General features: G+C 41.6%; 1 protein-coding gene across 9 annotated transcripts; it reads right to left on the bottom strand.

Annotated features, from left to right (window-relative positions):
- Window positions 1-37,556: 37,556 nt before the first annotated feature.
- Window positions 37,557-107,608, bottom strand: CYLD (CYLD lysine 63 deubiquitinase). 9 transcript variants are annotated; one of them, XM_064274049.1, is made up of 19 exons: window positions 107,551-107,608; window positions 106,852-106,923; window positions 100,297-100,953; window positions 98,279-98,581; window positions 93,022-93,127; window positions 63,731-63,829; window positions 61,590-61,706; window positions 57,595-57,974; window positions 56,552-56,717; window positions 55,457-55,598; window positions 54,021-54,143; window positions 50,663-50,754; window positions 49,765-49,831; window positions 47,145-47,277; window positions 46,079-46,187; window positions 44,917-45,077; window positions 44,419-44,635; window positions 42,041-42,789; window positions 37,557-41,945 (listed from the first exon to the last, which is right to left on the bottom strand). In XM_064274049.1, exons 3-18 carry the CDS (start codon window positions 100,798-100,800, stop codon window positions 42,605-42,607), a joined length of 2,904 nt encoding a protein of 967 aa, XP_064130119.1. In that variant the 5' UTR covers window positions 100,801-100,953; window positions 106,852-106,923; window positions 107,551-107,608; the 3' UTR covers window positions 37,557-41,945; window positions 42,041-42,604. The 9 variants fall into 9 exon arrangements, with proteins under 9 accessions (XP_064130119.1, XP_064130120.1, XP_064130121.1 ...); XM_064274050.1 differs by lacking the exon at window positions 107,551-107,608 and adding an exon at window positions 107,459-107,510; XM_064274051.1 differs by lacking the exon at window positions 107,551-107,608 and having other exon boundaries at window positions 37,557-39,847; window positions 41,824-41,945; window positions 106,852-107,264.
- Between the last annotated feature and the right edge of the window lie 7,519 nt (window positions 107,609-115,127).

Consider the following 115,127-nt stretch of genomic DNA (forward strand, 5'->3'; position numbering starts at 1 on the left):
ACAGATTTACCAAGTGTCTACTACACCCCAGAGCCAGGTTTAAGTGCTGGGGACACAGCAGTGAACAGACAAGTCTCTGCCCTCATGGAGCTTACATTCCAGAGGTGGAGACAAACAGTAAAGAAGATAAAGAAATATATTGTGTGTTAGATGGTGACAAGGGCTATGAAGAAGAGAGGAAGCAGGAAGGGACATATGGAATATGGGGTGGAGGTTCAGGGGGGCTGGAAGGAGCTGAGATACTAACTAGAGCAGGCAAGGAAAGACTTACTGAGGAGGTGACTTTTTGAGTAAGGATCTGAAGGAAACGAGGGGCTAAGCCATACTGGTAGGGGAGCTCCCAGGGAAAGAGAACAGCAAGGGCAAAGGACCTGAGGCAGACTCACAGCTGAAGGACTTAGGGAACAGCAAGGAGGCTGGTGTGGCTTCAGAGGAGTGAGACAGGAGGAGACGGTTGGTGGAAGTCAGGTTCCTGCTGACTACGCCAATTAGGCAAACAGTCCAAGGAGAATAAGATCACCCAGACTAGATGCCAAATTGTGTGCTAGATGAGAAATCCCACTCCACATGCCAGCTGTGTTCTATGGAAGTCTCAGCTTCCCTTCCCTGTTCAGTTCAGACCCAACCACGCAGCTCTTCTCTCTCTCATCCCCAGCCACCTGGGGTTGGGTCAGCAGGTCCCAATAGCCAGCCCTAGAGCCGTATGACTTCCTCTACTTCAGACTGGCCAGCTCCCCCGGCTGTTTCAGGTCCAATAGTTCACGGAATGACTCACAGAATTCAAAGAAAGCATAACATTCTTAAAACCCATAAACCAAACCCGTTGCTGTCGAGTCAATTCCCATTCATAGCAACCCTATAGGACATGGTAGAACTGTCCCATAGGGCTTCTAAGGCTGTAGTCTTTACAGAAGCAGGTCTCCAGATCTTTTATCCCAGAGAGCCACTGGTGGGTTCAAACCACAGACCTTTTGGTTAGCAGCTGAGTGCATAACCACTATGCCACCAGGGCTCCTTATAGCACACTTACTTCAGATTGATTACAACCAAAAAGGATATAAACTAAGAGACACATAGTATAAGATCTGGGAGGGGTCACAGTGTGAAGCGTCCATGTCCCAAGGAGGGACATGCAATTCTCTGCCATGCATGGTCACCAACCAGGAAGGTCCTTGAACCTCCGTCTTCCAAGACTTTTACTGGCTTCGCATGGCCGTGATAGGTTACATTCTGGGCGACCAGGTGGTCCCTCTTGGTCTGGTCAACCCCCACTCCTTTGTGTCAGGTGTGATCCAGCTCTCAGGAAGCAAGACCAAAGGCCCAATGGCTTTCCGCAAGTTGACTCCACGCTTCACAGTAGGAGACAAGGTCAGAGAGGAAGGAGGGGCCGTTTATTCAGGGACTTGGCTGTCGTGAGGATTTTGGTTTTTATCCCAAGAGAAAGGGGGATTTGGGACAGAGGACCTGACCCAACTTACGTTTCAAAAGGATCAGCTGGGCACCTGAGTGGAGGATAGCTGAGGGTCTGGGGAGGAAAGGGCAGAGACAGAGAGGCCAGCGTGGAGACTCTGGCAGCCTGCCCCCACCCTCCAGATTCCAGAACTGTGGAGACACCGGTGAGCCTCCGCAGCCAGTGCTCAGGCTGCAGGAGGGGCTGTGGGTGGATGCCCCAGGGAGCAGCCTTCAGCCAAGGACGAGCAGAGCTTAAGACTATCCCAACTTCCTAACCTCCAGGGATGACAAACCCAAAGCGCGTCCTACACTGCCTCTCTGCCTCCCCAGCAGGACTGCACCCCAACTGCCAATGGTGGTCGCCTGCTTGATAAGGGACGCTTTATTGTCTTCCTTTCCTTCTCTGCCAGTAACCCATAGGGTTCTCAATGGCTGATATTTCAGGCTGATATTTCTTCTGAGTGCCTCTGGGTGGACATGAACCTTTAATCTTTCTGTTAGCAGCAGAGCACATTAGCTGTTTGCACTCCCCAGGGACTCCCTCAAACCCAGTGTCAGGACATGCTTCTGGGAGAACCCTGACTAAGACCGAGGTCTGGCCATAATCCGGATGAGCATGGGAGGTAGCTCAGACTGGAGGTGGCTGTGTAAGAAGGGGTCAGATTCTGGCTACACTGACAAACAGCGTCCGGAGTCTGCAAGATCAAGGCACGTCCTCACCCCTTGTCCATGTGTTTTTGCCCCCCAAAGCAGGAGCCCAGGCCTAGGGGGGCGGGAGGTTCAGCCTCCTGGACTCCAAAAGACAAGACTACGCCCTGGTCCCACATTTCCTGAGTGCAGCTGCTAGCCCATGTCCTGCGGGGTGGAGGGGCTGTGGCTTCGGGAGTTAATGAGGTCCCGGGCTGAAGCACACCCCACTGAAGATGACAAACGAACGGCATTACAGACCGTTCCTACAATTACTATCAGTTGGCTGTAATATAAATATGCAAATTCCCTGGGCTTGAACTTTAACACCCTCTGTAGAAACCATTCATCTCTTTAAAGTATTAATTTAAGTTGTAAAAGGGCCCATACATCACCGAGTGTCATTTTGAAAACAAATATTAATCAATTTTACCCTCGGAATTGCTACAGTGGAGGCGGCCCCCATTACTAAGGAGCAAGGAGGCTGCGGCGAGGGATTTACATATTCATCCGGACTTAAGGAAGCCTGTGATAATGCAGGTACAACCCGAAACTCTGGCCTCCAGACCTTATCTGCGCGCCCTGCTGGCCAGCGCTGCTTCCGCATTCCCCACACACTGCCATGCAAATGAGGCCCGCAGACGGCTATCTGGATAACCTTGAACGCTGGAACAGGAGGCAGAGGCAGGCTCCCAACTTCGCTCTTCCCAGAAATCACAAAGTACTGGAAAAGCAATGAAGGGACAGCTCTGTCCTTGTGGGCTCCTGAGCAGGGCAGACTGGTGACTGAGCTAAATTCTCTATCCACCAGACTTAAGAACCAGGAAACAAAGGGTGACAGGCCCTGGGAGGATGGCTTCAGACTTTAGGAACAGGAGAGCAATTGAGGTGGTGGTCGTCTGGGAACAGAAGAGCTATGTGACTTTGGAGTCACATAGCTGTGAGTTCAAAAACTGCCACATACGTGCCATAGAAATTTGCATGGATTGATTTAACCACTCTGAGCCTCAGTTACATTATCTGAGAAATGGACTTAGGCATTAAAGATACCAACTCATACAGGCATTGTTAGAAATTATCTGTGAAAGCACCTAGCACAGAAACAGGTATATGTTAAGTGCTAGATTCAAATTTTCAACAAATTATTATTATCCTCAATTATTCATTGCATTCTCAACTCTTACTTCTCCAAACTTGCATCTAGAGTGGGTTTAGAGGGACAGGAGCTCCCCTACTCTGCCGGCTTCCACAATCCCAGTACTAGGCAAGCGTGTGGTTTCAGGACGCTGCCTGCAAAACGTGCCTACCTAACCAGAAATCTGCTGTAACTCACTTGAAAATCTGCCACTAGGCTTCTTTCCACCACCCTGTCTGTCAAATTGCCCTGCTGCGGTGGCTTGCGTGTTGCTATGATGCTGGAAGCTATGCCACCAGTATTTCAAATGCCAGGATAGGTTTCAGCAGAGCTTCCAGACTAAGACAGACTAGGAAGAAAGGCCTGGCAATCTACTTCCGAAAATGAGCCAGTGAAAACCCTGTGGATCACAACAGAACACTGTCTGATCCAGTGCTAGAAGATGAGGCCCTCGGTTGGAAAGTACTGAAAATACACTGTGGCTGCAAAAATTGACCCAAGCATACCAGTGATCGCGAAGATGGCACAGGACTGGACAACGTTTCATTCTGCTGTGCATGAGGTCTCTGTGTGTTGGAGCCAGCTCAATGCAGCTAACAAGTCCTCTTCTTTACTAAAGGACAGGCGTCCAGAAAGTCCCAGGAATGAAATATAAGTGCAGATGAAAAGTTAATGGCCACATCCCACCAGGTTCTGACCACCTTCAGCTTCTTCCAGGGAAATAACGCCATTCCGGACAGAACGTGGCTGGAGTCCGCCTCCTGAGGGGACACTTACAGGAACCATGCAGACCTGCTTCCACAGGAGGCTGCCGTGCCCTGAGACCTGTTGGCACCTTGCCAAGCCAGCAGAGGATGCCATTGCACCTGGACAGGTGTGCAGGTGGGAAGTCCTCTTCCTTCTGAGAAGCATTTCATAGTGGCCTGTATGCATTTGCTGGCATCTACCGCGTGGCGTGCATCGACCTGCACACACCTGCCCACGTGACCTGTATGCATTTGCTGGCATCTACCACGTGGCGTGCATCGAGCTGCACACACCTGCCCACGTGACCCTCACAGTGTGGTTGACTTCCCAGAAAATCCCGCCTCCCTTCATCCACCCACCTGCAAGGATGGCGCAGGTGTTCCCTGATGGACTCTGTGCATGGAACTGTGCACAGCTGAAAGGCTCTCCTGGAATGGCTTACAATGGCAGCTGAACGTCACCCACCACCTCCTGGTAATGCTGGCTATCGGCCAGTGTCAAACATTCCCTGGGACACCCACAGATCTGGGCTCAGCTGAGGACCAGTTCCCTGTCCTCCTCCCCCATTTCTTCACTTCTAAGCCTGGGACGGAAACCCTGGTGGCCTAGTGGTTAAGTGCTACGGCTGCTAGCCAAAGGGTTGGCAGTTCGAATCCACCAGGCGCTCCTTGGAAACTCTATGGGGCAGTTCTACTCTGTCCTATAGGGTCGCTACAAGTCGAAATTGACTTGACAGCACTGGGTTTCGTGGGTTTTTGGGAAGCCTGGGACAGGATTCAGGATCACTCAGGGATATGATGGTGTAACACTCACTCTGTAGATGTATCTGAACCACGTGGAAGTATGTGTTGAACTGCATGTAAACATGTGCACACATGTTTGTTCAGTCACGTGTAAGTGTGTGCACACATGTATGTTGAACCACAGGTAAGCATATGCACACGTGTATGTTCGGCCACGTGTAAACATCACACGCATGCATGTTGGGTCACACTTAAATACGAGTACACATGTATGTTCAACCATGTATACGTGTGTACACATGTGCATATTGAATCATGTCCAAGTGTGTGCACACATGTATGTTGACTCACCCGTGTGTGCACACATATATGTTGGTCTATGTGAGAGTGTGCAAAGAATGATAACCAGAGACAAAGACAGAAAACAAACACAGTAGCCAAAGAAGAAACACTTGTTCAAAAAACCCTACAGTCAAATTTTTAATTCTTTAAACATTCATCTCAAAAACGTTTGTTAAGGGGCTAATAGGTTTCAGGTAAATTTTCAGTCAAAGGAACCCTGGTGGTACAGTGGTTAAGAGCTCAGGCTGCTAACTCAAAGGTCAGTAGTTCAAATTCACCAGCTGCTCCTTGGAAACCCTATGGGGCAGTTCTACTCTGTCCTGTAGGGTTGCTATGAGTCAGAAGCAACTCGATGGCAAAGGGTTTGTTTGTTTGCTTTTGGTTCAGTCAGGAAACCGAAGGGCTGAGTTACGGAGAGTGGAGAATTTTCACATTTTATTAAACATAAACTGAAGCTAAAAGCTGTGTTATAATAAAATTCAGAAACCCAAGCCAACTCCTTTACTCCTGCACTAGAACTTGGTAATCAGCAAGCTATTCCCTAGTTCTGAAGAAAAGCCCATGGTTCTGAAGAACGGTGGTAACACTGAGGCGGCAAATTCCAGAAAACAAATTTTTATTTTTGAGGCAGCATAGATTATTTTTCTAAATGGAGCATTGAGACAAGTTGGCTTTACCAGGAAATTCATCTTCAGACACAGGCCAGGGTTTCCCACAGAGGCCCAGAGGCCCTCAGCAGGAGCTCTCTAAGTCCCTGGGGGTAAACCACCTGATCAGCTGAACAGTAAGGACGGCAGCCTTGGCCGAGATACCCAGCCTCCCTGGGCTTCTCTTTCCTCACCTGTAAACCAGGAGTAACATCAGCACCTGGACAATTATGGCGTTGTGGTGAGGACGAAGCCCGTCCAAAGCAGTGCCTGGGACACAGTAAGCACCCGGTAATTTTAGTTATCATTCAACATCATCATCATCATAATTACTCAAAGTTGGTAGATATTTTGTTTTGCTAACAGTGTTTGTGTGTGTGTGTGTGTTTTTTTTTAATTTGTTGCCAACACTTTAAAAAAGTATAACAATTGACATAAAAATTCAAAATTCCAGCTTCTCTTGAAAAATTCAAAGCTCTCTGCCCACCGGCCCACATTCACCCAAAGCAACACTTGGCTACAAGTGAGAGGTACCTGCCCCCTGCCTTCCAGTTTGCCACAGTCCCCACCCGGCCCGCTCGCTCATTTGTTTTTATTGCTGCTCGGCTCCGGTGTAAATAGGAGCGCGAGGCTCTTGACACCCTCCTCCCTCTTCCCTCTGTGAACAGATGGGGAGACTGAGGACCAGAGAGGAAAAGGGCTCTGCCAGACCTGAGCGCCAGCAGCCAAACCCTTTCTACCCTCCCCTGCTAAATTCTTTGGGCCACAAGACCACTAGGAAGCTGAAGATTTCATTCTAATTTTTTAAAGCTCGCTGAGACTGATTCCCCCGCTTACTCAGTGTAACGGGATTTCCAAGATGGATGAGGCCACTCATTTAGGGTGGGGCTGGGGTTGTTCCGTGAGCGTGTGGCGTGCCTGGTGTTTAATGTCGTAGCCTCTCTTCCATGGTCTTTTACATTTAACGTGTTACCAATATTAAGGCAAAGTAGATCTATTAAGCAATTACCTAAGGGAACTCAGCTGCTACCATAAAGCCAATGAAGTTATGACAGCCGGGCCCAGGAGGAATCAAAGCTGAGTAAAACCTGTCGGGGCTGCTGACAAATGATGATAAAGTGATCTCGGGTGCCAGCACTCGATGGGAATTGACAAGGTGAGGCTCCCCAGCTAATGAACAGATCCAACCCTTGCTCCCAATGAAATGCACAGCAAGTTTCATCTTGATAAACATCAAAAGAGATTTGCACCCACGTTTAGAAAGGGCACAGGCATGTGGCCTCAGTGCATAGTCTGGGGGTGACGGCAAAGGTGCTAGGGGCCCCCCATATGCTGTATCCTCAATGCACCAGAACAGAAACTGAGGCTCAGATGGCACCTATGTCACAGCGATCCCAACCTCTCAGAAGGCAGTTGTCTCCGTGACGCGTATTAAATCTGCGCAGTTCGGGATTCTTATAAAATAATGTCAGTTATAGAACAATACCAGCCTGCCAGACAAGACGCATTAGAGGAACAGAGAGGACGGCGTGCGGGTGGGGGGAGAGACACCCCCCCAGCAACCATCGGAATACAATGCACCAGCTGCACATTAATAAATATGTAATGTTTGATTAGAAATATGTATAGTATTTTTCCCTCCCCAAATGCCGGCTCACCCTCAGGCGGAAGACGGGATCTGGCCCACACTGACGGGTTTCTTTCTTGCTTGCTTTGAAAATACAAACTCAAATGTTTTCCTGTCCCAGCTGTTTCCCATTGTTGCTGTTTATCAGCTTGAAGGATGAACAGTGGAATAAAAAAACACGCTTGCATTTCAAATGTGCCAGTCCGTCACTCCATTGTTCAAAGAAGAAAGCTTAATTGTCTGTGCTGGCAAACTTCTTTTTGGTGAATGTCCAGGTTTTAAGAAAAGCTATTCAGCTGTGCAATTTGTTTAATACATGCAGAGAAAAGCATATAAAATCACACGTTTTCTGGGAGAAAAAAATTAAAGAAGGGGAAAAGAAGAATTTTGGAAAAGAAAGAGTCACACGTTAAAGTTCTGAAACTCGCCCCCACGGGGCATGGGCTTTACCCTTCTCTGTTGAACCCTCGGCTTTCTCTTGGGGCACTCAGGGGGTCCTATCCGGTGGTCGGACCTGGTGCAGAGACACCGCACGGGCTCAGGGCTGATGGCTCAGACAGCAGAGACTCAGGTGAGGCCGTCCAAAGCCCCGCTTCCCTGCGAACTGCCCCGGCCTCTCGTGGAAGTAGCTCCTAGGAGTAAAATCCTAACCAAACCCCTTGCCGTCGAGTCGATGCTGACTCACAGTGACGCTACAGGACAAGGCAGAACTGGCCCACAGGGTTTCCGAGGCTGTAACCTTTACAGAAGCAGACTGCCACATCTTTCTCCCGCAGAGCAGCTGGTGAGTTCCAACCGCCGACCTTTCAGTTAGCAGTCGAGTGCTTAACCACGGTGCCACCAGGGCTCCTTTCTCTAGGAGCACTCGGGACTTCTCTAGGAGTACTTGAGGACTTATCTGGAAAGATTTTTCTGGAGCCTGCTCCAGGTTTAAAACTATGGCAGGAAAGAAGTTTCTGTGAATGTGTTTTTTTGTTCCTTTTTCCAGCTACCATCAAGTAGATTCTGACTCATGGCAACCCTATGTGTGTCAGAGTCGAATGGTGCTCTACAGGGTTTTCAATGGCTGATTTTACACCAGGCCTTTCTTCTGAGGTACCTCTGGGTGGACTTGAACCACCAGCCTTCTGGTTAGCAGCTGAGTGCCTTAGCTGTTTGCACCACCCAGAGACTCCATGGATAAGGTTAGTGATGCACCAAGGGGACAAGGCCTTACCACTCTCGGAGCCCGCTTAAGGGCAACTGACTACAACCACAAAGCTTCCCATTTTAACCAGAGGATGATTGTACTTAGCTATCTCAACCTCTCCTCTTTCCAGGTCTTTAACCTCAGCAATGCTTTTCTAGAACTGGAAAGAAATGATAGGCCGTAAGTATCCCAGCCCATTTCATTACCATAACCCCTGCCATGCTCCTGGTTCATTCGTGGCAGATCACTCACAGCCACCTGGTGAGGTGTGAGATCCATATCACCATAGCTCAGAAAGGTTAGAGGCTCAGAAAGGACAACTGTGTTCCTAGTGTCCCACAGCTCCTGAGGGGTAGAGCAAGGGCTTGAAGGAGGACCAGCCAAGTCCTGGCCCACCTGGCCTTTGTCAAGAGACTCACAGGTGGAAAACGCTAACCAGAGTTCTCCTAAGTTCTCCAGCTTCCAAATCAACATCCTCTTATGAGTGAGGGAGGGGCCAGGCTTGGACCGGCCAGGGCAGCGTCTCTATGGGCTGGACATCTGCTCGGAGAGCAGACCCTCCACATGACCCAGGAAGCCTCTGTTTTCCCAATCAGCTTTCTCACAGGCTCTCCACAGTGATGAATCCAGGCATTCTCACTTCTCCAGAAACCCTTGGCTCCTCTTCAACCTTCTTCCTCACCCCATGATAACCTCACGTCCTATTTCACAGAGAATATTGTTGGTGGTGTTGTTAGTTGCTATCAAGTTGGTTCCAACTCATGGTGACACCATGTACAACAGAACAAAACGCTGCCCAGGCCTGCGCCATCTTCATGATCACTGGTATGCTCGAGTCCATTGTTGTGGCCACCTTGTATTCTGAGAGCCTTCCAACATAGGGAGCTCATCTTCCAGCATTATATCGGACAATATTCTGTGACTCATAGGGGTTTCGTTGGCAAGTTTTCTGAAATAGATCACCAGTCCTTTCTTCCTAGTCTATCTTAGTCTGGAAGCTCTGCTGAAACCTGTCCTGGCATTTGAAATACTGGTGGCATGGCTCCCAGCATTATAGCAACACACAAGCCACCACAATATGATAAACTGACAGACAGGTGGTGGGCAGAGAACACAGAAGGAACAAATAAGAATGCTGTTAATTTTCTACCAACAAACCTGTTAACGTACCTTGTTGTTGTTCTGACTAATGATGACCCCATATGTGTAGAGTAGAACTGCTCCATAGGGTTTTCAAAGCTGTGACTTTTCAGAAGATTTCCAGGCTTGTTGTCTTCCAAGGAACCTCTGGGTGGGTTTGAACCACCAACCTTTTGGTTAGTAGTAAAGTGCTTAACCATTTGTGCCACCCAGGGACTCCATGGATGCACCTACATCTGTGCATGTCTTGACTGGTCCTGCATGTCTTTGATGGTCTAAAGCCAGCTCTACCACCCTAACTTTGACCCCACCCCTCAGCCTCCCCAAGGGGCCACACTTAATTAGTTATCGTCTCTTTCCTATATCTTCAGCTTTCTCCTCTCTGCTGGCCCCTATATCGCCATGGAACCATATCTAAGTCTCCCCTGACTTATACACACACACACACAATGATAACCTAGGCATACCTATCTACCTGCCTCCTGCCCCAAACCCCTGAAGCTATATTTAAAAGAGAAACGGGGTGGATCCATAACTACACCAAAGAAGCAAGAACTTGTCCACGATTCCTGGAAGATGGAAAGCAGATAGGATTGGGTTGGCGGGAGCAGAGGAAGCCACAGCCCAACACCACAAGCAGAACTACTGCGAAAGAAAGAGAAGATGCAAAGTAACCTGGCATTCAGAGTAAACAAATACAAAGAGCAGGGGGTGGAGTGATCCGCAGGAATTTCATAAAAAAACATGTTCAAAATCGGTTTTCAGTGGGACCCACGGAGCCCACCCACCCCCATACACGAAACAGTAGGCTGCAGTAGCATTTAATCCAGGGTCAAAACCCAAGGAATTCACAAAAAAGAAAGTGAACCCTTCCGCAGTCAATTTCACCCTCTGCTCTGCCACCGTGGAAGCCCAGCTGCCTGCACTCAGGAGGAAGTGGATGATAGAAACGTTTGTTCTCATCCAAGCTTAAGGAATTCTGTCATGATGTGAGTGCAAGCCCAGAAACCCTCCAGCAGACCCATTCACAATGAAAACAAAAAGTATAAAATACTTAGGAACAAACCTACCAAGAAATGTTCAGGACCTGTGTGAAGAAAACTATAAAAATTTACTGTGGGACATAAAAGAAGACCTGAATAAATGGAAAGACATAACTGAGGACCTGGATGGAAACACTCAATATTGTAAAGATGTCAAATCTCCTCAAATTAAACCATAAATTCAATACCGTCCCAATCACTGTCTCTACAGGATTTTTTATGGAACCGGACAAGATAAGGCTAAAATCCCCTTGAAAGGGAAAATGCACGAGGATCGCCAAGAGAAGTTGGAAAAAGAAGAACAACTAGTTGGGCATTTGTTCTACACATACTAAAACAGCCCGTGAAGTATTTACAAGAGGATGACCTTGATCTGGCAAGGCAAAGAAACCAACACAACAGAACAGAAGTCCAGAAGCCAACATGCGGATATAAGAAAAAATGGAGAAGATGGTGCCATTTGCAACACATGAAATTGTGCCAATCAGCTCCTTACTTGGGGGGAAAAAAAGTCAGATCCCTACCTCATACCATAAAACAAATTCCTACTGGAGTAAGAAGCTAAATACAAGACAAATCTACAGAACCATTAGAAGAAACGATGTCTTACATTTGATGTGAACTTGAATGGTGTAGTTTTGAAGCACTGTAATATAAAAATAATGTCTCTACATTGTATATAAAATTTTAACTTCCCCTGCCCCTCATGGAGTCTCTAGAAAGGCCTAGAAGGAGAGTGCTAGCTCAGACCCCTGGGGTTCTAGAGCCAGGCCATGCTCAGCGGCGGCCGTAGGGGTAGCGTCACCCAGTGTGGTAACTCATGGTGTCACCACCCGCCATGGACCTCCTTCCATACCAGACCATACAGAATCCTTAGCAATGTTTATTACCAATTTTAGCCATAGAATAATATGTGGTAAATATAGTTGTAAATTGCATAAATGTAATATTTCTTAGATTATACAAATACTAACAACGAAATTGTTCTGTAAAATCTTTCTACATTGAATTACATTATTAGTAACTAAGCAGAAGCCTTTTGTGTTTTTCTCTTTCTTTTCCTTTAATCGGAGCCCTGGTGGCACAGTGATTAGGAGCTCAGGCTGCTAACCAAAGCGAGCAGTTTGAATCCACCGGCAGCTCCTTGGAAACCCTATGGGACAGTTCTCCTCTGTCCTGTAGGGTTGCTATGAATCAGAATCAACTCAACGACCAAGGGTTTTAACAGGTTTCATTTAATTACCACTTCATTCTCAAAAAAGTTATTGATATAGGTTCACAAATACTAATTACCACAATATTATAGCTAAAACACCAGAAATTTTGACAAAATCAGTAAATATAAAAACACTGGCAGCCATGAAAACAACAGCGCGCGCTTGTAGTGCTTGCAGAAGAACCACGTGATTCAAAGCGTCACTGTGATTGGATAATAACGACAGCTGTGACCAGAGCACATTAGAAGGTTCAAAAGGTAAATTAGCATAGAATTTTAGCCTTGTAGGCCTATTGACACATGTAAGCTGGGCTTATGAAAAATGTGTTTGTTATTATAACTAACTACAGGGATATGTTTATAAAAAATAATAAATTTCTGCTGAAACTCTACATGAAAATTTTATAAATAGTCATTTTAGTGTCACCCCCTCTGACAATATCACCTGGTGTGATCTGCACCCCCCATTTTCCCCTAGTAACAACACTAGCCATGCTACCTTCCACAAACAACTATTCATCGTTTGAAAAACAGCTCTAGGCTACTAGACACAGAAGATATAGAGCTCCTGACCATGGGACATCAAGTGACCTTCCAGCCAGAACTGAGCTGTCAACCCAAGTCATAGGGTCAGGAAGACTCACCAGTAAGCCATGATAAACTGGAAGTTGCATATCTGAGACTGAGCAAAGCAGGTACACTAAGTCAGCTGTAAACCAGGTGGCCCAGACCCTATCACTTTCTGTGTTACAGCCATACCTCCCTGTCAGCTTGCACTTATGGTCTCATCAGGAGTCCCTGACAACCAGCTAACTAAAAACAGACGAACTCCATTCACAGTGGGTGAGCTCAGTATATTGGTACAAGACAAATATGGACCACTGCAATACTACAGTTCCACCCGGGGCTGGGCCTGGAGAGGTTTGTGGGGAAATCCTCCCAAGGTCAGGGCTTCAGATGTTGAACCTGGTCTCCACTTCCTGTGGACAGACCAGTGGTCACCTAGGCAGTGGTGGATGGCTTAGCCAACTGGTCAGGAGTCTGGAAGGGGCAAGAGTGGAAGATGAGAGACAGGAGGTTGAGGCGGAAGGCATGTGATGGGCCCATGGAAGTGAGCATCGTGTGAAGCTCTTTGTGTTGCACAGTAACGCACACCAGAAAGCATCCATGGTGGAAGTGGCAGTGGACAACCGAGAGCACAGGATGACTCGCCAGTTCATGTCATCCAGTCTCTGACCTCAGACACCCCAGTGATGGTGCAATAGTCTCATGAACAAGGTAGACATGGCAGGAGAGAGGGAGGCCACCCATGGGCCCATGACATTGGACTCCCTCCCGCCCAGTTGAAAAAACTGCTGCTGCTAAAGGTCTGATATGTCGACAAGCAAGGCAATGCTGACCCTCCATTGTCTCTTGAGTAGCCCAACCAACCACTCAATGCCAAGTCGATTCCACTGGACTCCTTCCATCCTAGTAAGGGCAGGGTCTTAGTCATCCAGTGCTGTCATAACAGAAATACCACAAGTGGATGGCTTTAACAAAGAGAAATTTATTTCCTCACAGTGAAGTAGGAATTCAAGGCACCAGCTCCAGGGGAAGGCTTTCTCTCTCTGTCAGCTCTGGAAGATGGTCCTTGTCCTCGATCTTTCCCTGGTCAAGGAGCTTCTCAGGCACAGGGACCCCGGGTCCAAAGGACATGCTCTGCTCCTGGCGCTGCTTTCTTGGTGGTATGAAGTCCCTAGCTCTCTGCTTACTTCTCTTTCCTTGTATCTCTTGAGAGATAAAAGGTGGTGCAGGCCACACCCCAGGGAAACTCCCTTTACCTTGGATTAGGGAGGTGACCTGAGTGAGCGTGGTGTTACAATCCCACCCTAATCCATTCTAACATAAAATTACAATCACAGAATAGAGGACAACCACAGAATACTGGGAATCATGACCTAACCAAGTTGATACACACATTTTTGGGGGGACATAATTCAATCCATGACAGGCAGTGATTGAGGATGACCAGTATTGACACATATTCACTGCCGACAGAGCCTCAGCCAGCACTCCTCTGCAAGGCATGGAATCTCACATAGTATGTCTCAGACCAAGGGACCCCCTTTACAGCAAAAGAGGTGTAGGGTGGGCATATGATTGTGGGATGCATAGGCTCTGCACATAGCTTCCAGGAGACACTATGCTGATAAAACTGTGAAACAATCTTTTTTAAGATGCAGCTGGTGTGTTAGTTAGGACATGACACCCTGCAAGAAGGGGCACCATCCTTCAGGGGTGGCTTAAAACCAATGGGCACCATAGGATGCCGTGTCCAGGAACCAAGGGTAGAACTAGAAGTTGCCTCACTTGGGAGGTTGTGCTTCTCGTTCCCACAGCTACAGGTCCTTGTCCTGACCCCCATATCCTCTTTTCCAAGAGTGCATCCACTATCCATGGCTGAAGCATCACTGCTGATGCAGCTCACAGTTCCCTTCTTTCTCTGCAGAAATGCATCTGGGCCATCAGGAGCTTCCTCTGTAGGAGGTTATGACCCATTTCCCCAGGGTGGCCCCAGAGTCAGTGACCAACAGTCCACTCCAAAGGGGGTGGTGCTCCAAAGGGAGTCCCTGGGTAGCATAAATGGTTAACACACTCAGCTGCTAACCGAAAGGTGGCCAGGAAGAAAGGCCTGGAGATCTACTTCTGAAAAGTCAGCCATCGAAACCCTATGGAGCACAGTTCTACTCTGACACACAAGGGGTCTCCATGAGTCCACTCGCTCAACAGGTCTGGTGGCAGTTTACAGTCCAGAGCTCCACCCAACAGCCCTCTACCTCATCAGGCCAACTTAGACCTTGCCCAAGACCACCTCCCAACCTGATGCTCTCTTTTCCTGTTCCCCTTTCTGCCTTACAGGTTTTCCTGAGAGCACAAGCTCAATAAATCAATTATACCTGCTGTAGTGGAATGAATTGTGTTCCCTAAAAATATCTGCCAACTTGGCTAGGTCATGATTCCCGGTATCGTATGACTGTCTACCATTTTGTCATCTGATGTGATTTCCCTGTGTGTTGTAAATCCTATCACTATGATGTATCAAGATGGATTAGTGGCAGTTATATTAATGAGATCTACAAGATTAAATAGTGTCTTAAGCCAATCCCTTTTGAGATATAAAAGAGAGAAGCGAGCAGAGAGACATGGGGACTTCATACTACCAAGAAAGCAGTGCTGGGAGCAGAGCACTTCCTTCGGACCCAAAGTTCCTGTGCTGAGATGCTCCCAGACCAGGGGAAGATTGATGAGGACCTTCCTCCAGAGCTGACAGAGAGAGAAGGTCTTCCCCTGGAGCCGTTGCCCTGAATTCGGACTTCTAGCCTACCGGACTGTGAGAGAATAAACTTCTCCTTATTAAAGCCATCCACCTGTGGTATTTCTGTTATAGCAGCACTAGGCGACTAAGACACCTGCCTTAGGCTTGGCTTCTAGGGAACCTGGCCTATGGCATCACCCCAAATAGAAGATGCAGCCATCCTGTATATGAAAATACTTCTATAATCACGGGTACAGGAGGAGTGTTAAACAAGATTAAAATCCCCGAAGAAGTAAAGGGAAAGACTGACAAATTGACTACATGCAAATTAAAAAAATTTTTTTTCTTTTTAATTCTGAACAACTAAAGACAGCTTAAATAAAATTAAAAGAAAGAATCAGCCAGAAATAAGCATTTGCAACATACAGTGTAGACAATGGATTAATATCTAGAATATATAAAGAGTTCCTGCCAATCCCCTCAAGAGAAGTAAACAACTTGATATAAAAATAACCTGTTGCCATCAAGTCCATTCTGACTCATAGCGACCCTATAGGACAGGACAGAGTAGAACTGCCCCATAGGGTTTCCAAGGAGCGCCTGGTGGATACGAACTGCTGACCTTTGATTAGCAGCCAAGATCTTAACCACTGCACCACCAGGGTTTCCTGATATAAAAGTGGATGAAGGACATAGACAAACACTTCACAGAATGAGAAAAACATATGACCATAAACCCAATAAAAGACACTGAATTTAATTACAAATCAAGGAAACGTAAATCTAGACAGAAGAGCTTATTTAGTCCATTAGACGGAAATTTTAAAATATTTATTATATTCAGTGTTGATAAAGAAAGGGGAAAATAGATAAATCTGCTTCCCTACTTGGAGGGCAATTTGGTTGCAATTATTAAATTTTTGAAAGTACAACTCCTGGGATCCAGAAACTTCCCTTCAAGCTTCAAACCTACAGTCCCCATGTGCTCCAAGATGTTTATATGAAAAATAGAAAATATCCAACCAGAGAAGACTGGTTAAATAAATAATGCTTATCTATTTAATGGCCCAATGGTTCAGCGCTCAGCTGCTGACTAAAAGATCGGCAGTTCAAATCCGCCAGCAGCTCTGCAGGAGAAAAGACCTGGTGATCTGCTCCCATGAAGATGACAGCCTAGGAAACCCTATTGTGCAGTTCTACTCTGTCCTATAAGGGCGCTATGAGTCAGCAGAGTCAGTGCTCAGAAAATGGCACTTCTCTGCCCCTTTCTTTTCCTTGTACCGCATGAGGCTATGGAATTTCCTTCCCCTAAAATAAGACAGGTCTTAACCTCTTCTGGGAGGCAAGACATGTGGACCCTGGCAGCCCTCCCTATGTCAGGGGTTGCAAACTCAGATACCGCTGAGGTCTGGGCCTTGGGTGAGGCAGCCAGGTGAGGCCAGAGGAGAAGGGCAGGGGTCCTCACTGTCAGCTCCAGCCACTTGCTATCAGATGCCATTGAGTCAACTCCAACTCATGGTGACCCCAAGTCTGTCAGAGTCGAATTGTGCTCCACAGTGTTTGTTTTTTTTTTAATTATTGTTGTGAAAATACAGGTAATACAACATTTACCAATTCAACATTGTTCACTTTACAATTCAGTGAGATCAACTACATTAATCACGTCGCCGGGCCTTTCTTCTGAGGTGTCTGGGGGTGGACTCAAAACTCCAACCTTGCTGTTAGCAGCTGAAGGGGACTACCCATGCCACCTGGGGACTCCTGGTTACCCTTTCAGAAAACAGACCCACACACGCCAACCCTTTCAGCTTTTTCATGAAAAGCTGGAAATCCAGATCTTATGTGAAATCTCCCATTTTTTTAAAATGCTGGCAACTTTTAATATCTATTTCTAAACACCATTCAGGCCCTGAGTCTGCCGCCTCACTCAGTTGTCCGAAACCAGAGAAAAGGCTACGGTTTGGTTCTTAGCATTCATCACTTCCCCTCCAAAAAACCATTGCTATCGAGTCGATTCCAACTCACAGAGACCCTATAGGACACAGCAGAACTGCCCCCTAGGGTTTCTAGGGTGCAGCTGGTGGATTTGAACTGCCAACATTTTGGTTAGTAGCCAAGCTCTTAACCACTGCAACACCAGGGCTTCTCACTTCCCCTAGCAGGGGTAAAACTTACTCAGAGATAGAGACCCCCTCCCCACCCTTGCTCAAAGGCCAGCCTGCACCTACAAAAAGCAGGGCTGGCAGCCACGTCCACCGAGTCTTCTCTGTTCTCAAATGTACCTTTATTTATACCCACCATCTCTTGCAGCCCCTTCCCCCAAGGTCATGAAATGTCAGAATCCAACGTTTCTGCCTCTGGAGTACGTTGATTAAAGTGACAAAGTGACCTTTCTTTGCTGGAGATACAGGTCAACCCTGGGCACACGCAAAGGCCACTTCTAATGAATGAAGGTCCCCACTATCCACCAGCAGCCCATCCACTGCCCACCGGCTGTCTGCCAGCCAAGCCCCCACCCTCCACACCCACCGCTGCTCAAAGTGACACTTGTTTCCTCCAACGACGGAGGTGTGGGGTGTGGAAGGGCTTGGAAGTGATAAAGGCTCTTTCCCTTAATAACCACTTGGCATCTGGGCAGGCTTTCAAGACAGCCCAGAGACAGCTTATGGCGCAAAAGCACCGGAAGAGCACCGTCTCTTGTCATATGTTGTTGTTAGTTAACATCAAGTCAGCCAAGACGCACGGCGACCCCATGCACAAGGGAACGAAACACTGCCCAGCCCTGCACCATCTCCATGATTGTGGATCGGATCGTTGTGATCCTTAGGGTTTACACTGGCTAATTTTCCAAAGTAGATCCCCAGGCCTTTCTTCCTAGTCCATCTTAGTCTGGAAGCCTCGCTGAAACCTGTTCAGCACCATTACGACAGGCAAGCCTCCAGTGACAGACGTCGGTAGCTGCGAATGAGGTGCATTGGCTGGGAATCAGACCTGGGTCTCCTGCACGGAAGGTGAGAATTCTACTGCTGAACCATCACTGCCCACTCCTGGGCATACACCAATCCTAAAAGAAAAAGAAGAAACTACAGTCTGGAAACAACCTAAATGGCTACATAAATTACGGCACAGCAAACAATACAACACTATGCAGCTACAGACAAAAATGAAGGCCTTCATGTCATGTACTAATATAGAACAAGTTATACCGCTCAATTAAAAAAAGAAAACCCAAAACAGAGTGCAGTGTGTCCCATTTGTGTCAAAAACAAAAACAACTGGTGGTGGGAATTTATTTGTGCCTATTCATGAACAAGGAACCCTGGTGGCACAATGGTTAAGCACTCAGCTGCTAACTGAAAGGTCAGCAGTTCAAACCCACCCAGCAGCTCCAAGAGAGAAAAGACCTGGCAATCTGACCCCACAAAGATCGTTGTTGTTCTAAGGTGCCACCAAGACCGTTCCAGCTCATAGCAACAGAATGAAACACTGACCGGTCCTGCACCATCCTCACAGTCGTTGTTATGCTTGAGTGGCTTGCAGCCACTGCGTCAGTCTTTGAGAGTCTTCCTCTTTTACTCTGACCCTCTGCTTTATCAAGCATGATGTCCTCTAGGGACTGGTTCCTTCTGACAACATGTGCAAATTACGTGAGATGAAGCCTCACCATCTTTGCTTCTAAGGAACATTCTGGCTCTACTTCTTTCCAACACAGATTTATTCGTTCTTCTGGAGCTCCATGGTATATTCAACACTCTTCACCACCACCGTAATTCTAAGGCATCAATTCTTCTTTGGTCTTCCTTATTCATTGTCCGGCTTTCATATTTGTATGAAGCTATTGAAAACATCATGGCTTGGGTCAGGTGCACCTCAGTCCTTCAAGTGACATTTTTGCTTTTTAACACTTTAAAGAGGCCTTTTGCAGCATATTTGCCCAATGCAATGTGTCATTTGATTTCTTGACTGCTGCTTCCATGGCTGTTGATTGTGGATCCAAGTAAAATGAAATCCTTGACAACTTCCGTCTTTTCTCGGTTTATCGTGCCGCTGTTTATTGGTCCAGTTGTGAGGATTTTTGTTTTCTTTATGTTGAGGTGCAATCCATACTGAAACCTGTGGTCTTTGATCTTCATTAAGTCCTCTTCACTTTCAGCAAGCAAGTTTGTAAACCATCTGCATAACGCACGTTGTTAATGAGTCTACCTCTAACCTTGATGCCCCTTTCTTCCTCATATAGTCCAGCTTCTCACATTATTTGCTTAGGATACAGATTGAATAAGTATGGTGAAAGGATACAACCCTGACACACACGTTTCCTGATTTTAAACCAGAGCAGTTCTTCTCTGTTATATGGGGGACCCTGAGTCGAAATCGACTGACAGCACCTAACAACACCACATTTATGAAAAGAATATTTTTAGAAGAATATAAAGAACTGGTAATAATGTTTACAAATCCCAGTGGCGCAGTGGTTAAGCTCTCAGCTGCTAATGGAAAGGTCAGTGGTTTAAACTCACCAGCCACTTTTCGAGAGAAAGACGTGGCAGTCGCTTCCATAAAGATTGTGGCGTTGGAAATCCTAAGGGGCCGTTCTACTCTGTCCTATAGGGCTGCTACACGTCGACTCGACAGCAATGGGTTTTTGGTTTCGTCCAGTGGTGCAAATGGTTAACATCCTCAGCTGCTAACCAAAAGGCTGGAGGTTCAAGTCCACCCAGAGGTGCTTCAAAAGAAAGGGCTGGTTTTCTACTTCCAAAAAATCAGCCCTTGAAAACTCGGCATAGCACAGTTCTGCTCTGACGGACATGGGGTCGCCAAGAGTCAGAGCTGAGTTGACAGCAACTGGTAATAATGTTTAACTTCAGAGAAAGGAATTGGGAGCAGGAGGCCAAGGCGTGAAAGAGGTTTGCTTTTCACTTTTATAATGTTTGACATCTTTTTAACCATGTGTCTATTTTGATTTTTTTTAAATAAACTTTTTATATTTGGGGATAATTTTAGGTTTTCAGAAGAGTTGCAAAGACAAAAGAGTTTCCATATACATTTCATCCAGTCTTCCATAATGTTAATACCTTACATAAATATTTGTTAATATTTGACATAACATTTTTCAAAGGTAAGAAATTAACATGGTACAATACACCTTCTCCTCAATTACCAACATGGTTAGGTTCCAAAGACCAGGTTGTTATGTGAAATCAGTGTTATGTGAAAATGGAGACTAACCACATTGGATCACAAAATGGAAAATGAGTACAACGTTAATATAACTGCCAAATTACATCATTACATAACTGTCAAATTACATCACTACATAACTTCTAAATTAAATCATTACATAACTGCCAAATTTCATCACTACATAACTGCCAAATTATATCATCACATAACTGCCAAATTACGTCATTATATAACTGCCAAATTACATCACTACATAACTGCCAAATTACATCATCACATAACTGTCAAATCACTGAGAATCATGGCCGAGCCAAGGTGACACATAACCTGAACCATCGCAGCTAGCGTTATTCTTGCCTTGTACCTCGGTGTTTGTTACTGCCAAATGTATGTCGTTAATGAGCAAATTTTTTACTAGTGCCGTAAATGTGAAATGTCAGATGATAAATTAGTTGATAAGTGAGGAGAAGGCATATTATCAGCTCAACTCTAGGCTTTATCTAATCCCCCTTTTTCTACAGGAGTGTCCTTTTTCTGCCCCAGGATTCCCTCGAGGATCCAACATTCCATTGTCCCTCAGGTCTCCTTCGTCACCTCCAGCATGTGACAGCTTCTCAGTCTTTCTGTGCTTTTCATGGCCTTGACACTTCTGAGGAGTACTTTTCAGGCATATTAGGAGCCCTGGTGGTGCAGTGGTTAAGCACTTGGCTGCTAACTGAAAGGTCGGCAGTTTGAACCCACCAGCTACTCGGCGGGAGAAAAAGTGGCAGCCTGCTTCTGTAAAGATCACAGCCTTGGAGACCTTATGGGGCAGTTCTGCTCTCTCCTACAGGGTTGCTAGGAGTTGGAATCAACTCCACGGCAATGAGTCTGGTTTGGTCTGGTATATGAGAATGTACTTCAGTTTGGGTTTGGCTGATGTTTTCTCTGAACCCGAGAGGAAGAGTGTGGATGAGGTTGGTGGGGACTGGCCAAGCCACACAGGGCTGGTGGGCCCTGGGGAACGGGTCAATGAGGGAGCTGGGCTTACGTTGGGGGAAACAGGAGGCTATCAGGAGGTGAGCCACCGCTAGCATCCAGAACATTCTGCCCCCACACACCCCAGCTGCCAGAGGGGAGTCCCCACGCTCCCTATTCATTACCTGACATAACTAATTGCCTTGTGACATTTCCCATATTATAGACAAATGTGAATTATGGGCCCAGCTGTTCCCCTTCTCGTCACCAGGAATCGGTTGATAAATATGTTTATTTGAGGTCAGCCTGGCCTCATCCATTAGAAATATTGTTTCTCTAAACATTACATTGATTTAATTTAACTCTAATCAATTTAAAATGGTTCTGACAATTAACAAAAGCTTCAAATATGACCTTAAAGTAATAGGATTCATTAGCTATGTTTAGGATTAAATTTACCCTAACAGGGCAATTTTTCTTCCGAGGGTATTTGGTAAGCGACTAGTGGTCAGTCAGAATGAAATCAATTATTATAAATTATACAGTTAAAGTTGATTATGTATCCACTGCTAATTTGTATAAATAAGGGTCTCCGACAATGGAAGTAATTTATTCATAACTATCTCTCCCCCAGCCCGGGATCACACTTCGTGTTACAACTGCCAGGCATCTGTAACCCATGAAGTATTATTTTCCAGGGCTGTTCTCGATGTATGCTAATTAAACCCATAATTAATTGAAACAGTTATAGTTAAAGACACAATGCTGGCGCCCTTTGCCCTGTTATTCATGACAGTCAACTCATTCAAAAGACAATCCGATCAAAAATTCATATGCTAGCTTGGGTGCTCCGAAAGCAAGGCGATCATACTACAAAGGCTGCCTGTGATGTGACAGCTGGCAGGCTGGGGAGGGGGCAAGACAGAGTTAGGCTTTAAGCCCTGGAAATCTCTGGGTTTCTCACCCAGCCACCACCGGCCAACACCCCCTATAGATGGAATGTAGTGGCAGAACAGAGAAGCCAGGGCAGAACGGCCAGCCCAGAGCTTGCAAATTGGTGGCCCTTACAGTGGTTAAGAGCACACCTGCTAACCAAAAGGTCGGCAGTTCAAATCCACCAGCCGCTCCTTGGAAAAACCCTATGGGGCAGTTCTACTCTGTCTTAGGGGGACACTATGAGTCGGAATCGACTCGATGACAGTGGTTTTGGTTCACTGCATTAGGAGCCCTGGTGGCACAATCATTTTGCACTCAGCTGCTAACCAAAAGGTTGGCAGTTCGAACCCTCCCAGTGGCTCCATGGGAGAAAGACCTGGCAATCGGCTCCTGTAAAGATTACAGCCAAGAAAACCCTATGAGGCAATTCTGCTCTGTCATTTGGTCATTAGAGTTGGAATTGACTTGGTGGCACCTAACAAAAACATACAGTGTTAAACAGCAAACAGAAAAACTGAATTTTGGTCAGAATTTTACAAATCGAGAGAAGTCGCTTCTCTTGAAAATTTCCAGCTTTGCTTGAAGAAATCGAAATATGCTGGTGTCTCAGGAAAAGACAACTTTCAGTGCAGCTGTGAGACAGAGGCCTGATAGGCCAACCTGCTATTTCATTTTAATCTTGATTCAATAGCTATGGTTTTCGAGAAAAAAATGTATTATTCCTTGGTGGTCAAAACCAGGATGTAAAACCATATGCCCTGAGGGGTCTTAACCAAGTGACCCTCTGCCCCCCTCAAAATACACGTATTCAGGAAGAGCATCGTCTGGTACCATTGCAACAACGTATTTTGCAAGATCAGAAGAGAAAGCACACATAAACATCTTGTGACCTGATCTAAGCATCTTGTGAAACTATCTGCAATCACTAGCTACACTACCAATAATCAGTAACCAATCAGACTGTGACTATTCCAGTATTCGTTCATTTTCCCGTAATTGCCCTCCCTATGGGTTGGTTCCTCTTTTCACCTCACAGGAACGAAACCAGGTTCCATTTTCAATGGGCTATGTAGTTCCTCAATTGCAATTGTTTTAAACCCTTAACAAACTTCTGTTTTAACTTGAAACAGCGTTCAAGTGTTTCTCTACAACCCTGGGCCTGCTTCTCCCATTCCTTTTTCCCACACCAAGCCTCTTCCTTCCCTTATGTGACTTGCCGGCCCCCAAGGCACCTGAGTTTGAGAGCCTGGGTCCAGGCCCCTTCCTCACTTTATAGATGGAGATAAATGGAGCATCAGAGACAGACAGTCTTGCCAAGGGGCTTAGTGTGGCCAGGTTTCAAGCAGCCCAGGATGGCTGGCTTCACAGAGCATCTAGGCATAGCTGGGGGACCGTGAACCAACACTTGAGGTGCCCTGAAATTTGTGAGTGAGGCTGGGCCAACACCGCTGTGCTGGGTGTTTGCATTTGAAACAATGGGCTGTTGAGTCCCTCTACTCCCAGATTCTTCAAGTTGGGCTGGGGGCGGTGGGGGAACGCTTCCTTGCCCCCACGTGACCCTCTGTGGCACTTGGATGAAGGAGGAAACTAGAAGAGAAAAATTCTGACAACCAAGACCATGGGCACAACAGAACATTCAGCTTGGAAATGCCCTTGAAACATGACTCGGGACCAGGCAGCTTTATATGAATCTGTCGCTCTTTCAGTGAACGTGGAATGAGCCACCACCCGGGCAACGGTGGTGGATGCTGAGGAGACGGGAGCGACGGGGCCTCTGCCTTCCAGTGGCCCCACGACTGGAACCGACCACAGTAACCAGTTGCTGTCTAGTCGATTCCAACTCATGGCAACCCCATGCGTGTCAGAGTAGAACTCTGTTCCACAGGGTTTTCAGTGGCTGTGACCTCTCGGAAGCAGAGTGCCAGGGCTTACTTCCAAGAAGCCTCTGGATGCACAGCAAGGATACAGCCTCCCTGGAGAGCAGCCCCAGCGAGGTCTATGGGAAACCCACTGAGCTGCCACCTCTTCCCACCCAGCAAGCAAAGCTGGGGGACCTGCCCAAGGGACCTCTGACCAGCCTGGTTTGGCACTTTTCTGGGTGGTCCCAAGACACAGTGGCTGGACAGTGTGAAGAAGAGGACAGGTGCCCAGGCTGGGACCGGGTTTCCAGAACTAGCTCTGTATGTCCTTGAGCAGATCCCTTCCCCTCCCTGGGCCTCAGTCTCCCCATCTGTACCCCACCATGAGGGGTGGACTAGAGCTGAGGCTTGGAAATGTTTTGAACCACAACCCAATGTCAGGCTTTTTGACACTGTGATTTTTTTATACTGTATATATGTAACTGAAAATGTCACAAGCCATACTTCCCTTACTAATAACCTGTGCTGCTGGCTGAGGTTTTCTACTATATTTCATCCATATATACTGGCACACACCTGTGTGATGTGTACGTGTGTATGTACGACCCAGCGCATGGTTTCGTGCCTCGCTCTAGTTCCTTCTGCCTCAGGCCTGGTGGTCTCCTCCAGGTTTCCCCCAGTACAACAACCACCGGCTGAACGCCAGGAGCCCACTTTCCACCAAAGGGATGTCCCTGCCTTCCTCCACTCCTGCTCAGCGCCCCACCAGCCCTCAGCTGCTGCAGGAGGGAGAAGAGCAGGCAAGGACCTGGGGGGTCCAGAGACCTCAGACAAACTCTGGCCTGTCCTGCCCCAAGGAGGGGGAAGGGCCAGGCCAGTCGGCTGTCTCCGTCCGTTCTGGGATAGCAGGCTTTAGGGGCTGCCCACGAGGTGGGGAGAGCCCATAGTAAGAAGCCTGGTTAATGTGGAACTCTGGTCAAATCACCTAGCTCCTTTGGCCTCAGTTTTTCCATTCTGTCCACCTCGGAGGATGAGGACAGAGGGTGTAGACATGTTTTCCAGGCTGCCAGCCCAAGGACAGGACACCGAGCAGAGTTCATGCTGGCCAAGTCTGTTTTACCCCAAACCCCTCCTGGAAGTTGACAGCTGCTCCGCTGCCTCAGTCTCCCCAGTGTAATCCTGACAGTCGACGCTGTCACATTCGGGACACCCCCATACAGCGTCCTCCTGCTCCTGAAATAGCTCCTGTGTCATCCAGCCAAGCCCATCCACACCTTTCAAGTGGCCAAGTCTTGGTAGCTTACCACCCACCCTCTGGCGCTTACCACTCACCCTCTGGCGCTAGACGCAATTCACTCATTCCCTGGGGGTCCTAAAGGCCCCTCCAGCCATCCCTCTTCCCAGACATAGTCTTTGTCTTCCTAGGACGGGTTTTATCATGCTAAAGGGCCTCCAGAACTACCCCTTCAAACTCCCACAGGTCCCAATAGCAGGAACTTTACAGTTCACCAGCCTTCTCTCTTCCACTATCTCCTCCCCCACCACCCTCCCTGCAGATTCTAACAGTCAGTCAATCACTGGTTTTAATCTGGATAGCAAGCAGTTTGTTACAGGCTGCTAACATCGAGGTTGGCAATTCACACTGACCCAGCAGCTCCCTAGAAGAAAGGCTTGGCGATCTGCTTCCATCAAGATTACAGCCAAGAAAACCCCATGGAGCAGTTCAGTTCTGTAACACACGGGGTCGCCATAAGTCAGGGGCCAACTTCAGGATGGCGGCTAACACCAACACTACTGACAAGGAAAAAATAAGAACATAAAACCATCTGCCTGTGTGGTCATTGCAATCACAGCTAAGGAGCTCAGTGCACCCACACAGACGTTCTCACATACAAAACTAGATCTATCACGCTGTTGGTCGTTAGGTGCTGTCAAGTCAATTCTGACTCATAGCGACCCCGTGTGACAAAGTAAAACTGCCCCACGGCTTCCTAGGCTGTAATCTTTACCGGAACAGATCATCAGTTCTTTCTCCCTCAAAGCAGCTAGGTGGGTTTGAACAGCCAACCTTTTGGTTAACAGCCAAGTTAAGTTCCACTTAAATTTTGCACCACCAGGGCTCCTTTGTATTAAGATACATCAGTTTTTACAGCCCACTTTTTCTCTCCTCATATATTGTAAACCTTTGGTCACACCGTTAAAAATAGTGTTCTAGGGTATTCTTCAATGGCTGCGCAGTACTCCATAATCTCAAAACAACAACAACAACAAAAAAAGTCATTGCCATCAAGTTGATTCCGACTCATAGTCACCCTATAGGACAGAGTAGAACTGCCCCATGGGGTTTCCAAGAAGCAGCTGGGGGATTTGAACTTCTGACCTTTTGGTTAGCAGCCATAGCTCCTAACCACTACACCACTAGGGCTCCTCTCCATAGCCTAGCTATCCCATAACTTACCATTTTAGTAATAATTACTAATATATTTATTAATAATTATTTATTAATTCATCAAGTCTTTCCAGTTTGTCCCCATTAGAAACAATGCTGCCTGCAGTGGGGCACATCTGTGAGGATTATTGCCTCAGAAAAACTTCCCAGCAATAGGAACTCCTAGCACTACAAAGTACGCAAAATGTTAAGGCTTTTGAAGAATAAGCATAGTTTTATTGAGTACCCACGTGACTCACTATTTGTGTACAGTAGTTTAGGAACGCGGCAGAGGAAGAACCAAAGCGAGAGAAGCCAGCAATCCGAAGAAGGGTCTGTGTACATGCTGACTCAAACACTGAAATCATCAGACACGTAACATGAAGGGGTTTATAAAGCAATTTACCCCTGAATGTCGGAGCTAGGTGAGACTGTGGAAACAACAGTTTAGTACCCTGTATTGTTGTTGTTAGTTGCCCTCAAGGTTTGGGTTTTTTTTTTTTTGTTTCAAGTCAATTCCAACTCATGGCGACTTCAGGTGTTAGAGACAGAGACCTCAGGTGTTACAGATGGAGAAGCTGAGGTCTGGAGAGAGGCCACCTGGGAAGGGAGTGATTCCCAGTTCTGGACTCTTTCCAACACATTCCTGCACTTCCCTTAAAATGAGCCCTGGTGAGAAGGCAGGAAGGCCTTGGTCTGGAAGTGTTAAGTGATTTTAGCCCACCTGGCCAAGCAGAGCAGGAGTGGGGGACGGTGGGTGAGAGCTGGGGAGACCCTCCTCCCCCGCAGGTCTCACACAGATAGCAGCAGCAGCACTGACCTGTATGAACATCTGATGTGTGCCAGGCACTGAGGGTTTTTGGCCTATTACTGCTTAATCCACACCACAAAGTAAGCAAAGGTGAGTACACGGTTTTGTACGGAGAGCCCTTCTGGCTACCTAAGAAATACCTGCCCACACTCATACAAACGGCTGTTGGTACAAGCCTTAATCCAAACGCAAATTCTTTCTAGATTTTACTGAAAGAAAACAGTCTTTTCCACAGTGGCAGGGTCAGGGCAGTGGTTCTCAGACTTCAGTGTGTAGAAGATTTGCTTGGGAAGGGGGTGGGGGAATTGTCCAAAGGCAGATTCCAGGATGTCTTAGTCATCTAGTACTGCTATAACAGGAACCACAGTGGATGGCTTTAAAACAGAAGTTTATTTTCTCACAGTCTAGTAGGCTAGAAGTCCATTTCAGTGCGTCAGCTCCAGGGGGATGCTTTCTCCGTTGGCTCTGGAGGAAGGTCCTTCTCATCAATCTTCCCCTGGACTAGGAGCTTCTCCTTGCAGGCACCCCAGGTCCAAAGGACATGTTCTCCTCCCCGGTACTGCTTTCTTGGTGGTATGAGGTCTGCCTGTCTCTCTGCTCTCTTCTCTCTTTTATATTTCAAAAGAGATTGGCTCAAGACACAATCCAATCTTGTAGATTGAGTCCTGCCTCATTAACATAACTGCCACTAATCCCACCTCATTAACATCATAGAGACAGGATTTACAACATATAGGAAAATCACATTAGAGCATACTGGGAATCATGGCCTAGCCAAATTCATATGCATATTTTTGGGGGCACACAATTCCACCCATGACACAGGGCTCCCTCTGAGTTTGGATCTGTAGGTTTTGTGTGGGCCCCATTCTTCAAGCTCAGCTGCAGGCAGTCTGCAGACCGCTCTTTAGGAAGTGTTGGTGGGAATGTGGTCAGTCTCCACATTGGGACCCTGACAACAAAGCCGAAGTGTGGCTGCCATTGTCGTTAGATGTCATGGAGTCGACTTCAACTCATAGCAACCCCAAGTAACAGAGTAGAACTGCCCTACAGGTTTCCTAGGCTGTAATGTTTACAGGAGCAGATGACCAGGTCTTTTCTCCTCTGGAGCTGCTGGGTGGGGTTAAACAGCTGAGCACTTAACCGTTGCGTCACCAAGGCTCCTTGTAGTAAGGCTAGTACAGGAGTTATTACCACACACCAACAATCTTCTCCTGCGCCCCCGTCCCCTCAGAGGAGCACTCCTAATGAAGGGAGAAATAGGCACCAATTACGGGATGCGGCATCAGGGTCCTATTATTTACCTGCTTCCTGCGGAACAGCTGCAGAGCTGTAACCCGTCCAGGCAGACCCCCCGGAGAAGACCGCATTACCGACCTTACGGCATTCTCCCAGTAGATGGCGCTAACTCGTTTTAAACACCATTTGTAAAAGGAGACGGAGCGACAGGGGACGATCACAAGCAGAAACGTCCAATACGAACCATCTGTCCTGAAATGACACAGAGGAAGCTTAAACTCTCCTGGGTGGGGTTTGTAATCTGGTGTGTAGCCTAGGACTAATTCCCACACTTGCTTTCAAAAATCACCTGCTTCCCAAACCTGGGGTTGGCTGCTGGCAGATAGTTGGGAGTTAAGATCCAAAATATTGTCATAACCTACTCTGACCACAAGATGGCGCTGCTGCACGCAGAAGGACAAGATGCCTGAGAAAATCTAAATCTTACAAACCCATCCAAAGAGGAGTACGACCTGAAAATAAGGTATGGAGGAAATAGCCGTGTTGCTCAGACTTGCAACGTATCTCTCAAATTTCTGATTATGATACTACCGCTACTGCTGCTGCTACTCTTAGCGGATACCACTTATTGAGCGGTTTCTAAGTGCCAGGTGCTGTGAAAAGCCGTCTGCATACATGGTTTCATTTAAACCCCATACAGCTTTGTGAGGGATGCGATGACTGTACTTCTGAGAGGGGACATTGTGTGAAGAAGCAGAAGCTGGGACCTCTTGTACTTTCCCAAAAGAAAAGGGGACAGTGATCTAATTCTGGTCATGTCGGCCACAGTGAATGGGATGGTCTCTCTGCATAAAAAGCTGAGAGCTCCTTCTTTCAGTGAATGTTTGAGTACCTACTATGTGCCTATAGGGTCGCTATGAGTCGGAATCGACTCCACGGCAGCGGGTTTGGGTTTGGTTATGTGCTGGTGATGCAACGGTTAAGCGCTCGGCCGCTAACCAAAAGGTTGGTGGTTCCAACCCACCCAGGGGCTCCACGGGAGAAAGACCTGGTGATCTGCTTTAATGAAGATTACAGCCAAGAAAACCCTGTGGGGCAGTTCTGCTCTGTCACACAGGGTCGCTGTGAGCTGGAGCCGACTCGAAAGCACCCAACAACAAACACTGTCAGCACTGTTGTAAGTGCTGAGGAAACAGAGCTGAAAGGACCTGAGAGAATTCCTGTTTTTAGTGCAGAGAGGCCACAATGAACCCTTAGGTCAGGGACTAAGTGATGTGAAGACAATGGAGACCAAAACCAAACCCAAACCCAGTGCCATGGAGTCGATTCCGACTCATAGCAATGGCGACAGCAGGGACTAGAGTGCCTGCAGGCGCGTTTAGATGATGTCAGCTGCAAGCTGGAGCCGGCCCCTACCGGCTCACAAAAATTATTAATATAACCAAAGCCACTGAACAATAATATGTCTAGAAACTGTTAAATGGAAACCTAATTCGCTGTGTAAAAACACAATAAAATATTATAATAAAAAAGAACCAATTTTTAAATTTTCAGGAATTCTCTGAGCAAGGTCTTAAACATAACTGCTATTAAGAATTAAATCACACAAATTTACAATAAAATAAGTTATATTTAAAGCAAGGGTAATAAATAGTCAAAGCTCCTCACTTTCCTAATTATTTTACATTTTACTATTATCTATGCCAGGCGTAAGGAGCCCTAGTGATGCAGCGGTGAAAGTACTTGGCTGCTAACCAAAAGGTCTGCAGTTTGAGCCCACCCACCAGCCACTCCACGGGAGAAAGACGTGGCAGTATGCTTCCGGAAAGAATACAGCCCGGGAGGGTTAGTGGGGCAGTTCCCTGGTGGCATAGTTGTTAAGAGCTATGGCTGCTAACCAAAAGGTCAGTAGTTCAAATCTACTAGGTGCTCCCTGGAAACCCTATGGGGCAGTTCTACTCTGTCCTATAGGGTCGCTATGAGTCGGAATCTGCTCAACGGCAACGTTTTTTTTTTTTTTTTTTAATATGGTTGCTATGAGTCAGAACTGACTGGGCAGCAATGGGTTGTACCAAGGGTAAACAAATTTCTGTAAAGGGCCTGGTGGTAAATACTTTAGGCCACGCAGGACAGATCGTTTCTGTTGTCACGACTCAACTCTGCCACCGTAGCACAAAAGCAGTCACAGGCACCAGATGCAGGAATGGGCATGACTGTATTCCAACCAAAAGTTATTTGTATAAACAGGCGATAGGTAGGCTAGATGTGACCCCCGAAGCTATAGTTTGCTGACTGCTGATCTCTGCCGATATTTATGCCTATTATATCTGTAGGGTGGAAATGCTATATAATGACGTGCTAGTCCTACTATGTAGTCCTATAGCTCACATACTTCAGACATGTTATCAGGAGGGACGAGTCCCTGGACAAGGACATCATGCTTGATAAAGTAGAGGTTCAGCAAAAAAGAGGAAGACCCTCAATAAGATGGATTGACACAGTGGCTGCAACAATGGGCTCAAGCGTAACAATTGTGAGGATAGTGCAGGACCAGGCAGTATTTCATTCTGTTGTAGATAGGGTCACTATGAGTCAGAATTCACTCGACAGTACCTAACAACAACAACAATCCTAGCGCATCCCATGGAATGTACAAACTATGAATCTGGGAAAATTGGAAGTCATCAAATATGAACTGGCCCACATAAAGATCAATATCCTAGGCATTAGTGAGCCGAAATGAATTGGCATCGGCCATCTTTAATCGAACAATCATATGGTCTACTATGCCGGGAATGACAAATTGAAGAGAAATGGTGTTGCATTCATCATCAAAAAGAACATTTCAAGTTCTATCCTGAAGTACCACACTGTAAGTGACAGAATAATATTCATATGCCTACAAGGAAGACCAGTTAATATGATTATTATTCAAATTTATGGACCAACCACTAATGCCAAAGATGAGGAAATTGAAGATTTTTACCAACTTCAGCAGTCTGAATTGATCAAACATGCAATCAAGATGCATTGATAATTACTGGTGATTGGAATGTGAAAGTCGGAAACAAAGAAGAAGGATCAGTGGTTGGAAACTATGGCCTTGGTGATAGAAATGATGCCGGAAATCACATGACAGAATCTTGCAAGATCAACAACTTCTTCATTGCAAATACCTTTTTTCAACAACATAAATGGCAACTATACACGTGGATCTCGCCAGATGGAAAACACAGGAATCAAATCGAATACATCTGAGGAAAAAGACGATGGAAAAGCTCAATATCATCAGTCAGAATAAGGCCAGGGGCCAACTGCAGAACAGACCATCAATTGCTCACACGCAAGTTCAAGTTGAAGCTGAAGAAAATTAAAACAAGTCCACAAGAGTCAAAGTACAACCTTGAGTATATCCCACCTGAATTTAGAAACCATCTCGAGAATAGATTTGTCCCACTGAACACTAACGACTGAAGACCAGGTGAATTGCGGAACAACAACAGGGACATCATCCATGAAGACAGCAAGAGATCATTAAAAAGGCAGAAAAGAAAGACAAGACCAAAAAGGTTGTCAGAAGAGACTCTAAAACTTGCCCCTGAACATAGAGTCGCTAAAGGGAATGGAAGAAATGATGAAGTAAAAGAGCTGAACAGAAGATTTCAGAGGGTGCCTCGAGAAGGCAAAGAAAAATATTATAATGGCATGTGCAAAGACCTGGAGACAGAAAACCAAAAGGGAAGAACACACTTGGCATGGGCCCTGCTCTACAACTTTTCTCCTGGGGCCTGGCTTACTGCTCTCTTGCTAACACATTTCCCCTGGTAAAGCCTGAAGAAGGGGCGTGTACTGCCCAAAACAGTGGTTCTCAATCCTGGCTGCACAGTGAATTTGCATATAAAAAAAATAGAGACTTTAAAATCATACTAACGCCTGTGCCCACTCCAGACCAACTGGAACCTCTGAAGATAGGGCCAAGCAATTGGTATTTTTCAAAGTTCTTCGTGGCTGTGGTTAGCGGCCATCAAGTCAGCTCTAACTCATGGTGACCTTACATACGACGGGATGAAATGTCACCCAGCCCTGCGTCTTCCTCACAATCACCAGCATGTTTAAGTCCATCATTGTGGCTATTGTGCCAATCCATCTCACCCAGGGTCTCCTTCCCTCTCATTGACCCTCTGCGTCACCAGACATGATGTCTTTCTCCAGTAATTGATCCCTCCTGGTGCCGTGTCCACAGCAAGCGAAACGGACAATGTTCTGCTGTGATCCATAAGGTTTTCATTGGCTCATTTTTCGAAGTAGATCACTCCTTTCTTCCTAGTCTGTCTTAGTCTGGAAGCTTCACTGCAGCCTGTCCACCATGGGTGACAGCTGGTATTTGAAAGACTAGTTGTATAGCTTCCAACATCATAGCAACATGAAAGCCACCACAGTGCAAGAAACTGGCAGATGGGTGATAGCAAAGTTCTTTGGGGGATTCTCAAGTGCAGCCAGGGTTGAGAACCACTTTGTGGCAAGAAATGTAATTCTCTGACGGAGACATAGCCTATGTGTCACTTTCTGGTGGAACTTTTTGCTCTAAGATGGAGAATCGTGAGCTTGGACACAGTCTAAAGGTGAAGCAGCAAATCTATTGTAAAGGTACTGTCCTGGCCTCTTTAGAGAGAGCCTTGGAAATATTTATTGAACCTGTTCTGGAGGTATGAGAAAGGATTTTGAAATGGGATGAATTTTACTGTTTCCGAAGGAGACTTGAATACAGATACCCTAAAAGAGGCAGGATGAGGATGTTATTTCCTCTGCTCAGGAGGTGTGGAAACTTCAGATGTCAGGAACTTGAATGTCATAAACTAAGTCCTGGGTTGATTAGGTGAGAAGAAAGAATCCCTTGGGCAGGGGCTGAGCTTTGTGTCTGCCTTTCAATCCCCCCTCACACTGAATTGTGGACAGACAGGTCTGGAGGCTGCCACCTTTGGTAGATTGTATTGTAGTGCTGCATTTTATTTGGGAGGGGATACTGAGGTCTGTCCGTTAGCATAAATAAGCAAGGGAAGACTGATGAACGGGATAGACTTCCATACCATAAAAATAGGGTGATTCGCCCAACAGGGACCCTCATCACAGAAGTGTCACCGAAATTTCCAAGGTGTGTCCATTATTTTGGAAACCCTGGTGGCATAGTGGTTAAGTGCTACAACTGCTAACCAAAAGGTCAGCAGTTCAAATCCACCAGGCGCTCCTTGAAAACTCTGTGGGGCAGTTTTACTCTGTCCTATAGGGTCACTATGAGTCGGAATCAACTCGACGGCAATGGTTTAGTTTGGTCCATTATTTTGACCTCCCAGCGTTAAAGTTTAAGAAAGCTCTTAAATTTCGTGCAGCAAGTCATCACCTCACACATAACAAAAATACAAAGTGAGTAGTTTGAGGTTGCACTCAGGTTTGGAGTGTTGGGGAGGAAGTTGACTTTGCCAGGGATGTCTTTATGAGGCCCTGTCCTCTCTCCTGCCTTTCTCCTGCCTCCTGCACTTTGGGGGACTCTCAATGTGACCTCTGAGGTCTAATTTTGGAGGTTCTATTTGGTGGCAGGCAGAGTCTCACCAGCCTGTGGAATAATGAAGTCAGGCTCAGGGCCCTGGTGTGTGGCTTCTTAGCTGTGCATTCTAAATGCTACAGACACGGCTGCTCAGGGTGTGGCGCGGTGGGGTTATGATACTGGGATAGATTTATTTTAAACAAATGTGTATCTTACTGTTTTTGACCTCTTGGCAAACTTCAGACTGTTTTGTTCAAACATATTCTCAAACTGTGCCTGTAGGTCGCACATCATGGGGGATGGGCAGCTGGGGAACAGAAAGACCAAGGGGTAGTTACAGGTTTCTGTTCAGAGGTCACCTCAAAGAGCCTTCACAGACCACAGTAACCACTGGTTTGCTGGTAAATGCTTAACAACCAGCTCTTTCTCTGTGTGTGTAGGTCAATGAAGGCAGAGTTCGGAAGAGTTGCACGCTAGGATTGTTGTTGTTGCTGGTAGTTGCTGTTGATTCCAACTGATGGCAATCCCATGTATTGCCTAGTGGAACTGCTTCATAGGGTCTTCTTAGCTGTAATCTTAATGGAAGCAGATTGCCAGGTCTTTTCTTCCTGGTACTGCTGGGTGGGTTCTAACTGACAGCCTTTATGTTAGCAGTCGGGTGCAGACTGTTTGCAACACTCAGGGGCCTGCACTAGGTCTGTTGTTGTTAGGCACCATTGAGTCGGTTCCAGCTCATAGCAACCCTGTGTACAACAGAACAAAACACTGCCTGGTCCTGTGCCACCCTCACAATCTTTGCTCTGTTTGAGCCCATCATCGCAGCCATTGTGTCAATCCATTTTGTTGAGGCTCTTCCTCTTTTTCATTGACCCTGTACCAAGCATGATGTCCTTCTCCAGGGACTGGTCCCTCCTGATAACATGTCCAAAATATGTGAGACGAAGTCTCATCATCCTCGTTTCTGGCTGTACTTCTTCCAAGACAGGTTTGTTCATTCTTCTGGCAGTCCATGGTATTTCAACGTTCTTCACCAACACCATAATTCAAAGGCATCAATTTCTGGGTATTCCTTATTCATTGTCCAGCTTTTGCATGCATATGAAGCAATCGAAAACACCATGGTTTGGGTCAGGTGCACCTTAGTCCTTAAAGTGACATGTTTGTTTTGAACACTTTTGCAGCAGTGAATCCAAGTAAAATGAAATCCCTGACAACTTCAATATTTTCTCCATTTACCATGATGTTGCTTATTGGTCCAGTTGTTAGGATTTTTGTTTTCTTTATGTTGAGGTGCAATCCATACTGAAGGCTGTGGTCTCTTGATCTTCATCAGTAAGTGTTTCAAGTCCTCTTCACTTTCAGCAATCAAGGCTGTGTCATCTGCATGTCATTTGTTGTTAATGAGTCTTCCTCCAGTCCTGATGCTGTGTTCTTCTTCATACAGTATAGCTTCTCGGATTATTTGCTCAGCATACAGACTGAATAGGTATGGTGAAAGGATACAACCCTGACACACACCTTTCCTGAATTTAAACCATGCAGTATCCCCTTGTTCTGTTCCAACGACTGCCTCTTGATCTATGTACAGGTTCCTCATGAGCACAATTTAGTGTCCTGGAATTCCCATTCTTGGTGATGTTATCCATAATTTGTTATGATCCATATAGTCGAATGCCTTTGCATAGTCAGGAAAACACAGTAAACATCTTGCTGGTATTCTCTGCTTTCAGCCAGGATCCATCTGACATAAGCAATGATATCCCTGGTTCCACATCCTCTTCTGAATCCAGCTTGAATTTCTGGCAGCTCCCCGTCAATGTACTGCTACAGCCACTTTCGAATGATCTTCAGCAAAATTTTACTTGCATGTGATATTAATGATATTGTTTGGTAATTTCTTCATTCGGTTGGGTCACCTTTCTTTGGAATAGGCATGAATATGGATCTCTGCCAGTGGGTTAGCCAGGTAGCTGTCTTCGAATCGAAGGGAAATTGGAGTGATGTTAAAATGGCATAGAGTATACTTCACTGGTGTGTTCATTCAGCTGCGGGTTTTCAAAACAGGGAAGTTCTTGATTGTACCATCAACACCAATATGCCAACTCGGACCATAACAAGTGACTTAAACTCCAAGGAATTCCTAAGGTAGACTTGTTGGATCTGTTCTCTGAAAAAAGACAAAGTTTCAGTTCCATATAATATCAGGTAGTCATTCCTCCCACCGCCGTCTGTCAGTTTCTTGTAGAGTGGTGGCTTACATGTTGCTATGACGGTGAAAGTTATGTCCTCAGCATTTCAAATACAAGCAAGGTGGACAGATTTCAATGGAGCTTCCAGGCTAAGACAAGGAAGAAAGTCTTCGCAATCTACTTTTGAAAATTAACCAATAGAAAACTTATGGGTCAACATTTAGAAAAAACAACAGAACATTGCTTGATATAGTGCCGGAAGATGAGCCCCCCACCAAAAAAAAAAAAAGGTTGAAAGGCACTGAAAACACAGTGGCGGCAACAATGGACTGGAGCATACCAATGGTCGTGAAGATGGTGTAGAACTGGGTAATAGTTCATTGTTGTGCATGGGGTCACCATGAGTTGGAGCCTTCTTGACAGCAACTAACAATAAGAACCAGCATTCCTCCGGAAACTACAGAAAAGTAAAGCATTCAACTAACTGCCCCTTTGGCAGGGGTGGACCCCTAGAGACGCCATAGTTAAGAGCTCAGATGCTAACCAAAAGGTCAGTAGTTCAAATCCGCCAGCCGCTCCTCGGAAACCCTATGGGGCAGTTCTCTCTGTCCTATAGGGCCGCTATGAGTCAGAATCAACTCGACGGCAACGGGTTTGTTTTCTGTTTTTGGCAGTGGTGGGAGGGGGTGGGACACACTATGGTAAATCGTTTTGTGCCCTTGTTTGCAGAGATGAAGCACCGGGAGAACAGCCCCCGGCTGGAGTGGTTTAGAGACTTTTGGAACTGAATGTTTACTAGCAGCAGAGTACGCAGAGGCAAGCCTGGCTCAAGGACCCACAGAGAAGCGCAATGGCAGGAGGCGACCCCATGGCAGGAGGCGGCCCCATGGCAGGAGGCGGTCCCATGGCAGGAGGCGGTCAGGAGCCCTGGTACATATCCCAGAACAGGCAGGCATGAAGGCATTCCCAAAACTCCTGTAACAATGGCTGACGTTTGACGGGGAAACAGAAGTCCGCCCAGGCACAGCGTTTCCCCAAAGGATCCTCCTCTCCTGGCACCACGGCAACCACTTCAGGAGTTGTCAAGACCAATTCCAGTTTTCCCGTAATAACCCGAGACCCCGCCCCAAAAGAAACCAAGGAAAAGGAACCATAAAAATTTGATTTTAATGATACAGAAATAGTGTATAATACATCTCTTTCCATGGCAGCACTTTGTTCATCTCTAAAAAACTTAACAAAAATAAGGCTAAATCAGAGCAGTCTGATAATAAAGGGATACTTTATGTGGTGGTTTTTTTTTAAAGGAAGTTTTCATAAATACAGGATGTTCTTCAGGAAAAAAAAATTTAAATGCTGAACGAGATACCAGAAATAGGACATGCAGTACAAAACGCGCTTCTTTTTACCCATCTACCAATGGCCACAGTTTCCCTGGCAAGCGTCCAATGGAATTCTGGAAACAGTGAACGTCTATGACGTGGTATGACGCAACGCTAAGACTTTCTGGAGCTAAAATTCCACAGTTCTAGGCCATTTTATAAAACACAACCCAGGGGAGTTGAGCCTCCATCACAATCCCTCTAGAAAAAACAAAAAGCAAAAATGAGCAGTGGTGAAAAATGTTCAGAAAATTGTATCTGAAGCTGTGGTGTCTGGAAGGATAACTCCTTCCTCGCTGCCCTTTTCCCTGACGTTATTCAAGCTCTAGGGTGAAATACAGAGTTGCAAACGTGGGGACACAAATGTGTCATCGGTGCCAGGACAGCCAACCCCGGAATCCAATGGGCTTTTTTAACCTGGTTACCAGTGCTGATACTGACCGGGACCAGGAAAGGGGGGCAGACTTTCTCCCCCCCGTTTTACTATCCCTGGCCACGTTGGCTAACTAACATTTTACCACTGCTTTCTGACTCCAGAGAAACCCTTCAGCTTCTCCCAGACTCAGAATAAGATGAGGAGTCAGTCAGTCAGTCTCTCTCTCTCTCCCAATAAAACAGAAGGAAGAACAGACAAGTCCAAAGCTTCCTCCCTGCAGGAAGCCTCTAGCTCCTAATCTCTGATAAATGGCACGATCCCTTCATAGCCGTAGAAAGCTGCTTTCCCGTGGACCCACACACACCTGCTTTAGGGCTTTACCTTCTTTCTTCCTCCATCCCATTTTGCACTGTAACACATCTTTGTCCACTACCACCTTCCACTTGCTTTTGGGAATTTATGTATTATTTTCATTGATTGAGAACTGTGAGTGTGATGTTACCATCACCAATCCCTAGAGAAGGTAGCCTTATTTTTCAGTGTAAGCCTTCTGGTCCACCAGCTTGAACACAGACATCTTCCTTTATGACAAGGGGAGCTCGCAGCAAGAGAAGAATCTTCTCATGTAATTTTTAAATTTTCATCAGAAAGTACTAGATAGTAAGAAATAATGTATTTTTTCCTTCAGCTTTACAGGACAATTTTGTATTCCTATTTCTTTGGTTCCCGGAGGCTCGATACCCCCTCAAGAAATAAAATGGAGGGAAAACGTCCAGGTAAATAACATTAAATACCCTCTTAAGAATTATCTGTTTTCCAAAGACTGCTAAAACCTCTAAGAAAGAGCAGGTTGAGGTACATATACTGAAATGTATTTCTTATACAAGTTCATCTGTAAACAAATAGACAATCTGGTAAGTGTCTACTTACCCACATTTAAGCAGCATAATTAATACAATAATGTTACATGTTCACACAATCAGAGAATGAGAAGGGGATCTTTGACATCTTCTAGTTTGGTGGCTCTTAAGCCTGGCTGTAACCTGGCTGGTTGGTAAAAAGAGGAGCTTCCCACTAACAAACTTCCTAGGTCCCGCCCATGGAGTCAGATCTAGCAGGCATGTCTTGGCATCCAGAATTTTTTTTCCCCTAAAAAACTGAGAAACTAAGGCCCAAAGAAGTGAAAATGCTTGTCCAAGGCTACAGAGCCAGCAACAGAGAAAGGGCTAAAACCCAGGCCTCCCCTGCTTTTCCTGTTACACCACACTGTCTCCTAGAGCCTTCCCTGACATGCCACCCATACACTTAAGCTGAGCAATCAGTAACATAAAATAATATGAAACGACAGCTATTCCGTTGTTAAAATTAGGGGGTAAACTGTTTGAGGGCAGAGACCGTGTCTCCCATTCCTTCTGACATAATCCTAGGCCCCTGATGCAAGGTCAGTAAAGACTCGTTGGCTGCCAGTTGCTCACCCGAGGACTGATACTCCCCTCACATCTCTGTCCGCCATCACCCAAGACCATAAGCAAACTTATCCAGCTGGTTCTCGAGAGCCAGCCAAGGACAGTACTGACTCCCGAATTTATGAAGATGCCGTGTTCAAGCAGCCAGGAATCTGAGTGGCAATACCAGCTCCATTAAGATGACTTACTACGTCTTCCCCTTGATCCCGAATCATCTGAAACAAACAAATGAATCCAAGGGGTTGGAAGAACCTGACCATTTACCTGTCACATTTGGCAAATATAAATGATAAAAAGCCTAAATTATTCTAAGGAAATGATTCTCAACAACTGTATGACACTGATTTTTGTAACCATTTCTTTAGATTTTCAGTGTCTCTCCCCAGTCTTACATTCTTTTGTGGATGGAGTCAAACTCCTTTATAAAGCTGATAGTGAGGGACTCGCCACATTTGCTCTTTTTCTCTCTCCACACATACAGGAATACATACACAGCCACACATGCGCATGCATACACATGCACGCATGTATTTATCTGAAGGTGGGGGAAAATGATTTGTTATTTTTTCTGTTTGGAGCTATGAGTCATGAGCCATGTTATAAATGTTTCCATTATACTGTCATCTCGATTGTACATATGATAAGAGGAAAAATAAAAAGGATAATCAAAACACTTACAAAGCAAACAGGAAAATATTTTTTGAAATTTAAAGAAATAACTAAGCAGGAACATCTGCCACCCTTCCACGCAGCCCAGCTCTGGTCACGCCTCACTGACAAGCCAAGCTCTTCCGGAACAAGGAACAAGGACGGGGCCGGAACAGGGAGGTGGGGACGGCAGCCTTCCGGGCTGGCTTCATGGTGCTCAGAAGCAAGGGAAGAATCCCACCTCTATCGGGACCACCAGAGATGGCCCTGGGCATCCCTTTACTGAGTGTTCCCTCCCCCAAGTAACGTTAAAAGGATGTAAAGCTCCATCTAAGAAAACATGAGAAATAACTTATGGCTGAGGATCACCTGACATGAAAACACTGCCATGCACTGTGGAAACCACACAGGCATCAAAACCTTCCTTCTTTAAATCTGCATGGAAAGGCTGGAAGGTCAGATTTACCCAGCTTTTATTTTGTTTAAATGTTTGCAGAAAAGGAACTGTATTCTCTTCTTCTTTTAAATAGTTAAATCCATTTTTACCTACATGTAGATTTCCAATCATGCCTCCAGATGAACTTTTAAAATCATATTGATAAGCTTGTTCATCCGTGGATTCATTCAACACATTTACGAAGTGATGGTTGGGCTCTAGGTGGGCAGAGCTAGAAGAGACTTGGACATCTTGTATCCCAGGCCCACATTCTACCCTCGGCTAATGGAGGCAGAGCCCACCCCGCGCCCAGGGCTCCTCCCCACCCCCTCAGCTCCCGATCTGGTATCCTTCCCACCACCCCAACCCACGGCCTCTGCAGTACAAAACCCCATGCAAAATTTATGTCCCTTTTCATTTTGAAAAATGAGAACAATTGCGAGATGAGAGAATTTTTTGTACCTTCTCATTCTTTACAAAGCTAAAATAAACATCAGCAAAATGGATGATAAAACCAAAAAAGTGCCTTTAAAAGACAGTAATTGTAGGGTTTGTAAAGAGTCTATTTTTTTTTTTTTTTGACATTAAGTATTTTATAAAGTCATATGCTAGGTCCATATGACAACTTTCTGTCTCTCTGCATGGTTAGGAATTCATTCTAGAAAGACAACGATACCACAAAACAACACTCATAGAACACACACTCCACAGCACAGACATCTGGGCTTCTAGTCTACCACATTTACTCGAGGTCTATAAACACATTAGGGATATTAGCCAAGAAAACATCCCGTTTTTTATTTATTTAATCAGAAGAAGGATGCAGCTGCTGACAACATTTCAATAAAACACGATTCATAACTGTCATTATCGCCACTGAAGCTGAAGTGAACTCAGTCAGGGTACTGGCTGACCGATCAAACTTAAGCTCAGGACAGACTTGTTCGAAAGAGCAGAGGTCTAGGTACCCAAAACATCTTTTCAGGGACATTTTAGTGAGTGATTCTATATGCCAAACGTACTGTCTTCTGGAGCATGTATTTGTGGAGGACTATATAGCATTTTTTTTTTTTTTTTTTTATATAGCATTACACTTATTACTCCCACCTTCGGTATGAAATTTATCATGTCCGGTCCCACACAATAGCTGGAGAGCCTTGAAAAAAACCTGTTGGTTGACAGTTACAGCTATGAATGAAGAGCTTCAATTGCTGAATATCCTAATCCTCCTGGAAAATTACATCAAAAAAAAAAAAAAAAAAGGACGTTTTGTAACAGAATCACTCATTTATCTCAAAACCAGAACAAGTAGAAAACAACACACCATTAAGGGGCTTTAACTCTTTTTCTGGCCACTATTACAGAAACTCAGCAGATTGCAGACATGCAGGAATCGGCACTAGATAGGAAAGAGTTAACAAGTCAAACTGAGTACACCTTTAAAAACAGATGGAAAACAGGCTCTTAACCAAACCAAAGGACTCCTTCCTCAAGGCCACCATGAGCTACAAAGGAAAAATGATTTCACATCCTTGGTCCAGAAAGAAGACACATTTATTTACATTCTCAATGGACTAAAAGACGTTTTATGCTTCCAAAAATATCGTATGGTCAACGCACTTAACTGAAAGCTTCAGGTATTAATAGCTGCATTTAGACTTTTTAAAAAACCAACACAAACATACTTTCTAGAGTGCAAAATGCGTCTTATTAAATACTTCAGTAACACAAAAGCAATTTGTTTTTAAACACTGGAATCCTTTTCGGAAGGATCCTCACCACAAAGACGTCCATTGCCGGCAATGGACGCTGAACAAAACTGCCAGCTCGAGTAAAACGCAACGTTAAAATCCTGCGTTCAGCTTCTTCACCTCTCCGGCGACCCCGTTTATTTGTACAAACTCATGGTTGGACTCTGGTACATGCACATGTATGCATCACAGAGGAGTCTTCGTGCGCATCCTTGGATCCTTCTGGAGTCTAAGGAGTGCAGCTCTTCCAGAGACATCTTCAAGTACTCACCAACTTCTGGGCATGGGGTGACCTGCGGAATGTTGAAGCCATTCTGACCACCTACGAAGAAGAGGAGGGTCTCTTTTTAGGCCTGTGAAGCTCTCACCCCCCAGTTGCTGCCCTGACCCACCACAGCGACTTTAGAAACTTGGGATTTAGTACAGGCTAATTTTCAGGGTCTGAAAGTCCTTATTTTACTTCTGATTTCTGGAAGCTAATGCCTCTTGTAGAAACCCTGGTGCTGTAGTGGTTAAGCGCTACAGCTGCTAACCAAAGGGCTGGCAGTTCAAATCCACCAGGTGCTCCTGGAAACCATATGGGGCAGTTCTACCCTGTCCTATAGGGTCACCATGAGTCGGAATCGACTCGATGACAATGAGTTTGGTTTTTTTTTGTTAATGCCTCTTATTAACTCTCAACAGTGAATAAAACTGGTAAAATGACATTACCCTGAGAAAAGGCCAACGCCTACTTTCCAGGCTCCTCTCAGCATTCAGTCAGGGAGAAACAGTACAGACACATAAGCACACAACACTCAATTCTTCACATTTCCATATCCCCTCCCAGCATGGGCACCCCGTACACGTCACCATGGGGTGGCCCATTTAGAGCAGGCCTAGTAAAAGTCAACACTATCATTCCTCCCTCAAGTCTGAAAACATAATTGTTCAACTTTAGCAAGGTTTGATTTACGTATCACGAGACTGTGAGCGAAGATGCTATGGAGTATGCTGTTAGGGATTCCAGAAAAGGCCCTTCTGGTTTAGCTCTCCCAATGGTTTAATATGAAACACATACGCTCTGAGGTTAGAAGGACTGGGTTAATACTCGCTCTGTGACCTTAAGCACCTGAAACTTTAGCTTTAATAGTAGAAAAATAAGAATGATTCCTTCTTGCAGGGTATCTCGAGAACTTAGAATAATGACTTCATGCATTTCCCAGGGAGCTTGGCACATGGGCACACCATAAAATGGCAGCCCTGGCTTGCACAGAAAAGGAGAGGAACCCGAAAGTAAAAGATAACAAAGCTGCAAATAAAATCTCTCAGTAACAGAATGTACGCATATCATAACACCACAATAATACTCTTCCTTGATTTAGGTCTACCACTTGCCCCTGAGTGATACCAACAATTGATGTGCTTAGCTGCTAATGTAAAGGCTGGAGGTTTGAGTCTAACCAGAGGGCACCGTGAAGAAAGGCCTGGTGATCTACTTCCAAAAAATCAGCCCTTGAAAAGGCTATGGAGCACAGTTCTACTCTTGACACATATGGGGTCACCATGAGTTGAAATCCATGCAACAGCAAAATGTTTTCTTTTTTTTTTTTTTTTAAACTAGCAACTCCACGTGTACCAGAGCAGCACTGCGTTCCACAGGGTTTTCAATGGCTGATTTTTTCAAAGTAGATAGTCAGGCCTTTCTTCTGAGATGCCTCTGGGTAGACCTGAACCTCTACGTTTTAGGTTAGCAGCCAAGCACATTAACTGTGTGCATCACTCAGAGACCCCTCAATCTAGGTAGCAGGGCTGTGAACACATTTCAAGATCTTTGGCTGTCTCACCAAGATATCCCTGAAAGAATTCTGTCACAAAATATTTTCTCACTCAGAAGAGGCTATGGCACCGTGGACTCTCCCAGTATAAACTAAAACACTGCCACAAAGCAGAAGGAAAGTTTTCAAAATACCATCCCGGTCGGCCATGCTGTCAAAGAAGAGCCAGGCCGAGTCGTCTTTCCCGTACTTCACAAAAGCAACGTAGTGGCTGGTCTCTATGCAGAGCACAGCAAATAACTCCATCTTCTGGCAGGGTATGCAGCCGTGTCTCCAGTCCCAGTCAGGCAAATCCTTGGGAAGTGACACGGGGTTGTACTTATGACTCAACCTCTTGGGATGAAGGTGGACCTAAAATGGACCATGAAGAGAATGTCACAGATAAGCTAAACTCCACGTTACAAGTCACTGCGCTTTGCTTACTCTTACTCAACACATCCCCTATAACAGCAGCCAAGTACTTCACAGAAGCCTAACAAATAAACGGTCAGAAGAGGCAGAAATACTGCGTCTTATTATGAAGCTTTGAAAGTTAATTTTGATTTAAAAACCTTTTCAAAACCTGAAGTCTGTTTCCAACTATAAATAATTGACTGTTCCTCCAAGAACATCCAGAGTGAAGGCACACTTACTTGGGTGTTGCAGGTCTTACAGAACTGCTTGATCTTTCCAGCTGAGATGTCAGGGTCATCATAGCACTCTCTGCATTCGTACATGGCAAGTCCTCCGCATATCCGGCACTGCCTGGGGGCTAAGAGGGTGGCAGCGGATGGGGAGGCGGGGGTTAAGGTGCCTTTAAAACATGCATTCTTTCGTTTAAAAAATCAGAAGGAAAAGTTATGCTTTAAAAAGCATAATGTTCATGGACTCGGATAGTCCCTTCACTCCTGTCTCTATAAATGTTACATTGGATATCCTTGGACTCAGGGTATCTTGAATATTTGGTATTTTCTCTGTACAAATGACAATTTTTTAAATAACAAAGTCTGGGGGTTCTCCTCCCTGATTCTAAAAGTGAAGCACGCCCATTAATGAAAAATTCAAAGACATAAGAAAATACAAAGAAGAAAACAAAAAGCACTTGCAATTTTCAATTTGCAAGAGATAACCACTGTCAATACTGTTGTGTATTTTCTCTAATAATTTTATATCTTCATATTTATATAACTGTGCAGGTAGATATATATATTAATCACATCCTATTGTAAAGTATCAGTGCATTTACCTTTTCACTTTACATTGTATCTTGACCATTTTTATGCACATTAGTCTTCAAAAACATGAATTTTAATGGCAGTAGTTTCAATGTATAAATAATTCATTTAACTCTTCTTATTAACATTTAGGTTGTTTCTAATGTATTCATCAAGTGATAATACACATTTGCATATGAAGTATTCATCTGCATCTCTGATTATTTTCTCAGAGTAAATTCCCAGAAATAAATTGTTGTTGGGTACCATCAGGTTGATTCCATTTCACAGCAGCCCTATATAACACGGTAGAACCGCCCAATAGGGTTACCTAGGCTGTACTCTTTACAGCAGCTGGTTGCCAGGTCTCTTCTCCTGTGCAGAGGCTGGTAGGTTCGAACCACCAACCTTTTGTTTAGCAGCCCAGCACTGAACCATTGTGCCACCAGGGCTCCTTGAAGCAAAATTACTGGCTTAATATTTCAAGGCTCTTCAGATACTGAGTTGCCTTTTAGCAGAACTGTCTCTAGTTATAATCTTATTCATGAATGATAATGACCTGACAATTTCTGAAAAACAAACTAAAATATCTTATACTTACTGTCCTCAAGTAAATCTGTTATATTTAATTCCAGAGAAGGAAAAATTTTTTTAAATAGTTTAAAGTCTTTTCCAAATCGAGGCATCTGAATAATCAGACATGATGGTGCCTAAAAAGAAAATATATATTTTTAGAACCAAAGTTCTGGAAAAAAAAATTTCCCTATGAAACTGAAATAGTCACACTGTCAAATCAAGCAGTGATTTTTAGGCATAATGCTGACAGTCTGTAGAACATTCTAGAAGGGTGAATTTGGGGTCTGGAGGCAGAGCTCAAGGAGTCACAAGTGTGCAAGCAGGCGACTATCTCATGGACACAACAATACCCAGGTCAGGTAGTTAAAGAAATAACGACTCAACTAATATCATGACTATCTACAGTGACAGTCTGCATTGGGTTTGTGTCTAACCGAGGTTTTGGAGAAACTGTTTTTGCAAGTATAATATATGCAAGCTGTCGTCACTGAAGAAGACTATTCCTCATTTCAACAAATGCATAACTGTAGCTGTTATGTTTTTACCAAACGTTCCTTCAGAAATGAATAGTCAAAAAAAAACCCATAAGCATGTACTACTAATATCATGAAGATACTCAGAGAGTAAAAGAAAAATCATTTCTATTCTTCATTAACAAACTGATATAAGTGAATCTGTTCACATTTTATCTTTTATTAAGGGGGAAAATGAAACATTCTCTTTGGGTATATTTGGAAATATGCTTGCATAAAATTTAAAATAGTAAATTTATGCAATAAAAAAGATGACAGTTATTTTTTCTAAGAAACACAAATCTTTCTTTCGCTTTAAACTACCTGAAAGTTTTTAAGTTATAAATTACCCTGGTGTTTTCTCTGGCATCAAAAATTCAAAAACTTAAATCTTAATTCTACGCGTTTCCATAAAAACGAAGCTGAAACAGTGCACGTTGTTTCCTATTTGTGTTTTCTTAACAGATTGTGTTTCAAACTATTCTCAGCTGGCTAAAATGAACAGTTATTCAATCTAGAGTAGTGTCTCATGAATCGTAAGGACTTACAGATGGAAGACAATAAGCGCTTTTCACTAACCTCTGCAAATTTCAGGTTACTGTTGATAAAAGACCACTCTAGCAACTGCTGAATTGTAGGAACACCAACTTTCTCGTTTTTTTCCATAAAGATTTGGTAGAAGTAACAATCCTGTACTTTTTGACCTGCTGATCTAAAAAACATGCAGAACAAACCACACAAAATCTAGTTTTTCAATGCATAATCAAAACATGCAGCTGTGCCAGCTGGATCTGAGAAAAACTGTGAAACTGATAGCACAATTGTGGACAGTCGGTACAACAACGGAGAAAAAGACAACAACTCAGATTGAATAATTACATGTACGAATGCATAACAACTTAAAAATGATTCCTTATTTTAATTTTTATATTGAAAAGGTCCTTTAGGGATCAGGAAAAAAACGATGGAGTAACATCAGTGTTATGGATTGAACTGGTCCCCCCAAAATATGTGTTATAAATCCTCATGTGTCTGAATGGGGCAGACCCTTAGAGACCTTCTAGTCCAAAGTTTTCTTTTCATAAAATGAAAGCCCTGAGATCTAGGGAAGGCTAATCACTTCCCAGCATGAATAGCCACTAAAATTCTTTACAGACTCTGGGTTAGCTATCACTAGGGAATATAATATAGATACAACATACCCATGTAATAAAAATACTCAGACCATGTACTTTGAGAAGTACTCAGTAATATGATCTGAAATTCTCCTATCTCTTTTGACTCATTGAAAAGTCAGACACATAAAAAAGGTATTGAATAAAAACAGTTGATTAAGCTAAAAATTTTATTTAAAAGATTTAGTGTTTAAAGCTGACATGTGGCATATAACTAGATACAAGAGAGAACAATAAGTGAATCATGACACCGTAGTCTGTACTCTGGAGGCCAGAATTTGAACGGCCTGAGAAGTTTTATCAAACAGATTAAACACTATCTTGGCAATGTCTTCCAATTTTAATTCTTCTACGTAACATTGGTTCAAAATCCCAGGCTAATATAGGATAAAAGCAAGCTATTCCTGTACGTGTTATAACCAGTTGCCATGTTTAAGGGCTGATACATAAGATACTGAAATATTACCTATAGTTAATTGTATTTCTGGGCTTTCTATTCCGTTCTAATTTTGTACCAATATTACAATGTTTTAATGTCTCCTCTTTGTTTTTATAATAAAACTTTTTTTGAAAAACGCTTCAATATTCTCATCTTGTAGAGAACTCTGAAATCACTTTATTGAACTCTGAAATCACTTTATTGAACTAAAAAAAAATTCTGTAAAGATCTTGCTTAAATGCAAATTACTTTGTGAAAAATTAACATCTTTAAGATATTTAAGTTTCCTATCCTGAACACAATCTTTTTCATTAATCATATCACCTTTTAGTTCTATGCAAGTCTTTTTAAAAATCTATCTCCATAAAATTGATTTCTCAGTATTTATACTTTCATTAAGGAGCCCAGGTGGCAAATGGTAAGATGCTCAGCTACTAACTGAAAGGTTGGCGGTTCAAACCCACCAGCCGCTCTGCTGGAGAAAAGACCAGGTGATCTGCTCCCATGAAGACTACAGCCTAGGAGACCCTTTGGGGCAGTTTTCCTCTGTCACATGGGGTGGCTGTGAGTCAGAAACAACTGGATAGCACACAACAACAACAATATACTTCCATTAAGTACGAAATGATCCTTTTTTTATATTTGCTAGAAGGAATACAGAAATACTACTGATTGAAAAAATAAAAAGGTTATTTTTTTTACTTGACCAAATTACAAACTCTTTTTGTCAATTCCAGTAGTTGCTGGACAATTTTCTAGGATTTTCTAGGTATGCATATAACTATTATTATCTTTGAATAGATAAACATGTATTCTTGATGTTTATGTGTTGTGCCTTATTTCGTTAGTTAGAACTTCCAAAACAATATAAAACCGTGATATTGTCCCCCCTTTCTTCCTTCTTCTCATCCATCAATTTGACATTGGCATCAAACAGCATCACTTGAGGCACAGAGATGGGTAAAAGCATCTGTCTGTGATTAGGTTTTAGAAAAATATATAGTGTGATAGGAAGATTTTAATAGAGAAACCCAGGTTAAGAGGTAAAAAGGTCCAGCATTTAGGCTGTGAACACTCAAACTATCTGTAAACTACCTATAACATCTCAGTAAGAATTCTACCCCATTAGACTCAAGGCTTTCACTCAAGATGGATTAAAAAAACCAAGTTAGCAAACTGAGAACATGAGAGCTAATTTAAGGCTAAATTAGTTCTTTGAGTGATGGGTAGATAAAAACTGTGTTCTCACAGTGTTTGATTAGGTTAGAGTAAGATTTCTTAAAGGGTGCATTAACTTAAATTACAAAAATATACCCAGTTTCATAAGAAAATGATTTGCAATGATATTTATTACTAGGTTAAAATTAAAAGCACAAATTGACATTGGATTCATTCTTCAAGTTCAATGTGGTACTCTGGAGAGGAAAATGATTAAAATTAATTTACATTATACTCAGCAAGCATATAAAGGGTGCTAAACAAATATTATATTAAGTAATCGCTAATGAAATAATTTCTACTGAATAATGGCAATGGAAATGAGGCCTATCTTTCCTATGCTTCTATAATAAAATAAAAAATGTACCTTATTTTTAACAATGGCTCTACCCTTAAAATATGGTGAAACAGGATATTCAAGAATTCTTCAGGATCTAGGAAAATATAAAAAATCAGATATTACAGACAAAGCCTAAAAATTACTCTATTTTTATTTATAGTAATAACATTTCTATATTGACTTTAATTTCATAGATCAATATTATTTCCATTAATAGCATATTTCTCAAGTTTTCCTAAGGAAAAATACAAAGGCTAACTAAAGGTTATGATAAAGTACTATGTGTCAATTTTGTTACAACTTTATTCCATTTGAAGGGGTATAATAACTCACTTACGGTGAAATAATTTTAATTTATTTGGGGAGAGGAGGTTGGGATAAATGGAATAAAGTCAGAAGAACGGCTCTGTTTTTTCCTGATATTTAAATAGCTGTCACACCTCTAGGCATTACACTTAGTTACAACACACTATTATCAAGTTCAAAGTCAAGCGTTCAATCCCTGAGTAAACCCATTATCTAGGAACAGATGAAAACACTGACTATAAACTCAGTCCCAGCCAGCCGTGTTCTAACTCCCTTTATAGCAAAACTAAGTGAGAAAATGTGGAGGGCTCAAAGCAACCCTTCGCTGCCAAAAAAAACAACTCGGGATATCATTACTGGATAGAAGGGTAAGAGCTTTTTATTTATTCGTTTAGTATACTAAAGCCATCCAACTTCTAATTTTTTATTATGCCACACCATCATTCACTTTTACAAGAGAGAAAGTATTTACAAAAAGGGGAGAAAACTGTGTATCACCTAGAAAGAAGTTCCTAATTTAAAATCAAACTCCGAAACCACCCACATGCATTTCAGCCAATAATCTAGCATATACTTTCGAGTTACGTTTAACGTATATCCTGTACGTTAAGACAGCCACCTTTTTCTTCAGAGGTAAATCCTGATGCAGCCCCCACTTTTTCAAGTATTTTCCTCAGTTTCATAATTTTTGTGGCACACACATATCCATATCTGTTAACAAAAAATATTAGGTTAGAATAAGACTCTCTAAAAGGGTTCATTAACTTAAATTACAAAAATACTTATATCCAGTTACATTAGAAAATGATTGGCAGTGATATTTATTACTGGGTTAAAATTAAAAGCAAAAATTGACGTTGGATTCATTCTTCAGGTTAAATGTGGTACTCTGGAGAGGAAAATGATTAACATTAATTTACATAATACTCAGCAAGCATATATACCTTAAATTACGTAACCAAACCCAAAAAACCAAACCCACTGCCGTGGAGTCGATTCCAACTCATAGCAACCCTAAGCACAGAGTAGAGCTGCCCTATAGAGTCTCCAAGGAGCACCTGGCGGATTTGAACTACCGACCTCTTGGTTAGCAGCCGTAGCACTTAACCACTACGCCACCAGGGTTTCCAAATTATGTAACACACCTTGATAACCATACGTTTCTTGTACAGCCCCAGTACGTCAAAAATCAATAGACCAGACAATTACCTTCAAGACTACACTAGGGGCTTCTTCCTGAAGTTTGAAAAATTACAGGTCTAGAACTAGGATTATCTCAGACACCATTATACCTTAAAAGCAACTGTCATATACTAATACAAGAAAAATTATTTTTAATAATAGTTTATGATGACTTATTTTTAATATTATTTGTCTAAGAAATTAAAGCATTTACTTTATACAACAGAAAATACCATTTTCGGAGAGGCAGTCCTTTTAATATTAAAGGCTGAAATAGCCACCTAAGGAATGGGAAAGGGAATTGATAAATTGAAAACCCCAAATCTGCAATCAAGCCAATCACTGCAATTATGTTTTCTCATAGTATGTAAACATACAGGAAGCATTCAATATGTTTAACATCAATCCTTGACAAAATTCTAATTCTAAAATGGCTTCAAAAGAGACCTAGAGGCCACATAACTTTATAAGGGCAAGTCAGAACCAGCTAATCTCATATCCATTTTTTATAATAACTATTCATTCATTTGGAGCCCTGGTGGTGAAGTGGTTAAGAGCTCCGGCCATTCACCAAAAGATCAGCAGTTTAAATCCACCAGCCGCTCCTTGAAAACCCTAGTGGGCAGTTCTACTTGGTCCTATAGGGTCGCTATAAGTTGGAATCAACTCAACGGCAATGGGTTTAGTTTATTCATTCATTCATTGTAATCAACATATACTGAGCATCTAACACTTAAATATTAATCTAACCTGATAGCCACTGAGAATATAAAAATAAATCAGATGAAAAAGACAGAGTCTCTACCCCTGAGAATCTTATAGTGGAGAAAATAGCTATAATACAGACACAGGAAACTTGAACACAACAGGGCATCTGAAAGTTCCTTACTGTGGACAGGGTGGCAGGGTGTGACTACTCATGATTCGTAACTGGTTGGATAACAGTATCCAAAGAATATACATTAACTGGCTCATGGGGTTTTGGAAGGAAGGAAGGAAGGAAGTAACACACCGCAGAGTTCCGGGTTTGACACGTCCTGATCTCATATCAATTACTTGAGGAAAAAAAAAAAAGGTATGCTTAAAAAGTTGTATATGACAAAAAGTTGATATAAAAATCTAAGATTCATAATTATCTTAGAAGATGAAAACTATAGTCATTTTGATCATTTCAGAATTTAAGAAAAACAAATGCTCTAAGCAGGGAAGCTTGTTCTCTTGTAATTGATTTTCCTGGTCACATTATGAAGTAGGTCATTCTCAATGCTCATCATATTTCAGTATTCTGGGTTTTTGAGCAACCTCTTGTACCAGACTGGTTTTTATTTTACTTGTTAAATAAGAAAAGTATGTCACAGATTTTAAATTTACCTTAATGAGGGATTTAAATTACATTGTTTGCTCTCTACACTCCTGAATGAACAAATCAGTTTCATGATCTGCGGTCCTAATTCTTCACAGTTTAAATCTGTACTGGCCGGTATAACACACACTACTACTATCACTTATCAAAAGTCAGTATGAGATGTCTCCTGTCACTGGATTAGTACCATTATAATCACTTTCTGTGGCCAGAGAAAGACACATTTATAATTCCTAAACTAGGAAATGAAAAGAAAAAAATAAAGAAGCCTAAATATATTCCTTTAACCAAGAAATGTGTTAATAAAATACATATTGTTTGCTTCTAATATAAACCCGTAAAAACCAAACCCCATTGCCGTCGAGTCGATTCCAATTCATAGGGACCCTATAGGACAAAGTAGAACTGCCCCAAAGGGTTTCCAAGGAGCGGCTGGTGGATTTGAACTGCTAACCTTTTGGTTAGCAGCTGAGCTCTTAAACACTGTGCCACCAGGGCCCTGTTCCTAATACAGAAGTTAACAACTAGCTATTCTATAAATAAAAATTTCCCCTTGCTCCTGCTCTGACAGGGGTCACTATAGAGGGTCCTGGACAGAGTTGGAGAAAAATGTAGAACAAAATTCTAACTCACAAAAAAAGACCAGACTTACTGGCCTGACCGAGACTGGAGAAACCCCAAGAGTATGGCCCTCGGACACCCCTTTAGCTCAGCAATGAAGTTACTCCTGAGGCTCACCCTTCAGCCAAAGATGAGACAGGCCCATAAAATGAGACTAAAGGGGCACACTAGCCCAGGGGCAGAGATAGGAGGCAGGAGGGAACAGGAAAGCTGATAATAGGGAGCCCAGGGTCAAGAAGGGAGGGTGTTGACATGTCATGGGGTTGTTAAGCTATGTCATAAAACAATATGTGTACTGTTTAATGAGAAGCTAGTTTGTTCTGTAAACATTCATCTAAAGTACAATTAAAAAAAAAAACAAAAACTTCCCCTTGCTCTTTTTCTTTCAGATGAAATTAAGTTTAAGAAGCCAAACTACACCAATTTGACTAAGAAGCATGATTACTGTTAGGGATAGATCTGGAATAAACTATTTCAGAAAATAAGAATCCCAAGTACTAACTATATCAGCTTTTCTAAACCTATAGCAATTGCTAACCTGTAACATGTTCTACCAAATCGTTTAAACCATTTCCTGGCATACACTTTGTATTACAGATTAGCCAAATTTAAGAAATTAAACAAGCAAAGGAAGGACCAAACATCAAAAAATATATATATTAATATTTCATCAAGAAAATTAGTATTTGCCCATTTCCTACTATATGAAACAGGGTATAAGTTAATCACTGTGCCAAAAGTAAAAAAAAGACAAAAGAAAAGCAAATAAGATGCCATCTAACAACAAAATAACTATATATGTTCTACTTACATTCTCAAAGGATTAACAATTTCCGTCCTCAGTAGTCCTTGAGTTTCACTATAATATTCTACATCATTCTTTTCTTTGGGTCTAAGTAACACAGTGTCCAGAACAGAACTAAAAGCAAAGAGGCTGCAAAATAAAAAGAACATGCTCGCTCATGCTGTAAACATACTATTTTTTGAGAAACAGGTTCTAAAAAAGAGAAGAGAAAAAAGCAAACTCTGGAGAACAAATAATATAAAAATTAGTGTTTTTCCTTAACTCAGTATCCAAGAGCCCTGTTAAGATTCCCATGGTTCAGTCATCGGGACCTAGAGACCCCTCCAGGTTAAGAAGAATACTAACATCAGGAGGGCAAACTATAGACTGACGGTATTTAAGGATAAAAACACACATAGAGTTTATTAAAAAAGAAAACTTGTTTGCAAAAGTTGAAAGAAGGTCTGCAAAGCTGAGCAAACTACAGACAAGCAGCTGGTGGCGGAAGTGTGGAAGCGACTCCCCAGGACGAGCACACGCCAGCGCGCATCCCCTCTAGGGACCATACTTCTCTCTCTCCACGCCCCCTGGAGAGGATCCGAATTTCTTTAAATGGCAAAATCACTTGTGCGTGACTAACAGCAGTAACTTGCTGGTATCTAAGAAAAAGAAAACTTGGCTAATTGAGATTTTTATTAGGAAACCTGAAGAATATTATAGTCATGCTGTGAGGCTAACTTTTATCAACACATCTGAAAGGCTGGAAGTATTCTGCCCCCACAGTGGCCTGTCCCTTCTCTTCTTCCCCTACTTTTCCCATTTCAGCATCCCACAATAACATTTTTTTCTTAGGACATGGCTGTCCAGGGCTGGCAGGTGACACTGAACTGAGCTGGCTGTGTACTTGGTTCAATCTTCCGAGTCTAAAGAGTCTTGTCATGTTGGGCTGTTCCATTTTGGAGTAAACTGTATCTATGAGGGCAACAAACATGTAGTTCTCCTGAAAACAATCCTTTAACATGAAGTTATATTATGATTGCCTCTACCTGTAAAACAAATGCAGCTCACACCAGCCAGTGGCTTACTGCAAGTCCTGCTCTTCAGTATGTGCACAAAGATTGCTGTATTTATTCTCCTCAGTCACACGATTCCCCAGAAATCCTCAATAATGCTATCATTGTAATATCATTGTTCACCTTTTACTCAGCGTTGACTGCATTACTTTTTATATTAATTTTTTGGGTATAGATACATGAAACATTCAATAGCTTCCAAAGAGTATATAATGAAAAGCAAATCTCCCTTTCTTCCCTGACCTCCAGCCATCCATCTTCTCAACCAGAGGCAGTCAGCTGTTTCCTTCACATGTATACATACGTACATGCATGTACACACACACACACACACACACACACACACGGATGACACTGCCTATTCTCCTACTGCATCAATTTGAAACTTACCAGAATAAGGTCGAATCTAAGTAACAAGAATTGTAATGACCCTGGATCCCTTTCTTCTTTCCAATCATTATCTCTAGACCTTCTTTTTCCATTTTTGGTGGAGTATTTTCTTCTACTACTTCACTTAAGTAGCCTCCAAATGCTGAAAAGATAAAAAACAAAAATGAATTCTTTTAAACTATTATAATATGTACTCCATACACATCTCTTCATTTAAAATATATTTTGATGTTTGATACAAAATTTGTTTCTCAACATAAAACTATGCTAAAGGCAGGCTCTCACTAACTCTTATGCAGCTTGGCTTGTAAAAAATGCTACTGTTTGTTTTCAACCTCGTTTCCTCCACAGTTTAAAAAATCCTTTATTGTATTAAATAATATGTAAAAAAAAATTCTGCCGAGTAAAATATTTTCCCCTCAAATATTTTATTATTTGTCCAAAGATGCTTCAAATTTGAAAAGAAAAATAATTTCAAAGAACTACTTCACTGTAATGAAAAATCTTTTTCATAAATATGGCTTTCTAGTTATACCTTCTTAACCCTTAAGATGCTTTACCGCTATTACCCAAAACTGGAAAATTGCATTGAGAAACTGGAAACTGCCACCTATTACAGGTAATGTATCCTTCCCCAACTGACTTAAAACTACTTCCTATAATAGTGCTGATTTCTTGATAAGAATACGCTTATTAATGTACTTAAATGATTCATTAAAAGAGGAAAATCAGTGCCCAAAAGGCCATGTGTCAGTTTCCACCTCCTGTATCATTGAAAATTAATGGCTGAACGGCAGCTAACAACCACAACAATCGACGGGAAGAGAAAAATAAATCCCAGTATTTTTCGCTTTTTAAGTCCCCAACACTTTCCCTGCCTATTACTTTTTAACAATTTCCCCTGGTAGGATAATAACGACCAATAAAAACCACTGTAACCTTCCTATACCCCAACGGAGAATTTTTACTGGTTTAAAGCTCAATGAACACTGGCAAGAAACATATTAAAATGCTGTCACTGTCACACTGCAAAATGACAGGAGCTAGAACTAGAGTCATTGCGGACTGGTAAATAATTGAAAGGTATCCAGATACCTAAGGAGTTACAGCGTTCAATCTGATTGGAGACTGGCTGTAGTGATGCAAATCTAGAATCAGGTCTGCAGCTCTTGAGTTTCACAAAGAGCGCCTTCTTCAGGGCACAGGTGAAATACCGAGTGCCCCTAAAGGTTCCGTCTGTGCAGCCTGCACATTCATCCTCCTGAAAAAGAAAGGCTTCGATTTGCGTGATTCTGCATCTTGCAAAGATAATATACAAAGAATGAAGGTTCCTAAGCTCTTTTCCCAGTATACCCTTTCTCAGAATTCCCTCTCTGCATCTGGACTGAGAGCTCCATTGGGAAAGAGGAGTTGACTCCTCAGCGCTTCAGCCTACAGCTGATGATTTAAGAAATTAATTCTTTAATCCAACGTGAAGTCCTTAATGTGTCTCCTTTCAGAATATATGCATAAACCTTCTCCGGCTAACTGTCTTTCCTGAACCATTTCCACAAGTATTAAAACTGGAGGGGCAAGAAAGGGAGGAGGAAGCTATTTATTTTAACAACCCAAGAAGAAAAATCAGTATTCACTAGACTGGAAACAAACAAAAAAAGAACAAGAAATATAATTAAATAAAACCTAAATGCACTCAAATTCTCCTCTCCTGCTCACAAAATATCAAAACAGTATGTTCTCCTAATATCCCAAGGGAAAATCTTTCCTTCTACAAAAGATCTCTAAAAATGGAGATTAATCTTAAAGCCAGTGACGTAACTATCAGAGCTGATTAGGGGATGGAGACAGAGGGGAAAAAAGAAACGCTGATATAACGGATTTGATTTCCTTACTGTACTCTCTTTAAGCAAATAAGCCTGAACATATTTGCTTAAACGTCGAATTTTACTCCTTAAACGTAGGGTGACATTAGGAACAAATGGGTCAGAAGCTTAATGGGAGGCAAAGGGAAGTCAATCATTTCTCTAGTGATGGCCTTTTGGACAAACACAACATTTAACCAAATGACATATAATAGGAAAGAATCTGTATAAAACCCCAGATGGAAAGGAATTACAGTTTTTTAGGTCAAGTTAAATTACCAGTTCTAGTCCAGCTAGTACTTCATTGAGTCCTGGTGGTTGACCAATCCAGCGGATCACCCCATAGAAAGGAGGGTTCTCTTTAACTTCAGCCAGAGAGCCTACTTCTAGACCATGCGTGTTACCAGAGGATGTGGCCAAGGGTGGGCTTTCCTGGACGGGTGTATTGTTCAGCTCTCCCATCACGGACTGAACTGACAGAGAAAGCGGACTGTGGCCAATACTCCCATTGGTATTGGGCATCTTTGTCAGACTAAACGGTAAGGAGTGAAATCTGTTCTCGCTGGACAATGAGTTCATGGAAGGAGGCTGTAATGGTGGTGAAGAATGTCCAAAGTCTGGAGATAGCTCGGTCAGTGATTTTGCAGGGTCTTCAGCAACTATGAAAAAAAGCATTCTTAATTAGAAAACTGTACTCAAGGATATTAAATATGCATTGCTTCTCTAAAAATTAACATACAGGTCTACTCCAACTGCCCCCTTGACAACTCTACCAGGATTCTCACCGGCATCTCAAACTGAGCAACTCCAGAACAGTGTTCTTGATTGCTCCCCGCCCACCTCCAAATTTTTCTGCCTCAGTAAATGGCACCCAATCGTTCAAGCTAAGAAATATCTATTACTGATTGATATAAAAAAGATTACATTCTTTGCCCACAATACAATTAAGTTAGAAATTTGTACAAAAAGATACCAAAAATTTAAGAAACGTACTTCTAAATAACTAATGGATCAAAGAAGAAATGTTAACATAAATTTTTAAAATAAAGAAGAGCAAGAGAAAAGGAAGAAAGGGAAGGATGAAGAGAGAGGGAGGGAGGAGGAGGAGAAAGAAAGAAAGGGAGAGAGAGAAACATAATTTGTGGAACACAGCTGAAGTAATATTCATAAAGAAAATGTATAGGCTTAATAGCTTATTTTAGAAAAAAATAAAAGTTAAATATTAATGAAGTAAGCATCCAACTTAGGAAGTTAGAAGAAGAGAATATCCTTCCAAATAGTAGGCAAGAGGAAAGAATAAACAAAAGAACAGAAAATAATTAAAGAGAAAATGAAGATACAATAAGGACAACCCAAGCCAAAAGTTGTTTCCTTAAGATGGATAATAAAGTTGTAGATGTGTTTTACCCACAATTTAAACAAATTCATGTGACAGCTTAAAAGTTATTACAGAGTTCTACAGTGCTCTTAAATTCTTATCTTCATTTAATGTGCACACAATTATTAAATCTAAGTCCTGTGCTAAACACTAGGAAATCAGCAGCTGGCAGAGAAGACTGGCAAGTAAACAAAACAGTTATGACGACACTTTACCTAACCTAGGAGAAGTGGGAGACAAGAAGAAAGGCTTCTGCTAAGCAGATACCCAAGCTGAGATTTAAGAGATGAACAGAAGTAAACCAGACCACGAAGTAGGGGGAACAGGAAGCAGGATGTCCAGGCACCAGAGACATGTGCAAAAAAAAAAGAGAAGGCATGGCATATACAAAGAATGGCCCCACTCCAGTAAGGTTGGAGCACGGGTGGAAGGGGGAAATGGCAGAGAAGAGGAAGAAGTCATGTCAAAAAGAGTCCCATAGGCCAAACTAAGGAAAGTGGTCAAGGGCTAGGAATTAATAGATACTGAGCAAAGAAGAGACATGAGTGATGTAAAGGGAAGCATAGGTAGTGATTAAGATGTTGAGCTCTGGTGTCATATAGACCTGAGTTGAAACACTGGCTCCATTATTTACTAGCTGTGTGACCTTGGGCAAGTTATTTAACTTCTGCAACAAAACAGAAAATAAAAATACCGACCCTCATCAAGTTGTTATGAACATAAAATAAAATAATGCTATAAAATGCTTAGTATGATGCCTGGCATGTAGTAGGTGGTCAAGAAATATTAGCTACACTGATGAGAATGCTGAGAATGATGACGACTGTTACTACTGTTCAGAATAAATTTTAAAAGAACGAGACTAAAGGCGGAGAAACCAGTTAGAAGATCATTGTATGAATCCAGGTGGGAACAAACAAGGGATGTGAACTAAAGCCACAGCTGCAGAAATGAAGAAAAGGGGGAAGATCCCAGTGATGATGAAGAGAAGGAAAAGCAGAGGACTAGTGACAAGTGGATGTGACTAATGAGAGAGGGAGGAAGTCCAGGATGAAGCCTGAGATAGAAGCTGGACTTATGTCTCTACTTCCTCACTCTACATACCTTAGAGCACTCCAGTCTGGCCTCTGACCAAATTCCTCCACCAAAACGCACTTCCAGGTGGCCAAATCAATGGGCACTGAGTGGTCTTCATCTTACTTGTCCTCTCAGAAGCATTCAATACTGCTGTTCACTCTCTCCTTGGTCTCCTTGACCCAACTAGTTTCCTAGTTTTTCCCACATCCCTCTAGTCACTTTGTCTCCTTTGAAGACTTACTCTCCTCTCACCCAGCCTTTAAGTTCCTCAAGGCTCAGTCTTAAGCTATGACACCTCATAACCCTTCATACTCTCTCCTTACGTGATATTACTGACATAACTCTAATCATCACATATATGCAGATGACCTACAAATGTGTTATTCCAGCTCTTGCTTCTCTTCCAAGCTCCAAATCTGTACATTCAACCATCCACATGATGAATCACCTCTAGTAAGCTTAAAAGGCCCCTCCAACTCAATGTTTTCAAAATCTAATTAATAATCTTCCTCCACCACTATCTAAGGATGCAAGACAAAAACCAGGAGTCATCCTTGCCATCTCCTTTTTCCTTAACTCTTATTTTCAATCGATCTGTGAGTCTTGTCAACTGACTTGCTAAACATCTCTCCTATTTTTCCACTTCTCTTAAGTCTCCTCTTCCACAAGTCTAGCCCCCACTATCACTGAGCCCAGGAACAGCCTTCAGTGGTATACCTGCATTCACACTGGCCTCTTTTTCAATCTTGGCAAACACCTGGCTTCATTTTTCCATGAGGCCTCCACACACGCCGTTCCCTCTGCCTAACCTGCTCTTCTGAGCCCTTGCACTTTATCTTCTACTCCTCCAGTAAATGCAAGCTCACATCACTTCCTCAGAGAACCCTCCCTGAGCTCGAAGTAAAATCACCCTTTAATATGCTCTCGTAGGTCACATGCCTCCCCTTCATTGCACGCATCCCAACTGCAAGTTTATATTCGCTGCTGTGATTGCTCGATTAACTTCTGCCTGAACAACCTGATCATAAACTCAAAAAAGGCAAGGACAATGTCTTTTTTTCTCATCATCGGTGCCTAGAAGAATGCCTGGCACATAGGAAGCACTCAATAAATATTTGTCAAATGGATGAACAAAGAAAATAATAAACCAGGAAAAAAAAAATGATACCTCTGAACCAAGAGAAGGCAGGCTTTAAAAAGTACTTTAAAGAGGATAACAAAGACCCATAGAGGAAAGTCTTTAAATGATCCTATTGATTCTAAAGATCTTCTGCCCTAAACAGATCAGTTAAAGGAAGAGACGAAGCTACTAATACATTTTTTAAATGTTTTTATTCACCTTAACATCAATGCAGTTCAAATTGTGTACAATATTTGAGTTCAGCAATACCAGTAGTCCCCAACTTACGAGATATTCAAGTTACAACCAGCCACATTTAGGATCATCATTTTTGGGGTTTTTTTGGTATATCTTAACATTAGTAATAATGTATGTATCTATTAAAATATATCTGTAAGTTTGTATGTAATGTTTCCAACCCCAAAAGACATATAAAGATTGGATTTATAAAGATACTGATAATAAAAGGCAATAACAATGAAACTAAAAAAAAAAAAGAAATGAGGTTATCAATTTATGTCACAACCAACTTTCGACAGAGATGTCAGAACAAAACCCCTTCATAAGCTGGGAACTACTTGTATTAATAAAGAACGGTCTAGTTATTCTGAAAACTACAAATATTGGTGAAAGAGCCATTATTCTCTGATGAGTTAAAAAGAGAGGATCATCATAAAGAACACTAAAATTATAGATTACCTTCATCAATGTACCACGTATTTTTTGATTTGGATTGTGGCTGTGAATCAACAGAAGACCCATTTAAGTTATAAAATAATTCAGATCTGTTTCTATTTCCAGGGTCTGAGGTAGATCCTACAGAACAAGAAAAGTTCCCTTTAAAAGTAAAATCAATATGGTATGAAAGCTTTTCTTTAATAAGAAAAATTAATATGCATGTAGAATCAACAACTGTTTACATAACAATAGATAGGCAAACCCAATTTTTTTTTTTTTTTTGAGCTTTTAAAAGTGTGGTAATCATTTTGGTAATGTCAAAAAGACTCTTCAGCCCATCAGTCAACACAGGAGGTGGACAGGAGTAAGTCGAAAGTGTGGTCTCTTTTTTTTTTTAATGAACTCCTTTTAGAAACTGTTTCCTATACTACAGCTTGTTTCCAAATGTCAAAATTCCACAATTTCATTTGATGAACTTGTTGGTTGACAAATTTAACCTATTATTTTAAAACAGTTCCTTTCAGAAGAAGGTAATCTTCAAATGCTGTACACAAATAAATGTACAAATTAAGTTTAAACATATTTAAAATTTAAGCATTTTGGAATCATTGGTGATCAAATATTTGCTTAATTCCTTCATGTCTTTGAAAAAGTGAAGCACTATTATTTCTTACACACTAAAAAAACCAAACCAAAACCAAACCCACCGTCGTCAGTATAGGTAGCTCCACGCTGTGTACACATAACTAAGATCTGCTAAAACATAATTAGCACAACGTGTTTTAAGAAAATCTTTAGGCTGCTTATATTTAGGTGCGAGTGGCAAGTTTGAACTATATACATAGATCTGGAGGATAAAATTAAAAATGCTGTTGCCTATATACATGCTGCTTAATTCTAAGTCTCACAGGGTCCAATGTCACACGAACTATTTTTTACAGTACAATTTCTTTCTAAGCGAGCCAAAATAGTTTTGTTCACTAGATAACTGAGGAAAAATTTTCTTTTCCTAACACCCCATCTGAGTTGTAACAACGCCCATTCTTACAGTTTTTTAAATGAGCTGTTTAGCTTGTATAACTACCACCCTATAAATCTATAAAGAATGTGAAAGCTAGCAAAAAAAGAAAAAAAGCTCAGAACACCACATGTATTGTGGGGGAGTTTCTGGAAGAGAAACAAAATTTTTTGCTTAGCGTTTGGAATTTAATTTGTGCTACTTCTAGTTAGCAAAATCCACATAATTAATCTCTAGCATACATTATCCTACATAATATTTTCCATACCTGATTATTTTATACAGTTGTAACTCTAAACTATATGTACAAATGCAACAAGGAGGGGGTTCCAGAAACCAGTTAATTCTGGGCCAGCAAAAGACACAGGTCATCACAGGAAACTATCCATTAGCTAAAAAAGGCTGGGGACTCTTGGCTTAAGCAATAGCATCTATATAAAATTTTGGTTTAATGAGTCAGAACTGACTCAACGGCACTTAACAACAGCAACAACAACAGTAGTCACGCATCGCATAATGTCCTTGGGCAATGTCCAATCGCCTATACGTCTGTAGTCCCGTAAGGTTGTAACAGAGTTCAGAAATCCCGAACAGAGTATACTGTACCTTTCTATGAAAAAACATGAAAGAAGCACTTCCAGATATACTCAAACATCTTTCATACAATAATACAGTAATAATAATAATAATGTTTTGATGTGCGTCGCAAAGTAGCATCCATTTGTTATTATGAACCATTGCATGTACCTCAAATTTTTAACATAATAGAGACAGATTGACACGGTGGCTGCAACAATGGGCTCAAGCATAACAACGATTGTGAGGATGACACAGGACAGGGCAGTGTTTCGTTGACAGCACCTAACAACAACAAAGGCTTTATGGGGGTTGGTTTGTAACTAAAGGTTGTACGCAAGTAAGTCGTTTGTAACCCGGGGACGACCTGTATATAATATGGTGTTTGCACAACATCCAGGTCACATAACATATTGTGGACGTTAAGCGAGACGTGACTGTGCTCAAAATGTTTAAAAGAAGAAAGTCTACATACACGTTAAGGATTAATACCTTTTAACCTCTTTTAATCCTACAGCAAATCAGTTATCACAAAAATGACGGAGGATTGCACTCTATGAATTCATACCTGTAGCCTTTGGTTTATTATGACTAGATGAGCCTTTGTCCCCAACACCTCTTGACATAAAGGCAAGTTTGGGAGGCCTCCTTTCCTGTGTCACGCTATCTGAAACAGTAACGCGTTTTTTAAAGATAAAAGCAAATTCTTATAGAAGAGAAATAATCATACAAAGACAAAAGCAATAAAAAAAAAAAACCTTTTTGAAATTTTTTCTAAAAAGGTGCGTTTTCACAGAGCTTAACAAATTTTTTTTTATCAAAAGTATTCAGAGAGATAATACCTCAAAAGAAAAAAAAAGTCAATGTCATACTTAAAAAAGCAATGTCTACAAGAAAATACAATTCAGCCAAATGCTTTAATCTCCTAAAATTTAATCACTTGTAGTCAATTTGCTTGATGATTTAAAACACTACCAAGAAAACCTTATTCATATTTTTTGCAGTATTTACCAAACTGGTCTCACCAGAATACCCCCTATGTGTTACGAAGTGTCCCACACTCCACTATTTCTAGAAAATACAGATTTCTCTACTGTATGACCCTCAGAACCTTTAATATGCTGATATCCTCTCAGAGAGGGATATGGTAAGCTTATGTGCTCACATTTTTTGTGCTACTCCGCTTAACATCTCAGAGTAATATATTTCATGGAACACAGTTTAGAAAAATCCTGTTTACTGGTTAGACTATACATTAGTTTTTAAAAACACAGTATGCTAAGAATAACACAAATGTATATACAAACACATACATATAAACAAGAAAAATACAATTATACACAAATTAATGATGCAGAAAACCAGAGACATACAACAGCAATACTTTCAAGGAAAGCACTCAAAACTTCTTTTTGAAATACGAGTCTAATAAATTTGGCAAACTTGTTTTGATACAAAAAAAAAAAGCCGAAACCCATTGTTGTCGAGTCAGTTCCAACTCATAGCAATCCTACAGGCAGAGGAGAACTGCCCCATAGGGTTTCCAAAGAGCAGCTGGTGGATTCAAACTGCTGACCTTTTGGTTAGCAGCTAAGTGCTTAAAGCCCAGTAATGTTCATAGGCTATTTGCAAATACTGACTGAGCAAATGTAGAAAAGTCAGTCTGGAAAGCTTTTCCCTGAAAAATTCAACACCACATCTGTGGAGTCTAACCATGAGGACTCACACCTGATAAAGCTGTGTATCAGTGAAAATGGTATCACCCACAGTGTGTTTCTGAGAGTAGGAGAAAAAAAAAATATATGAAATTTTTTACATTTTAAACACAAAGAGGCCATTAAAAAAAAAAAAAAAAAGTGAATCATACTGAATTAATTATATAAAACTGATGCTTGTTAACTTTTTTCCATAGTTGGAGGGGGAGGAGAAAGCATTGTTAAACTACATCTTCAACTTCTCAGAATACAATCAAACGGAATATTATTTTAATTCAAAAATTATACTGAATCGCCATGATTTTACTCAAGTGATATATTAAAAGGAAAGCTATTTACTAATACATTTATGATGTTACCATTCAGACAGCTCCAAATATCACATATGACAGCTCACTGTAGAGGGGAAGAACTTATTAGTCACCGGCAAAGGTTCTCAAATTATATCATGTAAATTAAGAAAAATAATCCCATTAACAGTAATTAATTGGCATAAAAGTTTATTTTAATAAAGATATTCACATGTATACCATAATATATATATATGCGTAATAAGGTTTGTAAAAAATGCCGCAAATGGTCTTCCCTTTGTAAACACAGCAACTAGCAGTACCCAGACGGTCATATGGATGACACCGTGGGGACAATACTGCTGGTAATGCTAGGGAGGGCTGCAAAGATGGGGAAGGTGAGCTGGAAGGCATCGGAGTTGGGAACCGTGGTTACCATCTGTCTGCTGAAGACTTTGTCTTAAAAAAACACCCACTGCCATCAAGACTTTGTCTTAGAGGGCTCAAATGTTGAGTTTGAAGAACAGGACATTCCAGCAGATTCCTATATAGATAAAGGGTCATATGCCCCATCTAACTTGCCCTCCAACAATCATATACCCAATATGTCTTGATATTTTGTCACAACTACGTTCATGAACTAAAACCATTTGGATCATGAAACAAAGCCTTCTAACATAAATGGATTTTAAGAGTTTGCCATCTCAGGAAGAGGTAGGCATAGGAAGGTAGGCAAGATAAGAAACATATTCAGCACACAATTTTGTGAGATTAAAACAATCATGGTTAAGAGATATAAGAAGTGACAGAATGATGCATCTACCAAAAGGCAGGTCTTATTCCTGATAGCCAAAGCTGGAAACCATCTGTTCTATTAAAGAATGGAAAAACAAATCTGGCCTATCATATGATGGAATACGACATATCAATTTAAAAAAAATGTTGCATTTATGAAATAAAATGTTGTTGTTAGGTGCTGTTGCATCCATTTTGACTCATAGCAACCCCACAGGGTTTTCCAGGCTGTAAGCTGTATAGGGGAACCCTGGTGCGTAGTGGTTAAGTGCTATGGCTGCAAACCAAAAGGTCGGCAGTTCAAAACTGTCAGGTGCTCCTTGGAAACTCGATGGGGCAGTTCTTCTCTGTCCTATAGGGTCGTTATGAGTCGGAATCAGCTCCATGGCAGCAGGTTTGAATCTTTATTGGAGCAGTTCACCAGGTCTTCCTCCCATGGAGATGCTAGGTGAGTTTGAATCACCAACCTTTAGGTTAGCAGCCAAGCACTTAACTGTTGTGCCACCAGGCTCCTTATAAAATGAAATACAACGCAGTATTTTTTTTTAATTAAGTAGGCAATTTATGTACTAATATGAAATTATCTCTATTAACTTAAAAAGGAAGGTGCAGAGGGTGGGAGCCAAGATGGCGGAATAGACAGACGCTTCCGTCGAGCCCTCTTTACAACAAAGACCCGGAAAAACAAGTGAAAGGACTGTATTTGTGACAAGCTGGGAGCCCTGAGCATCAAAGGCAAGCTTAGACAATGAACTGAGGGTCAGGGGAATGAAGAGACCGTTCAGAAGTGGAGAGGAGTTACCAGACCTGAATCGCGGGGAGCCCTCAGGCACCATTTCCGGAGCGGCTGCGGTGGCAGCGGGCTGGTCCTAGCGTTCGGCTGCAGTTTCCTCAGGGAGAAGCAGCCAGGCACACAGCCCACTCACACCTCTGGAACCTGAGCAGAAGGGCGCTCTGGGCAAAAGCTAAGTACTTGCCTATATTTTACCGTGCCCCCACCCCCACCCCCATCCCAGCTTCAGCAGCTGAATCCCTAGGCCTGAGATAGACCCTGGTGAGCACCTAGAGCTGTCCTCCTGGCCTTGGGGAAGGAAAAAATTTCCAGCTGGGGGGAAAAGACAATTTGTTAGCTCCATTAACTGGGGGAGCTCAGGACAGAAGCAGCTCCTGTCCAGGCATAAACCATCCGTGGACCTTGAGCACCTTTCCCTTCTGCATGGACCTGTGTGGGCCTATCTTGGGAGAATAGACCCTTGTTGGCAACCTCCAAACATTTCAGCGATGCAGTGGAGAGGTGGGTGTTTGACGTTTGACACTGTTTTGCCTATTAAACAATGTCCTCATCTACCCACATCAGGGACATAAGGACTGATGGCTCCACTTGGGTCACCCAGCCACCCGTGATAGGGGCCCAGGGATAACTGGTACCTCCCCGTCCTTACAACAAAAACTTTGGGTGCCCATGGTCCCTCTGCAGAACCCACCCACCAGCACTCTAGGGAACAGAGACGCGTTTTCCTCAGAGACACTTGGGGGTCGGTTCTCAGCCCCCTGCCTTATTCAGAGCATGACCCCCCGCTGCAATGAGATACGGGTACACACGCCAATCACCCCTGCCCCTCTAATACTGTAGGATAGAGCCTGTACACACACTTGATGATCAGCTACCTGGAAACCTGAGCTGAATTCATACAAGAAAACTGAATGGACTCCTAGACTAATATACCTGATAACAGCTCTAGCCAGTTGGGGACAGAACACCAGAGCTCCAAAGGTGAAAATGAACAAGCTAGCTCGCTCAAGCAATCCATAGGGGTATACCAAAATAAAACAAAGCAAGCAGCTGTGACACAGTAAGCAAGCATAAACTAATACAATAACTTATAGACGGCTCGGAGACAACAGTCAATATCAAGTCACATAAAGAAACAGACCATGATCATCTCAACAGGCTCTCAAAATAAAGAATCCAGGGATCTTTTAGATGAAAGTGCATTCCTGGAATTACCAGATGCAGAATACAAAAGTTTAATATACAGAACCCTTCAAGACATCAGGAAGGAAATGAGGCAATATGCAGAACAAGCCAAGGAACACACAGATAAAGCAACTGAAGAACTCGGAAAGATTATTCTGGAACATAATGAAAAGTTGAATAAGCTGGAAAAATCCATAGACAGACAGCAATCAGAAATTCAGAAGATTAACAATAAAATTATAGAATTAGATAACTCGATAGAAAGTCAGAGGAGCAGAACTGAGCAAGCAGAAGCTAGAATTTCTGAACACGAAGATAAATCACTTTGTACCAATATATTTGAAGAAAAATCTGATAAAAGAATTAAAAATATGAAGAAACCTTAAGAATCATGTGGGACTCTATCAAGAGAAATAACCTACAAGTGATTGGAGTACCAGAACAGGGAGGGATAACAGAAAATACAGAGAAAATTGTTGAGGATTTGTTGGCAGAAAACTTCCCTGATATTGAGAAAGATGAGAAGACATCTATCCAAGATGCTCATAGAACTCCACATAAGGTAGATCTGAAAAGAAAGTCACCAAGACATATTATAATCAAGCTTGCCAAAACCAAAGATAGGGAGACAATTATAAGAGCAGCGTGGGATAAAAGAAAAGTCACCTACAAGGGAGAGCCAATAAGAATAAGCTCGGACTACTCGGCAGAAACCATGCAGGCAAGAAGGCAATGGGATGACATATTTAAAAAACTGAAGGAAAAAAATTGCCTGCCAAGAATCATATATCCAGCAAAACTGTCTCTTAAATATGAAGGTGAAATTAAGACATTTCCAGATAAACACAAGTTGAGGAAATTCGTAAAAAACCAAACCAAAACTACAAGAAATACTAAAGGGAGTTCTTTGGTTAGAAAATCAATAATATCAGGTATCGACCCAAGACTAGAACACTGGGCAGAGCAACCAGAAGTCAACCCAAACAGGGAAATTCAAAAAACTAAAAAGAAGATTAAAAAAAAAAAAAAAAAAAAAGCCCAACACAGGGTAATGGCGATGTTATTATATAAAAGAAGACAACATTAAAAAAATAAAGAGGGACTAAGAAATATAATCATACACCTTCCATATGGAGAGGAAGATATAGCAATACAAAGAAATAAAAGTTAGTTATAAATTTAGAAATCTAAGGGTAAATAACAAGGTAACAACAAAGGAGACAAACTATCCTACTCATCAAAATAAAATACAAGGGAAAAAGATAGACTCAGCAGAAACAAAATTAACAACAAATATGAGGAAAGGACAATATATAAAGAAAATCTACTCAGCACATAAAACCAAGTGGGAAAAAGAAGCTGTCAACACACAAAAAAAGAGATCAAAATGAAAGCACTAAATTCATACCTATCCATAATTACCCTGAATGTAAATGGACTAAATGCACCAATGAAGAGACAGAGAGTGGCACAATGGATTAAAAAACAAGATCTGTCTATATGCTGCCTACAAGAGACATACCTTAGACTTAGAGACATAAACAAACTAAAACTCAAAGGATGGAAAAAAATATACCAAGCAAACAACAATCAAAAAAGAGCAGGAGTGGTAATATTAATTTCTGACAAAACAGACTTTAAAGTTAAATCCATCAGAAAGGATAAGGAAGGACACTATATAATGATTAAAGGGACAATACACCAAGAAGATATAACCATATTAAATATTTATGCACTCAATGACCAGGCTGCAAGATACATAAAACAAACTCTATCAGCATTGAAAAGTGAGATAGACACCTCCACAATAATAGTAGGAGACTTCAACATACCACTTTCGGTGAAGGACAGGACATCCAGAAAGAAGCTCAATAAAGACACAGAAGATCTAAATGCCACAATCAAACAACTTGACCTCGTAGACATATACAGGACACTCTACCCAACAGCAACCAACTATACTTTCTTTTCTAGTGCACATGGAACATTCTCTAGAACAGACCACATATTAGGTCATAAAGCAAGTCTTAACAGAATCCAAAACACTGAAATATTACAAAGCATCTTCTCTGACCATAAGGCCATAAAAGTGGAACTCAATAACAGGAAAAGCAGGGAAAAGAAATCAAACACTTGGAAACTGAACAATACCCTGCTCAAAAAAGACTGGATTATAGAAGACATTAAGGATGGAATAAAGAAATTCATAGAATCCAATGAGAATGAAAACACTTCCTATCAGAACCTTTGGGACACAGCAAAAGCGGTGCTCAGAGGCCAATTTATATCAATAAATGCACACATCCAAAAAAAAGAGGGCCAAAATCAAAGAACTATCCCTACAACTTGAACAAATAGAAAGAGAGCAACAAAAGAAGCCCACAGGCACCAGAAGAAAACAAATAATAAAAATTAGAGCTGAACTAAATGAAATAGAAAACAGAAAATCAATTGAAAGAATTAACAAGACTAAAAGCTGGTTTTTTGAGAAACTCAACAAAATTGATAAACCATTGGCCAAACTGACAAAAGAAAAGCAGGAGAGGAAGCAAATAACCCAAATAAGAAATGAGATGGGCGATATTACAACCCACACAACTGAAATTAAAAGAATCATATCAGATTACCATGAAAAACTATACTCAAACAAATTTGAAAACCTAGAAGAAATGGATGAATTCCTAGAAACACACTACCTACCTAAACTAACACAAACAGAGGTAGAACAACTAAACAGACCCATAACAAAAGAAGAGATTGAAAAGGTAATCAAAAAACTCCCAACAAAAAAAAAGCCCTAATCGGACAGCGTCACTGCAGAGTTCTACCAAACTTTCAAAGAAGAGTTAACACCACTACTACTAAAGGTATTTCAGAGCATAGAAAAGGATGGAATACTACCAAATTCATTCTATGAAGCCACCATATCCCTGATACCCGAACCAGGTAAAGACACCACAAGAAAATTATAGACCTATATCCCTCATGAATGTACACGCAAAAATCCTCAACAAAATTCTAGCCAATAGAATTCAACAACATATCAAAAAATTAATCCACCATGACCAAGTGGGATTTATACCAGGTATGCAAGCCTGGTTTAATATTAGAAAAACCATTAATGTAATCTGCCATATAAATAAAACAAAAGACAAAAACCACATGATCTTATCAATTGATGCAGAAAAGGCATTTGACAAAGTCCAGCACCCATTTATGATAAAAACTCTCACCAAAATAGGAATTGAAGGAAAATTCCTCAACATAATAAAAGGCATCTATATAAAGCCAACAGCCAACGTCACTCTACATGGAGAGAGCCTGAAAGCATTTCCCTTGAGAACGGGAACTAGACAGGGATGCCCTTTATCACCGCTCTTATTCAACATTGTGCTAGAGGTCCGAGCCAGAGCAATTAGGCTAGACAAAGAAATAAAGGGCATCCGGATTGGCAAGGAGGAAGTAAAATTATCTCCATTTGCAGATGACATGATCTTATACACAGAAAACCCTAAGGAATCCTCCAGAAAACTACTGAAACTAATAGAAGAGTTTGGCAGAGTCTCAGGTTATAAGATAAACATACAAAAATCACTTGGATTCCTCTACATCAGCAAAAAGAACATCGAAGGGGAAATAACCAAATCGATACCATTCACAGTAGCGACCAAGAAGATAAAATACTTAGGAATAAATCTTACCAAAGATGTAAAAGACCTATACAAAGAAAACTACAAAGTACTACTACAAGAAACTAAAAAGGACCTACTTAAGTGGAAAAACATACCTTGCTCATGGATAGGAAGACTTAACATAGTAAAAATGTCTATTCTACCAAAAGCCATCTATACATACCATGCACTTCCGATCCAAATTCCAATGTCATTTTTTAATGTGATGGAGAAACAAATCACCAACTTCATATGGAAGGGAAAGAAGCCTCGGATAAGTAAAGCATTACTGAAAAAGAAGAAGAAAGTGGGAGGCCTCACTCTACCTGATTTCAGAACCTATTATACAGCCACAGTAGTCAAAACAGCCTGGTACTGGTACAACAACAGACACATAGACCAATGGAACAGAATTGAGAACCCAGATATGAATCCATCCACATATGAGCAGCTGATATTTGACAAAGGGCCAGTGTCAGTTAATTGGGGAAAAGATAGTCGTTTTAACAAATGGTGCTTACATAACTGGATATCCATTTGCAAAAAAATGAAACAGGACCCACACCTCACACCATGCACAAAAACTAACTCCAAGTGGATCAAAGACCTAAACATAAAGACTAAAACAATAAAGATCATGGAAGAAAAAATAGGGACAACCTTAGGAGCCCTAATACAAGGCATAAACAGAATACAAAACATTACCAAAAATGACGAAGAGAAACCAGATAACTGGGAGCTCCTATAAATGAAACACCTATGCTCATCTAAAGACTTCACCAAAAGAGTAAAAAGACCACCTACAGATTGGGAAAGAATTTTCAGCTATGACATCTCCGATCAGCGCCTGATCTCTAAAATCTACATGATTCTGTCAAAACTCAACCACAAAAAGACAAACAACCCAATCAAGAAGTGGGCAAAGGATATGAACACACATTTCACTAAAGAAGATATTCAGGCAGCTAAGAGATACATGAGAAAATGCTCTCGATCATTAGCCATTAGAGAAATGCAAACTAAAACTACGATGAGATTCCATCTCACTCCAACAAGGCTGGCATTAATCCAAAAAACACAAAATAATAAAAGTTGGAGAGGCTGCGGAGAGATTGGAACTCTTATACACCGCTGGTGGGAATGTAAAATGGTACAACCACTTTGGAAATCTATCTGGCATTATCTTAAACAGTTAGAAATAGAACTACCATACAACCCAGAAATCCCACTCCTCGGAATATACCCTAGAGAAATAAGAGCCTTCACACAAACAGATATATGCACGCCCATGTTTATTGCAGCTCTGTTTACAATAGCAAAAAGCTGGAAGCAACCAAGGTGTCCCTCAACAGATGAATGGTCAAACAAATCGTGGTATATTCACACAATGGAATACTACGCATCGGTAAAGAACAGTGACGAATCTGTGAAACATTTCATAACATGGAGGAACCTGGAAGGCATTATGCTGAGCGAAATTAGTCAGAGGCAAAAGGACAAATATTGTATAAGACCACTATTATAAGATCTTGAGAGATAGTATAAACTGAGAAGAACACATACTTTTGTGGTTACGAGGCGGTGGCGGGGGAGAGGGTTTTTTACTGATTATTTAGTAGATAAGAACTGCTTTAGGTGAAGGGAAGGACAATACTCAATACATGGAAGGTCAGCTCAACTGGACTGGACCAAAAGCAAAGAAGTTTCCAGGATAAACTGAATGCTTCAAAGGTCATCGGAGCAAGGGTGGGGGTTTGGGGACCATGGTTTAAGGGGACTTCTAAGTCAACTGGCAGAATAATTCTATTATGAAAACATTCTGCATCCCACTTTGAAATGTGGCGTCTGGGGTCTTAAATGCTAACAAGAGGCCATCTAAGATGCATCAATTGGTCTCAACCCACCTGGATCAAAGGAGAATGAAGAACACCAAGGTCACACGATAACTAAGAGCCCAAGAGACAGAAAGGGCCACATGAACCAGAGACCTACATCATCCTGAGACCAGAAGAAGTAGTTGGTGCCCGGCCACAACCGATGACTGTCCTGACAGGGAGCACAACAGAGAACCCCTGAGGGAGCAGGAGATCAGTGGGATGCAGACCCCAAATTCTCACAAAAAGACCATACTTAATGGTCTGACTGAGACTAGAGGAATCCCGGCGGTCATGGTCCCCAAACCTTCTGTTGGCCCAGGACAGGAACCATTCCCGAAGACAACTCAGCAGACATGAAAGGGACTGGACAGTGGGTAGGAGAGAGATGCTGATGAAGAGTGAGCTATTTGTATCAGGTGGACACTTGAGACTGTGTTGGCATCTCCTGTCTGGAGGGGGGATGGGAGGATAGAGAGAGTTGGAAGCTGGCAAAATTGTCACGGAAGGAGAGACTGGAAGGGCTGACTCATTGGGGGAGAGCAAGTGGGAGTGCGGAGTAAGGTGTATATAAACTTATATGTGACAGTTTGACTTGATTTGTAAATGTTCACTTGAAGCTCAATAAAAGTTAATTAAAAAAAAATAATAATAATTCACCATGACCAAGTGGGACTCATACCAGGTATGCAGGGATGGTTCAACATTAGAAAAACAATTAATGTAATCCACCACATAAATAAAACAAGACAAGAATCACATGATTTTATCAATTGATGCAGAAAAGGCATTTGACAAAGTTCAACACTCATTCATGATAAAAACTCTCTGCAAAATAGGAACAGAAGGAAAATTTCTCAGCATAATAAAGGGCATTTATACTAAGCCAACAGCCAACATCACCCTAAATGGAGAGAGCCTGAAAACATTCCCATTGAGATCGGGAACCAGACAAGGATGCCCTTTATCACCGCTCTTATTCAACATTGTGCTGGAAGTCCTAGCCAGAGCATTAGGCTAGATACAGAAATAAAGGGCATCCAGATTGGCAAGAAAGAAGTAAAAGTATCTCTATTTGCAGATGACGTGATCTTATACACAGAAAACCCTAAGGAATCCTCCAGAAAACTACTGAAACTAATGGAAGAGTTCAGCAGAGTATCGGGATACAAGATAAACATACAAAAATCAGTTGGATTCCTCTACACCAACAAAAAGAACATCGAAGAGAAAATCACCAAATCAACGCCATTTACAGTAGCCCCCAAGAAGATAAAGTACGTAGGAATAAATCTTACCAGAGATGTAAAAGACTTATACAAAGAAAACTACAACACACTTCTGCAAGAAACCAAAAGAGACTTATATAAGTGGAAGAACATACCTTGCTCGTGGATAGGAAGACATAACATTATAAAAATGTCTATTCTACCAAAAGCGATCTATACATTTAATGCAATTCCGATCCAAATCCCAACGACATTCTTCAATGAGATGGAGAAACAAATCACCAATTTCATATGGAAGGGAAAGAGGCCCCGGATAAATAAGGCATTACTGAAAAAGAAGGACAAAGTAGGAGGCCTTACTTTACCTGATTTTAGAACCTCTTATACCTCCACAGTAGTCAAAACAGCCTGGTACGGGTACAACAAGATACATGGACCAATGGAACAGAATTGAGAATCCAGACATAAATCCATCCACATATGAGCAGTTGATATTTGACAAAGGCCCCAAAACAGTTAAATTGGGAAAACACAGTCTTTTTAACAAATGGTGCTGGCATAACCGGATATCCACCTGCAAAAAAATGAAACAAGACCCATACCTCACTCCATGCACAAAAACTAACTCAAAATGGATCAAAGACCTAAATATAAAATCTAAAACGATAAAGATCATGGAAGAAAAAATAGGGATGTTAGGAACCCTAATACATGGCATAAACATTATAGAAAACATTATAAAGAACATAGAAGAAAAACTAGATAACTGGGAGCTCCTAAAAATCAAACACATATGCTCATCCAAAGACTTCACCAAAACAGTAAAAAGACTACCTACGGACTGCGAAAAAGTTTTTTAGCTATGACTGTCCTGATCAGCGCCTGATCTCTAAAATCTACAGAACACTGCAAAAACAACTGCAAAAAGACAAATAACCCAATTAAAAAATGGGCAAAAGATATGAATAGAAACTTCACTAAAGAAGACATTCAGGTAGCTAACAGATACATGAGGAAATGTTCATGATCATTAGCCATTAGAGAAATGCAGATCAAAACTACAAAGAGATTTCATCTCACTCCAACAAGGCTGGCATTAATCCAAAAACACAAAATAATAAATGTTGGAGAGGCTGTGGAGAGATTGGAACACTTCTGCACTGCTGGTGGGAATGTCAAATGGTACAACCACTTTGGAAATCGATTTGGTGCTTCTTTAAAAAGCTAGAAATAGAACTACCATACGATCCAGCAATCCCACTCCTTGGAATATATCCTAGAGAAATAAGAGCCTTTACACAAACATATATCTGCACATCCATGTTTACTGCACCACTGTTTACAATAGCAAAAACATGGAAGCAAGCAAGGTGCCCATCAACAGATGAATGGATAAATAAATTATGGTATATTCACACAATGGAATACTACGCATTGATAAAGAACAATGAGGAATCTGTGAAACATTTCATAACATGGAGGAACCTGGAAGGCATTATGCTGAGTGAAATTAGTTGCAAAAGGACAAATATTGTATAAGACCACTATTATAAGAACTTGAGAAATAGTTTAAACTGAGAAGAAAACATTCTTTTGTGGTTACAAGAGTGGGGAGGGAGGAAGGGTGGGAGAGGTGCATTCACTAATTAGATAGTAGATAAGAACTACTTTAGGTGAAGGGAAAGACAGCACACACAGTATAGGGGAGGTCAGCATAATTGGACTAAACCAAAAGCAAAGAAGTTTCCTGAATAAACTGAATGCTTTGAGGGCCAGCATAGCAGGGGCAGGGGTCTGGGGACCATGGTTTTAGGGGACATCTAAGTCATTTGGCATAATAAAATCTATTAACAAAACATTCTGCATCCCACTTGGAAGAGTGGCATCTGTGGTCTTAAACACTAGCACGCAGCCATCTAAGATGCATCAATTGGTCTCAACCCACCTGGATCAATGGAGAATGAAGAACACTACGGACACAAGGCGATTAAGAGCCCAAGGGACAGCAAGGGCCACATGAACCAGTGACAACATCATCCTGAGACCAGAAGAACTAGATGGTGCCTGGCTAAAACCGATGACTGCCCTGACAGGGAACACAACAGAGAACCCCTGAGGGAGCAGCAGAGCAGTGGGATGCAGACCCCAAATTCTCATAAGACCAGACTTAATGGTCTGAGACTGGAAGGACCCCAGTGGTCATGACCCCCAGACCTTCTGTTGGCCCAGGACAGGAACCATTCCCAAAGCCAACTCTTCAGACATGGATTGGACTGGACAATGGGTTGGAAAGGGATGCTGGTGAGGAGTGAGCTTTTTGGATCAGGTGGACACTTGAGACTATGTTGGCATCTCCCACCTGGAGGGGAGATGAGAGGGTGGAGGGGGTAAGAAGCTGGCGAAAAGGACATGAAAAGAGAGAGCAGAGGGAGAGAGCGGGCTGTCTCATTAGGGGGAGAGTGATTGGGAGTGTGTAGCAAGGTGTATATGGGTTTTTGTGTGAGAGACTGACTTGATTTGTAAACTTTCACTTAAAGCACAATAAAAATTATTTAAAAAACAAAAAAGGAAGGTGCAGCTTCCATTTCTGAGAAGATGGAGTAGAAATATTTTTCCCTATTCCTCTCACTAAGTACATTTAAAAATCCTGGACATTATACATAAAATAAACAGAAGACTCTGAAAGGTGGGCAGAAGGAGGCAGGCCAGCCTGGGAACCTCGAGACCTGCGGAACAGCACAGCAGGGAGTTCCCTAGCGGTGCAGTGGTTAAGAGTTTGGCTGCTAGCCAAAAGGCTGGCAGTTCGAATCCACGGCCATTCCTTGGAAACCCTACGGGGCAGTTTTACTCTGTCCTATAGGGCTGCTATGAGTCAGAATCGACTTGACAGCAACGGGTTTTTTGTTTCTGTTTTTGTTTTATCCCAGACTTAGAGCTGCAGACTTAGCCAGCAATCTAGAACCACCAATAGGTGCACACAAAAGAGAGCCCCTACAAAAGTCTGCTCTCTCTAGCCAAAGCACCAGGGTAAGGGCAGCCTAGCAAGACAAAAATTTTAGACAATAATTACTCTACTCCAGCCAAACTCCACAGAAAAAATTGTGGTCCCATCCCCGGCCACACCAGCAAGGGCCAAATGGGGAGCCTCAACTTCCACCCTCAGGAGATAATAGCAAAGTGCTCCAACACCCCTGCTGGGTGGTCTCAGCGAAGGCCAAGTAGAGAGTTGGGACGTTCATTTCTACCAGCCGGCAACAAGGTCCCCCAACCCAGTGGTGTCTCTGGAAACCATGTGGAGAAGCTACATTTCCATCCCAGCAATAACAAGGTGCTACTCCCCGGTGCTGCTGGAGTGGCACCAAAGGAGGTCTAGTGGAGAGTCAGGACTTTTTCCACTGCCCAGCAGTAATGAGGCCACACCATCCATAGTGTCAGCAGAGACCACACTAGGAGCTGGAACTCACACTGCTGCCCAGCAGTAACGAGTTCCCCCATTCAGATGTCAACAGAGGCAAATGAAGGCAACAGAGTAGGAAACCTGTATTTCTACCCCTAAGTGGCAGTAATGAGGCGTTGTACCACCCTTCCTCTAACCGAGTGGTAACAAAGAAAAGCAGCTAAAACGTAAGGTTTAAATATGACCCAGGATCTCAGAACATAATACACTGTCCAGTTTTCAGCTGAAAATCACTCATCATACCAAGAACCAGGAAGATCCCAGACTGAATGAAAAAAGACCATCAGTAGATGCCAAAACTTAGATGCGTGATGTTAGAATTATTTGAGAAAGATTTTAATGCAAAACTTTTTTTTAGTTTATGATAAAAATGCTTCAACAAACAATTATCAACAGGCTTGAAACAAATGAAAAAAACAGGAACCTCTTAAAAGAAATAGAAAGCCTCAGAAAAGGAAAAATATAAAAAAAAAAGCAAATGGAAATTTTAGAACTGAAAAGTATAATAATGAAAATTAAAATCTCAGTGGGTAGGCTCAACATCAGAATGGACGGGAGAGAAGAAAGAACCAAGGCAATTGAAGTCAGAACTCTACAAATTATCCAATCCACACAATAAGAGAAATAGACTAAAAAAAATTAACAGAGCCTCAGGGACCTATGGGATTATAACAAAACACCTAGCATTTGTGTCATCAAATCCTGGAAGGAGAGGACAAGCAAGGCAGGGCTGAAAAAGTACTCACAGAAATAGTCAGAAAATTTCTCAAACTTGGCGAGAGACATAAACCTACAGATCCAAGAAACTAAGTGAACCCCAAACAGGATAAACCAAAAGAAATCCATTCTGAGACATATCATAATTAAACTTTTAAAAACTAAAGACAAAGTCTTGAAAGTAGACAGGCTTACTGGACCAGCTGAGACTACAGGACTACCCCATGACTACTGCCCTGAGATCCTCTTTAAACCTTGAACTGAAGCTATCCCCTGAAGTCATCTTTTAGCTAAATAACAGATTAGCTCACAAAATAAAGAATATCACCCGTGAGTACTGTGCAACTTTAAAAAAAAAAAAAATCATCTATGTAAGACCAAACAATTACTTTAAAGCAAAGATAAGAAGTAAGGAGAAAGGGAAACTAGATTACTGGAAACAGAACAACCAAAATGGAAATAATGAGAATGCTGACACATTGTAAAGAATGTAACCAACGTCACTAAGCAATCTGTGTAAAAATTGTTGAATGGGAACCTAACTTGCTGTGTAAACTTTCACTGAAAACTTCGTATTATTTAAAACAAATGAAACACAACAAAAGCACTGCAGAGCTTCTAGACTAAGACATACTAGGGAGAAAGGTCTGGCTATCTAATCCTACAAATCTGCCAACGAACACCCTATCGATCAAACAGCCCAGTCCACAACAGATCACGGGGATGGTGCAGGACTGAGTAGTGTCTCATTCCATTGTGCAAAGGGTAGCCAACAGCTGGTGCCCAACTCTATGGTAGCTAACGTAACTATTAATAAAATGGAATTTGTAATTTAAAAACTCTCAAAAAAAAGAAATCCCTAGGCCCAGATGGTTTCATTGAAGAATTTCACTAAATGTTTAAAGAAGAATTAATACCAGTTCTACATAATCTGTTCTAGAAAATAGGAGAGAACACTTCGCAATTCATTTTACAAAACTAGTATTACCCTGCATCCAAAGTCTGCTTACCCAGTTTACTACTTAGCTACAGCGATCAAAACTGTGAGGTACTTTCAGTGGGACAGACACACATATCAATGGAAGAGAACAAAGAACCCAGAAACAGACCCACACTAATATGCCCAACTGTTTTTTTTTTTTTACAAAGGTGCAAAAGCAATTCAATAGAACAAAGTTTTCAACAAATAGTGCTGGAGCAACTGGATATCCTGGGGGCGGGGAGGTGAGAATCTCAATCAGTTACCACAATAAGCCCATTGTTGTCAAGTCGATTCCAACTCATAGCAACCCTATAGGACAGAGTAGAACTGCCCCACAGGGTTTCCAAGGAGCAGCTGGTAGATTTGAACTGCTGACCTTTTGGTTAGTAGCCAAGCTATTAACCACTGTGCCACCAGGGCTCCAGACCACAACAGACCTAATAAAATAACTAAGATTTAAAGGACTAATCATACAAGGACATGGAGAAACTGGAACTCTCATGTATTGCTGGTGGGGATTAAAATAGAATAATCACTTTGGAAAACACTTTGGCAGATTAGTTAAAACAACACCTACCACATAACCCAGCCATTCAGTATCTAGGTTATTTACCTGAGAGAATGTCCGTTCCCAAGCATACGTTCCTCAAACACCTGTACACAAATGTCCACAACAGCATTATTCATAGTAGCCAAAAACTGGGAACCACCCGAATTCCCAGCACGGAGTGAGGGGATAAACTGTAGTTATAGCCACAGAAAGGAATACTACTCAGCAATGAAAACAAGTAGCTTATTGATACATGCAACGATATGAATAAATCAAAAAATTATTATATTGATTGAGGTAAGACGGACAAAAAATACATACTGAATTATTCCATTTACATAAAATTCTAGAAAATGTGAACTAATGTACAGTGAAAGAAAGAAGAACAGTGGTTGCCTGGGGTGGGGGAGGCAGGCAAGGATGGGAGAGAGGGATTAGAAAGGAACACGCTTTTCGGGTGATGCGTATGTTTATTACCTTGATTGCAGTGATGGTTTCACAGGTGTGTATACATAAATATATATATATATTTCCACCAAGAATACTGTTGCGGTTGAGTTGATTCCGACTCATAGCGACCCTATAGGACAGAGCACAACTGCTCCACAGGACTAGGTAGCTGGGGCCAAGGTTATGAGGGAAATTTCTCCCTATATACTCTTTTAAATGTGTGAATGTAAATATACTGCATATTCTAAAAAAATACAATTAGCATTACACTCCCAGCCACCACAATTACAAAAGAAGTCCCGGAGCGAACCAGGAAAAGCAGAAATGAACAATGGAGGAATGGCGCTAATCTTCACCACAATAGCCTCCGGAGCCTGAATAATAAAATACCAGGTTGGATATGTAAGAGTTTTTCACCACCTGAGACTGATATGAGGAGAGGAAAGGTATGATAACAGGTTTCAGATTCCTGCATCACTTAGTAAAAGGTATCCTTCAGAAGCCAACTGTAAGGAGTAACTGATTGGGAAGAACTCTTTCCTAATCTTACCAGCTATTCAATGACTTCAAAAAGAAATCTTTTCAGAATGCTAGAAATATTAATTTGGTCCTACAGATGGAAGGTAGTTGGGTAAGAACAAGAAGCTAAGGAACTAAAGGAGATGCTCTGACTCCTCTTTCTCCCTCAAGAGAAGGGCGTTAATGATGACATGAAATACAGATGGAGGCTCATTCAAATAAACTACATTAATTTCTGTTTAGACAACTTTATTTTTTAAATTCCATTTGCAAGCTTTATTTTGCCAGCAAATAAGTATAATTTATGTATTATGTTATAAAAGCTGGTATCATTCTTAATTATCTTCTATTCAGGGTTTATGAAAATCAAGCATTAAAAGGAAAAAAAAAAAAAGTATTCTTTTCCTCTCCCTTCGCTACTCTGAGAGAGCCGGCAGTGATGACAACAGCAGTCACTGATTAGGAAGATTCAAGTGTGGCTGACAAGTGAGTCCCAAAAGGGATACATATAACTAATGTTTACTATCTTAACCCTCTGCCAATATTTAAATAAAATACAATTGTAACTGTTTTTAAAGATAAATACTGTTAAAGAAGAATTCCTTGTCGGGGTATATACAATTTCATCACAGATAAAATAGAAATAGTAGCTTTTTCTCTTCTCTTAAATTGCTACTGCAGAATCCAAGATAATTTACATTTCAAACCAAATTGAGATGCAGAAAAAATATACAGAAAGCAATACAGCTCTAGAGTGGCGGGGCGGAGGGGGGGAAGCACGTCAAATCTTTATTCTACAGCAGGCTAGTCTATCTTGAGAAAAACACAATCAATTATACATAAGCCAACTTCATATTTCCAGCATCTTTTTCTTTCTTAAGTTAAAAGACTAAATTAATGACATCCCTAGTTCCCTAATCTACTCAACACAATGAGTTACATTCAATTTTAAAATATAAAAATCAAAGAAATTCAATTAAGGTAAGTTAAAAAGGGTGGTTACACTCAATCTAAAATCAAGTTGGAGCCTTCAAAAGTACCCTTTGGTAATTAAAAATTAAAAAAGAAACCCCAAACATGTTTGATTTGGTAACCCAAAAACCCACTGCCATCAAGTCCATTCCGACTCATAGCGACCCTATAGAACAGAGTAGAACTGCCCCATAAAGTTTCCAAGGAGTGCCTGTTGGATTCAAACTGCCGACCTCTTGGTTAGCAGCCGTAGCACTTAACCACTGCATCACCAGGGTTTCCTTGATTTGGTGAGGCAAGTTAAATTACATTTTATCCATGTATTTTGGAGAAATACTAGCACAGAATTAGTTACCCATGTAAGAATATGTAAATAATGAAAGAAAATTTATTTTATAAGACATCCAAAACCCATTGCCACTGAGTTGATGCCAACTTACAGTGACTCTACAGGACAGAGCAGAACTGCCCCATAGGGTTTCCAAGGAGTGGCTGGTGGATTCGAACTGCCGACCTTTTGGTTAGCAGCCGTAGCTCTTAACCACTGCGCCACAAAAGCTCCATAAGACATCCAGCAGGTAAAATTATAAAATTAGCATAGCTCCCAGATTTTGCTTAGAACAGGGTTTCTCAGTCTCAGCACTGGACTAGATAATTATTTCTGTGGGGGGCTACCTGTGCATTGTAAGATGTTTAGCAGCATTCCTTTCCTCTACCCAGTAGATGCCAGTAGCGCCCACTTCTCCCAGTTGTAACAATCAAAAATGTGTCCAGAAGTTGCCAATTATCCACTGGGGACAAAATCATCCCAGATTGGGAGCTACTGGCCTACACTTAAAATGACCTTCTTATGAAGATTTTGTAGTATAGCCAAAAAAAAGGGGACTGAAAGAGAAATTCAACAGTTACAGGGTAAAAAAAATAAAAAAAAAAAAAACAGAACCACATTTCAAACATTGAAAAATGTAAAGATAAAATCTAATTATAAGTGGCAGCATACCTATGTAGAAAAATTCCCCCTTTTTCTTGAATAAATCCTCTTTATATTCCAAAATAAATATTTAAAAATATAACTGTTATGGTGGAGCAATTGGCTCCTATCAGAACAATTCTCCTGCAGATAACAGATGTAAACTTTGATGAATATAAAAAAAGAAAAAACTACGTGAGGGTACTGCAGAGTGAACAGAAGTAGGCATTTCATGGAGAAGAATCAAAATCTGCAGGAAGGGAACAGCAGAGGGATATAATCCCAAACTATTTAACATATGAAAGAACAAGAAATTTTGACCCATTCTAAAGAGAAAAAAAAAAAATCAACAAATACCAATCCAGAAATTATTAAAATGTTGGAATTAGCACAAAAGAATTTTAAAGCAACTCTTATAACTATGAAGTCCCTGGGTGGTGCAAACAGTGAATGCGCTCAGCTGCTAACTGAACGGTTGGCAGTTCAAGTCCATTCGGAGGTGCCCCTGAAGAAAGGCATGGAAATCTACTTCCAAAAAATCGGTCACTGAAAACCCTTTGGAGCACAGCTCTACTCTGACATACATGAGATTGCCATGAGTCAGAATCAACTCAACGATAACTGGTTTGGTTTATTATAATTACAAATGAAATAAAGGAAAATATGCTCTCACAGAGAATAAAAAAAAGAGAAAAACTCATCAGAGAAATAAAAACTATTAAAAAGAAAGAAAGAAATGGAAAGCCTAGAACTGTAAAATATCTGAAAAAAAAATTCACTGGAGGGGGCTTAATAATACAATAGAGATAAAAAAAAAAAAAAAGAAAGAAAAAGCTAGTAAGCTTGAGGATGGCACAACAGAAGTTACCTGAAGAACAGAGAGGGGAAAAAATAGGGTGGAAAAAATGAGGAGCCTCAGGGACTTGTGGGACAATATAAACAAATCTAAAAAAAAAAAAATTTTTTTTTAATATACATGTAATTGGAGTCCCAGAATGAACGAAGACTGAGTAGGACGGGGAAAAAATTTTTTTTTGAAGAAGTAATGGCTAAAATTATCCCAAGTTTGGTGAAAGATCTAAAATTACTAATCTAAGAACCTCATTAAACCTCCAAGCAGGATAAATGTGAAGAAAACCACACCAGGTACATTATAGATAAACCACTGTAAACCAAAGAAAAAGAGAAAATAGCGAAGACACCCAGAAAAAGAACAATGCATTAAATACAGAAGAACAATGATGCAAGTGACTGCTGACTTCTCATCAGAAACAATGGAGGCCAGAAGACAGTGGAAAACTATATTTAAAGTACAGGAAAAAAAAAAAATTTTGCCAATCCAGAATTCTATATCCAGCAAAAATATCCTTCAAGTACAAAGGTAAATAAAGATATTTTCATATAAAAGAAAATTAAATAAACTCATTACCAGAAGACCTGCACTTTAAGAAACATCAAAGGAATTTCTACCAAGTGAATAGCCAGAACTTTCTATTTCTTTAAAATATATGTAAATATATACGACTCCCTCAGCAAAAATTACAACACTGTGGAATTTTTAATATGTAGATGTAATATATATAACCTTTATAGTTGAAAAGATGGAAAAAAATGAAAAAAATAATATATATAAATTTTATAGTTGAAAAGATGGAGAGGAGATAAATGGACCTATATGGTAGTGAGGTTTCTACATTTTACATGAAATGGTACAACAGTAATTCTAAATAGACTAAAATATAAAAGGTATATATTTTAATCCTTGAGGCAGCCATTAAAAGAACAGTACACTGAAATATAGCTAAAAGCCAATAAAACGAAAAACAAAGCTGGAGGACTGACAACCCAGCTTCAAGGCTTACTATACAGCTAAAGTAATCAGTACAGTGTTATACATAATTTTACTTACTTGAACTAAGAGACATAAAATATTACACTCAACTACAAATGAAGACAGTACAGTCTTTTTAAGCACACATGGAACATTTCTGAAAACCGATCACACACTAAGCAATAAGGCTAGCCTTGACAAGTTTCAAAGAGTCAGCATCACGTTATCTTGACTGTATGCAACTGAATTAAAATTGTTCATGACAAAAAAAAAAAATTCTATCTAAAAATTTAAAAGCATACTTTAGAATAACTCCCAGAACCCACTGCTGTTGAGTAGATTTTCGTAGCGACCCTATATTACAGAGTATTATTGCCCCACAGGGTTTTCAAGGCTGTAAACCTTTAGGCAAGCAAACTGCCACAACTTCCTCCCGCAGAGCAGCTGGTGCATTCCAACTCCCGACCTGTCTGTTAGCAACCAAGTGCTTAACCACTGTACCACCAGGGCTTCTCTAAAATAAAATTCACGGGTTAAATAAAAAAAATCATGACGTAAACTAGAAAATTCAAAATATCAAATTGCATGATAACAAGATAATTATATACACAAATTATATAAGTCAATACTTAGAGAAATCTATAGCCTTAGATGCTTTCCACTAGAAAAAAGACTAAAAACTAATAAGCTTAAATATCCAAACCTATGGAGCTAGGGAAAAAAGAGAATAAATCCTGAAAAAGTCAAATAAAAAACAGAAGTTACTGAAATTTTTTTTAAAAAAATCATATATAGAGAGAGAAAGCCAAAAGTTGGTTCTTTGAAAAAAAATAAATAAAGTTTAGAAACTTCTGGTAATATTGATGAATAAAGAGAGAGCACACAAATAATTAAATTCCCAACGAAAACAGGGATATAACTTCAGATACTGCAGAGATTAAACAGAAAATAAGACAATTTTATGAACAACTTTATGCCAAAAACATTGAAAATGCAGAATAAATAAATTAATAGAAAAGTTAAACTTACAAAAGGGACTCAAGAAGTAGAAACCACGCAAAAAATTTAATCAGCAGTTAAATCACTCTACAAAGAGCAGCTTTACCAAATATTTGAGAAACAGATCACTCTAGTCGTATACAAACCCTTGCAAAGAACCAACAAAGAAGAAACTTTACCACGCACTTTATAAGACAAGCACGGCCTTGACTCCAAAACCAGACAAGGCCGATTATGAAGGAACAATCATAAGCCAGTATCTCTTATGAACAGAGATTTAAAAAAAAAAAAAATGCAAATACTAGCAATGTAAGAATCACAATGAAGTTGGATTTATAACAGGAATGTAAGGTTTATTTAATATTAGAAAATTATCAGATTAAAAGGAAAGAACCATATGATCATGTCAAGATAGGGAAGAAAAGGTTTAGTAAAATTCAACATCCATTCAATATAAATACTCTGAGAAAACTAAGAATGGTATGTAGTTTCCATAACCTGGTAAATGACAGCTACAAAAATAAAATCCTGTGACAAATACCATACTTAACAGTGAAATTTAAAATCATGTCCTTTAAGATCAGGAATAAGACCAACACACCTGCTACTACCACTTCTATTTCAATACTGCATTAGAGGTTCTAGCTAGGTCAGTAAGACAAGAAACTATTTTTCACAAACAAAACACAATAAAGATTAGAAGGAAAAAATAAAACCTATTGTTTGTAGATGACACAAATGGTTACTGGGAAGGTAATCTATAGATAAATTACAAATAAGAGAGTTTAACAAGATTGTTTATTACAAAATTCAGTACACAAAAGTCAACTGTATTTCCATACATCAGCAAACATACAATGTGCGTGTATTAGAAGTGTCAAGATAATAAACTAAAAGCAAACCCACTGATATATAATATAATAATAAACTAAAAGCAAACCCATTGCCGTCGAGTCAATTCCGATACAACCCTACAGGACAGAGTAGAACTGCGCCATGGGGTTTCTGAGGACTCAAAATCCACAAACCATTAAAATAAAATTGATAATTCAACTATATAAACATCAAAATCCTGATGGCAAAGAACACGAAAATTAAAAGACAAATGGGGTGTAGGGAGTGAGGATTATCTGCGCCTCCTTTTGCACACAATACAGAGTTTACCTCCTCAACACATAAAGAAGTCAGGAAGAAAAAAGATCAACAGCCCAATTAAAAAATGTGAATCAACAGTCCACAGAAGGAGAAATACAAACTGCCTCTCATCATACAAAAAGATTCTCAACCTCATTTGACAAATGCACATTAAAACTTTACTGAAATAGACTTTTAACTATCAGACTACGAAAAAATTTAACAACATACTCTCATGGTTGGAAACCCTGGTGGCATAGTGGTTAAGTGCTGCAGCTGCTAACCAAAGGGTTGGCAGTTCGAATCCACCAGGCGCTCCTTGGAAACTCTATGGGGCAGTTCTACTCTGTCCTATAGGGTCGCTATGAGTCAGAATTGACTCGACAGCACCGGGTAAGGCTGCAAGAAAAGCTACCCTTGTACTCTGCTGGTAAACCCATTGCCGTCAAGTAGATTTCGACTCATAGCGACCCTATAGGACAGGGTAGAACTGCCCCATAGGGTTTCCTAGGCTTTTAAATTCTTACAGCAGACTCCCACATCTTCCTCCCAAGGAGCGGCTGGTGGCTTCAAACTGACGACCTTTCAGTTAGCCACTGAGCTCAGTTAACTGCTTAGCGCTCAATCACTGTACCACCAGGGCTCCTCGCTCTGCTGGTAGGAATATAAATTGTTATATCCACTACTGAAGGTGATTCAGCAATCTCTAAAAACAAAACACCCAGTGCCATCAAGTCCATTCTGACTCATAGCGACCTCTAGAACAATACAAATGCATGCACCCTTTCACCAAACAATCTCACTTCTGGGACCTTGTCCTATAGACACAGTAGCACGTGGGGGGAACACGTATGCACAAGGTTATCGCAGCCTTGGTTGTAATAGCGAAACAGTAGTAACAACCCAAACGCCCATCAACAGGAAACTAGTTAAATAAAATATGGAATCACCATAAGGAGAAACTATACATTGTAAAAAAAAAAAAAAACCACCTCACTATTCAGATATAGAAAGAGTACAAAGATAAAAAGTTAAGAGAATAAAATAGGTGAGCATGATGTATACAGTATATGCTATGAAAAAGGAAGGGGAAGTAGGAATATATACGCATATTGGTAAAGAACTCTGGAGAGAGATACAAGAAACCAATAAAAATAAATACCAGTGGCAGGCAAGGGCTGGAGTGAGGGGGCAGCTGGGTGGAGGCAACTGAATGGAAACAAGACATTTTACTGCACATTTTTTATTGTTTTCATTGGAGATATGTGAAAGTATTTCTTATTAAAAATTTATTTTAATAACTTAATAGGAATTTGGGTTACAGGGGTATACAATGTGTATTTGTCAAATCTCATCAAATGATACACTTAAGATCTGTGCCTTTCATTACATGTATGTCTTTCATCTTAACAGAAAAAGAAACCTATGTATTTACTTCTAGTTAATGACATGCACACTGAAGTATTTAGTGGTAAGTGTATAGACATCTGTAACTCACTGTGAAATGCATTAAAAAAAAGATGGATTAATGCATGGATAGGGGGATGGTTAGGTATATGATAAAGCAAGTACAGAGCCCTGATGGCGCAGTGGTTTAAACATTTGGCTGCTAACCAAAAGGTTGGTAGTTCAAATCCACCAGCCACTCCTCAGAAACCCTACAGGGCAGTAAAATGTTAATTGTGGAATCTATTTTTTTTTTTTTTATGCAGTAGGTATAGGAATGTTCAGTTTAAGATTCTTTCAGCTCTTCTGTAGGTTTGAAAATTTCATAGTAAGATACTAGAAAATTTCTTCTAAATATAAAAAAAAAATTTTAAATACAGAACTCAAGAATCAATAAATAAGCAAACAACCCAACAGAAAAATGAGTAGAAGACACAAATAGGTGTTTAATAAAAGAAGATACACGGATGTTCCATGAACATATGAAAAGTTGTTCAACCCTACTTGTAATTGGGGAACTGCATATTAAAACCACACTGACACAAAAGGACGAGTGCTTGATCTCATTTTTATAAAAAGATAAGAATAAGTATACCTACAGAAAGCAACGCTCTTTGATGGTTACCAGGGATAGGACGGAGAGGAGGGAAGCACTTTCTAGATAGTCCAAAAACCAAACTAAACCCGTTGCCATGGAGTGGATTCCAACACATAGCCACCCTACAGAAAGAGCAGAACTGCCCCATAGAGTTTTCAAGGAGCGCCTGGTGGATTCAAACTGCTGACCTTTTGGTGAGCAGCCACGGTCCTTAACTACTACGCAACCAGATAGTAGACACTTGCCACTTTTGGTGCTGGGAAAGGCAATACCAATATGGGTGAAGTCTGTACAACTAGAACAACGTAAATGATGACACTAAGAAGTATGTGGGAACAAGGGATGTTTTTAGTAAATTCTGTAACATATAAAGTTTTGCAACAATAGCAATAACAGCCAAAAAATAAGTGTGTGGTTACATAGGTAGATGTGTAGGCATATATGTGTACAGGAAGACAGACATGAGTACACGGGAGTGCATGTACAGTTTTATCTGCTGTAGATCGGTTCTGACGTAAGTTGAATATCTTTTTTTATTATTATCATTACCTTTTATTATCAGTATCTTTATAAATACAGCAGTGTTTTGAACAGAAAACCATAAAATTGAACACCTAGGAGGCAGTACCTGAGAATCGGCAAATTGTGCACTGCAACACTGTATGTAGTATGTATCACTAATGATAAGTACTGTCATGAAGTGCAGTTCATCATAGCTCAAATGCATCATAAGTCGTATACATGTCTGAGTGTGCTGCATATATATTCATGTATATAATAAAGCACATAGGAGGCACAGTTACAGAGACTTCCTGGACATAACCAAACATCTTACAGGACTCGTTTACTGGGTTTGAAGGCTTAGGATCATAGTTTTATGGAACAACTCAGTCAATAAGCACAAGATAGTTTATAAAGTTTTTGTTTTCCATTCTAGTTTAGTGAGTAGCATCTACAGTCTTAAAAAAGACTGTAGATGCTACTCACTAAATCAGAATGCTTGTGAGCAGTCATCTAAGATATAACTATTGGTCTCTACTCATCCAGAGCAAAAGAGAAAGAAGGAAACCAATGACTCAAAGAAGAAACAAGTCTACAGGACTAACGGCCCACACAAACCACAGACTTACTGGACTGGTAGAGACTAGAGTGAACCCCTGAGATTGCTGTCCTGAGACAGCCTTTAAACTTGGAACTGAAATCACTCCCAGATGTCACCATTCAGTTAAACAGCAGACTGGACATAAAAGAAACAACATCATTAGTGAGTAGTGAGCACTTTATAAAAGAAAAAAATCATCTGTATGAGACCAAATGGTCAACATTTACCCTAAAGCAAAGATGAGATGGTAAGGGGGGACAGGGAAGCTAGATGAATGGAAACAGAACAACCAGAATGGAAATAAAGAGAATGTTGACACATTGTGAAAAATCAACAAAAGCCACTGAACAACATGTATAACCCGCTGCCGTTGAGTCAATTCCAACTCAGAGCAACCCTACAGGACAGAGTAGAACTGCCCCATAGGGTTTCCAAAGAGTGCCTGGTGGATTTGAACTGTCGACCTTTTGGTTAGCAGCCATAGCTCTTAATCCCTACCCAACCGGGGTTTCTGAACAATATGTATAGGAACTGTTAAATGCAAACCTAATTTGCTACGTAATCTTTCACCAAAAACACAATATTAGGAAAGAAAAAAAAAAGAAATATTAGCACTAAAAAAAAAAACCCACTGAGATACCAATTCTCAGCCATCGGACTGGCAGAAATTCAAAATGTCAGAGACGTGGAAATAACCCAAACATCCACTAACAGAATAGGTCAGTAAATCATGGGATATTCACACAATGAAATATACTACACAGCAGTGAGACACCTGTATCCACAAGCAAGAATCTCAAAATACATTTTGAGTAAACTAAGCAAGTAATGCAAGTAATTAAAGAATACAGGTACTATAATTCTATATTAAGTTCGAAAATAGGCTAAAGTAAACAACATATTGTTCAGGCATACAGATGTGAAAAAACTAGAAAGAAAAACAAGGAAATAATTCACGAAAAAATCAAGACAGTGGTCATCATTGGGAGGAACATATTCTACTGTCAAGTCAGTCCCTGACTCATGGCAGCTCCATGCACCTCAGAACGAAATGCTGCCCGGTCCTGCACCATCCCCACGATCAGTTCCCAATCAGACCTCTGAAATCCACGGGGTTTTCACTGGTTGATTTTCAAGCAGTATATTGCTAAGCCTTTCTTTCTGGGCTGCCTTAGTCTGGAAGCGCTGCTGAAAGGCGTTCAGCATCACAGCAACACACACAAGCCTCTGCTGACAGACAGGGGGCAGCTGTGCATGCGGTGCACTGGCCAGGAATTGAACTTGGGTCTCCTGCATGGAAGGAGAGAATTCTACCACTGAACCACCACTGCCGCCATTCATTCTGTATCAGCCCCTTCACTTTTACAAAAGAAGAAACTGAGGACCTGAAATGACCTGTGGGCAACTCAAAAGTGTTCTGTGTCAAAATTAACAATAATGGAAAAATACTACAAGCGAAAAAAAAAAAAAAAAAAACAATTTAGTTTGCCTGTTCAGCTGTAATCCTTGCTATGGTAAAATTCTCCTTTCATAAAACTAGAGACAAGATGCATCTCCATGGAAACAATATTTTCCAAGTGTACATGGGAGACTGAAAAGTCTGGTTTTCTGTGCAGGTCTTCTCATCCTACCCACTAAGTACACACAAGATCTGGGGTGTAAAGGTACTAAAAACAGCAGAGCTTTACAATCAGACAGGTCTAGATTTGAATTCTGGCTCCACCACCGACTGATCTTAGGTGAGTTACTAAACCTACCTGAATGGACCAGTTTTTTAATCAGCAATATAGGGATAATTAATACCTACCGTACAAGTTTGTTAAGAATATTTAAAAAGTGCGAGTCATCTAATTAAGGGTATCGTATGTTCCTGGCTACAGTCCACCTGCAGACTTTCTGACCTTTTATCCACAGTTGCACAGTGCTCAGGAAGAATCACCATCTCGGATGGCCTCTGTTAGCTTTCTGATTAACATACTATCAACTGCTGAACAGGGGAATTCTACTAACAGCAGGAAATGGCACAGCTGATGTTGCTATCAATAGGTATTCGTCAATAATGACAGCAGCTACCAAGTGCTACGGGTTAGAGGCAAAATAAAAGGTTGCATCAGGCTTTTTTTTTAAGATGTAAGGTTAAATGACCCGTTTCCATCTACAGGTATGAAGCCTGATCAATTACAGCATCTCAAAACTGCAACGGATCCCGAAGGTCATCCAGCAAGAATCCTCTCCACGGTACATTAGAGGACACGAGATGACCAACTTCTGTGAAAGGCTTCTAGTACACCAGGCTCTTAAACAGACAGAAGTTGATAACCTTTTCTGACCTTTCGAATTATCAGAAAAGGCCTTTCCCTCTATTAGAGTGGAGAAGTGATGAAAAAGTGAACGATAACGTACACGTGCAACCCACACCACACACTTTCGGAAATGCAAATCTTGACATGTTGCTTTCATTCGGGGGTGGAAGAAGCCACGTTCTAAAAATGCATCTTGAAATTTATATTTACGTCCTTGTAACAAAATACATCTTAGAAACTCTGCGTTATAAATGTATAAAACATGGAGAAAACATACCTGGGATGATATCGTTGATATGCAAAAGGAGTGTACTTTCAACACTTGCAAAGCTACAAAGCTGCACTCCATTAAATTTTCCATCCCAGTTGCCAATAGGATTATCCTAGAAATTAAATAATAAACTTTAAAAAAAAAAACTCCTCAATAAAATATAAATATAGGAGTCTGTATTTTCCATAAAAGGGCCCTCCAAAACATTTAACATTGGTAAATTTTTACTATTTTGCCTAAAAGAAAAATGCTGTATTAGGAATAATTACCACCAAAACAAAGATTTCTTTTTGGTGGAGAGATGAAATCCGAGAATACTCAAGTCACAGTAAACTCACAGATAAGAAAGGAATCAGAAGAGTTTTTAATACTTTACTGAACAATAAATGCTAGTTTATATAGCACCCACTTGAGGTCTACAAAGGCATTATTTTGCATCAAAAGATTTATTAATAATACATTAATTAATCGTAGCTTGCTCTGATCACTCCTTAGCAGTCCCTCGGTACGTAAATATTCAGTGGGAACTCCTGTATCCCCTTCTGTTTATAGCAAGTCTAGTTTTTCATTGTTCCCTTGTCATTTTATGGGTATGCAAGAATTTTCTCCACAATGGAGACTTTTGCATTTAATTATTTTATACTCCGATGTAGGACCATCTAGTGGTATGGTGCACGGAGCTTGATGAAAGGATGCACCTATCAGACAATTGCCCTTGAGCGCCAATCTGTTCGGAGTGCTAAAATAGCTCTGAAAATAGAAGTAGATGAAAAAAATTGCATTTTCTAGAACTTTCAAGAAGTATGCTAGAGGTATTTGGAATGAAAGCTTGCACAAGCTAACTGAGTGATGGAGAGCAGAGGGGAAGAAGCTGAGGATTTGGGGAGCAGACCTTTATGAAGCTTGCAACCAGTGGACGAGATGATCCCGAGACTGCCATCTCAGCGGGGGAAAACCTCAACGGCTTTTGCCAAGTTTGGAGCCTGAATGGAATGTCTTGAAGAAATGGCAGACTAACCCTAGTGATCAGTGATCCTCCTTCTCCAGTCTTCCTCCCACCCAGCCCACAATCTCTCTCAATAAATATAAATTAATATTTTTAAAATATTGGTTTAAACAAGTGCTTTATTGTTAGCTTTCCTGAGGGACCCACTGCAGTTCTAACTTTGCACATATCAAGTGTTCAGTAAATGCTTGTTTAGTAACTGACTACTGATGTTGCCGTTGTTAAGTGCCGTCGAGTAGGTTCCGACTCATAGCAACCCTATGCACAACAGAACGAAACACTGCCCTGTCCTGAGCCATCCTTACAATCGTTGTTATGCTTGAGCTCACTGTTGTAGCCACTGTGTCAATCCACCTCATTGAGGGTCTTCCTCTTTAACGCTGACCCTGTACTCTGCCAAGCATGATGTCCTTCTCCAGGGATTGATCCCTCCTGACAACATGTCCAAAGTATGTAAGACGCAGTCTCGCCATCCTTGCCTCTAAGGAGCATTCTGGTTGTACTTCTTCCAAGGCAGATTTGTTCGTTCTTTTGGCAGTCCATGGTGTATTCAATATTCTTCACCAACACCACAATTCAAAGGCATCAACTCTTCTTTGGTCTTCCTTATTCATTGTCCAGCTTTCACATGCATGTGATGTGATTGAAAGTACCATGGCTTGGGTCAGGCACACTTTAGTCTTCAAGGTGACATTTTTGCTCTTCAACATTTTGAAGAGGTCCTTTGCAGCAGATTTACCCAATGCAATGTGTCTTTTGATTTCTTGACTGCTCCTTCCATGGCTGTTGATTGTGGATCCAAGTAAAATGAAATCCTTGACAACTTCAATCTTTTCTCTGTTTATCATGATGTTGCTCACTGGTCCAGTTGGGAGGATTTTTGTTTTCTTTATGTTGAGGTGTAATCCATACTGAAGGCTGTGGTCTTTTATCTTCATCAGTAAGTGCTTCAAGTCCTCTTCACTTTCAGCAAATAAGGTTGTGTCATCTGCATAACGCAGGTTGTTAATGAGTCTTCCTCCAATCCGGATGCCCTGTTCTTCTTCATATAGTCCAGCTTCTCGGATTATTTGCTCAGCATACAGATTGAATAGGTATGGTGAAAGAATACAACCCTGACAAACACCTTTCCTGACTTTAAACCAATCAGTATCCCCTTGTTCTGTCTGAACAACTGCCTCTTGATCTATGTAAAGGTTCCTCGTGAGCACAATTAAGTGTTCTGGAATTCCCATTCTTCGCGGTGTTATCCATAGTTTGTTATGATCCACACAGTCAAATGCCTTTGCATAATCAATAAAACACAGGTAAACCTCCTTCTGGTATTCTCTGCTTTCAGCCAGGATCCATCTGACATCAGCAATGATATCCCTGGTTCCACGTCCTCTTCTGAAACCGGCCTGAATTTCTGGCAGTTCCCTCTCGATACAGAGCTGCAGCTGTTTTTGAATGATCTTCAGCAGAATTTTGCTTGCGTGTGATATTAATGGTATTGTTATATAATTTCCACGTTTGGTTGGATCACCTTTCTTGGGAATAGGCATAAATATGGATCTCTTCCAGTTAGTTAGCCAGGAAGCTGTCTTCCATATTTCTTGGCATAGGTGAGTGAGCACCTCCAGTGCTGCATCTGTTTGTTGAAACATCTCAATTGATATTCCATCAATTCCTGGAGCCTTGTTTTTCGCCAATGCCTTCAGAGCAACTTGAACTTCTTCCTTCAGTACCATCGGTTCCTGATCATATGCCTCCTCTTGAAATGGTTGAATATCAACTAATTCTTTTTGGTATAATGACTCTGTGTTTTCCTTCCATTTTCTTTTGATGCTTCCTGCATCATTTAATATTTTCCCCGTGGAATCCTTCACTACTGCAACTCGAGGCTTGAATTTTTTCTTCAGTTCTTTCAGCTTGAGAAACGCCGAGCGTGTTCTTCTCTTTTGGTTTTCCATCTCCAGCTCTTTGCACACTCATAATACTTCGTCTTCTTGAGAGGCCCTTTGAAATCTTCTGTTCAGTTCTTTTACTTCATCAGTTCTTCCTTTTGCTTTACCTGCTCGACGCTCAAGAGCAAGTTTCAGAGTCGCCTCTGACATCCACCTTGGTCTTTTCTTTCTTTCCTGTCTCTTCAGTGACCTCTTGCTTTCTTCATGGATGATGTCCTTGATGTCATTCTACGACTCGTCTGGTTTTCAGTCACTAGTGTTCAATGAGTCAAATCTATTCTTGAGATGGTCTCTAAATTCAAGTGGGATATACTCAAGGTCGTATTTTGGCTCTCGTGGACTTGCTTTGATTTTCTTCAGTTTCAGCTTGAACTTGCCTATGAGCAATTGATGGTCTGTTCCACAGTCGGCCCCTGGCCTTGTCCTGATGATATTGAGCTTCTCCATCGTCTCTTTCCACAGATGTAGTCAATTTGATTTCTGTGTGTTCCATCTGCCAAGGTCCATGTGTATAGTCGCCGTTTATGTTGGTCAAAGAAGGTATTTGCAATGAAGAAGTCGTTGGTCTTACAAAATTCTGTCATTCGATCTCCGGCACTGTTTCTATCACCAAGGCCATATTTTCCAACTACTGATCCTTCTTCTTTGTTTCCAACTTTCGCGTTCCAATTGCCAGTAATTATTGCATGTTCGATCAATTTCAGACTGCAGCAGCTGATAAAAATCTACTATTTCTTCATCTTTGGCCCTAATGGTTGGTGCGTAAATTTGAATAATAGTCGTATTAACTGGTCTTCCTTGTAGGTGTATGGATATTATCCTGTCACTGACAGCGTTGTACTTCAGGATAGATCTTGAAATGTTCTTTTTGACAATGAATGCAACGCCATTCCTCTTCGAGCTGTCATTCCCAGCATAGTAGGCTGTATGATTGTCTGATTCGAAATGGCCAATACCAGTCCGTTTGAGCTCACTAATGCCTAGGATATCGATGTTTATGCATTCCATTTCATTTTTGATGATTTCGAATTTTCCTAGATTCATACTTCATAAAAAAATCTTTTTTTTTTTTTATAGCAAATAGAATTTCCTAGATAAGAGAGTTAAGCTCAGGATAACAGAAACTTATGGTAGAACATGCATACTTTACCAATCAAAAACGACAGAAAGAAAGCCAGTGCCATCGAGTCGATTCCGACTCATAGCGACCCTATAGGACAGAAAGAAACTGAAAATGCTTACTAAAACACGCCCATGATGAGTACAAGAGTGTATCACTCACATCCTCTCCCGTTACTCATTCTAAAACCCATTGTCGTCAAGTCAATTCCAACTCATAGCGACCCCACAGGACAGAGCAGAACTGCTTCATAGGGTTTCCAAGGAGTGGCTGGTGGATTTGAACTGCCAACCACTGTCCGACCAGGGCTCCGCTACTTATTCTAGTGTTTAACAATTTTGTATGAATCTCCTTCTTTATACCTAACAAAATCTTACCCATATCTTCAATCTATTTTAAGCATGTTTCCAGCCTTTTTCTTCTTCTCTTAATGCATAGGTATAATTTAACGTGCAGTATTGGAATGTGTTCATTATTAATAAGTGTAAGTACAATTAATGAGTGTAATTTTAAGTGACACCTTAAGAGAAAATTCAAAATTGTCTGTTCCTCAAAAGTCAAGTGCTTTTCCTATACTCTCATATTTTCCCTTAAGCGATTTTTACAGACCAAATCTAAACCCGTTACCTTCAAGTCGATTCTGATTCATAGCGACCCTATAGGACAGAATACAACTGCCACATAGGGTTTGCAAAGAGTGGTTGGTGGGCTCAAACTGCCAACCTTTTGGTCAGCAGCCGAGCTCTCAACCACTGCGTCACCATGGCTCCAGTGATTTTTATACTAGTCACTAAGATTAGGTCGGCGCCAATAAAATTTTGTAAAATATTATTAAAAAAGACTACCAAAAAAAGACTTTTCAAAATTAAAAAAATAATAACAACACATCAGTTGAAACATTGGTTGTTTTTTGGTTTGTTTGTTTTCTATCTACTGGTCAGCTACAAAAAGATAAATGTGGAGCTTGAAAACATTATTCCAATTTGTTCAAACTGGAAAAAAGAGTAAATACAATTCTGTATCTAGAGTCCTATACCATTTCAATGGTCCCTTTCCAAAGGTAAATTAGAACACATTCTTTAAATTACTCCAAATTAGTCCATTTTAAATATTCAAAGTATTCAATTTGTACCAAAGTTGGTCATAAAACTGATCAATTCACAAAGATAATATAATCCAAAATTTCCTTACCATGTCCACACCAACAAAATATCCTAAGCTTTCTCTTTCTGGCAAAACATCACAGAATATAACTGTTCCAGACTCTAAAGTGTCTCCAACCTTCAAAGAAACTCTGGAGTTTATCTTCAAAGGGGGGAGTTCAACTTGCATCGCGTCTGCAGGACCTGCATAATCACTTTCCAATCCAGTGTCATCGTCTTCCATGATTTCTAGCTTGTCCAAGGCAACAAACACTCCACAATCTTCCTCACACTGAAAGAGCTGCTTCCCCTGATACAGTCCATCGGTGAACCCTTGGGTACGGCCTTCTTCCTAGTTTTTAAGAGAGAGAGGAAAAATTTGATAGAGGTGATGCATGGGAAAAAGGAATTTCCAGAGTATCATTCTGAAAAAAATTCTAAATGACATAAGAAATATAATTATTAGCAGTTGCTGTTATACTTTGGGGGTTTAAAAAATAAAAATAAAAAAGAACCCATTATCTGATGCTAAAATAAAATCACCTGACAAAGAAATTTAAAACTCTATTACATAAAATTTAAAAACCAATTCCATTTATTAAAATGTTGGGCTGGACTCTATATTGTTGTTTTACCAAACATTTTGTCAAAAAAAGAACAATTTATTTTAAAATAACAGTAACATTATCTCCATTTACTGAGCACTTACTGTGTGCTAGCCACTGTGCTAAATTGTGCATCAGTACATCACAAAAACACTGCAAATTGCATACGGCTATCACTGTTTTACAGGTAAGGAAGCAAATTTAGAGAAGCTAAGGAACTTAGTTAAGTAACTTGGTAACTCAAATAGTAAAGGGCATCCATAGCTTGAATTCGAATCCCCAATTCTTTTACAATCACTGCTAAAAATAAATTAAGAAGTAAGCAAGCAAACAAGACATGAAATTTTATTTGTGAGAATGCCAAAATGTTACTGGCATTTAAGTTCTTGAGAATTAAGTTTGGAAACAATCAGAGAACTCTTTTCAGTAGAAATAAATTCCAAGATGATTTTCATATATATTGTGTAATAACTATAACCAAAACCAAACCCACTGCCGTCGAGTCGATTCCAACTCAAAGCAACCCTATAGGTCAGAGTAGAACTGCTCCATAGGGTTTCTAAGGAGCACCTGGTGCATTAGAACTGCCTACCTTTTGGTTAGCAGCCATAGTTCTTAACCACTACGCCAACAGGGTTTCCAAAAGCAAGTTTAAAAATGCTGCGACTTATTTTAAAAAATCTTAAATCCAAATTATCATTACATTCTAGCACACATTAGGCAAAGCTGAGAGCCCCACAGATGATAATGTCACAATTATCAATGAACAACTTTGTGAAATAATTAGTTTACAACCTGGTAGGGTTTAATATCATTGAGCTGACAGCTGCCATTGAGTCGCTTCTGACTCACAGCTACCCTATGTACAACAGAACAAAACACTGCTCAACTGCTAACCTAAAGGTTGGTTGTTCAAACCTACCCAGTGTTACCACAGAAGAAAAGGCCTGGCAATTTGCTTCCATTAAGATTACAGAAGGAGCCCTGGTGGCATGGTCGTTAAGAGCTCAGCTGCTAATCAAAGGATCAGCAGTTCAAATTCACCAGCCACTCCTTGGAAACCCTATGCGACAGTTCTGTTCTGTCCTATAGGGTCGCTATGAGTCAGAACCGATCAACAGCACCTAACAACTAGATTACAGGAAAGAAAACTCAATGGAGCAGTTCTACACTGTAACACATAGGGTAGCCATGAGGTAGAATCGACTAGACAGCAAATAACAACAATGACCATAGTAGGTGATTTAAATAACGGATGTAGGAGGATGTTCGGATACATCGGCTTTGCATCACCTCAATTTATCATTAAAAAATAAGTCCCAAGGATTATGAATATTAAAAATTACAGAAGACATCTGTGAAAACTTATTTTATATTTAAAGAGGGAAAAAAATACATGTGTGCATTCAAACACACACACTCAAAGCCCACTACAAATTACAAAACGATTCATCAAACTTACCAGCAACTCTACTCCGAAGAATATGCCCGACACCGTCCGCTCTGCTAACAAGGGTCCCCTGAAGCGCACAACTCCAGGAAATTTTTCTTCCCCGGATCTCAGCTGTACTTTCACACGGCAGCCCACGTCTATTTGGAGGCCTTTACTTAGTCTGTTTCTGTTTTTAAACAGGCTGAATCTCTCCTCACAGTTGGTAATTGCCAGAAGTAACTCCGTGAATTTTTCATTTATTTCTACAACATCCTTTTCATCCACAAAAAGAACTGCGTGCGGTTGCTCTAAAATTTTTAATCCAATCTGATTTTTCTTGCCTTTTGCAGAAGGAACCCTTGAATGTCCCAAAGGGCGATCTTGGATATTCTGTCCTATGCTCCCCTTTGGTACTTTAATCAGCTTTTGCGTTTGCTTGTCTGTAACACTGCATTCTTGAAGAAGCAAATAAAAAACCCTCTCTTCCCAGTAGGGTGAGGTAACTTTTTCTTGGCTCCATAAGCTTGAACTCATTGTGACAGTAACTTTAAAATACTAGCTCAAGAAAAAAAGGGAACTACTAATAAATTGGTCATAAAAGTGCAAAAGGTAAACTCACTGGCAGTCCCAAAGCGTGTCTGTAGCAATTGGGCGTCCATGCTGCAAACAGACAGCAAATCAAAATGCCTGGGAGATGAGCAAAAAGAAGTTTTAGACTTCATCCTGCACAACCTAAAATTCAGATTAAAGACTAAAAAATCTCATTCTGTTAGCAAAAACACATACAAATTATAAAAAGTTCAAAAAATGTTTTAAAAGGTTAAAAGACATTCATATATTGCTTGTAGCTATTGTAATTTTATAGATTTTAAAGAACTGATACAGGAGATGACTAGGAAGTTCGTGAAGAACCTTCAGAGAAAATACAATAATGTTTGTTTCCAAGGCACTGAGATCATAAAGGATAACCTTATGTACAAATTCTGATATTTTTAAACTTTAAAAGCAGCATTTTTAATGAATGCTGCCTACCTTAAATGGGTAAGCTGCTGTACTTCAGCAAAACGCACAAACATCTTATAAATCAAAAAAGGCTATTTTTTCTACACACATAGTCACCCTTCATATATAGTACTGAACATCTTTTATCAGGAAAAACACCACAAAATCACATCCTGAAACTTTAACCCAAAAAAAAAAAAAAAAAATTCATTAATCTGTGTGCCATGTTTTGGTAATGGAACATTTTCTCTCTGATTCATTTTCAATTCCTTAATCTTGGACAGTCTGTCCTTTGATAGGCATACTGAGCATCACGCTAATCACAGCTATCATTTAATTTCTCATCATCATGAATATCAGATATTGTAAATCTGATTATACTAGAGATAACAAACAAAATCAATTTTTTCCAGCCACCAAAACTCAGACTATGTAACAAAAGATATATTTGCAATGTAGCATCAAATATAAAAAAATTTTCATAATGCAACTTTATCTATACTAAGAAGGAATGCACAAAAGATGGTTTCTTTCCCAGTTTTAAAATTTCACTCAAAGTTTCTACAATGATAATCATCATTCACAATTAAAGAAGCCTCATTCTCATCCCTACTTTAATTGATGGTTAAAAATTACACAATTTTACTCATTCAAATTGGGACTTTTATTAATTGTTTTGCTGAAAACAATCACTCCTGTGTGTACTCAGTCACAGAATCTAACAGTTAATATTGTATTTAGTACCAAGTACGAAAGACAGTACTTATTTCACGCTTCTTTGAGGTTGAGGTATCCATTCCAGCATTCTGCATAACAGCAGAAATTGATAGCACTATCATATTTACCTATTTTATTCTTGGAATTAAAAAATAAATACTCCTAATACTAAAGAATCAAATTTCAAGTTCAATCATTTAATGTAATTATTAAACAATCTGACAAATCCATATGCAGAGTAACGTTTCTTTCAGAAAGCACTTTTAGGAAATGAGGTATTCCATAATGGTACTGTTTTTAAAAGCCTGTCCCTCTACAAGCCAGGAGGAGACCAATGAGACATGGGGTTGCCCAAGTTAGGCTAATAGTCTGGTGCTCCTACAAACCAACATCATGAAATACCTGTCTGACATTCAGTGATGGGAAGGGCAGGGCTGGCATAAAGTAGTTCTCTATTATTTTAATTTTTCCTTTTATGTAATGTGTTTGCTTTAATTCTACTTGAGGGCACTGTCTACTTCAGCAGGAAAGGGATCAATTTATATTTGCCACTTAACATAAGACACCTGTGGAAACCTCTATGTTGGCACCATATAAATAATATAGTTGTTTTTCTTAACCCCTTATAAGGATTACCCAAGCAGTTACCCAGTCCCTTAATTTGGCTCTATTCCTTTAAAGTAGCAAAATGAAATGTTTATTTTTGACTAAAATGCTTTTAAAATGTCAACGTTTTTCAGCAAGGAAATGGCCTTGTTATTTTCTCCAACACTGAATTATCATTATGAATATAAATTACTACAGGTGGCTCAACACGCAAGTCGTTGCTTTATTAAGGGCTTTCCATTCTGTTTTCTGGCTTCTTACATCTGCTTTCCATTAGACATACATACAGTCTATAGTTTTCCCTCACAATCAGCCATTTTCCGTGGTTTCCTGCAGCAGGCATTTGACTTCTTTGGAGGCCTCACTGCCTTCCAACTTACTGCTTCTAATCAATTTTGAGAAGCCAGATGGTGAAATACGTTTGTGTGTCAAAAACAAAAACAATAATAACAACAACAACAAAAAAGAATACATAAATTCTAAAAGTACAGTACATAGGTTTCACTGCATGTTTAGCTGTTTCCAGAAGGCTGAGATGATCAAAAGGCAAATTTCAAAAAAAAGAGCTGTTGTTTGGTTCTTCAAATGTATTTAAATTTTTTGGCAAGAAAAAAAAAAGTATGACAATTGTATTCTTATTTTGAAAAAAATACTTAAAATGATATCTTCAATGTTAAAATTAGGAACTTGCCTGAATTTTAATAATTATTACGTGCAAAGATTCCTACCCTATTTGGTTTTCTAGTTAAACCAATTCATGTCATAATTTAAAATAAAGACCATTAAAAAAAAAAACCATTGCCATCGAGTCAATCCGCCTCATAGCAGCCCTCTAGGACAGAGGAGAACCGCCCAATTGTTTCCAAGGAGTGCCTGGCAGATTCGAACTGTCAACTTTTTCGTTAGCAGTCGTAGCTCTTCACCACTATGCCATCAGGGTTTCCAGAGACCATTAATGCTGCTGAAATATTACCAAGACAATACTAAATTACTATATGTAATGCATTCAAAAAAATATGTAATGCATTAGGGCACTGTATTTTAAATTTTAAATAAATTTGGTTATAAAAGTGCTTTATTGCAAATCACTTAAGAGACAGAGTCCAATAGACTATTTGACATTACTCTGGTATAAAAAAAGGACTGAGGGTAGCTTAAGAACAGTTACCAAGTACTATATTTTAAAGCAAACTAGACAAGAAGAGGTTACTCTGTCTCCAACCTGCATCAGCACAAGTGGGAGTGAGCTCAGACCCACTAACGGGATGGATCACCATAGACAACAAGAACAGCCAGAACAAAGGTTATAAAATATTTAAAGGACATTATCCAAAAATAAAAAGGAGGTGGTCATTCCTCTTTTAGAAAGAATACATTACGAAAGAATAGGTTTGAACCTACCATATTAAAAATTGATTCTCTTCACTGCAACTGATAGGTGCAGAAAGTTGAGTGGGGAACATAATGGCTCTAGTTTAGGGGGATGCGAGACTACAAACGTAATACTCCTAACTACTGGTATTACAGCAGAAATAGGCTAACAGAGACCTTCTTCCCATTGTCCAGATGAATGAATATAATAATGCCCACATTCTACTTTCCCTGGGATACACAGGATAATTAAACTACGTCTTAACAGCCCCAAGGAGTACAAGTTGACTCAATACTTTATGAAGAAAATGACTTCAATCACATTGTTAATGAGCTCTTTCTCAATCAGGAAGGGTTTGTTTGTTTGTTTAGTATTTTTATCCGCTCAGCACAGTGTCAGGCACTGAAAATACTGAAGATTTAAGATATGATGTCCGCCCTCAACAGAAATCATCCCATGTTCACTCAGCTTCTGCCTTTAAGTCAAGGTCATAGGAGCAGGAAGGTAACACACAAACGAGAAGCATATCCAAATTCTGAAAAACAGGGGGTCAGGTGGGGGGTCGGCGTGAAGGGAGAAATTTTCATTTGTATTCTTACTATTTTTCATGTCCAAGCATCTTCAAATTGCCTCTAATGCCCCACTTCATGCTGAGTATAAGTATTTCACAAATGACTCATCTAAATACCACACTACTAACTGCAGGTTGGAAAATTTGAGTGACTGAGAGTATCCTGATAATTCCTGTAAGTACTGAATGAAGAGTGCCAAACAGCTGAAATACAATAATGCACTGAACCCTAACACCATATTGGCAACACTCCAGATGAGGGAACAGGTCGGGATCACATGGATTTGAAAATATACCTGGCTATCTGAGCTGGTTGTTGGTCTGGATTCTGAGTAAAGGGGAATTTGGCTGTATTAAAATTAAATAATTAAATTGGAAGGTGCATATATTTGTCAGTTTCCCATCAATGAAGTGGAAAGAAGGCAGTCTAGAAACAAGTTTTATACGAAAATATTAAAGATCAGAATTACCAAGTTCGAAAGACAACAGATTGTACAAACAAACAGCATTAGCTAAGTAAGTCACAATTATTTAACTGATCTAGAAAATGTTACCTGGATTCTTGTTAACAGGTTATACCTTACTAAAGAACTCTTTACATCTCCTGAGATAACCTGACTTGTTCTCAAAACCACAGAAGGCTAGAATAAAAATGACCACACTAAAATACTGCCCCTAATTATAAACAGCAAAGTAGCAGAAAGGTCAGTGTGACTATCAAAGAAAGACACACGGGCCTTTTTCCAAACTCTTCTAGACAGCTAGAATGATGACCATTTTCAGAAAGAATATCTCTCACTACAAAAACAAGTTGTACTCCTAAACAGCTAAAGAACAGGCATATAGAGGCTATGACCAAAAGAGATTTAGTCAGTTTTAATGTCCTTGTGACCCAAGTAAGCCAGGATACAGTTCCTTAAGTATTCTGCGCGTGAAAACAACTGGGATTTATAATGTAAAACAAAACAAACACAAAAAGATTTGGCTCCTGTGTTTGTATATTCATGTTAGAGAAACCGTGAACAACACTATCCCACTAGAGTGGGCCCCAGCCACCATACTCCCAAACTCTGAGTTCCCCCAAGTCCTTTATCCTTCTATTCCAGTGTTCAGTGACTTGACATATATGGTAGTTCATGAGAACTAAATGAATGACTTGGCAAAACTCAAGTGGTACCAGTGAGAGCCCAAATCCCATATCCTCATCCTAATTGTTTATGTGATTAAAAGCTTCTGCCAGCTTAAAAAAAAAAAAAAAGAGGGAGTTGGGAGCATCTAGGGTTTTTTGCCTAAAATGTCACTAAGTCTCTGAATAAATAAAGTCCTGGTCAATTTTTATACCACTTTATTTATACAAAAAAAAGAAACAAATAAGGAAAATTCCACAATGATGAAAACAAGCTGTTGTGTGGTTCCTTTGAAACCGTGTATGATGCCTATAAATTCTGCATCACCAATGTAAAAGCTCCCAACAAATTTAAGAACACAGGGTGACAATTAGGAACAAAATACTAATAGCTTGATGAGTAGGACAATCATCCCATTCTCTTTTTGTGTTAAAGCTTTTCTTAAATCAAAACCAGAATTTTGGGCATGCCAAACCACAGAAATCATTGCTGCCTCACGTCTGTTGTTTTCAATAACAAGTGCCTTGGCCTTATCAGCTCTTCACACAAATTACCACCCAAAGGAAGGCAGCTTCTATGCAAGATCACTCCCAAATTTTGCTGCAGAACATTAAAGAATGTTCTGGGTGTTACCAACATGCATAGTGCATGAATTCCAACAAGAATTTCCAGCAAATTCTTTTCTCCTGTTTTTTTAATACTGTTCTAGTTCAAATCCACCCACCACTCAGTGGGGACTAGCAGGTGAAATTCTTAGGGCCATGAAGATGACTGGGGGGGTGGGGGCAGAAAACCAACCCCTGAATAAACAAACACCCTCTCTCAAGGCCTGGCTTTTTCTCTGGGAGTCAATGATTGGAAAATGAACAACCGTCTTAAGTTTCCTCATTAGTCCACATTCAAAACCAAGGTAGGGAAGGCTGGGGAGAGGATGGGGGCAGGGAATCTGGGGGTGGGAGACGGAAAGGCCACAGGCTTGCCGGCTGGACGGTGACAACCATCCTAAAACACGGGTATGTCAAGGGGTTGACTAGAAAAGACTCCAAGTACGCGAATAACCTGGCAGCTGACCCCGCTGAGCACCAAACTCGAAATCAACAGCTTCCTTCAAAATTTCACGATGTCCCCACAGACTGTTAATATGATAATAAAGAAAAAAAAAAAAGACGGGGGGGAAAAAAAAGGAATACCTTGTCTCAACACAGCGCACCTTTCAACTAAAGAACTCCGGGCAGTTGTATAAAACCATCCTCACCCCGAAACTGAAAGAAAAAGCAGAACACGCCATTAACGAGGCCAAAACCCCAACCGCTCTTCCTAGAAAGAAGCCGCGAACACCCCAAAGCCGATTGATAAGCCCCACGGCACAGACGTGAGTTATTACAGCCCGGGGCTCTTGATGCCAACTATAGCAGTGGGGACCCAGCCAGCGGCCGGTGCCTCAGTTTCCCCATCTCTAAATGGGGTCGAAGCCAGAGACTGCGTTCCGCGCCCCTTCCACCTCCGAGTCCTCTCCTCTCGGGAGGTCCAGCGGCGGCCACCACGCTGCCATGACCCAGGAGGCCTCCCGGGAAGGCCCGGAGCGGGGAGCCCCGGGCTGGGGGGGGAGTCCGGGCTGACGTCAGCGGGCTCAGCACCCCGCGGGCCCGGCCGACTCGGGGCCGGGGCAAGTAACAGGTCGGCGCAGAGGGCCGGACGGCCCCCGCCGCGGCTCGAGACGCCCGGAGCCTGGGGAGGAGCACCGAGGGGATCCGGCCGCCGCTGCTCGCCGGCTCGGCCGCCCGCTCCCTCGCTCACCTCGGGCAGCGGGGCGTCGCCCCTTCTCCGGCCTCCCTAGCCCACATCCCGGGCCGGCCCGGGAACCCGACACCCACCGCCCTAGTATTTACCTCCGACGCGCAGCCCCCGCGCAGCCGAACCTGCTACCTGGGCCCGCCCCCACCTGCCCCGCCTCCGAGCCGCCCAGGGTGAAGGGAGGGCGCGGAGGCGGAGGGGCAACCGTCCCGTTAACCAATCGTGGCCTGTGATGCGCCCCTGCGCATGCCCTGATTGGCCTGCCTTGTGACAGACCTTCCCCCAATGGCTGCCGGCCGGGCGCGGGCTGAAGGGACTTTCCGCTCCGCCAAGCTCGGTCGAGCCAAAGGGAAAGCTGAGGGGAGGGGAGGAGATGAGGGAGATGGGGGTGGGGAGCTCTGTCTGATTGGACTAAAGGCAGTGAGTGCCGCGCCACCATTGGCTGATACTGGAGTCGGGGCGGGGCACCGTGCTTTTCCTCGCTCCACCTCCCATACTCAGGTATAGGCTTTTGGCTAAGCTGTCAAAACTCCTATAACCGCTGGGAGTTTGGGTCCGGGTGGGGAGCACTCCAGAAGAGAGCTGGAAATAGGATTCCAGGATTCCATGAAAGAGCAAAGCTTTAGGATCAGACCTCAGTTTGAATCTTCTGCGCTTTCAATTATTAGCCGTGTGACTTGGGGAAACTGATGACCTTGCTGAGCCCCAATTTCATCTATAAAATGGAGATAACAGTAACTTTTGTTTCATAGGATTGTTGTGAAATACCGTCTGTAGAGTTCCTGACACGCAGCAGGAGCTCAGTAAATGTTAAAGCTTCATATTCGGCATGGGACCTCTGATGCTTCTGAACCTCTATTAGCACCTAGCCCGCTCTAGGGGAAGTCTCTGTAAGGTGGTGAAGACGGAACTTCTGTATGCTTCCTCACTCAGCCCTGCACCCCTGGCCACCAGCCAGGACTTTGGGTATAGTTAAGAATCTTTGAATTAGAAGAGAGGTTTCTGGTTCCCAAAAGTGCTCAAAATATTTAACGAAGTGCTTTTTATAATCCATCCCAGGGTGCTGCGGTGTGCCTTGCTGCACTTTACGGTTAATTAATTCCTTCTCCTTTGACATTTTAACGCCAATTACGGGAGAAGATGATTAATACTGAGGAAGGAGGAGGAGGTGCCGTGCGTGTGAGTGTGCGTGTGTATATGTAATCATGACATGATTTTCCCCAGTGGAAAGTGACACGCTTCTGTAGGTTGGGGGAATTTAAACCTATGAGTACATGAAAGAAGTCACATGAACAATTACTAACAGCAGTAGTAAGCAGGCCACTCCTCTCCCTTGCCATCATCACCTAGAATGAAATGAGCATCTTTTTTTTGAAAACGTAATCCTCGGATCCACTTCTGGCCTCTTCAGTCCATCCTTACCCTGTTTCCCAGTCTTCATGACCACACCGCAGTAGAAAGCAGGAAATGGGAACCCACAGGCCTGGCTTACAGTGTAGCCCGAGGCAGCACTGTTCCCTCTAGATCTAGACTTCCAAAAACAACAGGTAGAACTCAGAGGTCACAATCTGGCCAGAAGCGAAATTTAGCCTGAAGACTATTTTTCTTGACCCATGCAGTGAGGGAGAGGAGGGAAGGGGGGAAGAGGAGTGGGAAAAAGAAATTTCGAGTGCTTTTAGACAGGTTACTGAGTGGTGCAAACAGTTTGTGCAAGGCTACTAACTGAAAGATTAGAGGTTCAAAACCACCCAGAGGTGCTGCAAAAGAAAGGCCTGGCAATCTACTTCTGTAAAGATTACACCAAGAAAACGCTATGGAGCTCCGTTCTACTCTGTAACACGTGAGGTTGCCATGAGTTAGGATCAATTTGACAGCAATAGGTTTGATTTGGTTTTGGTTACCCAGGGCCAGTGCTCTCATTTTCTCCAGCTTGCCACACTCCCCACCATTCCCTAATTCATCAGTCTGGCCCACTTCTTGCCTTACATTATCTGCTGGCCCCTAAAGGTATTTGAGTTTGCCATCCCTGGACTGGAGCATCTTTGTGTCCTTTCTGATGATGATGTTTGATGTTGCTGAGCCCTGTGCTCCAGAGGGCTTTCTTCCCCAACAGCAATGGTTGGATACTATGCTCATTCTTGTCACTTGTTCACTGAGCCAGTGAGAGAGCCTGACTTCATCGAGATCTTCACCCAAGCCAGACCTGATAAACAGGGTGTCGGAGTAGCAGAACTGTGCTCCGTAGGGTTTTCGATGCCTGTGATCTTTCAGAAGCAGATCACCAGCTCCTATCAATTGGGAATGCTTGCCTAGAACACTGTGTTAAAAGCAATCCTGAATCCTTATTCAGGCTTATGGGAGAGAGAGATTGTCTGCCGGGGATGAGATGGCAGAATAGTGTCTTGGTACTATGATTTACAGTCCTTGATAAGCCAGCCTCTCATTCTATAGATAAGAGACTAAAGTCAAGAGGGAGAAAATAATTTGCGCCCAGGTCCCCAGGAAATGAGCTGAGACCTTGATTCTTCTGAATCCAAGCCAGGGCTTTTTCCACCTCTATTTCAGTGGATTCTCCATCTGAAATGCCCATACTCTCTGCCTTCCAAATCCTTCCTTCATTTAAGGCTCCCAGCCAAAGGCCGGCCTCTTCCAGGTGTCTCTGCAGATGGATCCAGCCTCCAGAGTTCACCTCTGTCTATCCAGCACCGCATAGCCTGTTCTAACCAGCCTAGCCCTGGGTTCACGTGACCTGTGGATGAGTTACTGAGCAGGTACTGGGAGCCACAGCAGTGTATAAGAGAGATGCTATCCCTGCCCTCTGGTCAGGAAGGCAAATCTTCAACAACGTATTACACGATCATGTACTTAATTATGGTTATGGCAAGCCTCAGGAGGAAAACTGCTCTGAGCACTTGTAAAGGGTGGTTGGGCATTCAGGGAAGGCCTGTTTGAGGAAGTCACCTTTAAGAAGAGGTGGGAGAGATGACAGGAAGTTAGGGGTGAGGGGGAATGCTCCAGGCAGCAGGAACAGGAAAGAGAGTGACGTTTAAAAGAACTGAAAGAGGCGGAGTGCAGAAAGTGTGGGCGCAGAAGGGCCATTCACACAGAGCCTTGTGAACCAGGGCAAGAGCCCCAGATCAAGGAGAACCCCTGGATGTGTTTTAAGCAGGGCTGTTGTTAGCTGCCATCAAGTCAGACCTAACTCATGGTGACCTGTATACAACATACTGTGTCCAGCATGGCCAGTTGTACCTCAGACCGTTGGGATCCACACATTTTTCATTGGCTGATTTTCAGAAGTAGATCACTAGGTCTTTCTTCCTAGTCTGTCTTAGTCTAGAAGCTCCAGTGAAACCTGTTCAGGATCATAGTAACATGCAAGCCTTCATTCACAGACGGCTGGTGGCTGCACATGAGGTGTATCAGACAGGAATCAAACCTGGGTCTCCTGCATGGAAGGTGAGAATTCTACCACTAAACGATCACTGCTTTCTTAAACAGGGTAGTTAACTGTGATTCTGAACGGTCTTGCATAGTTCTTTTATTGTACACAGCAGGAACCCCATGATAAGCTATTGAATTGTGTGAAGCTCTCTCTCCCAGGAGGTGGTAAACTCCTGGTTGCCTGGTAGGGCCCTACTACCTTATATAGAGTAACACTTATGACTCAATAAAACCTTCTCAGTAGCACTAGTCATGATTGTTGATTAGATCCTGCCCCACACTTCCCAAATGGCTACCAGAGGCTTCCACCTCATACTTACATCCTCACCAAGTTCAGTGTTTACTTTATATCCTACTGCCTACTCAACACCTCCACTCAACAAAGCCAAAAGTGAGCTCCTGTACCGTCCTCCTGCCATTTGGTAGGTAGCTGCAGTTGCTCATCCAGTCTCTGTGGTTCCTGCCATTTTCCCACCTGGCTCTTCAGCCTTTCCCATCACTTCTGTGGACCTCCCAAAATCCTTCCAGTGAACTCCTTTTATGCTTGAGGAAGCCAGAGTCCATTTCTGTCACTTGCAACCATGAGAAAAGTCTAATTAATACATCTAAGTGTTCACGTAACTCAACCATGTACACAAGACTAAATGGGCACACTAGCCCAGGGGCAAGGATGAGAAGGCAGGAGGAGACAGGAAAACTGGACCAATGGAAATGGGGAACCCAAGGTCAAGAAGGGAGGAGTGTTGACACGTTGCAGGGTTGGCAACCAATGTCACAAAACAATATCTGTATTAATTGTTCAATGAGAAACTAATTTGCTCTGTAAACCTTCATCTAAAGCACAATGAAAAATAAATTATATATATATAAACATTGATTTCATGAACAATGTTGTTCAGGACAAGGTTGTTGCTGTTAGGTACCGTCAAGTCAGTTCCGACTCATAGCAACCCTACGTAAAATACAACAAACTACTGCCCAGTCCTGTGCCAACCTCACAATCAATGCTATGCTTGATCCCGTTGCTGCAGCCACTGTGTCAATCCATCTTTTTAGCTGGCCCTTTACTCTACCAAACATGATGTCCTTCTCCAGGGAATGGTCCCTCCTGATAACATGTCCGAAGTACACGAGACAAAGACTCACTATCCTCACTTGCAAGGAGCATTCTGGCTGTACTTCTTCCAAGACAGATTTGTTCATTCTACTGACAGTTCATGGTATATTCATTGTTCTTTGCCAGCACCATAATTCAAAGGCATCAGCTCTTCTTTGGTCTTCCTTATTCATTAACATAACAAAGAAAACTCTATTCCCAGATGGGATTGCATCCACAAGTATAGGGGTTAGGATTTACAACACATAATTTTCAGCAGACACAATTCAATCTATAACACTGAGCTTCACCCACAGACAAGATGTTCCTTTTTCATAGAGCTTACTAAGTGACTACAGGATGTGCATAATGAGGGTTTAGTGAAAGGATTTTTGCAAGTTGCTGAATCAAAGAAATAACTGAACTATCAGACCTCAGAGGAGTCCCAGAGGTCTCAGTGGCAGGACCATACGGAGGCCTCTTCAGAGCCATCAGGATGAATCAGGTGCAAGGTTCACGCTCCAGAAGAGAGCATATGATTGGCCAAGCTTGAGTCACACAGTCACTGCTTGGTCAAAGGAAGGAAAGGTGCCTCGAATGACAACCCCACCAAGGCTCCACCCATACAATGAGGGAGAAGTGGTTCCTCAAAGGGAATTGGGGTGCCATTACCAGAAGAAGGGGGAAGAGATGTTGGATAGGCAAAATCACCATGTTGGAGTAGGTCGAGTTCCCTGGGAAGCAGACTCTGTGATGGAGATTAGTGTGCAGAAAGTTAACTGGAGGCCACTCTTGGGATCAATACTTGTGGAAGGGAAGGGAAGCAAGAAGGATTGGGTAGAGGAAAAGGTGGGGCTGTGATTCAGTCTCAACCAGGCCCCAGCTACCCCCATGGGGAGCTCTGAAGCTGGAATGGCCCTTCAGAGTTGTCCCAAGTTGGTGTAAGGGGGCTGAGCTTTTAGACTGTGTAACAACTAGTTGCTGATATGGACCACCCTTGGGAATAGGGGGTGATCTTGCATGATGCAACTCTCTCCAACTGAAGCAATTCCTTTAGAGAGCTGACAGCTGAAGGCTGTCAGCCAGGACACTCCTGTGAGCTGGAAGAATAAGACCTTCAGTCCTCGGATGTGGGTGGTACATCACAGCATCTACTACCAAACCCATTGCCATCAAGTTGATTCCGACTCATAGCAACCCTATAGGACAGAGTAGAACTATCCCATAGAGTTTCCGAGAGCCATCTGGTGGATTCAAACTGCTGGCCTTTTGAGAGCCTTAGCTCTCAACCACTAGGGTTTCCCTACAAAGGTCCACTGGAGACATTATCCAGAGTCTCCGAGCTGTGGATAGGAGGCTGAACACTACTATATAGGAGAGAAACTCAAATTAAAAGTGCAAATTTGTCTAGGGTGCATGGCACTTAGTAAGCTGTATATAAATGTTGGACTCCATGGGTGATACAAATAATTAATGTGCTGGGCTGCCAATGGAAAGGTTGAAGATTTCAGTCCATGCAATGGTATCTCGAAATAAAGGACTGGCAAACTACTTCCAAAAAATCAGTCACCGACCACCCTACTCTGACATACATGGGGTTGCCTTGAGTCAGAATCATCTCGATGGCCACCTGTACATAAATGTTAGTGATTAACATCGTTATTGATGATTTAAACTGTCACTCACCTTGCATATGACATCCCATTAAATCATTGTAGTAATCTTATTAGGAAGCTGTAAGGGGTTGAGTGGTGGCCCTCCAAATAGTTATGTCTACATCCTAACCCCTGGAACTTGTGAATGTGAGCTCATTTGGAAAAAGGGTCTTGGCAGATATAATTAAGGATCACAAGATTAGATCATCCTGAATTATCTGGATGGGCCCTCCCCAATGACAAGTGTCCATATAAGAGACACCCAGAGGAGAGACAGAGAAGGGGAGAAGGTCATGTGAAGAGACTACAGTCATGCAGCCACAAGCCAAGAAACACCTGGAGCCACCAGAAGCAGAAAGAAGCAAAGAACGGATTCTCTACTCGAGGAATGCAGCCCTACTAGCACCTTGACCTTGGACTTCTGGCACTCTGCTCCTGGCACTGCTTTCTTGGTGATAGGAGATCCTCCTGTCTCTCTGCTCATTTCTCTCTTTTATATCTCAAAAGAGACTGATTTAAGACACAAGCTAATCTTGTAGATTGAGTCCTGCCTCATTAACATAACTGCCTCTAATCCTGCCTCGTTAACATGGTAAACCCCCAGAGTTAACATGATAGAGGTAGAATTTACAACACATAGGAAAATCACATCAGATGACAAAACAGTGGACAATCACACAATCCTGGGAATCATGGCCTAGCCAAGTTGACATATATTTTTTGGAGACCCAGTTCTATCCACAACAGTAACCCGTAACCCGTTGCTGTTGAGTTCAGTAGACTTAGAAAATTAATGTAGTAGACATGATTATATTCTCTTTTGACAGATAAGGAAACTGAGGCACAGAAAGGTTATTTCAGTTATCTAAGGTAATAAGTATCCAGTAAAGGACAAAGAGGATGACTGGGACCCACCTTACTCCACACTGTACTAGCAGCACAGCAAGCTGCCCTAGCCTCATCCAGAATGAACTATGAGCCACAGAGCTAACTGGACCAGGCCAGGCACTTTCACTACATAGGAGCCTAGATCCTGTCTTAGTTATCAACTTCTGCTATAACAGAAATATCATAAGTGGATGGCTTTAACAAATCAATTTCCTCAAAATCTAGGAGGCTATTGTTCTTCTTAGGTGCCATCCAGTCGGTTCCAACTCATAGCTACCCTATGCACAACAGAAAGAAACAGTGCCCTGTCCTGCAACATCATTGTTATGCTTGAGCCCATTGTTCCAGCCACTGTGTCAATCCGTCTCATTGAGGGTCTTCCTCTTTTTTGCTGACCCTCTACTTTACCAAGCATGATGTCCTTCTCTAGGGACCGATCTCTCCTGATAACCTGTCCAAAGTATGTGAAACAAAGTCTCACCATCCTCGCTTCTAAGGAACATTCTGGCTGTACTTCTTCAAGACAGATTTGCTCGTTTTTTTGGCGATCCGTGGTATATTCAATACCCTTCACCAACGCCATAATTCA

Source organism: Loxodonta africana, chromosome 21, assembly GCF_030014295.1.
Source record: "Loxodonta africana isolate mLoxAfr1 chromosome 21, mLoxAfr1.hap2, whole genome shotgun sequence".
Taxonomy (NCBI): Eukaryota; Metazoa; Chordata; class Mammalia; order Proboscidea; family Elephantidae; genus Loxodonta; species Loxodonta africana.

Bases quoted from the DNA above. Each gene is read 5' to 3' on its own strand.
- CYLD (XM_064274049.1), bottom strand. From the start codon at position 100,800: ATGAGTTCAAGCTTATGGAGCCAAGAAAAAGTTACCTCACCCTACTGG. The intron at 56,718-57,594 runs GTAATTTAACTT...TTTCTTTTTCAG, and splicing joins TACTAGCTGGACTAGAACTG to GAGGATGAATGTGCAGGCTG. The intron at 55,599-56,551 runs GTATCTGGATAC...TTATCTTTTCAG, and splicing joins TGAACGCTGTAACTCCTTAG to CATTTGGAGGCTACTTAAGT.